General features: G+C 35.5%; 9 protein-coding genes across 10 annotated transcripts; 6 read left to right on the top strand and 3 right to left on the bottom strand.

Moving 5' to 3' along the window:
- Positions 1–237: 237 nt before the first annotated feature.
- On the top strand, positions 238–11,290 carry LOC130628603 (kelch-like protein 2). The gene is made up of 7 exons (XM_057441581.1): positions 238–5,322; positions 5,571–5,746; positions 6,018–6,290; positions 7,819–8,126; positions 8,749–9,037; positions 9,507–9,735; positions 10,116–11,290. Exons 1-7 carry the CDS (start codon positions 5,166–5,168, stop codon positions 10,418–10,420), a joined length of 1,737 nt encoding a protein of 578 aa, XP_057297564.1. The 5' UTR covers positions 238–5,165; the 3' UTR covers positions 10,421–11,290.
- Positions 11,291–11,404: 114 nt separating this feature from the next.
- Positions 11,405–16,297, top strand: LOC130628602 (golgin subfamily A member 6-like protein 25). Its single transcript, XM_057441580.1, has 3 exons — positions 11,405–12,165; positions 12,433–13,393; positions 13,552–16,297. The coding sequence occupies exons 2-3, from the start codon at positions 12,433–12,435 to the stop codon at positions 15,339–15,341; spliced, it is 2,751 nt and encodes a 916-aa protein (XP_057297563.1). The 5' UTR covers positions 11,405–12,165; the 3' UTR covers positions 15,342–16,297.
- A 3,230-nt stretch (positions 16,298–19,527) lies between these two features.
- LOC130629249 (uncharacterized) lies at positions 19,528–21,590 on the top strand. The gene is made up of 3 exons (XM_057442388.1): positions 19,528–19,821; positions 20,074–20,361; positions 21,305–21,590. Exons 1-3 carry the CDS (start codon positions 19,659–19,661, stop codon positions 21,496–21,498), a joined length of 645 nt encoding a protein of 214 aa, XP_057298371.1. The 5' UTR covers positions 19,528–19,658; the 3' UTR covers positions 21,499–21,590.
- LOC130628613 (uncharacterized) lies at positions 21,513–36,982 on the top strand. Its single transcript, XM_057441594.1, has 12 exons — positions 21,513–21,591; positions 21,896–21,955; positions 22,411–22,479; positions 24,359–24,391; positions 24,578–24,685; positions 25,362–25,412; positions 25,989–26,024; positions 27,872–28,846; positions 29,171–33,907; positions 33,993–34,172; positions 36,724–36,792; positions 36,867–36,982. Exons 1-12 carry the CDS (start codon positions 21,555–21,557, stop codon positions 36,980–36,982), a joined length of 6,471 nt encoding a protein of 2,156 aa, XP_057297577.1. The 5' UTR covers positions 21,513–21,554.
- LOC130629248 (uncharacterized) lies at positions 36,370–39,262 on the top strand. The gene is made up of 4 exons (XM_057442386.1): positions 36,370–37,340; positions 37,652–37,783; positions 37,902–38,339; positions 38,534–39,262. The coding sequence occupies exons 1-4, from the start codon at positions 37,040–37,042 to the stop codon at positions 38,590–38,592; spliced, it is 930 nt and encodes a 309-aa protein (XP_057298369.1). The 5' UTR covers positions 36,370–37,039; the 3' UTR covers positions 38,593–39,262.
- Positions 38,410–80,803, top strand: LOC130629247 (uncharacterized). Its single transcript, XM_057442385.1, has 32 exons — positions 38,410–39,180; positions 40,441–40,920; positions 41,268–41,589; positions 42,391–42,569; positions 43,137–43,259; positions 43,839–43,976; positions 44,476–44,589; positions 45,892–46,216; positions 47,738–47,913; positions 48,716–48,859; positions 49,208–49,270; positions 49,780–49,893; positions 50,516–50,846; positions 52,721–52,887; positions 53,630–54,382; positions 54,812–55,037; positions 55,547–55,654; positions 58,036–58,211; positions 59,147–59,281; positions 59,473–59,760; positions 62,825–62,959; positions 63,729–63,809; positions 65,396–65,548; positions 66,720–67,141; positions 68,658–68,766; positions 70,156–70,356; positions 70,901–71,143; positions 71,534–72,013; positions 72,477–77,525; positions 78,379–78,840; positions 79,271–79,948; positions 80,414–80,803. The coding sequence occupies exons 1-32, from the start codon at positions 38,958–38,960 to the stop codon at positions 80,716–80,718; spliced, it is 12,903 nt and encodes a 4,300-aa protein (XP_057298368.1). The 5' UTR covers positions 38,410–38,957; the 3' UTR covers positions 80,719–80,803.
- Positions 80,804–91,094: 10,291 nt separating this feature from the next.
- Positions 91,095–95,306, bottom strand: LOC130629037 (kazal-type serine protease inhibitor domain-containing protein 1-like). Its single transcript, XM_057442130.1, has 4 exons — positions 93,403–95,306; positions 92,931–93,083; positions 92,607–92,721; positions 91,095–92,256 (listed from the first exon to the last, which is right to left on the bottom strand). Exons 1-4 carry the CDS (start codon positions 93,602–93,604, stop codon positions 92,142–92,144), a joined length of 585 nt encoding a protein of 194 aa, XP_057298113.1. The 5' UTR covers positions 93,605–95,306; the 3' UTR covers positions 91,095–92,141.
- Positions 95,307–95,456: 150 nt separating this feature from the next.
- LOC130629038 (uncharacterized) lies at positions 95,457–97,851 on the bottom strand. Of its 2 annotated transcripts, none has more exons than XM_057442132.1 (4): positions 97,824–97,851; positions 96,315–96,416; positions 95,810–95,994; positions 95,457–95,673 (listed from the first exon to the last, which is right to left on the bottom strand). In XM_057442132.1, the coding sequence occupies exons 1-4, from the start codon at positions 97,834–97,836 to the stop codon at positions 95,470–95,472; spliced, it is 504 nt and encodes a 167-aa protein (XP_057298115.1). In that variant the 5' UTR covers positions 97,837–97,851; the 3' UTR covers positions 95,457–95,469. The 2 variants fall into 2 exon arrangements, with proteins under 2 accessions (XP_057298115.1, XP_057298114.1); XM_057442131.1 differs by lacking the exon at positions 97,824–97,851 and adding an exon at positions 96,494–96,747.
- Positions 97,852–105,015: 7,164 nt separating this feature from the next.
- On the bottom strand, positions 105,016–108,471 carry LOC130629036 (uncharacterized). The gene is made up of 6 exons (XM_057442129.1): positions 108,167–108,471; positions 107,934–107,967; positions 107,812–107,865; positions 107,056–107,217; positions 106,214–106,287; positions 105,016–105,276 (listed from the first exon to the last, which is right to left on the bottom strand). The coding sequence occupies exons 1-6, from the start codon at positions 108,218–108,220 to the stop codon at positions 105,148–105,150; spliced, it is 507 nt and encodes a 168-aa protein (XP_057298112.1). The 5' UTR covers positions 108,221–108,471; the 3' UTR covers positions 105,016–105,147.
- Between the last annotated feature and the right edge of the window lie 3,999 nt (positions 108,472–112,470).

Raw genomic sequence — 112,470 nt, 5'->3', positions numbered from 1 at the left:
TGGGTGAAGTCAACCGCAAATGTATTAAGGATAGAAGCAGGCAATTTTTCATGAAATAGTTTATGTAAAAATAGAATATTGTGACATTTGACAATATCAGAGAATTTGAGGAGCTCAAGATTACCATACAGGTGACTGGATGATGCTCTTCGAGATTCAAAAGACATGAGTCTAATAGCAAAATTTTGCAAAACAGTAATACGATTAACATCAAGACTGTTTGGCTGACCCCAAATTTGATTACAATATTGCAGGTGTGAATGAAAAATGGCATAGTAAACTAGAATAAGAACATTTAAAGGCACAAAGTGACGAAGTTTAGCTAAAGCTCCATTGGCCCTCTTGAGCTTGGCAACAGTATCATTGATCTGAGACTTCCAGCTTAAATCAGAATCTAATAGAACACCAAGATATTTAATACAATTATAATAAATTTAGACATTTTCTTTCATCCGTAATTTTAGACCTGTTAAAGGGTTTGCATTCAAACTTTATCAATGCATAGATATTATAAAAGTTAATTGATTAACATAATTTTTTTTTGCCAAAATGACACTTGTTTGCTTGTCCCAGGCCTCTGAATTTTTTGCTGACAAGCTCATAACTTGGGATCTGCATGTCGGTTTGCAATCAAATTTTGTTAGTAAACATATAGGGCTTATACAATCTTACCCACAAAATTTGATTGTAAACCAAGTTGCAGATCCCAAGCAGGCAAAAGAACATCATCATCATCATTCTCAGCTTAATCTCTGTTTTCCATGCTAGCATGGGTTGGACAGGGTATATTAATGACGCTCTTCCAATCTGATCTAGACTGTGTTAGATCTAAACTCAACTTCCTCTGTATCCAGTCTGTCCTTATAACCTCCTGTCAAGTCCTTCTCGGTCTGCCTCTGGGCTTTGCCCCAGGAACTATAAGTCTCTACACTTTCTTATACCCAATTATCCTCATTCTTTCCAAGTAACCCAGCCAATTCAATCTTCTTATCTGGATAACATCTTTAATTATACGGATACTTAGCCTGCTTGTTAGCTCATCTGAACTCTTTCAGTCTCTCAGACTGACGTTACACATCCACCTAACCATTTTCATATCATTTCTTTCTAAACGGTCAAGATCTTCCTGCTTCACTGCCCATGCCTCACTACCGTACAACATAACACTTCTTACACAGGCCTCATACAACCTACCTTTTACCTCAATTGACAAGACTCTGCTAGTCAACAAAGGATGTTTGTATGGTTGATGATGCATTTCCCTTATCCAAGTATATGATGAAACTTTACCCTTTCAAAAGTCTCAGTGTTGATAAAAAGATTTTCAACTATCGCTTGTCAAGAATGCGAAGAATTTCTGAAAACGCCTTTGGAATACTTGCAAATCGCTGGCATGTCTTTTCGTCCATTCTTAATAGAGCCAAATAAAGTTAGAACTATAACAGTTCCTACCATAGCCTTTCACAACTGGTTGGGGCGTTGAGACACAGATGCTGGAAAGCCGATTGAGAGAATATTAAAAATGGTACAATCATAGAAGGTGCTTGTAGATCGGATAAAATTAGAGATACGTGGATACCCTTGGCTACAAGTCGTGGTAATCATACAAGCAATCAGGCCAATGTGATAAGAATACTTTACGTGGGAAGGCTGTGTTCCCTGGCAATGGAAATGTGCAAACATTCGTTATATGTTTGTTTTCGAGAAATTTTCAACTTGTGTATGACTCATTTGAATGGTTACTTGACACGGTGAATATGGAACCTGGCTGGACTGCAACATACTTGAGTAGTTTTGATGTTGAGGTGGTTGAATAGGTGGGATTGGGGTGCTTTGAGAATACATAGGAAAAGTAAGTCTAGTATTGTTTCTCCTCTGATGTTCATAATCGAAGAAGATATCCATTATCCTCTTCTTCAACATTACCCACCATTCCTGTCACAATGCATTAGGCTATCAGCTACAGTTCTGCCAAGTAACTGCGCTCTATCACAAAGATCAGGCTTGCGTTGTGTTGATCGGTTTTCTGCTTGACGTGCTGATGCAGGTGGCGAGGATAATGAAGATGCAAGAGCTTTCCACACTTCCAGTTTTGCATTTTGTTCTGCACTGATTCTGTCTGATTTTGATTCCTTTTTTTACTTTTTTGAAGGAGGTACAAAAGATCACCAATTGTGTTGAACGACTTGTTGACGCTACATGTTGCTTCGATAAAGGTCATGTTGCTGAAATACTCCCTATTTGAAACATACACATCCCTTGTTCCAGATCCACTAGATTATGACGTTTCTTGCCTCATATTTTGTAGTTTGTTACAAAGTTGTTCCATTGTTGTTTGATTTCATCCTTGCTGTATCTTAATTCTTCTACACATTTATTAAGAAGCACATCTCGTAGAACACATTCCCTATCTTCAACAAGATTATGATTTCACAAAGGAGGATTTAACTGATAGTAATAATCACTGTCAGAATATCAGCTGCTTCAAAATTGAGCCTTTTTTCGTCGTAGAAATTTCCTCCTTCAAAAACATCATCTCTTCTTAAAATTTCCATTTTTTCTTTGCTCATGCACGTACGGAGAGAGTGGAAAGTTTTTTCAAGTCCCTTTATTGCATGTTCTCCATTCAACAAAGAATATAAACTGTCTTTTACTGCTGATCTTTTCTGTTGTGATCTGGATAGTCATTTTTCCACAGTTTTCTTTTCGATAAAAGTTTATGAGTTCTCATTTTTCTTGCTCGTTCATTTTAACTTTTTTTCCACACAAAAAAAACAATTCTTGTACTACATACTTTCCGTTATGATTATTCAGCATTATCCAGAAATTGATTGGAGAAAATACCGTATACTGATTGGTAGATTATCATCAGGCAGCAAAAAAATGTTGCTAACCATAGGGGATGAAGCAATAACCTGAAACTTTGGTGCATGTTGTCTCTCAAATTGTTTTGATTTCTTGCAACATTTTTTTGACGAATTTAGTCGCATTACATGAAAAAAATCCCATCATTTTACCCGGATCTACGCTGCAATTTTTTCATCAGCGTGCAATGCAACAAAATCGCATTGCATGCGGATGAAAATATCCCTCCAAAGCTTTACACAGCTTTCCATGTTTTTTCTTGAACTTTGAATAATATGTTGTTTAATATTGTGACATACAATTAACCACTCATACGGCTAATTAAACAGTAAAATTAATATACTTTTGGACAATGGTTTCTTGTTCTTGTTTTGGTTTTCACTGAAACAGAACATTTTGTGGAACAATATAGATGGCTATAGGGAAATCATTAATGAAGAAAAGTGTGGAGATTTAAGTTGATCTCTACAGTATAATTAGCTGTATGAGCAACTAAACGTCCCGCATAATTATCCTGCATCAGCTAAATATTATTTTACAGGCTAATTATCAGTTCTCACTGACTGCTCCACAGTTTCTGCATGAGAATTATAAATTTGATGTTTGTGATTGTCTAATCTAAATATTTGTTGTTTTTAGCATAAGACCACTTTAGTGGTTCACATGCCTAGAAACAAGATCTTGAGTAAACCAATGCAGAATTTGCTTCATGTGTTGTATTGGGTATTTTTAATAAAAATTACATTACAATAATCCAGTATATATATTTTTTTGTTTTGCCCCGGTTTTGTATTTTTTAGCAAGCTGGACGGTGGGTGATCAAAAAAAATAAATAAATAAAAAACCACCAATAAAGAGGTATAGAGGTGATACTACAGTAAATGTGTTTGTGTTATTGCAGCTTCCATACATTGATGTTTGTGATGTGAATGAGAGGGTGGTTTTGAGAAAAAACATCAAATCTTGTGCCAACTTAAGTATGGAAACTGCCCCTAAATAGTGGTTTTTGCTACTTTTGCCATACTTCCAGTTGGCCTATTGTAACATTTTGGGGGAAACAGAATATTCATCTAACTTAATCTATGATTTTTATTTAACACTTCTTGGATTGTTTGATCATATTACTATTACCACTATATTGTCTGATAAATCATCATTTTTTGTATAAATATTGTTTTTCTTAAGTGTCATACATGTGCATGTCCTTTCTGCATGTGCATGTGTATTCATAAAAGTATATATCCTTCTATTTGTTATTTTCCTTTTCAAGTAAGGAAAGAGGAGGTAGGGTAAGAGATTGCGCATCTGATAATGGCAGTGATAACAAAGATGACAAGGTTTTCGATCAACAATGAAACTTTACGACTTATTTGCTGAATTACAGAATAATTTTTATAATAACGAAATCAAAATTTTGACACATGTAAGTTAAAAAAATCCTAATCGCGAAAATATAATGTATCGAATTTCGTGATTATGCTTCAACCACGAAATTTAGAATGCCGTGAAATGCGATTTTGTCAAAAAATGCGAAATTAAAATGCATGCAAAAATTTCCTGTCTTAGAGTAATTAATTTTGCATGGAATCTGGTTACCAAGATAAAAAGGCAAAATTTAGTATGTTGTAAAACAGTGTGAAAAGAAATATGACATGTCATTTTTTTTAATCTCAAAGGTGCAGAGTCACTAAAAACTTGGCAATAATTAAAGTAAAGGCTTTCAGTGGAACTAAATTTAACCTGCTAAGTAAAATTTCAGAAATAATTCCGTATGGGGACCTTCTCAGTACCTTTTGGTGAAAATTAGATATCGCAAAATTTTGCGAGTGTGGGAAATACATATGATATTTGTGTGCATAATGTCTTTGCCAAAGGGTGCAGTTTATGAGACAGTTTTTGGCAATTTTGTATGGGTTCGAATTAGCAGTTCGAATTTTGCTATTTGTAGATCAAAATGCTGTCTTTGCAAATCTTACTACAAATTGAATGTCAAAATTGCCAATCCCATTTTTTCATCAATAATTTGTTTCACCTATTTCTACTTTTATCAGAGGATCAATGTCAAGTGGTTTTACAGTGCTCCTAGACAACAATTGTAAATAGGCTTTCTTCTCTACAGCCACCAAACTTTTGCGAATTGACTTTATATTTCTAATTCAAACACTGTGATTTCCTACTCCATGTGTAATGTTCTTTTTCAGGCTACCATGTTTAAGAACCTATAGAATAAATAAATTAACCCGTTTTTAACAATATTAAACTGTATTTGAGTATCTGAAGGAACCAAGGCAAAGATACAGATGGCAGGTACAGAGCCACACCCTGTCCCATGTCTTCAACTACCATTATTCAAAAATGCATCACATCATTCAAAGTCATTTGAAATTCTAAACACAATGAGACAGCAACAACTTTTGTGTGATGTGACAGTTTGTGTTGGTAACAAAAATATTCAAGGTATGTTTTGTCTCTTCTTTGCACATTCAATATAGAGCTAACAGATTTCACAAAAATAAATCAAAATATATCCATGTATCTGTTTGCATCCATAATCAAGTGAATTTTTCCACGAGCCATTAAAATAGTTTAAAAGATCAGATTCTTCTTGTTGTTGTTCTGAATTTCAATCCTAATTTATATCCTCTTATCACAAAGCGTTACTTTGTACGGATGAAAATTATATTTTCAATTCTCACTTTTTTCAGCTCATAGGGCTACCTTAGCATCAGCCAGTCCATATTTTTATGCCATGTTTACCGGAGAAATGTCAGAAAGCAAGCAAAACATTGTTAACATAAAAGAAGTGGATGCTGATGCATTGGAATTGTTAATTGAGTACTGTTACACTGCTGAAGTAAAAGTTACAGAAGAAAATGTTCAGGTAATCATCAAAACATGCTGTAAAAAAATGGTGATAATAAATTTACTAAATTTGTTTATTTGTTTATGCTCAGTGATCATGTCAGTGATCATATCCGTATTACTTGAATTTTTAAATAAATAAATAGATTCACGAACAAATAATATATCCAGTTTGATTTTAACAGAACATTAAAAAAAACTAAACTCTTCATTCCACAGAAATATGTCACCCAAAGTCTTAGTACTGACTGTGCTTTCTTTAAGAAAAGTTTAATTTTCTCTCTATATAGGCACTTTTACCTGCAGCCAGTCTGTTGCAGCTAACAGATGTGCGAAACGCTTGCTGTGAATTCCTGAAGACTCAACTACATCCAACTAACTGTCTGGGTATTATGCGATTTGCAGATATGCACATGTGCCAAGATTTGGTAGTCGCAGCTCATTCATATATAGAACAGTACTTCACTGATGTGGTTGCTAGCGAAGAGTTTCTGCAACTGGAAGCTAGACAAGTGATTGATTTTATTGCTAGTGATCAGCTCACTGTGCCTTCTGAAGAAAAGGTATCTTTTTTCATCTTTGTATATGGGTGTCAGTCACAAATGCAACTTGGAAAGGGGTGACTGGAAATAACACTTTTAATAATCCCATTCAAAGCCTCTGTCAATGTTTTTATTTTGTTTATAGATTTATCATAGCCTAATCCTAATAGTGTTACTTTTAAAAAAATGCATCGTTAGTCGTGTTTGTAACACAAATCTGGCCATGCAAGTCAGCGGAATTTATCATGAACTAAACATATCCTTAACTATGAGTAATATTTGAATAATATACAACTGATGATGTGCCTTTTTTAAGAGTAAAAGGTTATAATAAGAGATAGTGATAATATATATATATATATATATATATATATATATATATATATATATATATATATATATATATATATATATATATATATATATATATATATATATATATATATATATATATATATATATATATATATATATATATATATATATATATATATATATATATATATATATATATATATATATATATATATATATATATATATATATATATAATAATATATAAATATATATAATAATATATATAAACAAAATGGAAGCTTTGACTGAGAGGTTGTGCGTGGCTTCACAGTAAATAAATAAATATGTTAGGTAAAGCTAACCTATTTATTGGATCAGGTTTGTGACTGGATACATTTGTTGTTTATAATTCTTCAACACTGTAGAATTTTTATTATTTCAATAAGCAATGTTGTTGCACAACAGACTGCTTTATCTGAAAAAGCTAGAAAATTGATGTAATACATTTTTTTGTACTTTTAAAATTAATTCGTAAAACAACACCATTTAAGGACATTGAATTTATAATTATAATATTATTATAAATCTTTTACCCCATTTGGGGGGGGGGGGGCACATCCCCCCTTGCTAGCTTTTTTAGAACTTATTTTTATTATACTACATGGTTATGAAACTTACGAAATTTTTAGGTCCCATACCTCACGGATCTCTAGATATTGGCTATCACTCGAAACTACCCCTAAAAATCTCTGTGAAGTCCTTATAATGAAGAAAATATAATAAATTTCGTAGGATTATCCTTGAACTTAAAACTTCAACGAAACTTTATTTCATCAAGGGAAAATTTTAGACACATGATCAATTCAATGGTTATGTTCTCTTAAGACTGGAAATCTTTTAATTATGAATAACTTGAGAATTAAAAAAGGTCTTATGTTTTTAAAAAAACTTAGCTTTCACAAGGTGAAACTGTACCATCAGTTCTTCACATCTTTAAAATACCACTTCTGGTAACTGTTTTCAATTAGTAGATGATAAACATAACTGCGTCAACTAACGTGATTTCACAAAAGTCTGATGAAGCAATGAAACGGTTTGTGAACGCGAATTCTGAGCTATCTTATAGCATTGTATGACACGCACAAAAGAACAGGAAGCACGTGCAATAGAACAGCCCCAAATTTTATTCTTAACAAATTATTTTTTATGCATGGCAAGACTTTTAAGTGTTATTTTGTTGACGAATTTTTAGGTATACGAAGCAGTAAGAGCGTGGGTGTATTATAACAGACAAAACAGAGACCATTACTTTCCTGAGCTCATGCAGCATGTGCGGCTACCATTGTTATCACGTGACTATCTAGTAGATAGAGTAGAGACAGAGTCGCTCATGAAACAGTGCTCAGCCTGTAAGGATTATTTAATTGAAGCTATGAAGTATCATTTATTACCTCGCTCGCAAAGATTACTGCTACAAACTCCAAGAACAAAAAGTCGAACCCCGGGTAGACCAAAGATATTATATGTTGTTGGAGGACAAGCACCAAAGGCTATACGAAGGTGAGAAATGATTTGTTTGATCACGTGACTGTAACTGCACCCCTGTTTTGTTGAAAAAATTATTGAAGATTTCCCATTTTCCCTTCGGGACTAATTTTTGATTTGAGGACTAATTAGACACTCGTACATTTTTAAAACGTATTTTTTAATTTTCTGAAAAAACCTGTTCCTTACAGATAATTTATATTATAATGCCCGCATACGTCTGTCCGTCTGTCTGTCACGCAAAATGGTAGCTTAGCTGCGACGGACGAACCCGTGGATTGTTCCACGGGCTAACGACTATTTGTTATAATCATCTAGGGAAGCACGTGATTAATTCCCTATGAAGCTGTCCTTATTAAATTTATAAAATGGATTTACCAATGGATAGCCTTGTTGTAGAGCATTCGCGTCCAGCGCCAAAAGCCGTGGGTGAACCTACGAGACTATAAAGGTGATCTGTTGTTACTGTAATTTTTGACAGGCTAGGTGAACCCTGAATGATAAACAATATGCGGACGTCAACCAACTCATCATGTTTGTTGCATTGATATTTGATTAGATGGTTTTTCCTTGTGATTGACAATATGCACACATATTCTTTAGGCACATAGATAATTAAACCAATTTATATTTTCAGTGTGGAGTGTTATGATATTCAGTCAGAACGTTGGTACAATGCCGCTGATATGAATCTTCGCCGTTGTCGTGCTGGTGTGTCGGTATCCAAGGGAATTATATACGCCGTTGGCGGATTTAACGGCGCTTTAAGAGTGCGTTCCGTCGATTCTTATGATCCGAAGAAGGACGAATGGCGACCTGTCGCGTCAATGGAAGCACGTCGAAGCACGCTAGGTGCCGCTGTGTTGAATGGACTTTTATATTCTGTCGGAGGATTTGACGGCACGACGGGTTTAAACACTTGTGAGGTAGGTTCTTTTGTAATTTCTAGAATATTTAGAATGTTATTTTATTTTATGACTTTGAAAATTTACTATAATTCTAGAATAGAGTTTTGACTTTCGTCTTGTTACTTGTTCATCGAGCATTTTACGCATTATTGTCTTTTATTAAACCAGGTGAAAGCATGGGAAACTTTTTTTATTTGCTCAAATTTTAAAAATGTCCTGCTTCTGCGTCCTCCTGAAAATAACAAAAACAGTGTCACGCATGCGCATATGTCATATTAGCAACGTAAATGTTTTTGAGAATATCATAAGCACAAACCACAGCCAAAAATGATTGGTATCTGCTAAAATAGAATTTAGAAAAACAAAGCTGTCTTCATTACCCTAAACATTGTATAAGGGCTTACACCAATAATCTACTGATAATGTTCGTACTTCGAGATATATGTGACGTCATAACCCGTAATGTGTGTTACGTAATCTCACGCAGGTGTACGAGCCTCGACATAACGAATGGCAACCGATATGTAACATGAGTGTTCGTCGCAGTTCAGTTGGCGTTGGTGTTTTGAAGGGTCACTTGTACGCAGTGGGAGGTTACGACGGCGCGTCACGCCAGTGCTTGTCCTCTGTGGAGAGGTATGACCCTGTCAAAAATGAGTGGCAGATAGTGACAGATATGACAGTGAAAAGAAGCGGAGCGGGTGTGGGAGTACTAGGTGAGTAGCTGAACTTCTAAGTTAGTTTTAAAAAAATTTGGGAGAAAAAAAAATTGGATAGGATTGTTTGTTTTGTAAACTCGTTTGGATCAGGTTCTTAATCGCAAATTTTTTCGAAGCAAAATGTAAGGAGGAGAATAAAAATATATTTGATTTGGTCATTGTTAGAGTCCGACTGAGTACATGATCGATATTTTTTTAAAAAATCTGAAAAAAATGAAAAAATAGCACAAAAAAAACAAAGTTTGTTTCGCTCAAGGGAATTGTTAAATACCGAGTTTTTTCGAACAAGCTTTTTATTATTGAAATTGGCTTTCTGCTAACTATGTTTGAATGTAGATGACAAAAAAAATTGTTTTGTTTTTGTATCTTATCTTTAGGGGACTATTTATATGCAGTTGGTGGTCACGACGGCCCGCATGTTCGAAAAAGTGTAGAATATTATAACCCAGATTCAAATAAATGGACTTTAGTCGCTGATATGTCGTTAGCTCGCCGTAATGCTGGCGTAGCAGCTGTCGATGGCTTGTTATACGTCGTCGGCGGGGACGACGGTTCAATAAACTTATCAACTGTCGAAATATATTCACCTAGAACTGACCAGTGGACTTTGTTGCCGTCACAAATGAGTACTGGTCGTAGTTATGCCGGCGTCGTTGTAGTGGAAAAGCCTTTTAGCGTGTGACACCCGTCATTCTTTACGATAGTTAGAATAAGAGTTACGATGTCGTCGTTTGAATCCAGTGGTTGTCGTGTACGTTGCTTGGTGCGAACATTCTATCGAAAGAAAAATGAGAGTTCCGCAACCTGTCACCGGTAAAACGTGAAAAGGTTTTACCTTGTTCCCCCTTTTAGGGTTGCTCTTTCTGAAAGCATTGGGAGCAATATTTGAAAAGAACCATTTTGAAATATTTATTCATAAACTGCCTCGATTATCCGTGCTTCACTTATCCAAATGATAATTAATTTAATTTTCTTTACTAAGCTGCTTTGCTTCATGTTGCAAGCAGAAAAATTATTATTTTGTGAATTTGATTTTTTTTTGCATATCTTATCACCCCAACTTTTTCTGATTAATTTTATAAGCCATGTTTTACCACCGCAAAAACAAATTAAAATTTTCGAAGAATTTAATTAACCAGTATTCTGTTTTTAAATTTTTGGTGTGCTAGGCCTTTGAATAATCGAGATAAGTTTAACTTCAGATAATCGAGACACCACGCTACTACTGTTTAAATTGTTTTAATACCGTGCAGATGGAGAACCTCCGTGCACTATGGGAGAGCATCGCAAATAATTCGTAGCTTCCTCAACATATTTAGTTGGTTCGTACGTCAATTAACATTCCCCATCTTCAGACATTTTAAACGTCCCAGGGTACCCCAAATTTTCACAACGATTATTTTATATAACGTGATGCTCCCAGAATTTTTTGACTGAGCATGGTCTCATCCGGTTGTTTTTAAGAAGCTGATGACGTCATGTTTTCCACATCAAGTTTTGTAATATTTGGATAGTTTTGTAGATTCAGATTAAGAATATATTTGTAAGACTATTCTTCTTTTATGTTCATAATGTCAAGAGTGATTGTGAATTAAAAGTTTAACTTTAAACTAAGAAAATCGTACCCTTCTTTTTTCCACCGCAAGCAAGAAACCACTGATAAGGAAAACCAATGGTGACGACCAATGACGAAATCGTGGCGTGTGGCCTTGTGGTTATGAATTCGCTTTACAATCACAAGGTCGGTGGTTCGGTCAACAGCGCGGGCATGCCATGTGAGGGAAATTGGGTAGGTACTGACGGTGTATACTTAATGTATACATCCGAACACAGGACCCACATTAATAACAGTGTTTCAAACACTGAGGTGGCTATATCCTGTATAAATATTCGTAACAATAATAATAATACTAATAATCTCTGTGATCAAAAATAGATCCCCGTTGCGTGGTCACTATATTGTTCCATACACTTTTATAATCAATTTGTGGCATGTAGTTCAAACCTCCTGGCAAAAAAATTGCCTGGCAAAGCTTTTAAACTGAAACAGGTTAAACGAATTTTTAAATAAACGAACTCAAACCCAATTCGTTCATAGGTTGTTATGAAATTCATTCAAAAAAAGTCTAGGTATGATATTGTTGTTAGATAAGATGCCTATGTTTGTTTTTGCTTAGTAACCACGTGATCTTTTTACAGTATTTTAATTGGTTTCGTTAGTTCGACATTCGGCATGGTTAGTTTTATGGTTATTGAAGTGTGAAGGTGGCGATAAAAAATATACCGAATAAACATACTAAAAACAGGAAGATAAAACAACACTAAAAATTTCTCGATATTTATATAAAATTGAAATATTTAATTTAATTTTGAGCTCACCTAAAATGCAGCGTGAATGAGTTTGTTGTTTTTTGTATTCGTGCGAAGGTAAGTAACGCAGCATGTTTCTTTCAATGGCGTACTGTTTATTCACAGCACGTTCGCAGCTTGAGTTGAAACATAGCTTTGTTAACCTTTTTTGCTGACATATTACTTTTAATAAAATGTCTTTACTTCTACTTCAACTTTTTTAAATTTCAAATTTTATTTTTAAATCTGAAACATTTGATCACACTTCAACGGCTTTAACACTAAGGTTAAGTTTTCATTTAGAGATTCAACTGTATAGGTATGTACACACTTCCTCTTTTTTAGATGCAGCTGAAGTGGATATTTTTGTTTTACTTGGGAGTAACGGTAACTTATTATTGTGATGGCAAGTCATCCAAAACGAGCACGAGCAAACGTGTAAACAAAGCGAGGATAAACAATAAAAATGGCAAACGCTGGATGGCGGGTGGTGCGTTCACGCAACAGTTTATGAGCAGCGAGCCAGAACAAAACTACGGAGCTCAGTTCTCGCCTGAAAACGCATTCGCTCCCTCAGCTGAAGCTCAGCCTTTTTCCTATGGAGGTGGTGGAGGGAATTATAAAGAGCCTACTTTTCAAGGTATGGAAGAGCTGAAGATACCTAAGTCAGCGTATGGAACACCAGAAGCTAGCTACGCTCAAGATCTAGCTACTTACTTGAAGCCAGGAATAGGTGACTACCCGTCTGACATGCCGGCTGGGATGAAAGATTTTGAAGCTGGTAATGGTATTCAAAGTAATGGCGCTCAAGGTAATGGTATTGGACTACCTATTGGTTCTCGTTTCAAGGGAAAAAACTTAAGTCCCGTAGCCAAACTTGTACAGACGGCGTTAGAAGACGCCTCAATCAGTTCTGGTGCCATGACGAAACCAAGTAACGCTGAATCGCCGAACGTGGCGTCAGAATCCGCGTCAATTCTGTCAGATGCTATGAACACTGATGAAGTTTCCCCAGCCAAGGTATTAGATGCACCCACTCTTCCCAGCATATCTGCTGCTATGTCAACCAAGGACAATGATAAAACTGAAAAAGATGCAGCTAAAGTACATGGTAGTAAGGACAAGAAGAAGGAGAGTGACGATGGAGCTGTAGAAGTAACGTCTAGTAAAGTTGTCGGCGACAAAGACAGTTCTGATCATGGAAAAAACAGTGAAGATTCGAGCAGTGGTAAGACAGCTGGCAATGCTCACTCATCCAAACAAAATCACGAGACTTTGAAAACAAGTAAACACAAGACTGAGACAGGTAAAAATGTTGTCTTACCTATTTCTTGCTCCTTTTGTTTTCCCTTCTTTGTTTGTTTTTTTGTTTTTGTTTGTCTTTTTAACACTTCATTCGTGGACGTCCCGAAAAATTATACTTGTATTAGCGAAATAAAGTTGAGTTCCCACTTTACACAATAGGTGCCCGAAGACAAAATTGGGATGGTTTCATTGACACCGGGAATAACCACATTGAACCGGTTGGTTTACCCTCTATAAAGCCGCTAAATATCTTCACCGATACAGACGAAAAGAGCGGAGAAACAGTAAGCACCGGATCATCATCAAAAGAAAGCACCGGATCCGTGTCAACAGAAAGTACCGGATCCGCGTCAACGGAAAACTCCGAATCAGCGTCAACAGAAAGCATCGCTTCAGATTCTGATAATGCAGTAACGTCAAGCAATGTAAAAGCAAAGCTGGTGTCTTCCCTACGAGCAGCGTTACTAAAGAACGTTCAAGAATTAATGAATACAGAAAGTGAAGGTGATGAACAGGATGATTCGTCAACAAAAACTGCTGTGTCGTCAACCAATGAAGGCCAGCAAGAGAAAGAAGAAAGCTCCGGCGAGCAGAAAGAAAATCAAGCTGCCGATGATGCAAAAGCGACAGACCTTCTGGAAGAAAATCTCATGAAAATTGATAAGAAAAAACTCGCTCATCTATTAGCATCATTAATAAAGAAAAGTAGAGATGACGCTAATGATGATGACGACTCAAAAGGAAAGGGTAAACAAAAAGGAAAGATGTTCCAGCAAGGTTCGGAGAACCCATTGTTTGGTAAAATAAAACATCAGCAAAAGGGAACAAAGTACGGGTTTGATCCCTATGCTCAAATCGGTTTATCGGATCCATTGAATGGTGATTCGAAGGAAGAGACGCATAATGGCCGACACAACGTTCACGATAGCCATGAAAAGACTGAGGAGGGTAAAGAAGAGCAGACGGGGAAAGATTCTTCTAAAGAGGAAGATTCAAAAAAGGAAGAGAAAGAAGAACAAAAGGAAAAAGAAGAACAGAAAGAGAAAGAAGTGCAAAAGGAAAGAGAGGAAGCAAAGGAAAAAGTGAAAGAGAAGGAAGAAGAAAAAGAAAAAGAATCCGCTAAGTCTGAAGATGAAAAGAATGAGAAAGAAAATAGCAAAGCAAAGGAGGATGGAAAAGAGAAGGAGAGTGAAAAAGTAAAAGAAAAAGAAGACAAAACTGAAAACGAAAATAGTAAAGCTAAAGAAGACGAAAAAGAAAATTCCAAGCAAGAAAAAGCTGGTGAAAAAGAAAAACAAGACGCCAAGCAAGAAGAAGAAAACGTTGAAGCTGAAGTAGAAAAAGAGAGACAAGAATTAAAGAAGTTAAAAGAAGAAGAAAAAGCAGAGAAAGAAAAAGAGTCAGAGTTGAAAGCTTCAAATGCAGAATTGGAAGAAAAACAAAAACAACAACAAGACGACAAGGAGGAGAAAGAAGATGAAAAACCTGTCAAAGTCCAACATGGTCAGTATGTTCATTTAGTATCCCCTGATCTGTTGACAGCTATCTCTGAAAATCTAAAGAATGGAAAGGGGTTATCAACGGAAGCAGGCGATAAGGCTGAGGATCAAGCTACTGAAGGAGGTTCCAACATAGAGAAAGAAAATTCAAAAGAAAAAGAAAATTCGAACGAAAAGGAAAACACAAAAGAAAAGGAAAACTCTAAAGATGAGCAAAATGAAGATGGTCCAAGCATTCAGTCCATAATTGACAACATGAAAGCAAAGTTACTAAAAGCTGGCAAAAATGCAAGCAAATCCAAAAGTTCAAAACACAAAAAGGGGATGTTTAATGACGCCTACGCACAGATAGGTTCCATGGATCCAAATATCAAAAGAAGAGGTCGAGAAAAGAAACACCATGTTAGACATGCGCATAACAAACCTGCTTATAAAAAATCGATAGTGTAGACAGAACGTTACCAATGACAACAGAGACAATCAAAACAAACATGGTAGGCATGTCGCGAGAGAATGTCTTTCAATTTAAACGACTTGTGACAGCCATTAGAAGCGGAAGTTTTACTACTTTGCTTGAAAAAAACTTACTGTCAGGGTTGATTTAGCACGTAGCGCTTTAGGGGCGGAAATGTTATGATTCTTGTTATACACTGGTACGAAATCATGCAGAGCTGAAAGGGTTAAATTTCTTTTGTTACGTTACAGATAAATAGTTTTACCAACTCCTTTAGTACCCATAAAACTATAAGGGGATGTTTACTCTTTGAGTTTTACCTATTCAAGCGTGTCGACGTACGCAAAAAGTTTCAATAATATATCTTGTCAAATAATACTGATTCTGTGATATTCTGTTTGATAATTTCAGAGCACATTAACCACTTATAAAAATACTTTTTAGGTTTTTCTAATCAAAGCGGGCGTAACAAAGGGTGGGCGTGTTTATGGGGAAAAATTGGGCGTAGTTTCTTAAAGCCCTTTATTTAAACGTAGTCAAAGGACCAAGAGAGTATTTAAATTTCTCAAAATAATTTTATCTAATGTTCGATTTTTCTAACGACTTTTACTTTCAGGAATGAATGGAAAAGAAAAGCAGGTCGTCGTTCAAATATCAAAGTTTTACTAGAAAACAAATTATCCGCGAAAACTTCATCCCCATAAACCATAACATGTTTTTGTAAATATCAACCAGAAAGTAATATTTATAAAGATAGAATTATTTTTCTAACAATAAATAGTATGTTTACTTTTTATATCGATTGTTATTTTTATCCTCAGCTCTCTAATAATGCTATTTTTTTGTCTCTGTGAGCCAAAATGGTATATTCATCTCTTTATATGGCACACTTTCGAGTTTTTCTTTATCTCGAGTAAATGCTAAATGGCTAAATTAGATCCACCAAGCAAAAAACACAAAAACAAAACGAAATAACAACATGAGATGATAAGTATGGGCCCTTTTTGTTTGCAAATGAACCATTGTTAGATTCTCTGTAATAATTATTTTAGCAAACTAGCATTCTACATTTCTTCTGCAAGCATAAGAAGCGATGGTTGAAGAACTGTACTGTGTTAGCGCAAGGGGAAGATCAACCAATCAATCAAGGGTATCAACCAAATATCACCAAAGGATCTTCCATTGAAAAAATGAAGGCGAAAAGAGTAAAGCAATTACCTTATAGGTACAAAATAGTCGGTAAAAAAGTGACAAAATATTTTTTTCAACAATTTTCCAACCACCATTTATTTTCCCGTTTATTTACTCCTCTAAAGCAAATGCAGAGCCAACGTTATCCAAAATTTAATTATAACTCGCAGCAAGTGTTTATTGATTATGGTCTTTTAACGTGGTCTTTCAAGCTGACTTGTCATCGAATGAAAGGAGTCAAGAATGTCAACATTTTGTTTCAATATTATTAGCAAAAGTGTCAATAAAGAGAAATATTGCCGAAATGAAGTAGTTAAATGGATAAGAAGAAAACTGTTTTTCTTTGATTCACACACTTAAACTTTGTTTTAAGTGGTTCAAGAGAACGTTACACAACGTTTATTTCCATTGATGTTAGCGACGTATTTTATTTTCTCTTTATGCACGGTGAGCCCGTCGAATTGGCCTGAGCAGATTACTTACCCCTTTCATCACGTCTTGTGGTATATCGGCCATTTTTACCCACCAGACGGAAACAGGAAAAACGTTTCGTTTTTTTCGCAAATCAAAAATATCAGCGTGTTTTATTTGGTATCTATTTTAAATTTCAGATTATGGGAAAAAATAAAATTCAGTTCCTGAGACATAAAAGTTGCATTAAGATTTGAAAACATTGAGTTAACATGACAAGTTCACCTTTTTCATTAAAACAGAAATGGCATTTGTTAAGTTTAAAAACAGAAATAGCATTTGTTAAGTTTAAAATTTGAGCTACAAAAGTCGTACAAGCAAAGCAATCGCTTAACTAGACAACCCATGCTGAACGCTAAAAAGAAAGAATAGATTCCCACTTTTATAGTTTCTGACATGCGTTAGCTGGGGCTTAAACCCAAGACCTTCTGGCTGGAAGCAAACGCTCTACCACAAGGCTGCCAGTAGGTATCTTGTGTGAATACTTGTTTGTGACTTTTTTTGCTGGGACTCTTCTTTCCACTTTTTCCTCTCTTTCCATGCCATAAGAGGAAATTTGATATGAGTAGAATATTCATCCATAGTATTGCTACAGTACAAGACAAATCTTAGGTAGTTGTTTTTATCTCTTACACTGAAGAGGTTGCTTTTATAAAATATAGAATAATTACTAACGAATGGATGTAGACCTTTTTTTAACAACAACACCCACGTCATTTTTACTTAGTTTTCGTAAAATGGGTGCTTCTACATTGAAAAGTATGACTGGTTAGATGCACTGGCCCATATCAGGCGCTTTTACTTATTAGATAAATCGACTAATGAACAAATCAGTTAATAAATTAAATAAAGGAATGAATAAGTTAATTGACTGAACGAATGAATGATTTCCAAGAGAGTTGACTTTTTTTATTTTTTTAAAGTCTGTTTATAAATTGCAAACAGAATTGCGCATAGTTTGATCTAGTATTCGAATATTCGAATGCTCGAATGGATAGTAATTATCGAAGCAACGAAGGTGCGGTACACTTTGTTTCGACATTCGAATGTTTAAATGTTCGAATTGCAAAAAACAGTACAAATTTGTAGATTACACAGAAGCAAATAAAGTTTGCTGTATAAACAGAAGTTGCTAGTGTAAACAAACCCCGGTTTAAACAAATTTTAGAAAACACATAAACAGAAAATGAGCCAACTGGTTTCACGATTCATTGAACATTCACATGCTTCATAGCGCTTATTTTATACCGAACTGATTTCACGAGATTTTTATTCAATTTGACATAATCTTGTTATATTAAAAATACTAATTAATTATGTTTTATTGATTACATATGTTGGTGGAAAAAAGGTAGGGTAGATGAATCGTGCTGCATCGTGATTTATCGTGTTTTATCGTGTTTTTTATTCTAAAAATCAGTTAAACAGCTTGTTCACTGTAGGTGCCATGGTGTTCTCTGTTAGTTTTAGAAGCGAGCTCTCTGCGTAGATTAACAAACAGCACTTTTCTCAGCATGTAAAAACCATTTATTTTTAAAAAACTGTGATGTATGCTGTCTGCTGCTAATTTATAATATACTTTCCCGAGGCTAACAGTCCATGCAGTGACATTGGATTCGAGTAATTTTAAGTATATGTGCGGTGAGTTATTGCGTAAACAGCTCAAAACAATGTACCTTATCGGTAAAAAAAAGTCGGCCAAAAATTAAGTCGGCAAAAATGAAAAGTTGGCAAAAATATTAGTCACTTGGACAAAATTTAGTCACTTTTTGCCGACTGAATTTTTAAATTTAGTTACATTTTGCACCTAACTGTACACTTCTGTCCCCTTTACTAGAAATTTCGATATAATTCTATGAAAATAAAGAATAATTGCATAAAACTGATAAAAATTAGCAACAAGGAAGAAAAATCACCAAGAAAAGGTGGTCGGCAAAAAATGTTCGTCCGTAAAAAATCAACAAAAAGTAGTGGCCGGCAAAACAAAAAGACATAGGCTAAAAAATTTGAGGGGAAAAAAAGTTTGGGCGGTAATAAAAAAGTCGGCAAAAATTTTAGTTGGCAAAAAATATTATTCACCTACTAAAATTTAGTCACTTTTTGCTGACTATTTTTCATCGATAAGCACTACTCGATTCCATTTTTAGGAGTAAGCCTTATCTACCTAAAATGACACCTTTAGGGCTTCAACTCTACCCTGACCCTTTGGCTCGTTTATGTCATATTGGTGAAAAAAAAATAGCTGTTAAAAGCGACTATTTAACGGTTTTGTATATGGTAAAAACATCCCAGTGCTTTTCTGCTAACAGAACATGCATTGTCACACGTAATTTTCACAGTAACTTTGCCAGATTCGAAAACCTGTTGTTGTTCATGTAAAACTTTGTGATTACCCCCTCATGATTATCCAACCAGATCGAAAAGGGCCCCACTTGAAGTCTTAAAATTTAGATAAGAGCGTGATAGTTTTAAATGAGGATTTACAGTATTAAATGGCCGAGGGAATTTTTGGTGTCTATTCCTTATATTTGCTTATATAAAGGAATTAAAAATTTTTGTTTGACATTATCAAAACTACAGGTGTACTTATAACTGAATGTGGACGCTAAATTTGCGAAGAAAACCACGCAAATTGCGTTCAAAGAAAAGCTATGAAATCGTTGCTGAAATATTGTATTAACCTCATCGTCTCACTTTTAAAATGCTGCTATTTTGGATTTTCTTGCTTTGTTGTTTCCATAGTAATGTTCCGGATTCTGTTGATTCTTATACTGTTATGTTCACACAAACTTACATCATCGAAAGAACACAAAGGTACGTAAACAAACACAACTTGGTTCCCAAGTTGCTTGCTCTTGTCGGCCAGTTTTGACGGTTCCCCGTAAACACGGCTGTAGAAAGGAGACCTGGGAAAGAGGTAGATTGAAATATGTTCAGTTAAAAGCTTATAGCTGAATCCCGTGCAACAGTTATATGGAATCAGAATTAACATCTAAACCATATAGTACGAATTTTGATTGGTTTATGCGCGATATTGGTATAAATTTAACCTCTGATTGCTTTCAGGTTCCGGTCTTTCAAGCGTGTCAACAAAATTATTTGTCGGCGAAGATAAACCTTATAATGAAGACGAGGCTATTGCTTCCAAGCCAACTGGTTTAGCTTCGGTTCTACACGAACAAAATATAGAAAAATATGATAACGAGACTTTAAACTATATAAATAAAAATAAAAAAGACTTATATGATAAAACAAAAAAAGTCAAGACTAAGGAAAATGTAGAAAAACTTGAAAATAATTTTAACATCAAAAATGCTGGTCTGGCTTCGATAAACATTCCACGTCGCGAGAAAGGTAAGTCACGTGATTATTCGAATAAAAGATACTAATTTAATCATGCTGTCGCTCTCAAACCAATTGTTGACTGATCAACTTCCCTGTATATTAATATTGTTATTTCATTCTTCGGCTGCGCAATTAATACTAAATATGACGTTAACAACATAGAGGTTGAAAAGTTGAAGACGAGCACTAAATTAATTCTAACGGTCGAAGTTTGGACTCAAATACAACTTAACACGCCACCTTTCACCCAGGAGCCTGTTTCTTAGGTCATCTTGCCTTGTGACAACCCCCTCTATACGTTTTTTTTATATAAAAAACAAGCAACGGACAAAGTAATAAAATAACAATAAATTAATTTTACTAGAAACATCAGTCATTTTACTAGAAACATCAGTCATTTTACTAGAAACATCAGTCATTTTACTAAAAACATCAGTCATTTTACTAGAAACATCAGTCATTTTACTAGAAACATCAGTCATTTTACTAGAAAAAGTTTTTTAACAACTTTCTAATTATTGACGGCGTCTACAAGAGAGATATTTAATCAAAACTTGATTTTGACACAACAAAAATTTTTATCAACAGATGTACAAGAAAAATAAAATAATGCTTTTTCCCCTTTTATTTATTATTTAAAATGATGTCTGTTCCGTTGAGATCTTCAATTTTTAAATAGTCTCTTGATAAGATAACCTATTCGTTCAATTTCTTGTTTATCCAAGTAAAAATACCTGAAAGCCACTCGACTGCCAATAGTTGATATAGGATGTATGTCTGAAGCAGTTTCTTACCTAAATTTTTACATTTTTTTAACTACTTAAAGTTTCTTAAGGAAGGCTACTAATTAGTTTCTTATAAGGTGGATTCTTCTCTATAATAATGGCGTGAAGTCTAGAGGCCATGGGAACGAGATTAAACACCTAGGGTGTTTTTTTATTCTTCTTCGTAGTTGAGAATGTCAAAGAAAGCACATTGTCGGAACAAAAAGACGTTGAAGAAACTAGTGACGAGGGGGGAACGGCAGAAGATAAAAGGCCGTCGCAGAATGACGATGAAAAAGATGTGAAGAAATTGTTAGACATTACAGGCAGGTTTTCTTTAAAACAAACAACGTCTCCGAGGGGCAGGATACATATGAAATGAATAATTTTTGACCTCTTTATATAGATGGTGACATAAAACCTGAAAAGGAGTACGACATGACTGCATACCCAGAAGCCCTGAATTCTCCTGAAGGTAAAAAGGAAAATAGCTCAGGGTTGCAAAAGGTGCGGGGCTTCAGCACCATGAGGGTCCTTTTCGGGCGGGAAATTATATTGGTGCGTTGTTTACGCGGAGAAAACGAAAGTGAAATCTTTCTGTAACATCAAAACAAATCAGAAGAAACAAACAATTCTAGTTGATAAGATTTGTTTAATGTAGCTTCAAAATGTTTATGGAAAAACACATGACTTCTATTTACGATTTTTTTTTCAAAAAATTCAGAGAGTATAGTTAACTAGCTAAAGAGTTATTTTTTCTTCTTGTTTTCTTGATTTAGGTGTTGCCATATCAGGCTTATTAATCCCATTGGAGTTTATTGAACCTTCTCTTAATAGTAGTAAGTTATTTTATCCTTTATGATGTTTTAAATTTACCTTATTTGGGCCTAATATTGCAATAAAAAATATAGAATTTGGTTGAACTAGAGCTAGTCAACCAAACATGTATATAATTAATGATGCAGTTTACTTCCTTTTTCAGTCAATGAAATTGACAATGGGTAGTTTTAAGAACCAATTTTTAATTGCAAGTCTATTTCTTTCTGACATGCATTTGATGTGTAACTTTGGATCTTGAACTTTACTACATACACTGTAATCGTATTAAAGAAGAACTACTTTGCTCATTACTAACATACTGCCTGACAGTGAGCCGGATTCGATCTGCGGTCCCCAGAACAGGGAGCTGAAGACAAACTCACTTCACTACGTATAGTAATATTTTAGTGACAAACACAGATGGTTTACCTATGTATACATTATAATGTAGTAAGATGTTTATATCTTTATTTAGAGCGGTCAGGATTTTCTTCAGATGCTTCATACAAATTAACACGTTTTAGAAGAGACTGCTCCTGTGATGGTGTGTTTATATATAGCTTTTCTTTTTTTTTATTCTATTTTGTGCAATTTGATAAATTAATTCCCAAGAAAATTATTGAACTGTTTTCTTTAGGTAGGTTATCAAAGAATGTTAAATGTAATATAAAAGGAGTTGATTAACATTTTGCCAAACTAAAACGTTATCTAAGTAATTATGTTTATTCCATTAATCACTAATTTCTCGACAAGTGCATATGCCCCCCTAAGTAAGTTAGTGGTGCCCTCTGGTGGAGTTATAAGGTAAATTACATGTTTGCAACATTTGTAACATAATATGCGAATACAGGTTTTAAGGAGGTCATCTTAAATGCTATATTTATAAACAATTAATCAATTTAGTATAACAAGAAGCATGTGTAAATAATTTGTGTTTCGATATCCTTAAGAGCCTGAATTGTACTTTCTAGTTGAATTTCCGCGCCCGAAGGCGTAGGAAATTCTTTAAAACCGTCGTTTTTTTCTTTTGGAGCATTTTTTGAGAAAAAATCGACCCTGGGATTTCACGTTGGTCCGTCACAGATGTAAACTTCGTACCCAAGCTCCTTAACTACTGGGAAGTCTAGTATTGACGCTTCGGGCCAAAATTGGTATTTGTTTTCGACAAAATTTGGCACAGTTAACAAAAAAAGTATGCTGAACATAATGGTGGCATAATAATTTTGAGTTTTGTCACCTAAATGTCATTTTAGGCCAAAATTGGTCCAAAAATTAGAACTACTTTATTTTCAACAAAATTTGGAACAGTTAACAAATAAAGTATGCTGAACATGATGGTGACATCAAAATTTTGATTTCTTGTTACCTAAATGTCATTTTAGGCCAAAATTGGTCAAAAAATTAAAACTACTTTATTTTCGGCTAAATCTGGCACGGTTAACAAATAAAGTATGCTGAAAATGATGATGGTACAAAAGTTTGATTTTTTGTCACCTAAATGTCATTTCAGGCCAAAATTTATCCAAAAATTAAAACTGCTTTATTTTCGACAAAAATTGACACAGTTAATAAAAAAAGTATGCTGAAAATGATGGTTACATCAAAATTTTGATTTTTTGTCAACTAATGACGTTTAAGACCATAAACGTCTCAATCGCAAGACTTTCAACCATGAATGATAGGCTGTATTTTTTGTTAGCAATTTTTTTTAAATTGTGAGTTTATTATGACACGTTTCGTTTTGTTTGCGTTTGTTGTAAGATATAATGTCACTGATGGGCTTTATCTTCAGAGGTTCATGCACCAAGCCCCTTCGAATGTTTGGCACAATAACACAACGAATTAGCAGGTTTTCATCAAATATTTTGGTAGCGCGCGGAAATTCTTAGAGCCCCCAGGGCTTCTTGTTCTAATTTAAACTCCTTTGTAAGTGATTTTGTTTTATATAATATATGTATATATATATCAGGGGTAGTAATAAGAAAGATTGAACGAATACATGTCAGCATTAACAACTGCTTCCATATGGTAAAGTTTAAACACATGGCTCTAGATAAGAATAGAAAGTGTCAAAATTTGGTATTACATAACTATGACACCAAATTTCTGTTCAGTGTATATTATCAAATCTAAAAATAGAGCTAATTAAAATCTTCAAGAAGACTTAATAATCAACTTAAGCTTTCCAACATAAGTTTAACATCATTTTTCATGTCAAGATGCCTTTAAAACTATTACAAGAATGTTGGTGCCAAGCATGTTTAAGAAAAACCTTGTACCACATCTTGATTTTTTAAATGGTAAGCATCTACATCTAAACCAGTTTGAGGTGTTATGCCCTATGCTCTAACAAAATTTTTTTAGACATTTTGATATTTGCTTTGGGTTTTTTTAGTCCAAAAGTTTGATTTTTTTCTCTCTAGGAATTCGAATAAGTGATCCCTTGAAACTTCTTGGTATGTTGTGAAATCTTTCTGTGAATGAAGTTCATATCACTTGACTCAACTGAAAAAATATAAAATTAAGTCCTTTTATTAGACATTTTTTCTTCTTCTTGTGTTTCTTTGCCAATACCATTTTAAAATTCGACTTAATGTATGCTTATATGCATTTCCATGCATGGTTCTTTTAATCTGTCTTAGATGATAATCATGGAAGCTCAGAATTAAACGAAAAGAGTTATGGACCAGATGGAGAAAACAATCCCACAAAACGAAATTTTTTGCATTCATATAGGGACAAACATGGAAGTATGCTTTTTTTGTTTACATGTATAACTAATTTGAGAGAGTAAAAGAGAATTCCTTTAAAATCTGAAATCCTGTACCCTTTGCATTTTTTTCTAATTAATTAAATAAGCGTCTCTTGTATAAATACAAACTTGCGTAAGCAGATAGTCCAAAAGGTTTGAATTTAGGGATACCTTGTGAATTATGTTAACTTTTGTTTTGTTATTTACAAGTTATTCTGTGTAATAAGTACATATATTATGAGTTAAATAACAACAGCTGCATGTTTGACCAGCTGGCATGCTACAGTAGTAGTGTGCATTTATTGGGTAAGTTCAGCCTAAGTAGAAGGGAGCGTGTCGTATAATAAACAAAAAAGAACAAGGGCAAGAGGGATTTTTTTTGCGTATCTTCATATCCTAAAAAAATCCATTTCATTTTCCTTTACATGCTTTAAAGAGCTTGTTGAGGTATGTATATGTGTTTTGTTTTTCAGACAGAGAGGGTGATCAAAAATGGTCAATACTAAATCAAACATATTTTTAAAGCCCCTTAGTGCTAATTTTGCAACTGCAACATTTAACATGACAGGAATATTGCAATTCTTACAGGGTATACAATGACTGCTTGTGACACCTGTGTAGCTCACAGTTGATAGCATAGTATTAAAAAAATATTTCATGCAAATCATTTTTAGGGATACAGAAAAGAAAATTGTACCATTTTCACTTCAAAAATAAAAATGGAGGTAAGAAACTTATTTTGCATTAAGTATTTGAATTGTCATTTTGAAGAAGAACTGCCTTGCAGTAACATACTGCCTGACAGTGAGTAAGAATCGCCTATATGTCTGAGTTGTGTCTCCTAATAAATTTCGTTTCACCATCTATTTAAAAGTGCATTTTCCAGCTGTTTTATAACCCCAAAAGGACTCAAATAAATACCTAAAACATCCGTTCATTAAAGAAATTCACGATTTGACGAAAAATTCACAAAAAAAATCCTGAAGACCCAGGATTTCTTTTTTGTGTTTAACAAGCACTCTGTAGTTTCTGTTTATTTAAAATTTATTTAAAAACGGTGCCCCAAAAAACTTTATCATGGAAGAACTTCCTTCAGATCTGAAATAATGTAATCAAATTTAAATGTTTTTGACTTGTTTGGGATGTTAAAAAGTGCTTCTAAAGTTTTACAGCTGATGTTTTGTTTCTTAATTTTTTGGATCTCTGTATGTTTCTACCTGCTCATGAACACAAGACAGCCTTTATATAAAGTTCGACGTGAAAAGTTCTATCTACTAACCTTATATAATTTTCTTGTTTAGAGATTGAAAAGAAATCTTGTTTTTGTGGATATCATGGTATACATTTTATCTTAATTGAAAACTTAATGTTGTTATACTATTATACTATTATGTGCTGTGCTAACAACGCAAAGCATAATCTAATTCCCCCACCCTTCGTTAGCAAAGCAGATGTATATATCTCAAAGCTTATGTTATAGAAGATAAATTTTTCAGTGGGTGTATATTGGGCAGGACAGACTTTTGCTCAATCTTCTTTACAATGAATTAAGCTTTTTTTAGTGTGAATAATACAAAAAAGCACCATGACCCCCCAAAAATTAATATAAAGCTGAAACTTGGTACAAAGGTAGGTTATAGTGGTAGGATTCACAGCAAAAAAGTCCCATTGACTGACTCCCGGCAACTCCCAAAATTGGGTAAATTTTATAAAGGCAGTGTTCCGTTTTGGTCAAAATTCGATTTTTCAAAATATCATCATGTTGCACATCGTTAGAAAGGAAATTTCATGCTGAGTAATATTTTCTTTAAAAGTAAGGGTTAAAAATGATCATAAAATATTTCCTTTCCAACGATGTATAACATGATAATATGTTATAAAATCGAATTTTTGACCAAAAACAACCCCGGTATTATGCATTTTGGAAAATTTTGGAAGTTGCTGGGAGTCAGTCAATGAGGCTTTTTTTCTGTGAATCAACACTATAACCTACCTCTGTACCAAGTTTCAGCTTTATAATAATGTTTTGGGGGCATTTTCATTATTCTATCCTACTACTATTCATTGTTTATAAAAACTATGACTTATATTAATTCCTTAACACTCCCTTGTCCCTCCAACTGTTCACTAGACAATGTAGACCCCAAGCTGGTAGAGTTAAAAGACTGCAGCTATATTATGGCAAGAATAAGCATATTCCCTTCGTAAATTCTTTACTGTTGTTCCATATCTATTTTTTCCAAAATAAGATACCTACACATTCTGGAATTTTAGCACACACACTTTGAAGATGTAAAACCAGTGGAATTAGTAAAAATGCAAAAATGCTTTTTTGGGTTACTTTATGTCCTTGTTGTGTGATATTGTGAGGTTGGGTATTTAAAGGGCATTAAATGGGTGCGAATTAAACGGAATAACAAGTAAACATTAATTGCAGACATAGACAGAGTCATAGCTATTAGAATAAAGAAAAGGTAAAATATATTAATTTTAAGGGCATAATTTACTTTTTGTTGGTGATACAATTTTGTTAATCAACATCATATAAAGTTATTGCAGGTTATAAGTAAATTGTATGAGGTAGATGGAAATTACAGGCCCAACACTCTGTGCTAGGGCATTATTGCGCTTTCCCCTATATCAAATTGTATAGGGTGAAGGTGAAATCTCTGACATGCATGTGCATTTCTGAGAAATAGAGAGAAAATGATATATATTTTGCTGTTTTTGTTATTGAGTTACATTATAATAACATGATCAAACTAGTTCATTCCGCGGAAATTCGCTCATACATTTTCCCTGAATGATTATTTCGTGCATTTTTAGCGTATTTTGTGCATCCCATAGCATTACTCGCTTTTGAAGTATTAACAGACAAAATCAAGTTATTATAATAGACTAGGTGTTAACCTGCGGTAGATTTCAAAGATCGCCTATCTTGCATATTCTGTTCCTTAGATTATCATTATCTACATACATCTCTTGGACATTGTTATTTCGTGCATCGCTGTTTGCCTATTAGCATGAAGTAATAAAATTACTTTGCAGGGAATCTAAAATAAAGCTGCTGCACAATTATTTGGAACACACTGAATAAGGGAATTATGAAGGAGACATAATAAGGTATAAGATTAATACTCTTAAATACGAGTGGTCAATGAAAATTTCCTTTTACATTTTTCAGGTCATGGTGGTCATGAAGATGGTCATCATGAAGTTGGAATTGATCATGGTGACGGTGGTGTTGGACATGGTGAAGGTCGATGGTGGGGCCACGGAGATTCTGACCATGGTGATTATGGTCATGGTGGTGGTTTTCGTCACAACAGCTATGGAGGCCATGGTGGTCATGGTGATTTTGAAGGAGGTCATGGCGAAGGAAGCTGGGGTCATGGGGGTGGACATGGAGGAGGAGATTTTGGTGGAGGTCATGGAGGCTACGGATGGGGTGGTGAGAGTGTTCATGTTGGAGGTCACATTGATGCAGGAGATGGTGGTGGTTTTGGTGGAGGAGGAGGTTTTGGAGGTGGAAGTCATGGAGGTGGTTTTGGAGGAGGAGGATTTGGCGGTGGTGGTTTTGGTGGAGGAGAAGGACATGCAGGTGGTTTTGGTGGGGGAGAGGGACACGGAGGTGGTTTTGGTGGGGGAGGATTTGGTAGTGATGGTTTTGGTGGAGGAGACGGACACGGAGTTGGTTTTGGTGGGGGAGGATTTGGCGGTGGAGGTTTTGGTGGCGGAGGAGGAGGACATGGAGGTGGTTTTGGCGGAGAAGGAATTGGTGGTGGTGGTTTTGGTGGAGGAGAGGGACATGGAGGTGGTTTTGGTGGGGGAGGATTTGGCGGTGGTGGTTTTGGTGGAGGAGTGGGTTTTGGAGGGGGTGGCTTTGGTGAAGGAGGAGGAGGAGGATTTGGAGGAGGTCATCATTATGGTGGAGCAGGAGCCATACATATTAACGAAGGTCATGGCGGTCTTGGAGCTCTTGGCGCGTTAGGTGGTGGTGGATTAGGAGGTGGTGGTTTAGGAGGTGGAGGCTTAGGAGGTGGTGGCTTGGGAGGTGGTGGTATAGGTGGTTTGGGATTTGGTGGAAATGGTCATGAACTAAGTTTTAATGGTGAGCACCCTCATGCTACAGATTTTGTTGGTATGGGCATTGGTCACGGTAAGTCGAGCAGTTATGTATTTTTGTATATTTTTATTCTGTATCTAATTTTTGGACACATTGTTGTAATCATTATTACACCAACATATTTCTATTTTGACATTTGGAAGCGGCAGTTTCAAGATTTGAGATGTTGGAGGTATGTGCAAATTGGGAGAAGGGAGATGTTGTTCGTGTTAATAATGAATTTGAGGTGTATGGTAAAAAACAAAAAATTGAGACCACTAACTAATTAAAACAATTTTTTTGGATGGTCAACTAACTAACTGGTAGGAACAATCTTAACTGACTTCTGACATTTATTGTAAGTATTTTTGTCTTTAGACAACATTCCGACAGCACAAAAGACATTACCTTTTTTGAAACTGACCAATGACAAACAACGTGACATGACTACCTTTAAAAGTAGAAAATTACACAGACATAAACGAAATCTTAAAACGGACCTGAGCAAAGTCAAGCAGATTGGACAAAAAGAAGTTGCCCGGATAAAAAAACCTGTTTCGGATACGACAGGAAAGCGAGATTTTGATGTACATATTGAAAATCATGAAACTAACTCCCAGAACATGTTTGACATGCCTGGAAACCATTATGACAACGGTTTTTCATCAGGTTTATTTCCCTTAAGAAACATAGGTCTTGAAGCACATGTGAATGATCATGAAGGAGGATTTCTGCATAGAGCCAACAATCAGGACAACATAAATTATCATGCAGCGGATAGTGTAGCGCCTGTTGTTACAAATAATTTTGTTGAAGCCAACGGTGAAAATGGTGGTGATGGATATTACGGCATGCATATTCTGGATCATGGTTATGGTGCATTAATGAGTTTACCTGGTATGAGTTCAAAAAATTCATTTCATCAGCATCAGTATGACGAAGATCATAGTGGTGAACAGAAACATTGGAACAATCATTTAAATCATGATCATTCAAACAATTACAAAACATTTGATTCATCGGAACAAAACAAAGACATGCACACTTCTCAGGAAGATCATAATAGTTTTCCAGATCATGGTATCCGGAAGCCTTTTTATGATAAAACCCTGGCTCAGGATCATGAGCAAGCTGGCACTATTCCATACTTAGGACGTCAAAATGGAATGAGAGATTATGGAATTCAGCCATTCCTACATGATCATGACTATACTGATACATCTAGTTTTTCCACTTCGTCGACGGGTATTGCAGATCATGGAATAGAGACACTTTTCGATGACCATGACCAAGCTGGAACATTTCCATATCCTGAACATTCTTCTGAACATTTTGATCATGGAATAGGCATGCTCTCGGAGGATCACCACCAAGCTGGTATATCTGCATATCCTGGCCATACCCCCGAACATTTTGATCATGGCATAGGCATGCTATCGAAGGACCATCACCAAGCAGGGATATTTGCAAATCCTGGCCATTCCTCTGAACATTTTGATCATGGAATAGGCATGCTATCGAAAGACCACCACCAAGCTGGTGTATCTGAGTATCCTGGCCATTCTCCCGAACATTTTGATCATGGAATAGGCATGCTCTCGGAGGACCATCACCACGCTGGGGTATTTGCATATCCCGGACATTCTTCTGAAACATTTGATCATGGCATAGGCATGCTCTCAGAGGACCACCACCAAGCTGGGGTATTTGCGTATCCTGAACATTCTTCTGAAACATTTGATCATGGCATAGGCATGCTCTCAGAGGACCACCATCAAGCTGGAGTATCTGCTTATCCTGGGCATTCTTCTGAAACTTTTGATCATGGCATAGGTATGCTCTCAGAGGACCACCATCAAGCTGGAGTATCTGCATATCCTGGTCATTCCTCCGAAACTTTTGATCATGGCATAGGTATGCTCTCAAAGGACCACCATCAAGCTGGAGTATCTGCATATCCTGGTCATTCTTCCGAAACCTTTGATCATGGCATAGGCATGCTTTCAGAGGACCACCACCAATCTGGAGTATCGGCATATCCTGGGCAATCTTCTGAACATTTTGACCATGGAATAGGTATGCTCTCGGAGGACCACCAACAAGCTGGAGTATCTGCATATCCTGGGCATTCTTCGGAACGTATTGATCATGGTATAGGCATGCTCTCAAAAGACCACCACCAAGCTGGGGTATCTGCATATCCTGGACATTCTTCTGAAAGCTTTGACCATGGCATAGGTATGTTGTCAGAGGATCACTATTCATTTGGTGAACCGAGCGCTATGGAGGGCAGCTATGGTGTTGATCATCTGTTGTCACAAAATTACCATTATGGTAAAGTTGATTGCCGTGGCAGAGATTGTGTACCAAATAACTTCCATGCTTCTGCACAAAATTGTGGCAAGAACGGTTGTATAAACTATGGTTTATCGATGTCACCAAAGCCTAGTAATGCTCATATGGATGTTCGAGTTGGAAGTCATTCCTTTGATCAGTATCCTTTGAATCCTATTACAGTAGAGTCTCACGTATATAATCATTTTACACATTTTCCTAATCATCTTGGGGCTTACCCAATGCATGCAGCTGGTGTTGGTATTAGTGGAGGAATTGGAAGTCATGGTTTTCAAGGACTGGATGGTGTTGAATCTCGTTTGCCTTACCTTGACAACACAGATAACAGTCACAGAGAATCACCAGATCATTCAAACAAGGAAGAGTTTGATTCTAATCATGTTCAAGGTGTACATTTCTCAGAAAACTGTCATGGCGGTGCTTGTGCACAACCACTTGGTACTTCTCATAGTACTCATGAAGATTTTAATTTGAACAAATTACTTCATCACACCATGATGCATGATCACAATGTGAATGACATAGTGCAAGACATTATAAAGGACCAGGACAAAGGTTTAATGAAAAATGCAGATCATATGCATTTAAAGGTGATGCGAAAACCAGCTGATTTTGAAAAACAATCCAAAGAGTTTGAGGAATCTTTCAACGAGCTTGAGGAATATCAGCCAAAAAATGACAAAGAGAAATTTGATTCTGATCTAAAAAAAGTTGAAGAACATGAAGAACATTTAAATTATCCAATTGAGCATTACGGCGACCATGAAATAAAAAATAAAGAAGGTAATCATGGCAAAGGTGATGAAGGATCAGACAGAAAACCTGTCATTGAAGATAAGAATGATGGGGATGAAGACATGAAACCTGATATACATAAGGAGAAAGATGTACATGAAAACAAATTACCCAAACTTTTAGAACAGATTTCTAATTCTGATCACCATGTCAATCTTGATGAACAGCACAAAGAAGAATTTACTCCTGAACAGAACTATTTTGGATCTCATGTAAACTTAGAACAAGAGCGCCAAAAAAATTTACACAAAGAACATGACAAGCTCTTAAAAATGGAACATGATTTATATGGTAACGGCGTGCATTCAAATTTAGAATTCCAACGCCAAGAAAATTTACACAAGGATCATGATGAAACCTTAAAAGCCGAAGAAAAAATTTTAGATAAGTTATCAAATAAGTTAGGCCATGGAGACCCACATCGTGGAGCACAGATTTTAAGTCATCTTCTTGACGATTCGTATGAAGTTGTAAATGTCCACAGTGAAGGAAAAAATACTGCTGAAGACCCCACCGATAAGCTTGTTGGGAAAAACTTGCATGACATAACAAGTGATGAGAATAATAATTCTGAGCAAATGCAACAAAAAAGATCATGGTATACCTTGAAAGGACTTTCTAATGAATTAAAAAGTGGAACATCAGCTGGAAATTTAGTTGGATCTAGAGGGAAAATATATACACGCATGAAGAGCTCACATAATCATTGGGTTGGATTTCCAGGATTTCCCGTATCACTCTTAAACAATCAACATATGGAATCAGACATGTTACCTATACCCAAATCGTCGTACGGTTTAAATATGTTAGGGCATGTAAAACGCATGAAAACAGAAAGGCATAATAGGGGTTGGCACGAATATGCACGACCTCACTTGCATTCCATCTCTGATGTGACACATTGGGGCGGAATGACTGTACTAACAAGAAACCCATACAATGAAAAGCGTGGGCCATATTTAATTGATCATTGGGGTAGCATTATGGATCTTAGTAAACGAAATTTACCCGGATATATCTTCACTAGTAAGGTTAGTCACCATGGTTACCTTTATATCCCAGTGACGTCAATTACAAGACATCACACGGCTGATGATTTCAAACATGGGCGCTGGGAAAATAAAAAACACGTTGTATTGACTCCAGTGGGTTTAATGGAACTGTCTCCTGTAACATCTTCTGAGTTAGATTCTATTGTGAACTGGAAAATGCAAAAAGATGAACAAAAAGACGGCAAAACAAAGAGAGAAGATATAAGTGCATTTAAAAGACAAATGGAAATCCACGCAACACATGAGAATCATGACATAGGTATCGCTGACCATCCAGACTATCCACACTTTGCGAGTGATGACTTTCTTAAAGGAAGTTATGTTAGTGCAGAAGTGTTGCACGGTCCTGATGGTGTGTTAGATGGATACAGTGCGTTTCATGATGGTAGTATACATAGCTTGCATGATGGAATGTATGAAGGTGGTGGTCACAGAGATGGGTTTGGTATGAGTAGTGGACATTCGTTTGGTGAAGGTGGCGGTAGTGGATTTGTGGCGGGTGGTGGTGTATTAGGGGGCATAGGGGATACAATTCTAAACACTCCAACTGGTGAAATGTCTCTTCATCAGTTTGGTGAGCATACATATGATTCTCCTGTAGGTCCTATGCGTCTGCTACCTTCTCATGATGGAGCCATGCACCTGGAGACTCCCGATATTCATATATCTGGACCAGTCCACCATGAGTACTCCCATGTTGATGTTGAAGAAGAAAAGAAACCGCCTGATTTGAAGCCTGGACAGACACTAAAGACACCATATGGACCCATGAAATTGGTGCCTGCTGATGGTGGAGATGGTGGAGGAAAGGGTGGTGGCGGTGGCGGTGGTGGTGGAGGTGGAGGTGGTGGTGGTGGCGGGGCTCCTGCTCCACCACCTCCCCCTCCTCCCGCACCCGCACCAGCAAGTGATGGTATGTACTTTTTAGTATAAATTTAAATTACAAGTCTTAAGGAATTGATTATGGAACCATTTAATGCCAACAACACTGTGTTTAGAACCCATCAAAGTTCAACTAGCATTAGATGCAGATGCTTTAAAAGCACTCGGTGGCGATGGTGCTCCTGCTCCCGCTCCTGCTCCTGCTCCCGCACAAGACAAGGAATTAGGAACACTTGAAGCTCTTGCACTTGGTGCATTACTTGGTACTGGTGGGAAGGGTGGTGGTGGAGGTGGAGGTAAAATTTTGTTTTTTAAGGTCTAATAAGAGGTATGCCTATTGCCATGAATAAGTTTTATTGCTTGCGAAATCCTTCCGGCCTCTACAATTTTTAGAAAGATACAATGACAGGGTCAGTGACTCCCTAAAAACAAAGGCCAAACATGAGCATAACTCTTAAGGCTAAAATCACGGTAAGTTTAAACGGACTGTTTAAATCTAAGATGAAAAACTTACTGTGTAAACGGGAAAGATATACAATTTTTTTGGTTTTATAGGTGTTTTAAAAGTGGAACATGTTCAGCTTTCAAGTTTTTTCTATTAAAATTAACAGAATGATCAATGAGCTATTGTTTGAAATAAAGATTTGAGCATATTTTTTCGATTTCTAATCACAACCATGGCTTAACCCATGCAGCTTTTTTTTTCCGTTTTTGTCCGCTTTTTTTCTACCATTATCCCTGCTGCTGTTGCAGCAATAACAGCACTAGATGATATGCGTGTTCTTTTTCGAGCTTTATTAAAACGCAAATGTGTCCTAAAAGTATGGAAATTTTTGCCTCTCTGAGCGCCGACACGAGAAAGTCGTGTGTTCGAATCTCATCTTGGTAACTATTTTAACTTTTTTTTCTTTTTTCTTTCTTTTTACCATCTCGCCTGCGAGGATAGGTTTCCAACTCGTAACTAATTATGTCCCAAATGGTCAATTGCAATGTCACAGATTTAAACTTCGTACCTAAACTCCCTAAGTACTTGAAAGTTATCTAAATGACGTTTCAGGCCAAAATTGGTATTTGTTTTTGACAAAATTTGGCACAGTTAACAAAAAGAGTATGCTGAACATAATAGTGACATCATAATTTTGATTTTTTGTCACCTAAATGTCATTTTAGGCCAAAACTGATCCAAAAAATTATTTTTTGTGTGTTCAAAAGCTTTATTTAACTAACTGGTAAAGTAAAAATGTTTCCACCACAGAATTAAGGTTTCCCCAAATGCCTGAAAAGTAGTCTGCAAAAAATAAAATTTCCACAACAACACGTAAGAGAGAAACGAAGACGCTCCACCATATATAATTAATGTGACGAGAACGAAACTCTTTTCGCTACGCTAATGGCACGTCAAAATAGAGAAATACGATTTCGGAAACACTCCAAAAAAACGTAAATTCTCTGATTCCCTGCTTGTTATTTGTCTCCGCGCTATAACTGTACAGGATTCTTTTATTATCGAAGTTTGCTGTTTCTGACAGTTCTGGTAATATATTTTTTTAACTGCATCTATTTCTTTTTTCGAACAATTAAGATCGTATATTATTCATTTAATTTGCTTTTTCTCACTGAATGACTTTCTTATACCCCGTTTTTTTTTTTTTTTTTGGGGGGGGGGGGGGAGAGAGGGAGGGGGGTACTGAATTCCGTAAATTTTAGGTGCAGCTTGTGGTCTTTGTTCTTCCTGCCAGTCAGTTTACCCCACACTGACTCTTAACGTGTGGATAGGTTTATTACCTGCAACTAAACATAACGCAAGTTTTTACTTACAACTAAACGGTCAGTTTAAACTTACCGTCTATTTTAGCCTTGAAAGACTTGAAACTCTAAGAAGATTTTAAACATACTAGTTATTAGCCCGTGGAAAAATCCACGGGTTCGCCCGTCCTTTTTATACCTCACTGCGTGTGTCTCGCTACTTTCGCAGCTAAGCTACCATTTTGCGTGACAGACAGACAGACAGACGTATACGGGTATTATAATATAGACTAGTCGTTGCCCGAGGAAAAATCCACGGGGTCGCCCGTCCTTTATATTTACCCGCCGCAACAAAGTCGATAAAAATTTACCGCATTTGATATTCGTGTTTCCGTAACATCATTTTCTAACTCAGCGGGGAGTCCGCGCAGAGACAGACAGACGACGGCTTATACGGGTATTATAATATAGATATACTAACATTCGCAATTTCGAAATAGCATCTATTCCGAATTTACGAGTGTTACTTTCGATTTACTGCGACTTCGAAAATATCGTATATAATTATTTATTTCCAGTTTTTTTAGCATACAATAAAACATTTTAAATTAATTATTACTACTAGTCGTTAGCCCGTGGAAAAATCCACGGGTTCGCCCGCCCTTTTTTACCGCACTGCGTGCGTCTCGCTACCTGCGCAGCTAAGCTGCCATTTTGCTTGACAGACAGACGGGAGGACAGACGTATACGGGTATTATAGTATAGATAACCTTGAAATATTCTAAATTGTCAGCTGGTTAGCAAACATAAGATCAGTGATGGTTATTTTTAAAACATTTTAGTTTTCAACTTTGCTTTAGCATAACACATACCCAAAATGCCTTTAAATTTACTCAAAAGTTTCCATTTTATATTTACTTTGGTTTTAAGTTGTCAAAGAGTTTTACATGACTTCCAATCTTCGTTACTGTTGTGAGATGGCGTATTTTTATCTCACCAGAGGAAATTTGGTCGATTTTATGTATACCATTTTAAGATATTAAACTTGTTTAACATAGAGAATGACTAAATGATCTCATTTTTTATAAACTTTATTTTTAGAAGATAAAGGCGGTGGTGGTAAAAGTAGTGGCGGAGGTGGCGGCGGCGGTGGTGGTGGCGGTGGTGGAGGTAATTACTTGCATTTAATACCTTTTAGTTTGTTTTATTTTCAATCAAAATAAATTTTATTTATTCATTTTTAGGCGGTGGTGGAGGTGGTGGTGGCGGTGCTGATGCTGCTGCAGCCGCTGGTTCTGCTGCTAATTTAGGAGCTGCCATTGGTATAGATTTTTCTTTTGTAATATCTTTTTGTTTATGACTTGGACCAAGTGCTGTTCTTCGTATATTTAGGAAAGAAAAAATATCGTTTTGTACTATGTTAGTAAAGTTTAGCAATTTATTGTTATTAGCATCTTTGCAAGCCACAACTAACTTAGCGCATGCTCATTTTGTCAAGAACGCACAACCAACAAATCTTACTGCAATGGCACCAGTAGTGCCTCAACTCAATACAGGCAATATAGGTCCAGCTGTTGGGGCAGGTTTTGCTGCAGCTGTTGCAGGAGCACATGCTCAGCCTGCTGCAGGCAAAGGTGAACAAGAACAACAAGAACCACAGGAACTTGGCTTGCCCGGACATGGAGGACCAACCGGACCAATTGATAAGCTACACGGAGGTAGGTACTGTTATTGCAGTTTGAAACTGTAAGGAAACATTTTTTGATTTTCACCTTGCAAATATCAGTATTACGGCGCTATCCACTGACACCAGTACAAATATTAATAGCATTTAATATTTTGGATATAAGCAAGCAACATGCTAAGTCCTAAACCAATCTGCGAACATTGATGGCAGTGGCGTAAATGATTACTTATGGGTAAAATTTCTGAAATTTTATCCTCTAACCGAAAATATTTTATACAGGAGAGAAGCTATTTGTTTACACATGATGAAAAATTGTTATCTTATTTCGTATGTTTTGTTTAGCTTATGAAGTTCATCTTAGCGTGCACAGTGAATACGTACGTGGTTGCCGCCTCACAGCTAGTTCATGTCAACCAAATAATATCATGTTAGGGCCACTTGGTGCAACAGCACAAACCATCCTGTGTTCTGGAGGTATTATAATTTTTTATGTTTAACAATGTTATTGCTTGGTGCATGTTTTTAGGGGGATTTGGGATTGCTTTTTTAAAAAAATTAAACGCATTTTCTATGTTGATTCCATTTTTTAAAGGTTTGAAGGTGTTATCTTTTGTTGCTATGGATTCACAATATGGCGTATCACTGACAGTCAATGGTCTACCATCTTTCACTGTCGCTATTGGTCCAAATATTGCACTAGATCTTCAGATCTCACCTTCTCGTGGTGCCGTGCTCGTTAATAATTATCTCGTTGAGAGTCAAACCAAAGCGCGCATGCACACACTATCTGCAGTTCGAAACGGTGTCAATAAACTGGCTATTATCAACAAAATAGCTAGGATGCGAGGACGCAATGCACCTGGGTATAGTTTTCTAACGAATAGCATGCTGGGAGGAAACTCGCTTTTAGGAAATAATGGTTATCTTAGTGGTGTATACAGCAAGTTTGATAAACGCTCTAAGTTGCTGCGTAAGGTGAAAAAAGGAAAGAAGAAAAAAAAGAAGAAGAAAAAGAAAAAACACAGGAAGTGTAAGTATGTTGCTGCATATTGACATCCTATGACATCACATGACAGGTCAACATTCAACTGCAGAAGTACCATGGGTCAAACCTCTGATAGCGCAACTGCATGAGGAATTTTATTGTGTTTTTATAAAATTTTTAATTCAGTATGAAATCGATTTCGGCAAAGTTAAAATAAGTAATTATTTCTTTTTTTTCAGGTTTGATCCATGGTTTTTCAACTGATGACGATGACAAATCCCTACCATCATTTGGTTGACTCAAAATGAAAATTGAAAATTATTTTTAAAATGTATTGTGAACAACAGCACTTGGTCCAAAATAGGATGTAAAAATCAGTAGTTGGTATTTTCTTTTATTATTATTATTATTTTTATTATTATTATTATTATTTTTAGCACAACAGGCAATGGCGCAGACGGCCGCTGCTGCTCAATCTGCCCAAGCAAGTCAGGCTGCCATGGCTGCAGCACAACAAGTGGCTGCTCAACAAACATTAACCAAAGCTGCTACTGATGCAGCAAATGCTGCCACAACAGCTATGGGTTTAATGGGAGCTATGGGTAAGTACTACTCATTTTACTGCATTTGATAACAACATCCTTTCATTGGGTCTAAACGATTATGTTTACTTTAGGTACAATGGGAGCTGCAGGGGGTGGTGCTGCAGCTGGCGGCGGTGGTGGTGGTGGTGGCGGAGGAGGTGCTGGAGCAAGTGTTGGAGACTTGGCAGGAGCACTGGCGGCTCTTGGTGGAGGCGGGGGTGGAGGTGGAGGTGGTTTTGGAGCATTAGCTGCTCTGGGTGGTGCTGGAGGAGGAGGAGGACTGGCAGGTGGGGGGCTCGGGGGTAAGATAATTACAATAATGTTTTTTAATTTTCTTCGTGTGCATAGAGCTTAGCTGCCTCGATTTCAAGTCAGGTAAAAATTTTTATACGATCACTGAAATGTAAATGGTATCACAGCGAAAATCGATTCGTACGTAAAAGGCGTTCTGCCTAATTATTATTATTGCTTTTAGCCTCTTTACCAACCCTAGCGGGTCGTTCCAAAATTCCGTCCAAGAAAAAACGATCTAAAAAACGTCGAAGATCCAAGAAAAAATGTAAGAATCTTCATGTGAAAACATGACATATACGACGTGACATAAACTGCTGACTTGACCTGCCATCTTTATTTACACTAACTTCCAACTTTGGGCAGCTGAGTTCTATGTTTCTGACATTTATTTTACGATATCAATTACGCGATAATAAACCACGACGTTAGTTGACACGCACTTGTCAGGATAATTAAATTAATTTTATGTCGGACTATGTAAATAGAGCAAGCTAAAGATCTTAAGAAAAGGAACAAAAACTCTAAGCTCTCAGATGATTTCATTCTAAGGGAGTGTTGACTAATACACTAAAAGCTACTAAAAATATTATAAAGTATCTATGGTTGAACTAAAACGCCATACTGCAGTCCAATTTCGAAGTTGGAATGTATGCACAACGCAGCAATCTAACCTGCGGATGACAAACCATACAATTTTCAAAAAAAAACACGCAAGTGTAATTTCGTGGGAATGGCAAATTTGAAGCATTGACAATTTCATATGGTTAGGCTCATTTGAACAGCTCCTCGTGATTTAGATGGTCTATATTACCCTCTAATTAAAAAAAACAACAGAATTCCCAACACATTTAAAGTAAGGTTTTGTGTTTTTAAAAGGGCTACAGAACGGCTGTTGTTTTTCGACTTTAGTGACTTACACAAAAGTCGAGCAGATGGCGGCGAAAAACAAACTGGCTATTTTTCCGACATGTATGTAATTTACAGACTCCAACATATAGATATATCTAGAATTTTTATCTTCTCCATTCTTGGTCATGTTTTCATCCAGAATGAGTCTTGCTGAAATATTTCTTTGTAATATACTTTTCGAAAAAAAAATATTGAACCAGCGAGCAAAGTGCGCTGGTCTGCTCATTGCGCAAAATGCGTTTGCCGGATTCTTAATGCGTTTGCCGGAATGCAAGCATCTTAACCGGATCGTAGCCCCTTTAAAACAATAAATAAATAAAAAGTTATGCTAGTTAGATCTTACTATCTCTCATCATTAGATTACGTTGGTTCAGGACCTTATGGTTCTGTATCAACTATGAGCGGTTCGAATCAGAAGATCTCAGCAGGATTAAACGGACCAGGCTCTCCCGCTGCTCAGCTTATAAGATCCTTCTCTACAGCATCTATGGCTTTCCCAGCTGGCTCCGTTGGGGCTTCTGGTGGCGCTTTTGGTGGAATTAGTTTGACTGGTGTGAAACGTGGTAGCTTGCATCAAGAATTTAACAATGGGACTGTAGTTAGAAAATCTAAAAGGACTGATGTGAATACTTTGCATTTAGTCAAAGAAAAGTCTAAAAAGAAACCAAAGGGGAAAGGAAAGGGAAGGAAACGATCGTATATTGATTTTGCGGATGTGAGGCGTAAAAAACGACGTAAAAAACACAACATTACAACGAAACGGTACAACTCTTCCGGCAGTAATAGTATTACTGCTGTTGATGGAAGAGGACTTGATTCTCTGACAAACAAAACGATACGTAAGTTACATCTATTATAAATGTTTTTGATTTTTTGTTAATATGATTCGCCCCTTATAAAATTATTATTTTTAAATTTGATGCAACTAAATTTGATCATCTTTTGTTGGAAAGACATTGAGTAATCCTTAATCTTGATAATTGTTTTTTGATTATACTAAAAAATCTGTTAAAAGTTTACATTAATAAGCCAGGGTATCTATTAAAAAAAATCTTACATTTTTTATTTTTTTATTTTAACTCTTCTTAATTTTCTATCCAACTTTCTGTTTATTACATATTAATGTGATAAAATGAAACTAAACCCTAACGCATATTGGTAACAATAAAAAAATAATACTTTTTAGTGAGATCTGGTGTCATCCGCGAAATTTACAAAGGACTGGGTTGGAGGTCACAAGATTTATATGGCCTGGTGACGAGTCCGCACTATCCCGAAAAACCCGATGCTAGAAGCGTGCTACCACTCTTCGATGCTCCTGAAAGAGTTGGCCAAGATTACGGTCAACGAATGTTCGGATGGTTTCGTGCACCGGAATCTGGTTATTATGTGTTCTACACGTCATGTTCAGACTCGTGCGAACTTTACTTCAGTCCTGATGAGCAAGAGATTAATAAAAAGAAAATCATTTCACAAATGTCACCGTCTGCACATAACCAGTTTGACTTGTAAGTAGAGCTTGAAACCTAAACCAACCACTCAATTGATTTCTTACAAAGGTACCATTATGGCTGAAAGCTGAAAGCTATCTTCTACCAGAGAATAGTGTTTAGCAAAACTTGTGAGCCAATGAAATCAAACGCCTTAATTTACTCAATTTTTGCAAGAAAACGCTTCAGGAAGAATGGCTGTGCGCGAAAAATAGATAGCGAAACTAATGAAGACCTTTCCTTTTGAAACATACGTTTTTTTCAGTAATTAAAAATCCTATTTAATTTGTATCTTTTATGCTTATGTCTTTCGAAAACAGGCCGTAACATTAAAATACAGCCTGTTTTTGTAAGGACCCCCTTTCCAGTAAACACATATTTAGCTTATTGGACTCGCTATATTTGACCTGCACTGTTCATGTTTGAGCAGCCTAATCCATACTTTTTCTAAAACTTGCGAGCACTTTCAATGACAACTTAGTCTTCAGACGTTTTGGCTGTCCTAGGGTGGTACAACCGTAGGGCTGTTTTCGGTCGATATTGCCAGAATATTTGCGAGACTTGTCCTTTAAGTTGATAAAGTCAACGCAAATGTTAATGATTGTATGCCGAAATAAACATTTTTAATCCTTTTTTAAACTTCAAGTAAGAAAATAACTTTTTAAAATTAAAATTTAAAAAGTAGCACGAAAAGTTAGTAAGGGAGAATTGGATGCGCAAAATTAGCATAAGCGCAAAATTTAAGTTAATAAGATATTTAACACTGCCGTCTTTCGTAAGTTTGACTTCTAGTAAATAACCAACTATCACGATTTTTAGAAATCCTGATGAACAGTCAAGCGGCGAAGTGGAATTGCAGATGAATAGAACTTATTACATGGAAGGCATTGCGGTGAAGCACGGCGAAGGAGATGATCACTTCTCCGTAGGTGTTCAGTTACCAAGTGGAAGATTTGTGCGACCCATCACTGAAGATTTTATACAGCAAACAAGACCACGTGAGTTTGCGTTTTCGTTTTAGGTTATCATATAGCCGGATATAGTATTAGAAATGGTATAGTATGATATAGTATGAGATAGTATGATATAGTATGATATAGGATCTATATGATACTATATGATATAGTAGTATGATATAGTATCATATCTTGCATAGTATCAGATAGTGTCGTGTGATGTCATATAGTATCATATCGTATCATATGACATCATATGGTATATGGTATTAAATAGTGTTGTTTGCCACCGTTCTGTAATGTGCGTAATGTAGAAATTAAATCTTTGAATTTTTTTAGTTTTATATCGCCGTTTTATAACAAACAGTTGCGAACATAACATTATGTGACTCTTGTTTTGATAAAGGGAATTGTGAAGCTCCTCGAAATAGACTTTTAAATCTTGAATCGCGAACATAGCTCAGCGAAATTCCCTCTCCAACCTCAAAAAGTCTTCAAAATCCGCTATATGTGTAAAATAATTCAGGAGAATTTTTTTAGACACACCAATTTCTCTTAAGTTAGGAGCCGGTACATCCGCTCTTAAGTTCTTATTCTTTTCGTTTGTAGTACCTCAATATCTTGGAGCACAAGTTGTAATGCGCCCACTTATTGTCAACATGGAACCACCTCCAGCACCTACAATCAATTTTATCGAACCACCGCCCATACAACCTGTGTTTCAGAGGCCTGGTAAATAATATTTTTTATCCCTCTTTACCTTTTTTATTTACCAACTAATTCTCGAAGTTGTCACGTTTTAGCGAGTGTGCATGCGCATTGGAATTTTTTTTTCCCGCGGCTCCCGTAATATGTCAGCTTTAAGTAACCAATAAAAATTGGTAAACGCTGCCATCTTTAATGTAATGGAGATGGTGTATATTGAGTGTAGACTTCGAAACATTGAGAGTTGCGACCGACAACGATTTAACGTAAACAGCCTTCTTTCACCATCTAGATTGGTTTTGATTCATTGATATACACCTTAACTTTAATAATGTTGTTGGGGTTGATTTTCTTAGCAAAAAAATTTTGACAATTACAAAAAATACCAAAGAAGGAAGGATGTTACCTACCATTTCCTTTATACTTTTTCAAATTCCGATTTTTTGTAAGACTTAGAAATCAATACACGCAAGAAAGGGATGTTTATGATTTGCTGCAATTGAGAGCAATTATAGCAGCAAAATCGCAAAATCAGTAATACCCATTAAAAAAAAGGGTAAAAGTTGGGACCTTAATTGTTAATTTATTTTTATTCTTCTGTTCCAGTATTACAAGGCAATTTTGCAAAACCAGTGGGAACGAAGCCTCTCCCATCAAATACAAATATAACAATGCTACACCATGATGAAATGCATGGAGCTGGACACAAAAAACAAACTGTGTCAGGTTTGGATAGACTTCAAGGTGCGTATGATCAAAGTTAGGATTCCATTCAGGAGTTTATTTAAGATTCAGGAGTTTGTCAGAAATGGCACACAGTTGATTAGCTGATAAACTTTTTCCATAGATATAAAAAAGCTTAAATAGAATATCGTGCTGATTTTTGTGTGTACTAATTTTCGCGCATTAGCGCAAAAAAAATGTCGTTGAGCGAAATTTATTAAAGAAAACTCGCGCTAAAACATTTAGCGAAAATGATACCGCATTTTTTAAAAAAGAAACCGATTTATATTGCGTCTAAAGCCCAGAACTTTTTTATTATTTTTTTTTTGTTATTTACGGGGAATTTAATTTTAGCGAAAAGTTATACGCGCAAAACACATTTTTTTCGCTATATGCGCGAAAATTAGTACGTATAAGGTAATTAACAAAATATCCAACCAAATTGAAGAAATATGATTACTCTATTTTGTTTGTTTCGGTTTGCAGGTAAGCTGAACTTATACCTACTTTTTTTTGATAGTACTTCGTTCTAACATGCCGACACCGAAACATATTCGAAGATATCTAAGACATCACAAAATGAAACATAAACGAAAAAGAAAAAGAAGAAGAAGAAAAAGAAGTTCCACTGAAGGTAAGTTCGATTTCATTTACATAGTAATACAATGAAATGGTAAGATATTTTTCTGAAAATTAATGGAAAATTCAAATGAACGTTTTATTTATATTTGTAAAGAAGTGAAATAGTACACCCGAAACGTTGAAGAAGAAAAAATAATGGTCGTAATTTTTTCCTTAGTTTCAACAAATTGACGCAAACCGATATGCTGCCCCCTGTTTCTTTTTTTCCCTTTTTCTCAACGGTTTCCCTAATTCTCAACGGTTTATTTAAACTACATGCAAACAAAATATGTTTTTGTTTTCTCTGCAGGAAGTGTCCGACATATTGGTTGTAACATTTTTCTCTTCGAAATTGCAGGAATAAAAGAATGAAAGAGGGAATGTCAACATTAGGAGACTTCAGAAAGACTACAGAATCACGAATGAAATTTTCTCCTGCAATTTCGAAGACTGGGAACTTGTTACATCGATATGTGGAGATACAAAATATGAATATTTTGGTTATGTATGGACAATACACGACAGATTATTTGGACATTAATAGAAAATAATTTCTTATTTTTTTATTTATATATTTTTTTTAAGGTCATTGTTTAATTCACAAAAGGATTCTAGATAACTTATAATTTATACGAGCACTTTCCGCGTTTATTTGAAATTTGTCTCATTTTATATTTTACTCTCTGTTAACACTTTTCAAATTCGCAAAATTTTAGAACAAAATAAAGGTTTAATTTTTAGGAATCGCGAATTTAAAAGCAACACAGAACACGCGCATGTTAATTCGCTTAGAAACAAAAACAAAGATACGCTAAAATTGCAATATCGTCATGAAATTAATGTATTTGTTGAATACGTCGTGTTTTTATAGACCATGTAAATATGTAGAAGATTTATGATGTATTTTTCTGTTGTGACGTTGTTAGATATTTAACAAAATCTACTTACCATAAAAATGAGTGTTTTTACGACTTTAAGATACTCAATCCATGCTAGTATAACTTGCTCGTTCGAGATGAGACATATCGTATTCTCTAGTCTTGTCGGTGTAACTTCCTTATTAGGATTAATCAATGCTGAATTAAATCTTTCAGAATTTAAATTTGCGGGACTAATTTTGCAAATTTAGCCAACACTCGCAACAGTACTTTATTTCGTTATTCCTCACCTAAAATTCGCAAAATGGTTTGCTTGACGTCGAATCCTACAAGCCGCTATTCCCGAAAATAAGGTCCACGAAAAATAAGAATTTTTGTTAATAAATAAAGTAGTTGCCTATATTATACCTGTAACTCACCTTTAACTTTCCATACAGCTTCATCTCATGGTTTGATACGTGAAGTTTATACCGACCTGCCACAAGACTTAAATGGCATGGCAGCACTGAATGCCAGTCCAAAGTTTCCCGATGAACCTGATGCAAGAGATAGTATTGAAGATTTCGATGCTCCCTTTAATATTGGCGACTATTACGGTCAACGAATTCGTGGTTGGTTTCTACCTCCTCAAGATGGCGACTACATTTTCTACAGTTCTTGTGATGATGATTGTGAGTTGTTTGTTAGCAAAGATGATGATCCTGTTAACAAAAAGATGATTCTCTCGCAAGAAGACTGGAGTAAACACAATGAATGGCAAAGGTAGATTTACACGTTCTATTTTTCAGGAGTCCAACAGGTTTAAAAAGAGAAGGAGGTACATCTAAGCGATGTCCATTTAAATTTTATTCAAATTTCTATTGTTTACGCACTTCTTTGAAACCGATCCGTTTCGCGTTTTTCGCTGTGCTTTCACATACCGATAATTTGACGAATAGTCGGTTGCCCGTGGGAAAATCACGGGTTCGCCCGTCCTTGTTATACAACATTGCGTGACTCTCGCTACTTGCGCAGCTAACATACCATTTTGCGTGACAGACAGACAAACGGACAGACGTATACGGGTATTATAATATAGACTAGTCGTTAGCCGTGGAAAAATCCACGGGTTCGCCCGTTTTTTTTATACCGCATTGTGTGCGTCTCGCTACCTGCGCAGCTAAGCTACCATTTTGCGTGACAGACAGACGGACGGACGGACAAACGGACAGACGTATACGGGTATTGTAATATAGATTAGTCGTTAGCCCGTGGAAAAATCCACGGGTTCGCCCGTCCTTTTATACCGCATTGCGTGCGTCTCGCTACCTGCGCAGCTAAGCTACCATTTTTCGTGACAGACAGACGGACGGACCGACAGACGTGTACGGGTATTATAATATAGAAGCCGTTAACCCGTGGAAAAATTCACGGGTTCGCCCGTCCTTTATATTTACCCGTCGCAACAAAGTGGATAAAAATATATAGCACTTGATATTTGTGTTTCCGTAGCACGATTTTTTAACTCAGCGGGGGGTCTGCGCAGAGACATACAGACGGAATACGGCTATAATTAAAGAGATGTTTTAACGGCAAAGCAGAACTTTCAAAAACATATTTAAGACTATGCGAAGATGAAGAAAACGCTCTTCACACCTCTGGCACGTTAGTATATACCATCTTGGATTTTACAATCAGTGACAAAAAACTATTAGATAATCTATATTGTAATACCCGTATACCTCTGTCTGTCACACAAAATGGTAACCACAGTAATTAGCAAACTGGAGTTTTTCTGGGGAAGGAATTATCAGCATTATCTATATTTTCATTGCTCATGTTGCTGCAGAAATGACTCGAAACACTAATAAGGAATATAGGGGACAAAAATGACAAATAGGATATACTTTGTTTTATTACTGACTTCGAACTTGAATTTTTTTATAATGAGGTAAGGTTTGTTTTATGGGGAATTTTTTTTTATCTCGCCCTGAATGCATTTCAACCTCAAGCAAATCTTTCTAAGATATTCATGTTTCCTAGCCTAAGCACGGTCTCAAAATGCTCTTCTGCGATTGGTCTTTTAGCCATTAGATCTTTTTTCTCGACTTCTTGTTTAAATAGTTTTTGAGATGGTTGTTTAAAATCTGCATAGTTGTTTATTGTAAATACAATAAATGCAAAATAAACACCCCCCTTGGGTAAACACTTGAAAAGCGATTTTGCAAAGTTTAATGAACGTGCTGAAGTAGATCTTGAAAATGTTATAATATTTTTTAAAAATAGACGATAAAACTATTTTAGACATCCTGATCAACAGACATCAAATGCTGTAAGTTTAATAGCAGGTCATGGCTATTATATCGAATCGTTAATGTCTGAATCCACTGGACGAGATCATGTATCGATTGGTGTGAGATTTCCTGATGGTAAAGTATGGAAGCCTATACCGAAAAGATATTTAAGTCAGAAGAGAATCGGTATGTATTATGGAATGAGATATGGGAATTGGTGTGTGTGTGTGTGTGTGTATTATCGAGTGAGATATAGGAATTCGAGTGTGTTTTTTATCGAGTGAAATTTGGAATTCGTAAGTGTGCGTATGTATTATCGAGTTTTGAGAGTGGAATAATAACTGAGGTGAGATAAATGAAATCTATTATTGCGAACAATTTGAGAGCCGATATGTATTATCAAATGCGATGTGGAATATAGGTTTGTATGATCGAGTTGGGTGTGAGCCCTGATATGTGTTATCGAGTAGAGCGTGAGAAGATAATAAATTCAGAAAAGCATCAGTATGTATTATAGAGTGGGATGTGAGAAGTGGTGTGTTTTCAAGTGAGTTGCCCGAATCGAGTGAGGTGTGAGAATCGATATTTCCTATCGCGAAATATGTGAGAACCGATAATGTTATTGAACAGAATGTTCGAATTGGTATGTATAACGAGTAAGGCGTAAAAACCAATACGTTTAATCGAGTGGAACATGAGAATCGATATGTGTTATCGAGTTGTGTAAGGATCGAAATGTGTTATCCAGTGGCGTATGAGAATCGATATGTGTTATCCAGTGGCGTGTGAGAATCGATATATGTTATCCAGTTGCGTGTGAGAATCGATATGTGTTACCGAGTTGAGTGTGAGAATCAAAATGTGTTATCGAGTTTGATGTGAGAATCCATATGTGTTATTAAGTTTGATGTAAGAATGTTATGTGTTATTCAGTTGGGTGTGAGATTCGAAACGTATTATCCAGTAAGATATGAATTTTTTTTTTCAGTTACATTTCCATTATCTTTCACTGAGTTTAAAACTAAAGAAGAAGAGGAAAATGAACTGGAAGAAAAAAGAAAACAACGAATCGAGAAAAGCAAGCATTTGTTAAAATACATCGCTCAGCAGATTGCATCACGCGAAGCAGCAGGTAGGATATTTTTCTTTCCTCTTTAAAGATGATAGTCTTAGTTCGCCACATTGTGTCATATTTGGTAATTCACGCATGCGTACTAAACATCAGCCTGACCAAAATAATAACGCGGGGAACGGCCACTATACGGGATCAAACTGATGTTTCTCTTTCCGTTTCTTAGTCCCTTGAGTTATCTGTGCGCTAATTGCAATCGGCTAACTTTGCTACATGCTTAATTCCCATAAGTCTAAGTTTTTCATTACTTAACCAATACGTTTTTCGATACAAAACAAAGTTTGGTTCGGTTACTGCTACGTCGATGTTTGTTGTAATGTCTGTGCATTATATTCTATTTTGTTACAGAGAAACGCAGTCAAGATCATTTAATACCAGGAAGAAAGGTTGAATACGTTACCATCTTAAAAAGTAAGTATTTGCGAGATTACGTTTTCTTTGTTTTACATTTTGATGACCACTGTACTCTGCCGCGCAAAATCCTAAGCAATAATTTTCGCCAAGACTTAAAATTCATTTTGCGCAGTTAACTTTAACAGATTAACGAGATAGTCATGCAGAGATAATTTGTTAAGATAATTTTTCGCAAATTTTTCGCAAGTTTTAAATTATTTTTGCGGACTTTTTATTTATTTCAGGCCTATTTATTTAAAAGTCTGATAATTTTTTTTGTCAAATGAAAATTACCGAACAAAAAAAGAAAAACGTTTTTTTGGATTTCTCAAAAATTTCTGCGAATATTAAATTTAGCGAGTAAGTTATGTCTACTTATTTTGCCAAAATGTATTTTGCGAATGGAACTTTCCGGAATTTTCGTAAGTTGGTTAAAATTCGCAAATTTCGCGAAAATTAAACAACTTATGGCAGATAAAAGAACAATCACCTGATTTATATAAATCCCTTTTTTAACTGTTTTTTAGATATTCTTCATAAGATTGTTCATACGTCAGACAGTAGCGCTGAAGAGAGAGTACAGATACCCACTGGTGCCCACATGTACAAAGTGAAGAGTGAGGAAGAAGTAGAAGCCAGTGGTAAAACATAAAATTTCAATCTAGTAGAAAAAAAATACGATTTTGTTGTTGTTATCTGGTTACTGCAGATTTGCATCCTGGAAAACCTTTATAATATCTTATAAGTAAATGAAGGGCTAATAATGACTGGCATTCATGGCATTTTTAATACTCAATGCTACCCATTTTTGCGGGTAATTATTTTTGCGAAATTTAATACCTGTTAAAAAAACTCACAAAATAGTTAATAATCTGTAAAATCTTTACCCCGGGACTGAAAAGAAGAAAAATTTCATTCACATGAAAAAGAAGAATGGAATGCTGTCAACAAAATCAAACTAAAAGTGTATTTGTGTGAATAAACAGGTTTTTTCTTTAAAAACATTTAATAAAATTCGTTCGCCTTCCGCAAATATTAATTTCCGCAAGATCTTTTGCAAAGAATCATTTGGGAAAGTTGTTACCCGCGATATGTAACTTTTTGCGACCACGAAATTATCCGACCGCGAAATCAATACTATTATGTTAAGCTTTTATAAAAGTAGGTACTTTTAACGTTAGGGTGTCTCTTGGAAAGCTGGGTAATTTGTTCGACTTTCTGTCGTATCGTGAAGACTTTTTCACATTTTCTTCTTCTTTTTAGTTGATAATCCACCAGGATTAATTCGTGAAGTGTACACCGGCATTGAAAACATCATTAGCGGTGACATACGAAGTCTTTACCACAACAACAAATACCCAACAAAACCAGATAAAACTTCCATCATACAAGATTTTGATACACCGATGAACGTTGGAGACCATTATGGTCAGCGCGTGCGAGGTTACTTTCACCCACCTGCAGATGGTGATTACAAGTTTTTCAGTTCATGCGATGATATGTGTGAGGTGTATCTGAGTATGGACGATAAAGCAAGTCATATCAGCAAAATCATATCTCAAGTTCAACCGTCAAAACATGATGAATTTGATATGTAAGACTACTTCTTTCTGCATCTAAGCGCATTTTAAACTTGATTTATCATTAGGCATGACATACAATATATGTAGTGAGTGAATTATGGAACAGTCGTGAATTTTTCATGTGGTCTTAATTTGCGGACTCTATATTACGTCTGATTTCATCGGTATTTCTAATGTCGTTCATTCTCGTTTTTTTGACGTCGACTTTTTTCAGTGTTTATAACGTCAACTCTTGTTCTTTTTTTTTCTTTTTTTCTTTTTCTTTTCAATTTATTTAAAGTCGATTATTCACATATTTACAATAGTTTCCAAAAAAAAAGTAATTAAGAAAACTAATCTAAATCGACTAAATTTTTTTTATGTTTACAATTAAATAAAATCATTTTTTTATATATATAAACAATAATAACAACAAAGTTCTATAAAGGGACCTTACATTCATCACAGTTACATTTAGATCCGTCCCACATTTTAATCATGCTTTTAAAAACTTTAAGGTTGTCACATCGTTTCAAATGTGATGGTAGGTTATTCCAAATCTTTGGTCCCAGGGCTGATAAGCTATTAGTTCCAAAAGTCGCGGTCCTTTTCCTTGAGACTACCAAATTATTTGTATTTTGTTCTCTGACTGTCCTACCGTTATCATTTAAACAAAATATATCTTTCATAAAAAGAGGGCTGCTGTTATTTATAGTTTTAGAGATTTCTATACACAATGACCGTAAGCGATTTACATTCATGTGACTCTTGCTGGAATTTTTAAGTAAATTTTCGTATGTACTTACCGTATCATTATACAGAAATCTTAATGCTCGTTTTTGTATCATTTCGACTTTAGATAAAGATTTAGAAGAAGAAAAATGCCATATAAGGGAACAATAATTGAAATTTGCGTAGATAAAACTTTGAACTAAAATATATTTTGCTTGAAAGGATAAGAAACTTCTAAATCGAAATAAGGCATTTAGTTGGGCTGATGCTTTGCGACACAAATCACTAACGTGTCTGTCAAAATTTAATTTATTGTCTATAGTCACACCTAGTAATTTCACGTTATTTTCACTTTCAATAGTTTTATTTCCTATATTAAATTTTAGACCTAAATTATCTGCCTTATTCTTTGTCAGAATTATCGAGTGAAACTTTTCAGGGTTTGCAATCATTTTATTCTCTTTTAACCAGGAGAGGGCAGTTTTAGCTTCGTTTTCTAAAGTATTTATCAAATTAGGAATAGAATTTGAGAAGTTGGATATTGTGTTATCATCAGCGTAATTATGTAGCTTATATTTTTCTATAAAAAGAAACAAATCATTTATAAATATATTGAATATGATAGGTCCCAAAATAGAACCTTGTGGTACACCAGATAAGATAATTTGAAATAGACTATAGATCCCATTTATTCGAGTGGCTTGCTCTCTATCAGTAAGATAAGATAGAATGAATTGAAGAGACTTATTGTCAAATCCATAAGCAGCTAGTTTCGCAATTAGTAAGTCATGTGGTACACAGTCAAAAGCTTTTGAAAGAACCATCAAGATCGCACCCACCACATAATTCTTATCAAGTTTACTCATCCATTCCTCTATTAAGCGAATTAGTACTTGTTGGGTACTATAGCATTTCCTATAGGCGGAGAGAAAAATCGACAATTTTGATTCCATATAAGCGGTTATTTGTTCTTTCATAACCCTTTCGTAAAATTTAGAAAAAACATTATAAAAACATTATTGTCGCTGTTAATTACGTCGGCTTGTTTAAACCTTATTACGTCGGCCCTTGAAGTCGATCTATGAAGAAAATACAAAGCGAAGGTTGCAAAGAAAGAGCTTACTAACAAGCCGTTTTTACCAACATCAAAATTTACTTTTTCCTTTCATTGCAGGTATCCTTCAGAGCAAAGCTCGGATCAGGTAACACTGCGAAAAGATAAATTGTATTATATAGAAGCAAACATGGTAGATGAGCTTGGGGACGACCATCTTGAACTTGGTGTGCAACTACCAAGCGGTCAGAAGTTGATGCCCATACCAAAGATGATGTTACGGACAGGTACTATCATATATGTACCTAACAGTGTAATGTCTTCTTTATATCGGTAGTTTTTATTGGCTTATATCGACCACATGTCCGTGCGCTATTTTTCTGTAGCGACTGGTTAAAGTCTAAACAAAAAAGTAAACAAACTCCCGTTTTGGTTTATTGTACACGACGCAACAATTTTAATGTTTATCGCACAGAAAAAAGTGTGAGGGAATATTTCCTCCTTGAATCAGTAGCGGGTTCTTAAAAGCAGCAAAATTTCGTGTGGTAGGGATGAATTTTGTGTTTATGCTTACATCATTCTAAAAATCTAACAGCTAAAAGCTAACATTTTTAATCTAACAGATCGATATGACTTAGCCATGATTCTTACGGCTTGATGTCATGGCGACAATTTTATTTACGCTTAGTTTCGGCTATTGCTGCCGACTATTGCCGCTAAACTATTGCCGCCAAACTATTGGCGTCAAACTTTTGCCGCCAAACTATTGACGTCAATCTTTTGCCGCCAGAAGATCAAGTACTGCGTATTGACAATTATAAAACTGTTTTTATGTTGGGACGAAACCTAAAAAGCCCGTTGCTTTCCGGGAAAATTTCTTGATCCAATCAACTCGATTGCTCCCAGGAGAGGTTAAATTTTGGAACTTCATTGCTTGTGTTTTGATGTAGAAAAACTTTTCCATGTGTGAATTATGAAAAAACTTGTGCGTTTCTCGTTTACTTTTTTTTCTTACTGATTTGTTCATAGTAAGCGGTGTTGATACATCGAGATTAATGGTCGAGCCATTGAACGAAAGACCGAAAAAAGAAGAAGAGAAACATGATGATCAAACCGGCGCCTTAAGAAATTTCCATGACGTGCCAACATCAACAAAACAACACGACCTGTCGAATGATGACCTGAAAAAAATCTACACAAAGTATAAAGAAAACCATATTGATGATGCCTCATTTGAATACAACGATGGCACAAAACATGATCAAAATTACAAACAAGCGAGTCCAAACATTGATATTCAACCATTCGCTAAGATGTTACCGCGAGAGAGCGAACCTATCTTGCTTGATGTGGACGATAAATTTGATTCAGGAAATGCTGAAGAATTAAAATCGCTGATCAATGATGACCAAGCAATTAGTTTGAAACGCAAATTCGGCGACTCGCGAAAAGTTGTGTTGGATTTCTCAAAAGGGAATAACCAAGCAAAAATAATCGTTTACGACTATAACCCGCCGTCGAAACATGTCGATAAACGAAGCAAAATGCGAAAAAAAATAATAAAATCTCGAATACACCGCCTTGCGAATGGTACAAAAACGGATTTTGTGAACCATCTACACGAAAGATCGAATGTTAAACTTCAAACTCGCTTAAAACCAACCCCTGCCAACACCAGTAGCGTTTCCCAGAATTACTCAGTTGGTGATATCAAGGAAGACAACTCGACTAAAAGAGGACTGATGTTAACGCAGGGTAACAAACAACGCGGAAGCTTGCTTCGTAAGTTTTTGATATGTAAATTTGCTTCAAATACTTTAATCACGGAACTAGTTCAATAATGACATCTCTTCTTTGTTGTCATCTTGATGTTGCCATGGTGATCAAGACATCCTTAAACGTCTTAAAGATACTATTTGTCAGAGAGTTTCACAAGAAATATTATAAGCAGGTTTTTTGTGTTAATTTTTGCAGGTGATAAAAGTTGCAGACTTTAGCGGAAATTAATTTTTATAAATGACCAACAATGTTTCTTAGTATCTTTCATAAAGAAGCATTTAAAAGGAAAGAAAATTGAATGTAGGGAAAAAATTGTATAACTATTTCGCAGAATTAAATTTCGCTGTACACATTTTTAATTTCAACTTTATCAACTGACAGTCCTACCGAATAGTGTAATAAAAACGTATTCTTCTATGTTGCTTACTTTAGCTTCGCCTGGTGTTAATCGCTGGATGTACTATGATATTATCCGCGAAGAAGAGCACGGTGAAACGTCCATGGAAGCACTCTATCGTTGTCGTCGATACCCGGATGAACCCGACGAAAGCGATTCATTGTATATTATGGATGCACCCACAGATTCCGGCTACCATTTTGGACAAATGTTATGGGCGTGGCTTGTTGCACCCATGGATGGTGAATATACTTTCTTTAGGTAAGTCCAACCACAGCGTTAATTACGAGCGCTTTTATTGTTCTTTTATCGTTGTTCTGTTGTTAATTGGATTTTTTAGTAATGTTAACTCCACGATGTAAAAAATAAAACCTTGAACTTTGAACGACTGAATAATATTAATTAATGTTTTGAATAATAATTCTGAATTTAACATATTGGTTTTTTCGTATAAAATTGATCGTTACACGATAAACAGAATTTTGGAACTGATAGCCAACAAACACGTGCGCATACATAATGTGCGCATGCGCAAAAAAAACATGCGAAATGCAACATTAATAAAACATTCCATGCCGTGAAAAAAATTTAAATACATGTGTTAATTGTTGCTGACATCACCACCTTGACCTTTATGGACCCTGAAATTAGTATTGTGCGGGAGCCCCGTAGAACGGCACTAGCAAATATAAAACGCTTTCTACCTCGCCTTTTGTTTCAAATTATTTTATCCACGATTGTAATTCTGGATTCTCTTCTTGTTGTTATAGTGCTTGTGATGATTCGTGCGATGTGTACATGAGTCCAGATGAAAGCAAAGAACATCTACGTAAGGTTATATCTCAACGAAGATGGTCTGATCACAACCAGTGGGACAAGTACGCTCTAAAGTTTTTTTTTATAATTCGATAAGTCAGTTTTATTTATTCCTCTAAAATTCCTTTGCGTTTTTATTTCTAATCTATGCCTTTTTGCGAGAGGCTCTTTTTTTCTTCTTCGGAAATATCTTTTACAAACCCTACATATTTTGAAAAATTGAAATTCTTTGAATTTACATCCCTTTTCTAACATAAAAATTGACAACAGTAATCGCCACGTCAAAATCAAAACAACATCTGCGATGGAGATCTAGACGTATTTTACGCTCATTTCAATTTTTTGATCTCTTCGTCTTTTTTATTTCGCTTTTTCGCTATTGTTATTGTTTGAAAATGCTAAGTCCCGTTGTATATCAACAAATAATTTGAAACCAGTCTACTTTCCATTTGGATCAGGAAATTCTTTATTTTTCCCACAATAGAAGGAGTTTTTACACAAATTACAATGGCTTAATTAATTACATCGGAAAATTAATTGCGTTGTTACTAACAATATAATGAGCTACCAGCTATTTTTCTAACGTATATAAATGATTATTTGAATCCTTAAAATCATTTAATAGTGATACCTGATTTTTAAAAAAGCATTATTGAGCAAAAAGTGGGAAAGCCGCGGGAGTAAAAGGGCCCCTCCACCTACCCTCCTGTTGCGACGGCCCTGTAATTCTGTTAGTCTTTGCGCGAACAGAACAAACAGTTTTTAGTGCAAGTACGTCAAATACTTAAAAAATGTCATTATGGATCTAAATCTAAAAAGACCACGCTAGTACAATCTTCGTTCACGCTTTGAAAGTACATGTCTGTACGTGCTGTGGTTGTAAATACCAGTTCACTGTATCCACTTCCTGTTTCATCGTCTTTAATCATGACCACGCGAGTACCATCTTCATTCACGCTTTGCAAGTACATATCTGTACGTGCTGTGGTTGTAAATACCAGTTCACTGTATCCACTTCCTGTTTCATCGTCTTTAATCATGACCACGCGAGTACCATCTTCATTCACGCTTTGCAAGTACATATCTGTACGTGCTGTAGTTGTAAATACCAGTTCGCTGTTTGCACTTCCTGTTGTATCGTCTTTAATCATGACCACGCGAGTACCATTTTCATTCACGCTTTGCAAGTACATATCTGTACGTGCTGTAGTTGTAAATACCAGTTCACTGCCACTTCCTGTTTCATCGTCTTTAATCATGACCACGCGAGTACCATCTTCGTTCACGCTTTGCAAGTACATATCTGTACGTGCTGTGGTTGTAAATACCAGTTCACTGTATCCACTTCCTGTTTCATCGTCTTTAATCATGACCACGCGAGTACCATCTTCATTCACGCTTTGCAAGTACATATCTGTACGTGCTGTAGTTGTAAATACCAGTTCACTGCCACTTCCTGTTTCATCGTCTTTAATCATGACCACGCGAGTACCATCTTCGTTCACGCTTTGCAAGTACATATCTGTACGTGCTGTGGTTGTAAATACCAGTTCACTGTATCCACTTCCTGTTTCATCGTCTTTAATCATGACCACGCGAGTACCATTTTCATTCACGCTTTGCAAGTACATATCTGTACGTGCTGTAGTTGTAAATACCAGTTCACTGTTTGCACTTCCTGTTGTATCGTCTTTAATCATGACCACGCTAGTACCATCTTCCTTCACGCTTTGAAAGTACATACCTGTAAGTGCTGTGGTTGTAAATACCAGTTCACTGCCACTTCCTGTTTCATCGTCTTTAATCATGACCACGCGAGTACCATCTTCGTTCACGCTTTGCAAGTACATACCTGTACGTGCTGTGGTTGTAAATACCAGTTCACTGTATGCACTTCCTGTTTCATCGTCTTTAATCATGACCAGGCGAGTACCATCTTCATTTACGCTTACCAGTTCACTGTATGCACTTGTAAGCATTTTGTTGTACCTTTATTCTTCAAAGAAACTTCTTTTTATCATCTTATGAAAGTACAAATATTTCACAGAATTATAAAAATATATCTATAACATACGTCCACCTTGAAAGCCTCTGTGAAATAAGCAGCGTACATTTTCACCATGTTATATACACCCCGTAATTTATGTTAATGTTATGAATAACGTGATCTCAATGCAGTTGTTTGATTGGAGCATTGATTTAGTATAGTACATAAATTAATTACTGCGATTATAAATCAATTTCGAAAAACTAAATCACTATACCCCTGTAATTTATGTTAATGTTATTAATGACGTGATCTCAATGTAGTTGTTAAGTAGTTCATAAGTATAAATTCCAAAGTAGTTTCAGTTTTTCTCCAAGAATGTAATTAAGTTTTAATGAAAGACTTACTTCGTTATACCCCGGTCTAAAGATTTTATACATATTTATTTCTACTCAGATACCCTGAAGAGCAAACATCAATTACTGTCCGATTGGGAGGAGGGAAAGCTTATTACATCCAAGCCGTCTGCGCACAAGACATTGGTCATGATAGTTGCAGCGTTGGGATGCAACTTCCGAATGGAAAGATGTCTAGACCTATCAAAGGAGAATATCTTTCTAAGAGTGTCTTGAGTAAGTGAACATAAACATGTTATTAAATTGTTCCCAATTAAATTGTTTTTGTATTATTGGGGTATTCAGTGACTCAAAACATTGTATGCAAATAGAAAGAAGCGAAGAAGAACATTGTAATTAACCTAAAAAGATAAATATAATGTTTATGTTAGAAAGCGTAGGTGGGCACATATCTGTTGAGCACATCTAACCAATAAAGAGTAGTATTATCTAAATACTTGAAAGACCATTGTTAGACTCAATTGTTTAAATAAATAATGAGCCATTAGCTGTAAGTAAAATTCGGTTTAGACGAGAGTTTCCATTATCTACTTCTTGCAATAAACAACGTTTATACCAATGAAAACACCACACGTTATTTTATCGTTACATGCTGTACGATATTATCGCACGTTATTTTATCGTTACATGCTGTACGATATTATTGTAGCTATAAAAACCATACGATTGTTGCAAAACCAGTCTTTAGCACGTCCTTAAATTAACTTTGAAATAAGTGTTCCTGTCAAACAACACCATTTGCGAAAATTATTCTTATGAATTTTCCTTCTGTTCTGTAATTTATTTTGTTGGATGAAAAAAAAAATCCTCTGTATTGATTAATGTTTCGCGTAATAATCGTTAAAAATATTTAAATCAATTCAAAATCATCTTTTTATCGCTTTTGTCATTTTACGATAACTTCGCGTGCTGTATGGAGACCTCGTCAACGTTTTACGGTAACCTTTTTCGTTAAACAAATAATAAACAACACCTATGCCAAAAGTGAATTTTCGCGAAAAGTATTGAAATGATCATTTAGCGAAAGTTATTTTCTGTGATATAGCGATTTTTTTGGCTGGCGAGGTTTCTTCTTCAAAAGGTTTTTTTTACAGTGTTTTTTGTGTAGAGTTTAGCTAAGTATGAAGTTTTTTTTATCTGTATAACATCAGGTCCACAGGGCGATAATCACATCGTTCCAGATCTTGCAGCAGCACAAACTGGCGATCTAGGAGGTATTCTCGGTGGTGTTGGTGGCAGACCGGGTTTGGGTGGTCCTGGAGGACTGGCTGGTACATCGGCAGGCGGTATGTTAATTTTTTTTATTGTAGAAAAATAAAGTGCTTTGAAGCACATGATTTAATATCACGCAGGTATTTCTTCCTTTTTTATATTATAAATTCCTAGAAAGGAGGTTTTCAAGTGCAAGATTTTATTATTGTTCTTCTTTATTTACGCTTACATGCAAATACTAAAGATTTTGTAAATTTTCGTTTAGTTACCGGAGCATTAAGTGGAGATTTAGGTGACCTCGGCGCACATGGTACTGGTACTGCTAACGCCAATGGGCTGGGTGGAACCGCTCATGGTGGCGCAATGAACGGATTGGGGTCAGGTGTTTTTGGTGTCAAAGGTGCGGGTGGTGGAGCCGTGACTGGCGCTTTAGTCGGTACCGCTGGAAACACTGGATTGGGTGGGTATGCGGGTTCGACTGCACTCGGCGGACAGATAGGTTCAAGTGGAGGGATGAGTGAAATTCATCAATCTGGAGGAGCGTACGGTTTAGGTAGGTGCTCTCTTTCCCTGTGTTGTTTTGGTAATTACTACTTATATAACTCAACAAAGAAAGCAAAACAACTTTATTATCGTAACTTTTGTCTGTCTGTCTCTGATCCAAAGATTAAAAGTTTTCCGTTGCTATTACCACGGAAATGTTCCTGCGTACTTATTTATATCACGTTTTTTTTATATGGCGTTTTTTTGTTTATATCGCGTTTTTTTAATATGCAGTAGATTATTATCTTCGTATGCATGCGTAAATTATGCTGGAAGAACATAATTATTGCTAACAGCTATAAATAGTGCTTATATTAATTAATAAACAAGAAGCCCTGGGGGCTCTAAGAATTTCCGCGCGCTATCAAAATATTTGATGAAAACCTGGTAATTCGTTGTGTTATTGTGCCAAACATTCAAAGGGGTTTGGTGCATGAACCTCTGAAGATAAAGCACACCAGTGACATTACATCTTACAACAAACGCAAACAAAACGAAACGTGTCATTAAACTCACACTTTAAAAGAAATTGCTAACAAAAAATACAGCCTATCATTCATGGTTGAAAGTCTTGCAATTGAACGTTGATGGTCTTAAACGGCATTAGTTGACAAAAAATCAAAATTTTGATGTGACCATCATTTTCAGCATACTTTTTTTATTAACTGTGTCAATTTTTGTCGAAAATAAAGCAGTTTTAATTTTTGGATAAATTTTGGTCTGAAATGACATTTAGGTGACAAAAAATCAAACTTTTGTACCATAATCATTTTCAGCATACTTTATTTGTTAACTGTGCCAGATTTAGCCGAAAATGAAGTGGTTTTAATTTTTGGACCAATTTTGGCCTAAAATGGCATTTAGGTGACAAAAATCAAAATTTTGATGTCACCATTATGTTCAGCATACTTTTTTTGTTAACTTTGCCAATTTTTGTTGAAAATGAAGTAGTTTTAATTTTTGGACCAATTTTGGCCTAAAATGACATTTAAGATGACAAAAACCAAAATTTTGATGTCACCATCATGTTCAGCATACTTTATTTGTTAACTGTGCCAAATTTTGTTGAAAATAAAGTAGTTCTAATTTTTGGACCAATTTTGGCCTAAAATGACATTTAGGTGACTAAAATCAAAATTATTATGTGACCATTATGTTCAGCATACTTTTTTTGTTAGATGTGCCAAATTTTGTCGAAAACAAATACCAATTTTAGCCTGAAACGTCAATACGAATCTTCCCAGTAGTTAAGGAGCTTGGGTACGAAGTTTACATCTGTGACGGGCAACGTGAAAGCCCAGGGTCGATTTTTTCTCAAAAAATGCTCCGAAAGAAAAAAACGACGGTTTTAAAGAATTTCCTATGCCTTCGGGCGCGGAAATTCAATTAATGCATCATTCCCGCGGCCTCTTTGACTAGGCATAACTTTACTGCTAAAATGTTTTGACTATTCCTAACTTTTATTATTGCTTCTGATGTAAAAAAAAAATTGGGAAAGATTTTGTACTTTGCTGGGGGTATTGCATTTTTTGAACGGGGGTAAATTTTTTGGAATTTTGAGAACCGTTGACATTCATGTAAGAATGTTATAAGATGTTGTATTGGCTATATAAATATTTATTACATTTATGTTGGTTACTGAGAACAAAAAGCAGATTAGATTAGAAGGAGATATCGATCCAGCATATTGACGTCATTTCGGATTCCAATGACGTCATTATATTGTTTTCCTTTCCTCGATTATCTTTAAATGCCCTGTTCTACATATATGCCATGTTTAATGACATGAGCATCAATATTTCTGGTATAACGGGTCTTTTTATCTTTGTCGGTAAAATAAGAAATTTTCTTGCCGAAATGACGTAATTTTTAAAACCAATAACGCTATTAAAATTACTTTTTTCATATGAAAGAGATATTTTGGTATTCATTCCACAAATCTACGAAGAGTCAAGGCCGTATCATTAGTAACACGTGAGAAATTAAAACATACTGAAAAAATGGGCAATCTCTATGACGTCATCAAATTATTTTTTTACCTGGATCAAGTTTTTACAAAGACATTCTCCAACTGAGCCAAGTTTCATCTCTTAAGCACAAGTGGTTCAGGATTTATGACCCGCGGGGACTTTCTGCCCCCCCCCCCTCAGGGTTACAAGGGCCAAAAAAGCTCAGGTATACTAGGGTAAAGCTTTTAACAATTCCAAATCAAAGCAAGAGAAAGTTTTTTCTCGAAAAGATGCTATAAAACAAAAAATCTTGCAAAAGTTTACGCCCTAAATTTCTCTTTTTTTCTTGCGAAACTTTCTACAAGTAATTCAAAGCTGACCTATCTTAAAAAACAAGTTAATATCATATGAAAAAAATCTTTAAAACTTGTCTACAAATGTTAATATATTTGTAAAAAAATGAGAAATTGTTGAAAATTGATTGATTCTTAAGATTTTGCACTTTTTCACTAATGCGGTTAGGTTTTGTATTTACCAGTTTATCAACCTATCCTCATAGGTTGGCAAATGCATGTAGGGTTAAATAAGGTAGTTGGCGTTTTAAATATGTGTATACATATTTTACGCATCGCTATTTTGTGATTCGTATCGCTTGTTTCACAAAGTAACGACATTTGCTTAAACGGGGGTTATTACTAAAAATATATGTGCGATTATAATGACGCTTTTGATTACAACCCCCCCGGTTTTTATATTGGCTCACAGGCAGATAGCAAATGTTATAGTATAGATAAGCAATGTCATATTTTCGCTATATTTTATGAGAATTTTTCGTTCCTGTTGTGTTATGTAAAGCAAAAGCAAAATAGTCAGCAAAAAATAAAGTCAGTAAAAAAAATAATTTTTAACGACTTCTTACTGATGTTTTACCGACTATTTACCGACTTTTTAACTGACTTTTTACCGACTTTTTAACTGACTTTGTTACCGATCCCAAAAAAGCAACAACAAATTAATTTTATTTTCGCCATATCCGATATCAACTCTTTATATTCACAAAAACTGATCAAAAGGATCCTCTCTTACAATGTATTGACAAATAAAACAAACTTTTTCAATGTTTAGGCTCGGCTGCTACTGGCATAGGCTTCGGTGGAATCGCTGCAAACTCAGGAGGAGGACAGGGCAGTCTTGGATCTATCAACGCTGCCGATCAGTTAGGTGCCCACGGTGCTTACGACTATGGCATCGGACACAGCGGTGAGTTTGTATATAATTACCCATTAGGTGATTCACTTTTCTAAGCTAGCTTGACACAGAATCCAAGGCTTTCTGCTTTACTGAATCTTCAATAGAAATTTTTTTTAATTAAATTTGATAGCTTAAGTAACTTTTGGCAAGACTGGCTTAATCGTGCTGATAACAATTAAATACTGGTCTTATTGCGAAGCATGTACAAGAAATATTTTGTAATGACCTCAATAATTGTTTTGAGAGAAATGTTTAAGTATTTTAAAGAACCACAAACTAGTATGCAAAATAACGTCTTATGATTGGGAAGAAAGGTCGGTTGTTTACGCTTTGGAGTACGCCGGATCGACTTTGTAATCAGTTAAATTATAAAAGCTGCCGCCTCCCTTAGTCGCGCTAATTTAGCGCCCACTAATCTTCGCGCATTCGTCGCAAATAGTTTGTTTATAATGAAAATCATTACTTAAAAAATGTGCTTTTTTTAACATAAAAGCGTTTTGGGCGCCATCTAACTTTTTTTGTTGCTTTTAACTGAATTTCATTAACAGCTATAGGCAGAATAATTCAACAGATTACATGAAAGTTTACCTGAAAGGAATGCACCCAAAATTGCGTTTATATTAACAAAATATATATCAGTATAGCTACGTTTTGTGAAGACCGCAATAACAACTGAAAGCACAAGGCGCGGTTTCACTAACAATAAAGTGCGATTTTAGAAATAGTGTGTTACATCAAATGAAGAGTTTATTAGTTTATTCACCATGTCTCTTTGCAGGAGGAAATTTATTTTTGAACGGCGGATTGGCTGCAGAACCAGTGGGTGGTGGTGGAGCCATTGGTGGTGGTGGTGCTGGGGGTAAGTGAGGTTTATCATCTTTTTTTAGACAAAAATTAATTTATGTAAGTATAATATATTTTATTTGACTTTATGGAACTAATTTTCGCGAAAAAATATTTTTACAAATATGCGTTTTTCCGTCTCTTTTACGAAATTTAATATGCGCGAAATATTTTAGGGCGCTGAATTCGCAAAATAAATTTTCGCGTTTTTTTTTATCGACACAATTTGCGAAGTATGCGGTTATATAAACTAAGTATCAAAGTCATTTATTCAAAAAACTTATTGTTGTTAAGGATCAAAAAAACTTTTGTGACTTTAGTCACGAAATTATGTCGCAATCGCAAAAATTAATTTCCTAAAAAAATCGAAATTTGTTCCATTTGCGAAAATTAATTCCCGTTAGAGAGCTACATTTTTTTCAACTTTAATTAGTTCCTTTGCTTCAATGAGTGATTATTGCAAACGTATGTAGCTAGAAGGATACAAATAGAAAGAGGTTTAAAACTTAGAAATATCACTTTGTGTTGTCAGGAAAGTCCTTCCGGCAAGGATATAGTGTACCAGAAGTATTGTTTCGTTAGAAAAACGAGCTAGACCACTCTATTCTAAAGACAGTGAATTAGATATAAAAGTAAAAAGAAGAATCCCATGCAAACCTTTCATCTTCATTCGCACCACCACATGTGCGCTATTTTCATTCATTTCATCGATGCTTTAGGTTTGTTTGGTGGCAACAGTTTTGGTGGCACTATAGCTGGCGGTGGAGGCCCAGGTGGCACAAATGGTTAGTACCAAAAACACACAACTTTCTGTGAGCCACTGTGAACGTCGTGCGTTTGTTATGACAGTAAACGTTTTGTGGAGGTAGCTAAGTCTTTGTGCGTTACTTCCTTGCCTGATCAAAATTTGCGTATCAAGAAACTCATACTCGACCATCATTTTTAGGTCTGCTTGGTGCTCTGCATGATCTTGGTGTTACTACTGGGTTCAACGAGATGATGGGGTCCTCCTTACCGACGGGAACAATTGTGGGCAAGGCTAGTGTCGGAGGAATGGATGGCTTCTTGGAAAAGCTAGGTGGAGGAGGAGGTTCCCTACTAGGACCAAGTCTTAGTGGTGACTCTCTTGGAAATAGTGAGTTTGGAGCATTCTTAGGGACTCTACCTGCCGGTGGGGATCCTATGTTGAACACTTTTCTTGCCATGAGTGCTATTAACGATCTTGGTGGTGGCGGAGGAGGAGGTGGTGGCGGCGGTGGGAAAGGTGGTAACTCGAGTTTCACTGGAATGTTTGCAGGTTTGAAAGGATCAGGATCTGAGATCAGTGAAACACGTCCATTGCAACTGACGGATGGAAAATATCTGTCTTCTGGTTTCTTTGGTGGTGGGAAAATTCAAGGTGGTAAAGGGAAGAGTAAAATAAATCCAGAATCAAGAAAAGATTTGTCAAAAAAGCTTCATTCACTACTTAGTCAGATTAAGAAAATGAGACAGCAGAAACGAGACAACGTGGTCAAAACAAGTACGAGTTTTGTTGAGAAAGTTAAACAACATACTTGTCCCAAAATGATAAATTGTTACGAACAATTATTTTATTCATAGGAGGAAATAAACCTGGTGGAGGTCCGTTTCTAGGTCCTGGAGCAGCTCCGCCTGCGCCTCCTGGTGGTAAAGGGAATGGTGGTGGTGGTCAACTGCTGGGTGGATCTGAAGCAAAGACAGATGAAGCTAAAGCAACTGCAGCTGCAAGCGCTGGTATGTACTTAAAGCTTTCAGAGAAATGAACACGCTGGATAGTGGTCCGCTAAATAATAAGTACCTTTACCAACATTTAGTGCGGATTAGACGCACAGCTAAAAAAATAAATAAACAAACAAGCAAACATTTGTTTGAAATATTTAATTTGTTGGAATTGACGCCCTTTAATAAGAAAACTTATAAATTTTGCGTTCGCAAGTAAAACATTGGAATATACAACCTAAGGTTATTTATGTTTTTGTATCCATGCTCGCCATCTGTTTTCCACGCATGCTTATGATGTTCTTTCACCTTCATAGGTGGCGCTGGTGGCGGCGGTGGTGGTGGTGGAGGCGTTGGCGGCAGCGGTGGTGGTGGTGGTGGAGGTGGAGGAGGGGTTGCTGCTGCAAACGAGGCTTCTGCAAAAGCTTCACAGATGTTGACCAAATTGGGCATTACTGGTGCCTCTGGGACAGACGCTATATCTGCAATGTTGGGTCATGGTGGTGGCGCAACTGCTTTGTCAGCGTTGGGAATCACAGGTCCTCCAAGTTTTGAGAGCGGACTTTCAGCAGGATTAAGCGGTGGAAGTAAAGCGGTTATGAATAACGCTTTGAGCGGTTTGGCGGATTTTAGTGAAGCTGTTAGTGGGGGCGCATTAAACAACTGGCTAGCTGGTTTAAGTGGGCTCGAAAATCAACAACCCATGGATCCTGGAATAGCTGGTTTTGGAGCAGCTTTATCTGGCGGTCTCTACGGAGGAGGGTGTATAGGAAAAAAAAGGGCATGCATACCTGTGAATTTATATTTGTACAATTTTTTCAACATTTTAAATGAGTTGAAAAATCGAATGAAACTGAAGGTAAAGCAGAAGAAAAGTGACGTGTCTCATGGTACGTTGCACAGTCTTGTATGATATGTGTTGTAATATTACATGAATTGCATTTCACTTGCATTTTAATGAACATTGTTTGGCGCAAACTTTCTCAAATTTTCAAATCGTAAGAAATAAGCTTTAAAGTTATAAATATTCTAAACTTTAATCTTATCGATATATTGCATTAATATATTACTACCATGTTTTCGGGGTGTGTTATCGATATTCTATCAATATCTTATCGATATGTTATCGATATTTCATCGATGTGTATCGATATGTTTTCGATTCTTTACATTTCTTTATCTTTAGCTGGAATGAAAATGGGAGATAAACCCGACGACATAAAATTATTGTTGAAGAAGTTACCCAAGACTAAAAGTATGGATTCCTTGCTGCAAATTCAACCTGATCGAAGATTTGATAGAACCGCCTCCCTATCATCCAACACTTCACTGCCTCCTTTACTCGAGCCAAACGATACCCTTGATATCCAAAGAAGATCCGATCTCCTCCACGCTTTATATCATCCTGAAATACAAAGATACTTAGCTCATCCGGCCGTAAAGAGATATATATCAGATCTGCGGAGAAAGGCATCTCAAAGTGAAGAAGGTTTGCTGGTGAATATGACAGATGATGGAGATAAAATTGCTTTTTCATTTCCTGAGCATATAACACCGGAACATAAACACATGACTAAGATAAAAGAAACTATCCAAGTATTGAAACAGGTACATTGCAGAACATCCACTTGAGGTCTACAGATATTTGTTGCTATTAAGATTTGTGTCTGTGCTTAACAAAAAAAAAAAAAAAAATACTGATAATTAAATAATTTTCATAAAAATTACGACACGTTTTATTTTTAACATGTTTCGACTTTACCAAAGTCATCTTCAGAATATTATACAAAAGTTGATACATACACTCTTTATACAAAATTTTTTTCGAAAGTTATTTAAATATTTCCCAAAAGTACAATTTTATATGAATTATACACAAGCTAATCCATGTTGACAAAATAATATTAGATAAACTAACAAAAGTTAGTTAAATAAAATTTATATACACAATTTGTTTAAGACAATTAAATATTTTCCAAAAGTACAATTTTTTAATTTTATTAAATGAATTTACACATGCTAAATCAATATCTAAGTAACAAAAACGATATTGAACAAGCGGCTAATACAAAACATAAAATTAAACGGATAAATTGATGATGCAATGCTTAACTTGTTTATTGAGGTCTGGTTTTAATAAAATTAAAAAATTGTACTTTTGGAAAATATTTAATTGTCTTAAACAAATTGTGTATATAAATTTTATTTAACTAACTTTTGTTAGTTTATCTAATATTATTTTGTCAACATGGATTAGCTTGTGTATAATTCATATAAAATTGTACTTTTGGGAAATATTTAAATAACTTTCGAAAAAATTTTTGTATAAAGAGTGTATGTATCAACTTTTGTATAATATTCTGAAGATGACTTTGGTAAAGTCGAAACATGTTAAAAATAAAACGTGTCGTAATTTTTATGAAAATACTTTGCAATCTTGTGTTGCTACGAAGTTTTGGAAATTAAATAATTGATTTTCTAACAAAAAAATTACAGCAGTAAATAGTCCATAATTGTTGTGTAATAACTCCCTTAAGCTCATATGATCTAAAACTTGATTCACTAAATATGTATGGCAGACACAAATCAATTTAGATTTTTGCAGACTAACAACCAGATAGCTTGATTTTTGAGTTTTAATTACACTTATTATATATAATAAAAAAATAAAAATAAATAATAAAAATAATATATATATGATAAAAATTTATACGTGTATGTAACACATTAAATCGTTACTGTCAAAGTTTTCAAACAACTTTATACCTTTGATGCATAGGCACGTTGTCCAGTGGTTACAGGGCTCGCATTCTAATCACATGGTCCGTGGTTCAGTCTACAGCGCAGGCATGTGCCTATACCATTGTACATCAACCCATGCAATGTGAGGAAAATTGAGTAAGCATTGCCAGTGGTATGCCGGCAATGCCTACTATACATTCACAACACGGACTCATATTGATAACAGTGTTTTCAACACTAAAGTGGCTATCCTGTATATGCTCGGGAAAATAATTCTTATTCACTGTGTATGAGTAGTGCTAAAACGTGTAAAAGTTTGTTACTATATTCAATCAAGAATAATTAATCGGGTTTTTTATTTTTGTTTCGAAATTTTGTGTAGGCTGATGGTAAACATCTTACACCTATAACCAAATCCTCCTCCGCGGAGACTGCCAAGAAGCGATGGGATCATCCTGAGCATCACTATCACCATGAGAACGGCACACGAGGTAAACATCACGTGATACATATTAATGATGATATAACACCCGCGATAGAGGGTGGTGAAATTGTAGGCGACGCTCTCTGGGATGGAGATCTAATGGGTAATACAGGATTTAAGGAAAGAGTGCAACAGGAAATGATGGCAAAACATGGTGGAGGAGGTGAGAGTCACCTGACTCATTTCCTTGCCTAGTTAATACGAATTCACAGTTTTAGTTAACCATTGCTTAAATAAATATTTCTTTTGTTACAACGCTGTTAATGTGAATTGAAAAAAGGAAGTAAACTGTTATAAATAAAGAAGGCTCTGATCATGAAGAAAATTTAAATATACTATCATTTTATGTACGCAGTAAATTTGCAAATTTGACAAAAACTCACGAAATTCGGGAACATCCTAATATTTTTGGAAAGCTGAAAGTCAACTTTAAAAACTTTAAGTATTGAACCTCAAATATATTATGGCAACTGAAACAAATCTTTTTTGTGAAATTTTTAGTAAATATGAACATTCGCGAGTTAAAGGCAAAAAATTTGGCGTTCATAACGTTTTGCAAATCGACATTTGGAAAATTTCGTGATAAAAACTCCGGGAATTTGGCCAAAATTTGCGAAACTCGCGAAAGTTTCCAGACTTTTACAGTAGCGTAGAGCATTTCTGCGCCTTTTTGCAATTCCCGCTTTCCGGTAATTTGTATGTAACCTACTCTGCTCGCATCTCCTGGTGTAAAAATATTATTCAAAACCTCAAAACATGTTTAAGTAAACATAAAGTAGATTACAAAATATTTGCATTTCGTGGAAAAACTTTGGCGGTTCTACGAAATTAGGAGTTTTCGCGAGAAAAATCTATTGCAGTTCTTCAAAATGTTTAATTTATTTCTGACTAATCTCTTTAATAATAGCCGTATTTTTTCTGTGTGTCCGCGAAAGCCGCGTCCCGTAACTGAAACACGAAATTTTTAAAATGCGCACCAATACCAAATGCGATATATTTTTGTCCACTTTGTTGCGACGGATAAATTTAAAGGACGGGCTACCCCGTGGATTTTTCCACGGGCTAACGACTTCTATATTATAATATTCGTATACGTCTGTCGGTCTCTCACGCAAAATGGTAGCTTAGCTGCGCAATAACGAGAAGCACGCAATGCGGTATAAATTTTCTGTTGTAGCTACAACATTCTTGGGGACCATTTTTACTTGACACATCGTTGAAAAAACTTATGTAGTTTACAATTGAGTTTGGCTTTTTACCAGAATTTTCCAAAAACCGCAAAAGCACAAAATTTTATTTATGCCTGACAATTTTTTTTTCTGGTAAAGTTAAGTTACGTGAAAAATCAATAAAACATGATTAGCTGCATCTATATCCAATTGATATCACATTCCAGATGATGAAATGTTATTGGCTATCTCTCGTCTTGGTGATATGGTCGGTATGATGAATAGTAAATTGGAAACACAAAACTCCGGTGGTGGTGCGCAATCAGCCGCTCTTCAAGCCATGATGCAACAACAACTGCAGTCTTCGTCGGCTTCTGCCATGCAGATGAATAACTTGAGAAGTCAAGCAATGTTGGCTGCTACTTTAGGTAGGTTGGTTAAAAACGTTATATTCCGTGTTAATGTTACTTAGGGTAATACCATCTGCTTATTCTTCTTTTTGTTATGACAACGAGTCTCGAAATAGCATTTCCCTTTCCCATCAGTTTCGGATGGTTAAAACTAAAGAGTAGTTAAATGTCTACAGCATTAACTAACTCATCTGTGTGACTTCGAACATTGGAACCCTAAGATTACCCGAATAGATTAACTACCCTTATCTAAAATGTTAGTATGACTGCGATAGATTTGTTTTAAAAATCATACTCAAGTTTCACTGGATATCACCTATCTTGGAAATGAAACTATCACCTTATTGAACCAATCATGTAAAAAATTTACAAATACCTGTTATTTTACTAATCTTAAATTAAGTGATTAGCTATCGCGTAAATAATTTACTTCTTTTCAGTATAACTAATCGTCAGTGTGACTTGGGCTGCATGTTTGATTTTTTTCATCAACTATTAACAACTTACTAAAAATCGATTACCCTATTTATTTTTTATTATTTTTCATTTAAATTTGTTTTAGGTAAAATTGAAGGAGCTATTAGTGGTTTGGCCAACAAAGTGAATGGAGGTGGCGGTGGTTTCGGCGGTGGAGGCGGAGGTGGTGCTGATGGTGGTGGAATGTCAGCGGATGCTATTGCTTTTGAAGCTCAGCGAATGAAATCACAAGCAAGATTAGAAGAAACCATGAAAGGACTTAGTAGCCAGATAGGTGCCCTTGCTGGTAAAATAGATGGTGGTGGAGGAGGGCCAGCTGGTGGTGGTGGTGGTGGTGGTGGTGGTGGAGGTGGCGGTGGGGGTGGAGCGCCTGATCCTGCCGCTGCTGCTGCTAATGCTAAGGTCAATGCCCAGCTAGGCGCTATGACAGAAGCCATCGGTAAACTGGTTGGTGAGATTGAAGGAATGAAAGCTAAAGAAAAGGTAGAGGCATTGGGTGCAGGTGGTGGTGGTGGTGGTGCTGGAGCAGCTGGAGGGACTAATCTAGCGCTGAGTTTAATGGCTTTAGGTAATGCAGCAAATGCTTTAAATGGAGCCAATTCAGCTGCTGGGATGATAAACTCGTTTTCCGGTGCTGGTGGGGCGGGTGCAGGTGCAGGTGGATTTGGTGCGGGAATACCTGGATTAGGAGGTGCTCTCAGTGGAGCAGGAGGTGGAGGGGCTGGAGGTAGTTTAGGATTGGGTTTAGCTGCTGGTGGTGGCGGTGCGGGTTTGTTGAGCGCTGGTGGACGAAATCTTGCTATGGCAGGTCAAATGAATGCACTAAGTGGAGGGGCTGATCTGCCAGGTGTATTAGCATTAGGGAAAACGTTGTTTTCTCGTCAATTAGCAAGTCAAATTAACAAAGGTGATGTAACAAGAAAGAATTTGATTACAAGAAATATTTCAAAAAAAAGTGGCATCATTCTTCCAAAAACAAGGTACAGTGACACAATTACAAAGTTGAAACAAAACTCACATGTAGTATCTGGTAGCCGACGAAGTGAACCTGGCAATGATGAAGAAGAAGAACGGGAGAAAGAAGAAAGACAATCCGAAAGATTCAATAATGAAGGCGAAGAGAAAGATACAAACAAAGTGAATGGAGCTGATTCTGTTATGAAAGCAATTGGTGCCATGCAGTTGACTGGACAATTAAGTACGTTTTAGCCATTCCCCTTCTTCTTTGATGTAACGTAAAAACCTAATCGTCTATGCTGTAATAAAATTCTTGCTTGATTAAACGGCTAAGGCGAAACGATATCACGGTTATAAAAGTAGGAATCTACACTTAGGCAATGTAAATTAATACGTTTTTGTTACTACTTTACCACTTCGCAAATAAATACCTCGTAGATAAAAGGTAAAAAAGCCTATGGTGGTTATTCATTTTTTAATTTAAATAAAACACCCTTTATATAGGCACACCCCAGTGTGCCATAAGTGAGTAATAGGCTGGCTTAAATCAATCCATCTTCTTTAAGGTGAGCCTTGCTGGAAGGGTATAAAATTAAAGATAAGAGGGAGTGATTTGTTTAACTGTAATTTAATAGAGCACCTAAAATCATGATTTTAAGTACTATTTATGTTTTAATATATATTTTTTTATATTTGTTAAATAGGTCAAGATACTGCTGCCATTGGACCATCACAAAATGAAATTGCTTCGAGTGTTGCAGCCGGCATCGCTTCAGGAATACTGTCTGGTGGAAACGAATTGTTAAGCAAAGCCAAATCAAACGGCTTGTTTGATGCTGTTGCAAAAGGCTTTAGCAAAATGTCATCAGCCAACATAGCTGCCATTCAATCAGCTGCTCAAAGAGCTGCTTCATCTGTTAACGCAGCAGCTGAGAAAGGTAAAGCAGCCATTGGTAAAGCAGAAGCCGCTGCAGGAGCCGCTGGAGGTGGAGGTAAAGCGGAAGAGAATTTAGCACCGTCTTTTCTAATTGGAAAAGCTGCAGCAAATGCTGCTAAAAATGCAAAACAAGGTTTGACTCCTAAAGAGATTGCTACTTTAACTGCCGAAGCGGCGTTGCATACAGCTGGTATTCTTAGCGGTACAGGACCAGAAATAGTCCAACCTCAGCCAATGGTTCATGAGTACCATCAACATTACAGCCACCCTATACCTGAATTGGTGCACGATGCGCATCATCACTTTCATGATGACTTTAATCCAATGATGAAAGAAGCGGTACACCATAACTCACACAACCGTCATGGTCATGGTCATAATTTTCGCCATGAATCAAACCTAAATCACCATTTTGGCCAACTTCTTCACCACGGATTTATGATGCATCCTGGTCTTCTAATGCAACATGGTCCTTTAATGCACCATGGTGGTGGCCACAATTATTTTGGAGATGATGGTGAATTTGATCATCATACTCCAGTGATAACGCAGTTTCATCATGAAGATGATGACATTGGACCTGGTTGGCATGACACAAGTACGATGCATACCGGCAATGGCGGTAGGTTTGCTGAGGCACACCGTAAGATAGACACTGATGAAGAAAATGAAGGCGATCATGACGAAGGAGAGGGAGATAGTCATGATGCAGCTGAACATGGTGAGGAAAACGAAGACCACATGGAGACAGATAGTCACGAAAGTAGTCACGAAAGTAGTCACGTGAAAGAAAAAGACACACACGATAAAGACACACGTCATAAGTCAGCAATCAACATGCCGAATTTGAATAATTTGAACGGTTTTAATTTACCACATTTATCATATCTATCAAGTGCTGAAAACACACGCGCAGACATTGGGGTGCCAAATCAACCGCAGGTTACCGGTGGCACTCTTATGAAAAGTGTTACTGACTTACCTGAGATTTGGGGCACTGATGACAGTGGACGTTACAAACAAATTGATCCGGCTAACGTTGCGAAATCCGGATTAAACAGTGTAGTTGAAAATGCCATTGATCAAAATATTGGAGAATACACAGGACCAACTGTCAATGGAATGCCATTAACGCAAGGTCAAGCTGGTGCAAAGGCACCGGTATACGACCTTGGTGTACCCATGACACCAGGAATGGGCTCGTATAGGGCAGGAGGAGTATATGACGTTGCCATGAATCCAAGCGGTGGTAACAACGTTCAGTCGGGTGAAATAAGAACACCGGTACAACATTTAGATCAATCAGTAGAGAAGTATCCACAGAATACAGTGCAATCAAGCCAACGTCATGTTACACCGGGCATGGAATTAGATAAATCTTGGACTCCTGTTGACTCAAGTGTATCCCACTTAGTAAATCCATCCGGAAGAGGTAATGATGAGCTTCGTGTGGATGATTTATATAAAAATGAGAAAGAAAACCATGACACGAATGAAATTTCTCATTTGCCTATCAATAACGATGATACGATAAAAAATGAAAATGAAATATTAAAAAAAGAAATGTATGTTTTGGGCGGAGCTAAAGACAATCACCTTGATGCACCAGCTGAAACGCAATGGAATGGTCCAGAAATTACAGATCCAACTTTGAACTCTGGTTATGAAAAGGGCGAAGAAGAAGAAAAAGAAGATGACCACGGCGCAGCAACAGAAAATTCAGAGGCTAAAGAAGGAAAGGAAAAAAATGAAAATGAAAACGAATCTCGTGATGTACAGAACGAAGAAGACGCAACAGAACGAGATCGTTCTTTCGATACAATGAATTCAATCGAATCCGAATCGAATGCTCACTCGCAACAAGATGAAAAGCGCATTCTTGGCCTTATGAGTGATTTAAAAGATAACCTAAGCGGACCAGAAGATGACTTTATATCTAAATACACATCAGAAGACGGCGTGACTAAGGAGAATGTTAAAAAAGACACCTTATTTTACCCTATTTTGAGCATGCTGGAGAAAAGAAGGAAGCGAGGAAGACATTATAACATACATGGTGATGTCGATGCGATGCAGTCATCAGGTAAAAAAGCGCGAAAATATCGATATATAGGCGATAGTTCATCATACAAGCGGCGTTACTTGAAATCCTTTGCAAACTTTATTCAAGCTCTATCAGACATAGATAGAAAAGCAAGTAGGAAATTTGACGTGCCATCGTTGTTTCAAAGATTACCCAAAAATCATCTTGATCAACCAAATGGTAAACGAAAGGCGATGAAGCGACGTTTAAGGAAAAAGTTAGAACTTTTAGTAAATTCATTAGAAACCTTGCCATTAAGAACAGTAAAAAAAGACCTATCGCCGGCTGATTTTGAAGATATCAAAAGATTTGCTCAATCTGATCAAAGGATAGATCTTAAATGGAATGAACTATCTCGAAATCAAGACATTAAATATCTTAAAGAATTACACGATAGATTCTACTCTCTTCCGCATGAGTTCTTATCGCTCATACGGAAACAATTTGACCACGATAAACTAAGACAAAAGGAGATGAAGGAGAAGATGGCGAAAAACATGAGAGGGAGTCGTAGAAGTTGGTATGATGATTTTGTAAAATACGGTCCTGAGAAATATGAAGATACGATTAGTTATTCTCTAAATGATATCAAGACAGACGAGCATGATGTGTCTCCTGATCTGATTTCAGATTTTCAAAAGTTGCTCGATCAACAAGAACAGTACAGAAAATATAAAGAGCGAAAAGAAGCTAGAAAAAAGAAGAAAATAAGAGAAACGAAAAAGAAGGAAAAGGAATATGTGGGAAATAACAATTTCTTTAATTTCGAGAAGTTGGCCAAAGCGTTACAAAGCATGGCTGAGCAGGGTAATTTTAGTACAAATGGCACTTCAAGTGACAGTAAAAACTATCTTGATAAAATAACACCAAAGTTTGATGATATGACAAATGATACTTTCAGATATAAACCGAAGGAATACACAATGGAAGGAACAAGCAGAGGAGCAGAAACATGGCCCGTGCCTGTATTTAACCCAAAAGCTCCTCCCGAGGCTAGTAAGTCGGATGGAGACAATCCTCCTTCTGAACCTTATGCTCAAGATAAAGCCATGGAAGATGCTATTAAGGAACCGCCTGCGCCTCCAGCGCCACCTCCGCCACCCGCAGCCCCGCCTAATTTCGTTTCACCCTTAAATAGTTTGTCTAGTGGCGATTTAAAGAACGATCCGAATCAATTGAAGCAAATGATGGCGAAAATACTGAGCGGTGAAAAGTCCGGTGCTGGTAACTTACCGCCTCCTTCTGTAACAAACAGTGGTGCTGGTGCTAGTAGTGCACCGGTTGCTAATCCTATGCAAGGAGTGGATCCACAACAAGCTATTATTTCCACACTAATCACACAGTTAAAGACTATGATGTCACCAGATGATGCCGAAAAATCCCAAAACACTGGTTCGTCCGGAATACAGCTTTCGCCCCCCTCTATTGGCTCGACATACAAAAATCCCACCTCTGAACCAAAGAAAGCGCCTGCTCAACCAGACCCAAGTGCGTTAGATCAATATGTCACGCCAGAGGGGCCTGTACCAGCAGGCTCGTCAACATCTGTACTCTCAGGCAATGCCATCAACGACTCTCCTAATTCGTACAAACTTGTTGGAAATGGATTAGGTAAACCGGTACTCCAACCTCCAACTGCTTCCAATGCAGTTATGAACTTTCCCAGTGGTTCAACTCCCACTGGGACGGGACCAGCTGGGTCAGTAAGCTCTAATCCAGTATCTCCATATGGTGTTGGTGACTCTACGTCACCAGAAGCAACAGGAGTGTCACCGAGCGGCGGCAAAATTGTGAGCAGTGGCTTTCCGGTGTATTCTGTACCTCTGTCTCAATCAGCTGTACAGTCACCACCACAATATTTCAGACCAGCTCCCGCCAAGCAAGGACCAAATCCCTACGAAGTCCTTACATCCGATATGATATTCCCAGGAAATTATTTTAAGCGAGACCAATCCATGGCCACATCCAGTCCGGATCCCTACTTTATACTGAACCGTAACGAAGAAACAGTAAACGGACGTAAAGAATTGCCTACCCCGGAGAATGTTAATCCATTTGCAGCGAATGGTATGCACCATAGTTTCATCGATCAGGTTCAAGATGAGTACTACAAAGAAGGGAATAGAACACGACTTAAAGAACTGGAGGAGGAGAAGAAAAAAATGAGAGGAAGGCGAAAGAAGAGACTTCCGGTTGTTTTTAAATACAACAATAATGACGATCAGATTGATGTCAACATGCATGAATGGAATGATTATGATTTTTATACGGATCAGGATGAGCATAAAAAAATGAAGAAAGGACGAAGAAACGAAATCGAAACTGAAAGTAAATTGCATTATGTTTCCAAGAAAAGTGATGAAAGTAACACTACGGAAGAAAAAGAGTTACAGGGACGATTGGTTGTTGAAAGGAAATTCTACGAAAAATTTCAAAAAAATGCCGAAAATGATAGTTTGGATCTTGTTGGTATTAATAGCGATACTTCTGCATTGAACAACAAAAAACAGAAGCAGACACATCAAATCAAATCAAACTCAATCGAAAAGAATAATTCAAAAGAAGCCGAACCAGAAACTTCTGAAAATGAAGATTACATAGCGGACGCAGCGGAAGACAAAAGTACGGCAGCCGACACTAAAGCAGTTAATCCACCCAAATATGTGCCGCCCGAACCTCCATCAAACGGACCAAACCCATATGAAATCATGACGTCAGACCAATTGTTTCCAGGTACAAGCTTTTTTCTTTTAGTAAAAATTATTATGAGAATAACACAAATAAGTTTGATGATTAGGAAAACCTGGTTAAGAAATGTTGAATTTCTTCATGTCGCATTTTTATCAAGTTCTCAGGGGAGGTTCACACTAGAATATAAAAAGCATGCTATAAATTTAAAGCACGATTTAAAGCGTGCTTAATAATGTGAACTCATTTTTGCTTAATTAAAATGCCTTTCAAAGTATGTTTACATGCTTTAAACATGCTTTAAATAAAGCAAAAATGACGAGTGCTTCTAGGCACTCTTTTTTTCTGCTTTAGCTGCTATAAGTACATGAAACAATAGAATAAAAATTATGCACAAATATTTGAGTATTAAAAGTGAAGATTTTGAGCGGGTATTATGAAAGTGAGAGTTCATTCGTATGTGAGAAAGACAACATGAACGTTTTGTTTTAAATTTTGTTTACAATTTTCCCTTTGATGTTACCGACAACTCGTTTTAGTCAAAACATGCTTTATTTTTATACTAAGCATGCTTTATTCTAGTGTGACACCCCCTCTGACATCTTTATTGCGACTGTACCAAATATGCACAAGAAATGCGTATGTTTAAACGATGTGACATATTTGTCCGAGATCTATATACCGTGTTTACTTGATTATACTTTCTTGTATCACCCTGTTTGTTTTACATTTACTAAATAAATAAATAAGATGAAAAGTTAAAGAAAAGTAATTGAAAAAAAATAAAAAGTATGTTTCAGGGAAATACGGTTATATTTGTTAATGCATTTATTTAGTTGGTATTATATTTGATTTCTTGACTGTTATTGTTAAACTAATATTGAGCTCATTTATTCAGCCAACTGGAACTTGAAAAGTTGTATCAACGAGAACTGCAGACGTCATCATGTTCGACAACATGGCGTCTCCAAGAAAACAAATCAAATCATTTTGAAACGATGTTCAATCCCTAACTGCCAAAAAAGAGATGTAGCTGGAAAGTATACGTCTGATGCTGCTTCATCTCGTGAGTTTGACCCGGATGATAGCTGGCTTGAAGATGTACCAGAACATTACAAGATCGCGAATCATCTACCTCACCGTCCTCTTCATCCCTTCCGATACTCTACTCCTGTTTATACAGGGACACACGAAAACTATGGTGGTTATCAAGGGTCAGGACCTTATTCTGGAGGTTACGCTAACGACCACCACTCTCAGTCATATCCCGCAGAACATCATGAGTGGCTTGGTCCTGCTGAGGGACACCCAACACATTATGATGGTCCGAACGCCGATCCCCAGCATATCGGTCAGCAAGGTGAAAATAATTTTGAAATTTTTTACTTTGATCGTAATAGTATTGCTGGTAAAAAAAATTACATTTCACGGATATTATTTTTGCGAATTATGGTTGTTAAAAAATTGACAAGTAATAACGATGCGATTTTTGCGATAGCGTGCCGTTTTTTCTTCGTGTGATAAATTTGCAATAAGATAAAAATTAAAAAAATTATTGACATTATACTTTTTGCGAATGGTATCTTAAAGAATATTGCTAGGACATAATTTCGCAAATTTGACCAAAATCTGCGAAATTAATACCATCAATATACGTAATTCTTTCCTCTTTTTTTTTATAAAATTTAGGTTTCGCTATCTTTGAAGTTTTTTTCACCCCACCCCAGCGCTCTTTTTTATTTGCACAAACAATGTTTTGGAAACTAGCAATATTTTTAATAATATTTCAGGTCACTTTGGGGAACCTGGCCTTGGAGGTTCAGGACCGTACAGGGGTCCAACAGAACAACACCACGATGAAGAGCACCATGAGTTACCAGTCCCTGTCATAATAAAACCTCCTCCACCAATTCATGGGCAGAATCCATATGAAGTTCTCACTAGCGATCAAATGCATGATGGGTATATCCATGACGCAGCACAAATTCAGCTTCAACATCCAGAGTCTGAACACGAGCCTGGTCACCACAGCGGCCCCATTTTTAATGTGCCGACGACAAATCGACTTACTTATCCTGATCTGTTTCACTACAGAAGGTGCGGTAAAGGGCAAAAGTGTCGAGTAAAAACTAAAACGAAAATAAATAATCACAAGAGTATGTTCGATATAATTCGATATAAAAACGAAAACAATAAATTGCAGAATAAAGGTGGTAATTTGCCGAACAAAACAAAGATGCGTCACAAAGGTGTAAAAAAATTGACTAATGTTAACGAAACGAATATAAATCTAGGACAAATAAAACCACGGAGAAATTTTCGTACCACGGCGCAAAAGAAGTATGAATACAAAACAATGAAAAACAAACCAGTGCGTCGTAAAATAAGTATAAAAAAATTTGATGCAATTAAAGGGAAAACTTATTTAAAGAATCGTGCAGATGTAGCACGAAGACATTCTCTTGAAGGTATGCAGATATTCAAACATTTATTTGTTTAACTTGATGCAGACTTACTATCCATTATTGCCCTACAAACCTGGAGCCGCAGGTCGTGTTATGGCTTCGTTTGCGGCTTCCAAATCTGGAACCCGCTCGATGTAGAGATGCAACAAGCAGCTCTACTTCAATTTGATTACACCGATTATACTCGCCCATCATGATCGGATGTCCGGTCGGGAGAACTATTTTCAGCAGTGAATGAAGACCCGCATGTCCCAATGCCAACCTTCTACAAAGTTTTCTGTTTGTTGTTTTCATTGTCGGAATGTTGCCAACCTCGTTCCCGGGGCATTTTGCCTTGTTGAAGAAGTTGATGCGGCGAAGAGGTTGTTGGCCATTTCGTAATAACGGCTGAGGGGTCACAAGACCCTGGAGACGAGGTTGAGAATGTTGCGTCTTCTGTTGATATGTAATTCCTGCGTTACGTTTTAGGTGACGAAAAATTCCCACACCTTCACAATAAAACTATGTTACGACAGAGCAAAACTTTTCACGGTAACATCGCAGGCAGCAGTCCCGGTAACATTGCGACGAATACTTTATTCTCATTAAAACGCTCTTTCATTGGAAGATCAAATGCGAAGGTTAATCAGAAATTTCAATACTACAATGCACCAGTTAAAACTGGGATGCCAAGGACATACGTTAAACGTTATTACGTCCCTCCTGTTAGCTCATTTACCCAGGCGTACAGTTCTTATCCCTTTGTAACTCCATATGGTATAACAAGACATTAAGAACATATTTAGGATAAAATGTTTTTTATAATTTAATTCTATTGTAAATAGTTTTTCTTTCAAATTACAATCTTAGTTACGTGTGTGTGTGAACGTATTGAAACCCTCACAAATGTCTCAACCTCGTTTTTGCGTATTTGCGGAAAAAGTGATAACGTCAAGTTGTTATAGGTGTAACAAAAATTTATGGAAAGTGGATTATCAACCTTGTCCCTATGTCTTAATCTTACAACAATAAGATCGAAAATAACAAAAAATTCGTGGTAGGCATGTACAGTTGTTGTGGTAACGATCGATGTTGCAAAGCATTCTCTGACCTGTAAATTCTCATTCGCCGTGGAAGTTAACCTGATTTAACTACTGTGACGAATGCAGAAGAATAAGAGAAAATGAAATATTCACTAGTGAGACTACGGCGTATGAAATGTGAAATAAAAATGTGTTATTTCCATTTGCTTTTGCGTAGTTATATTTCTGACACTGGTGAGAAACTATAATTTACCATTCCCAGCGAATAAATTAGTTTGCACATATGACCAATGAGTGTAAACCGACCTAAAATGTTAATCCGCGGAAGAACGATCAATGTCGTACGGTTGTGCTACTCTCTGCTTTTTTATATATCTAGTAGCTAAAACGATTAATAAAGGAAACTGCTTTTTAACCAGGATTATAGCTAGTACTGTCGTGACTGCTCCTAGATGTGGCTCGCCAGCTAACTGAAGGTTCAACAAATTTCAAAAGCTTATTACACACAAGACAAGGTTCTAGCGAGCTGAAAAAAGAAACCCAATATCATTTAAACTTTGTAGCTACCTAGGAATAGTGATTAATTTTTATTGTACTTTTAGGTAACTAGCTAACTAATTAACTAGCAAGATTGGCCATGTTAACTGCATTGCAAAGGTTAACCTAGCAAGCGTTGTTTAGGCTCTGGCGACGAATGAATTTTGTCACGCCTACTAGAGTTTTTTTGCAAAGGTCATAAAACCTCTCATTTTTGTCACTGAAAAATTAAAAAAGTTTTTCATATTGTTTGTGTATGAGAGTGTAATTGTACAACAAATTATAGATGGCTAATCTGAAACAAGCCGGCCTGCGTGAATCTGGACAATGGCGTTTTACGTTTCAATTTTTACTAAAATTAGTTTAATTGAATTAGAGAGGCTGGATTTGGCTGTAAACTTTAAAAACTTGATGTACTGACGCATAACGTGTGTTTGTGTTTATTGATTACCTTGTCAGATAAAATGGGAAAAATACTCTATTAAATAAAAGTTATATTTGTACATAAAAACAAGATCTCATCTCCTCTAAATTTATGCTGAGTAAAATGGGTGACAAGGAATCGGCTTGTGTGAAAGCAGATTTTGGGTCATATATACTAGAAAGTACAAAATGTTATTTTCAACTTTCAAAAACGCTTCGCAATTTTTTTTTTTAATTTTTTGTTCACTCAGCCCGTCTTCATTGCCAGCATGGTAGTCGAAAGGCCTCATTTGAGGGACAACATGGCGGACGGACGCAGTGCATGTTTCGCAGGTTTCATATTTGACAACTTTATTACAGATAACGATATATATAGGAATTACAGAAACACTACTTAACGAGGTTATTCCTTTATCATTTGTAAACATCAGCGCATATAATTTTGAGAGCAGAGACCGAGGATCGTCTGCCAGCGGAGCTGGAGTTTATATTAAGCACGGAATTGAATATTTGAGGAGACCCGAATTTGAATATGTATATTTGCTGGTGGTTTATTTTACCGCACATAAAGCCTGTATGTATTCCCCACCGAGTACCAGAAAAAACACATCAATAAAAACATTTTTGAAAGCTTTCAAAAGGCATTAAAAAAGACTTTGTGCAGAGAACAAGAAAACAGTAATTATCGGCGACTTAAACTGTAATTATCTTGGCAATTTAAGAGATAAGTTATTAAAAGGACTGTTTTCATTACATGGTTTTAAACAATGTGCCAAGGGACCTACTCGTGTGACCAATACAATTGAATCATTAATTGACGTTATACTATCAACAAGGCCAGAAAATCTCTGCTTTATTAAAGTCGTTCCCACAGCGCTAAGTGATCATGGTGTTATTGGTTGTGTTAGAAAACCAAGTAACACTAAATTTCCATTTGAAACCATACAGTGTAGAAAATATACAAATTACAACCCAACTCACTTATGTAATACAGACTGGGACAAATTTATTCTGATCAAAACCTGAATACTTCCTGGTGTTCAATGAAACAATTACTGAAGACAAGTATCGACAAGTATCGACGCCTCTATAACAAACCGTGTAAAGTTTAAAAAATCACCATGGTTAAAGCAAAAACTTAAAGCGGAGATGAACCACTTGCGTTTTTATTTCTGTATTTTTACCTTAAATAATTATTTTTGATAATTATAACATCAGCCAAAATTCTTATGTATTTTCAAAAACAATACTTAATTTAAAATTAAAAATATACGTAGCTATTCGTAACAGTGTTACATTATCAAGTGAAAATATTTCTAAGATAATGTAACATTGTTACGAAAAGCTTCGTATATTTTTAATTTTAAATAAAGTGTTGTTTTTGAAAATATACAATTATTTTGGTAATACGAAGATTTATTAATAAAACAAATAATTATTTTTTGTAATGCAAATACAACGGAAATCAATGCATTTTTGTTGATGTATTTTTACCGTAAAAAATATTTTTAGTAATACAAAATTAATTAAGCATTTTTTCTTCAAATAATCGCATCTTGTAATACAGATTAAACAAAAATCAGTGCATGTTTATTTATGTATTTTTACCTTTAACAATTTTTTTTTTGTAATACAAAGATTAGTTAAGATTTTTTCCTCCAATAATCATTTTTTGCAATACAAACAAAACGAAAATTAATGCATTTTTATTTCTGTATTTTTAATCTAAAAAATTATTTTTAGTAGTGCAAAGATTAATTCAGCATTTTTTCATCCAATAATGAATTTTATAATACAAATAAAACGAAAATCAATGCATATTTATTCATGTATTTTTACTTTACACTATCTATTTTGTAATACAAAGATCAATTCAGCATTTTTTCCTCAAATAATCATTTTTTGTAATACAAATGAAGTCAAAATTAATGCATTTTTATTTACGTATTTTTAACTTAAATTATTTTTTTTAGTAATAAAATTATTAATTATGCATTTTTTCCTCAAATAATCATTTTTTGTAATACAAAGAAAACGACAATCAATGCTTGTTTAATTATGTATTTTTACCTTATACAATTATATTCATTTTTCGTATTTTTTCCTGAAATAACCAGTTTTTTTTTTAATGCAAATATAACAAAAAATAATGCATGTTGTTTTATGTATTTTTACCTTAAATAATTATTATTCTGTTATACAAAATTACTTATGTATATTTTCCTCAAATAATCATTTTTTGTAATACAAATAAAACGAAAATTAATGCATTTTTATTGATTCGATTTTTACCTCATAAAATTATTTTGTTTGGTAATACAAAAATTAATTACGCATTTTTTCCTCAAATAGTAATTTTATTGATGTACTTTATACCACAGATAAATTTTTGATAATACAAAGACTAATTATGCATTTTTCCAACGAGAATTAATGACAAACAAAAGGAAGATTAAGCAAAATAAAAATAATATCAATCACACACACCTATGTAAAATGACAGCAACTAACAATTCCCATCGTATTATCCAACATTGTCTCATCCATCTTGAGAAGGGTTCGTTTGTATTTTTAATGTTTACTAATTTTGTTTATGCCAATTTTTGTTTTTTTTATTACATTAGATGATATCTGCAAATATCTACTAATAATATATAAATAGAATGTTGATAATTTCTCTGACAATTCTAAAGTTCGAGCAAAAAGGTATGTATTTGTTTCTCTTACTGAACAACTGATAGCTCCATGGAAGAGCAAAGCAATGTGGGTTCAAATCCCACTCAGTTGAAATTAACATAGAATAGAAACAAGATATTTGAGACTGTTTACCAAGAGTGGAGTTATATCTGCAATAGAAAATTAATTTTTGAATCCGTAAGCACGCGGCAAATGCATAACTTAACATGGCAACTGACATTCCCTCGTTGAATGATGTAACTACATTGACAGGACTAGAACGTGGTTTACCTTTACAGTACATCAACGTGCTAACCACTGCACCACCGACGCTATGAGAATGTACGCTTTAACATTGCTTTTAAAAGTTTTACGGATAGACTTAATTTTTTAACAGTGAAAAGATTTCATGACCACGCCGACAGGACTCGAAACTAGTTTACCTGTATAGTAAGTCAATGTGATAACCACTACACCACCGACTCAATGAGAAGGGTTGTTTTAACACCGCTTTGATTCACGTACAGATATGGATTTTTTTTTAACAGTGAAAATATTTCATAGCCAGGACGACAAGACTCGAACCTGGTTTACCATCATAGTATCTTAATGTACTAACCACTACGCTATCGTGGCCACGAGAAGGGTTGTTTCAACATCAGCTTTGATTCACGGACAGATGTGTTTTTTTTTTTAATAATGAAAAGTTTTCACAATCACGCCGAAGCTGGTTTATCTTTACAGTACATCAACGTGCTAACCACTACACCACCGTCGCAATGCGAATGTCCGTTTTAACATCGATCTTAAGAGTTTAAGTTTTTTAAGAAAGATAATCATGCGGCTTATACATCTGCGTATGTGTGTGCGTTGGAAAATGCGTTCTTGGCTAATGCATTTATGTGGTTGGATTTAGACAGGTTAGATTTACACATTCAGTCAGTAGTTATGGCTTCGTTTAAAGTACGCGCTAGGGCAAATTATTTATTTGCGCATAGTTTTTTATTTTCTATGATCTTCTTTCTTTGCTCTTCTTTCGCTTGCCAATGCTTGGTTTTCTCCATCTATAACAAAGAAAGGATATATTTCCTATTGTGCCTTTGTTTTCTTATTGTTTTTATCTTATTTTATTTCTCTTTTCTTATGTTCCATTTTATTCACACTAAGAACCCAAAAATTGTTGACTTTTAATAATTTTATTCACGATAAGACATTTGTTGTTTCGTTTTTTCTCAGATTTTCTTTTATTCACCCTAAAAAACTCAAAAATTATCGATTTTCTCAAAATCTTTACTAATTTCATTGTTTTTGGCCCAAATTTTCTTGTTTTTACGGTTCCGCATGACGTAAACAAGTAAACAACCAACAAGCCAAAAATACACAAGCAAGCAAACAAACCCACATTTAATTTAGTACGATACAATTCAATGCAATCTAAAAATTTAATTCAAACTGCACCAAAAATGCGTAAAAAAATCTAATTTTTTTTTCAAATTTTTTTTATTATCACAAAAAAAAAAGATTTTTTTTATTAAAAAACTTACCATTTCACCTACCTTTCTCTGCGTCTCTACCTCGTTGCCCACCACTCGTCACACCGTCACTGTCAGTCCCGCTCCACGACGCCCTCGATCACGTTACAACGACACGGCTACGCACGGCTCGCATGGCTTGCGCAGGGAAAGTTCTAACTATACTTTCTACACTTCTACTTATACTACCCACCCACATGGAAAGTTCACCATTACTTGTGGTGTTTACGGGCTAGGGCACAGTATACCTGAAGCTTCACCCACTTATGTGTCGCGAGTTATAGCTTTGACGCCACGGAGTAATCGCGCTACCCACTGCGCTACTGCGACACATTAGTAGAAGTGTGGAAGATATACTTATAAGATTAAGAGAAGCGGCTGTGAAAATAAAGTGAAACTATGAAGGTGATGGAACCGGGAACCCACAGAACCGTAGTACATAGTCTTACCAATGTGCCATAGGAGATGAAGGAGTAATGAAATTACGTAATCCTCATGCAAACCTAAGCTAATTATCGGAAGAAATATTGTAATTTTATTTTTTTATTAGCGAAATAATTTTTTAGAAATGCTAACAAATTTGATGGTCAATAATAACATTATATTTATAAAAAGAAAAAAGAAAATAGAAAAATTAAAAATTGAAAATCAGCCAGTGGATTTCAAGCTACGCTGTTGTGAGGTCCTGTTCAAGTAAGCACTCGGCCTGCAACCTTGTTCCCATACTAAGCCTACGATATTTTGACGAAATTATTACTATTATTATTATTATTCAATATTTTACTTGGTTACAAACTCAGAAAATAGTATTCTGTTTTGTTGGACCAAAACGGTGGTGTCAGAATATCATAGGCGCAGAAGAGCCCTGGGGACAAAGTTGTTCGGCTTGTGAGGTTGCAACCATATGCCTTCTCCCTCTGGTACTTACTATACGGGTATCTGGTAAGGATTTTTTTTCCAATTTTAGCCCTTGTTTATGATGGTTCTTAAGAGATGCGCTCAAACGATTCTCCTATCGTGTGCCGATATTTTCTTTTTCCCCTACACAAAATTTTAATTTGCTACTAATATAATCAAAAGATGGACCTGCATCTTTGATTTGAATAAAAGCACAATCGTAACCTTATCGTAGCAAAAGCAGCTGGCAGTATTTTTTTTCTTCTAAAAGCAGACTTCGTGATTGGGTGTTAATAATCACTCCGCAGTAGAAGCAACAATGTTAGTAAAAATAGGTCGTTTTGTCATCTTACACTTTTTTTATTTCGTGCGTCTGTTAGCACGAAATAAACTCGCCTTATAGATAGAATATGGGTATTATAAATAACTAGTGGTCAACCCGTGGAAAAATCCACGGGGTTGCCGTCCTTTAAATAGCACATTTCGTGCTTTCGTAACAAACAGACAAACAGACAGGCGACCGTTATTATTAAAAAGACTAGTCGTTGCCCGTGGAAAAATCCACGGGTTCGCCCGTCCTTTATATTTACCCGTCGCAACAAAGTGGATAAAATTATATTGCATTTGATATTCCTGTTTCCGTAACATGATTTTCTAACTCAGCGGGGGGTCCGCGCAGAGACAGACAGACGACGGCTATTATTAAAAAGAAGACCTGCACTCTTTGCTCTTCATAACAGTTGTTGTATACTAATCTGGGAAAAACTATCCTTGCAAGTAAGAATCTCTAAGTGAACATTCCAACTATGCAACAAAGCGCATAATATCAGTTGGCAAAAATAGGTTTCTCTAATCAGGGTTTGTTGCCTGTTAATATACATGCTTGCGTCTGAACCCTGTCAGCTGATCTAAGACTCATCTATCTAATCTAAGAATCAGAATTGATTGAGCGTCAAAAACTTGATAGTCGGTAATCCGTGGAAAGTCTGCCGTCTATTTTATACCGCATTGCGTGCGTCTAGCTACTTGCGGTACCATTTTCCGCGACAGATGTATACGAGAATTATAATATAGATAACTACGTGAAGCTTTTGATTTTGTTACGCGATATCTATGACTCTGTATGAAAAATGCTCTCTTGATATGCTAGTGAAGAAATGTTAAAACTGCAAGAATTTGCTTGATTCAAATCAGGTTAGGCCTGAGTGGCGTAGTCCTGCTCAGGGACAACCAACACATTATGATGGTCCGTATACTGAAATATGGGTCAGAAAGGTGAAAATAATTTTGGAATAAAAAAGTATTTTTACTTTGATGGAAGTATTTTCGCCGGTAAAAAAATTACATTTTACAGGTATTGTTTTTGTGAATATAGTTTTAAAAAAATTCGCAAATAATAACGATCCTTTGTTGGTATTTTGGCGAAAGCGTATCATTTTTTCTTCGTGTTGATAAATTTGCGATCAGATAAAAATTATGCAGAGGCAGGTCAAGTCAACCCACTTAAAAGTATGTTAAACTAGCTTAGCATACTTTTTGCTAAGTGCTTATTTCAATTTTATTTTTAGCAAAAAGTATGATTCCGAACAAAAAGTATTTTTACAGCCAACTGTGCATTTTAACAGCTATTTTTTCACTTGAAGCAAATTTTCCATGAAACAGAATGGATCGGAACAGGAAAAAAAATTTCTACTTTTAATTTCCATTTCATAATAGAAAGTAAACACGATTGCGCAATTCTCACAAAATGAAATAACCTGATTAGCTAAACAATTCTCTACTTGTCTTTTCCGTACACAACGCAAAGAAAAAGTTAAACTCAATTCTGCTTTGCTCAAAACAGAATAGACAAAAAAAATTCTGTTCGTGTGATGTAATCATTTTAATTTTCTTTAAAGTGGAAAATAGGAAAAAATGGAAAAAATGCCTTTCAATGCATATGCTTCAAGAGTATAGCTAACTTTGCAAACAAACCGTTCTCGTAAAAATTCAAAAGTATTTTGAAAATTAGTTCTTGCAAAAAATAATTCTCCAAAATATCCCTTAATTAGAATGTCTAAGGCAAGCTTTTATAATAAACTGTTCACAGATATCCAAAAATTAGTGTGCTCTTCTCTTCACTTCCCTGTTTTTTTTATAAGATACCAAACGCCACAAAATAATTTTTTTTTCTTCATAAACTGGATTTGAAATCTAACAATGAACTATCTAAGTTCAGCAAAGAAAATATTTATTTAGGGAGTACCTAGCAAGCTAAACTATATTAAAGTATTATGTAACCTGCTAATAAAACAGCACACGGTTTTACAAACTTTAAAGACGCTTATTACAGTTACCAAGATAATTTTCTTGTATATTTTAGTCGTAAGACATTGATTTTCTGTTGCTGGAACATAAAATTCTGCTCGCTAAAGTTCCGCCGTTGTTGGTCGCATAAATTAACGTATGACACGTTCGCATAATCTCGCCATATATTGGCCCAGGGTATTATTCGTCTTCTCTCATATCAAAAAGACAAAAAAACCTGGGGACGAGGGTGATTCACCTTCAACAACATATGTTTAGCTTTAGTAATTTTGTTTTCCTTTTTTCAGAAATAAATTTTATGCTTTTGGCAATGTAAGATTTTTACTCCAAAATAACTGTGCGAGAGTTGGTCTGGTCTGTAATCTGAAACAGCTATGAGTTCTGGTCTTGGTTTTGTTTTAAGTAAAATCCTCAACGGACAAGTGAGGATAGTATAATTCAACAATATCGCAGAGTCATGTTGATTTTTTTCATTTAAATTTTAATGTGTAGTTAAACTATTTTTTAAACTATTTTTTTGACTTTATTTTATGCACAATTCGTATATTATTGTAGCTATGTAGTTATAGACTACGGAATACCAAATACCTATAAGTGGATATTTCTTTCCTATAATGAAGAGTCTGTAGTGCAGTTTTATAGCGTAATAGCAAATTCAAATTAGAAATTCGAATTGAGTGTATGTTCTAACAAGTTTTGGTTGATTCGTTCTACTTGTTATTGGTTTTTAATTTTTGTTCTGCAAAAGAGACCTGTCTGGTACTAAATAATATTAGTTTTCTTAGAAATTTAAAAAACGCCTAATATGGGGAGGGGAGGACATGGGAGAGGTCATTTCACATTTTGGTAAAATGCAGGTGGAGTCATTATAAAATAAGGTGGTGAAAATATTCAAAAAAATGCAACATTGCCACAAAAAGTCCTGCAACAGATCTGGAATTGTTGTAGCAAATGTCCTGGAAAGTTAGAAAAATAGTCCTGGATGTTTTTGGGTGGGAACCCTGGTTACGAACCAAAACACTAAGAGGGAGCCACAGTAAGAAACGTGATGTTTTTTATAAAAAGAGACATTTGCCTTAGAGATCTATGTACTGCTGGCTGGTGTAGTCATAACTGCTTCAGCCCAATTTTGTAGTATTTGCATGACAGATCTAAAAGTTATACCACACAGCCAAACTCTCAAAAACTCCTGTTCTTTTATTCACACGTCAAACACATGTGAGTGGTGGACAAGATACTGTTATGTAATCCCCCTTGGTCTAATATTCCTGAGAATATTCTAAAATTACAAGCAGTTTCCTCAAAAAGTTATTTTCATACATATTTAATAGTAGGTTCTCATTTTATTGCATTTGGTGGATGATAGTTTGTATTTCCTGTTAGAAGAATTTGTTTTCCTTAGAAAATTATTTTTTAAAAAAAAAAAATCGCTATAGACCTCAATTAGCTGCTAACTAATATTTTTCTCAAAAATTAATTTTGCTGACGCTGGACATATTTTGATGGAGCTGAATATGATTTTATAAATCTACAATCGTGGACGAAAATATTGAGACTAAGGCACTTTTTTACTCAATATCTAAATATGGACAAAACAGTCAACCAGTCAATGCTCTGCAGCCGGCAGGCTGCAAAGTCGCTACTTGTGCAGACAAGTTGACCAGGCAGAGAGCGTTGAAAAGTTGCTAGACACATTCTTTAACACGCCCACACACCGAAATAATTTACGTCGGGGACCACGAAGACCCCAAAATTCGTGATTAATGGCTTTGCTGACGTCAGCAACAATTAGCGCATTATAAGAAATTCGTATTTACCAAATAACCTAAGTCCACTCTGAACATTGACAAGTGAATTTTGACAAGTTCAAGATGTGTGAATCTAATATAGAACGAGCCTACGCAATACTTGTGGTGGCGAGGTGCAGAATTCGTTGTCTTGTCCCAACATATTGTGACCACGATTGTAGTCTTTGAATCTATCTGTGGCATTATGACTTTTCAATCAGCAGCCGTGCTGCGGCTGTTCGCCCCTCCATTAATATATATAATTCTTTCATCTTTTTACTCATAAAATTTATGTTTCTTCAGCGCTATGTTTAAAGTTTTTCTCGCGCTCCACCGCAGAGATATTTGCATTAGTCATACATCATAAGCAAAAAAGTAGCCCTGGAAATAAGCCTAACTTTGTAGGCATTTAAAGCATGTCTTTATAGGTAACTTGCAATATTTTTAAAAATATTTCAGGTCACTTTCGGGAACTTGGACCTGGAGGTTCAAGACCGTACAGGACTCCAACAAAACATGATGAAGAGCACCATCAGTGCCTATCATAACCATAACCTCCACCAATTCATGGGCATATCCATATGACGTTCTCACTATTTATCTTAAGATCAAATGCATTATGGGTATACCTATTTTTACTGCTCCTACGACAACTCGACTTACTTACTTACCCTGAATATAGAATGTGCGGTAAAGGCTAAAAGTATCGAGAGAAAACTACACCGAAAACGAAAACTAACAGAAGTAAGTTCGATATGATTCGATATAAAAACGAAAACAATAATTTGCAGAATAAAAGTAGTTATTCACCCATATAGAAGTCTTAGCCTCATTTCCAGTCTTTTCGGAAAAGCGCTGACGTCAAGTTGTCATAAGTGTAACAAAAATTAAGGGAAAGTGGTTTATCAACCTTGTCCCCAGGTCTCAATCTAACACCAATGAAACCATTATAACGAAAATGGCGACTGTAACATTTTCACAATTAAGGTATTAATAGTTTCAAAGTATTCAAAATTTACAATTTAATCTTTCTCGGAAGTCCAGGTATTGACTTTTGTTCCTTTTTACACAAGTCAGCATCTTTGTAAATTGAGGGGTCTGGGTTGCAGGTTGTACGGTGGCTACAGCAACTACAAAAGAAGAGAGGATTCATGAATGACTCCTGAACTGATAATAATGCGTGTTTTTTTTCTTTCAATACCAGTTATTGAATTAAGAAAAATAAATTTGTTAAAAAGTATTTCTGCTCAAAGCAAACTACAGTGGACTCATTTTATTTCGAACAAATACTTTGGTCTCCTGTCGGATTTTCTTCCCTTAGAGTTTCCTGTGTAGATTTTATATTGGTAAGACAAGAAATGAGTGTTACTTAGCGACCTCAGCACCAGGTCTCCTTGTCTCTTGTTAATCATTGAATCATCACCACCACAAAAAACGAACCAGAACGATGAACAAAGTTTAAACATTTGACAATTTTTACCTCTTACAATCCATCGAGCAAAATGTCGTTGTCACGTAGCGACAGTGGTAATCCACTTTAACGTTATATCCTGCATGACTGTAGCAAGGAGGTAAACCGAGTGATGATGTAATGTCTAAAAATAGCATTTACTTTACTCAATTGGAACTCTCGTTAAGCAGCAGTGACAGCGATTTTGTATTTTTTATTTTCTTGCAGAAAAAAAACACAAATAGACCTGCTATTGCAAAGTTCTTTAGCACGGTAGCTTTTCTTAACAAGAAATTTACATGCTTCCACTGATTACAGACAATAATGTTGCTATGCTTGGTCAAAAGGTCTTACCATATTTGGAACGGCAGATACCATTTTTGTCTGTTGGTTTATCTCTTCTACAAAACAGGTTTGTACCACAACTTGGTGTATCTATCCCGCATGTTTGTCCCTCCATCAAGCCACATTCGTAGCAACACAAACACGTGTCTTTTACATGTCCAGCTAAAGAAAAAAAGGCACCTTAAAAATATTTTATCATAAAAAAAAGCACGGAGATTGTAAGAAAAACTCGTCCACAAGTTTTTCTGTGTGCATAAAGCCTAACAAGTCCAGGAACAAAGTTCATGATGCCGTGCTTTAATCCACAAGCCACTGATAGTGGCGTTTCAAAAGCGCCGGATTATTCCAATGTGCATCCGTTACGAACACAGCACAGATAATACTGACGATTTTTTATCGTGGCTGAAAACGTTATTACCAGTGAAACTTATTTTGAGATCTATTTTCTTGGTGAGAAAAAACTTCAAAAAGTGAAAATTACCTGGACAAGAAAGAGAAGATATTTTAGGGCATTTCCACCATTTACATCTCTTGCAAGCAACAGTCGTGGCCACACGAACTTCGACAAAAATTACCAAACAAAACAGGAGAAAACATTTAGTGTGTATGTTGGGCATCATTTCTAATCTGACATCTAATATAGCGTGGCTACTAGATATGACACAGCTGCACGGAATTTTCATTTGTCATTTGTTATCACTGGTGTCTTCCTTTTGTCGTTGTAATCAAATAATGACTTTTTAATAACATGGTGCAGCTGACATTTTAAATACTGCATAATTCATTTATATAATTAGCATAATTAATTCACGAAATTGTCATAATTAATTCATATAACTAGCCTAATTATACTTAATTAACAACAGACGAGGAACTTGTGGTAGGCATGTTTGGTTGTTGTGACAACGATCGATGTTGCTAAGTATCCTCTAACCTGATAAATTCTCATTAGCTGTGGAAGTTAACCTGATTTAACTACTGTAACGAATGCAGAAGAATGAGAGAAAATGAAATATTCACTAGTGAGAGTACGGCGTATGAAGTCTGAAATAAAAATGTCTTATTTCAATTTGCTTTTGTGTAGTTATATTTCTGACATTAGTGATTCCCAGCGAATATATATTACCTTAGTTCGCACATACGACCAATGAGTGTAAATCGACCATAAATATATAGCTTTGAAAGAATTAAGCTTTTCTACGTGAAGGATACCAAGGAAATGAAAAATTTCCACATCCAACCACCATGCGGGTTCTTACCTATTTTTTGACGCAGAATCAACCTCGTTCCAGGGACATACAGGGTTGTCACATATCAGAAAATCCAAGGATTGCTGCTTTTCTACATAGCTAGTTGCTATGTAGAAAATACATATGTAGCTAGAAAATATTAGGTGCATACTAGCCCTAGGGTAGGGGTAGTAGCTATGTATCTACTACGAAAATAAATGGCTACATACTAGCCTTAGGGTGGGGGTACTAACTATGTAGTAGCTTTCTACATAGCTAGTAGTAGAAAGTTTGATGAAGGATACTGTCTTTTAACCATGATTATAGCTAATGTTGTGGTGACTGCAACTAGATGTGGCTTGCCAGCTAGCTAAAGTTTTACAAATAATAAAAGCTTATTTTGCATAAGACAGGGTTCTAGCTAGCTAAAAGAAGAAGCCAAAAATTAGTTAAAATTTGTAGAGAGTAGCTAACTAACTAATTAACAAACCAGATTGGCCATAATAACTTTTTTGTAAAGGTAAACCTAGCAAGCGTTGTTTTGGCTCGTCGACGAATGACAATTCGGTCCTTTCCCTCTTTCTTGACGAAAAAGTCAAAAAAAGTTTTTATGTTGTTTGTGTATGAGAGTGCAATCGCACAACAAAATATAAATTGCTAATCTAAATCGGTCCGGGCTTTTTCGAACATATTATCACCGGGTGAGGGGGGAGGGAGTGATTTCGATTTCAGGAGTTTCCAAAAGCTAAATAAAAGTTTCCGCTTTTATATAAATGGCATGAAAAGGTGCCAAACATTACCCGAAAATCCGTTTTTCCTGATTTTCCTGTAAAATCCGAAAAAATGGGGAAATCGGATTAATCACGTGTCCAAAATATTCTACTTGATGAAACAAAGTAGGGTTGTAAGTTTCAAGTCCGAAGGATAATCCTGACTAGAGTTATTATATTTTCACAATTATAAAGATTTCATAGAGATTTTTAGCGGTGGTTTCGAATAATAGCCAATATTATAGCTTCTAAAAGGTATGACCTAAAAATTTGGCATGTGGGTGTCTAAAAGATAAGTATTAAAATCCAGTAAGTATTATAGCCATGCAACATGAAAGCAGATTTTGATTCATATATGCTAAAAAGTACAAAATGTTACTTGCAACTTGCAATTCTTTTTTAACTTTTAGTTTGTTCCATCCTGTTTCGTGTTAAGTGTCAGCATGGTATTCTATTATTGATATGTTCAAATTTAACTTTCTCTTTCCTATGTGCCAAGGAAGAGAAGGTTAAAATATAACAAAAAAAACAAGTCACCAAGTTGGCACTTTAATCTGAAATAAGTGTCACAAAATACAAGCTACCATCCTTATACTGCGACACGATGGCTAAACCTTGTATAATATCATCATCCCCAGTAAAATACATGTTCACTTTAACGGCAGCCGAAGAAAAAAGGACAGACTTCATTGCTGTTTGTACATCATCGGCGTCGTCTCGATTAGTTATCATGGACTCAAATACTAGCTGAGCCTAAAATGAAATTAAAGATTGAAAGGACAGAACGAACAAACTTTCGTGAAATTTATCAAGCTCATTGAATTTCCTAAAAATGGAATTATAAAATAAATTTCTCTTATTTTAAATTATCCAAAGCAGATTCACATACGTGGAATTTTTCAGATCTCTCCAAAGCTTTAAACGCAGCATTTTTTTGTTCGATTGTATCAAAAGGTCGAGTCAAAGATGTGGCTAACGTCCATTCGCTGAAATAAGAATCCAATCGATTGACTTGAGCAAAACTTGATGTTGTTAAAAAAGTTCGATAAACTTTTTTTGCTTCGCTTTCTAATCCTGTGTACGGAAAATAAATACATAATTATAACAATTTACTGACAAAAGTTGTCCTGGCTAAATGAGTTTAAAAAAAATTGATTCACGGAAACAAACTTAATTAAACAAATATAACAGATAAATAAAAATAAAAATATAATAATACAATAGTAGAAATACAATTAAAAAATAAAAATCAATTTAATTTTTATTGGTCGAAAAGTCGATGTAAGAAACGAAGCCGTCTGATGAAGCCTTTGCTTCTTTGGAGAATCTTTTACTCACACAATATTCTTTCCCAACATACAATACTTCATACCCTCAACAGAGATGAAAATTACCTTGATCGTTTAGCAATGGCTGCCCTTTCACCATATATGCCTTGCTTTGATCATCATTAAAAAGTCTCTTAAGAGTTGAGAAATTGCACGCTTGAGCGAAAGCTAAAAAAAGTACGTATTTTAATAAATAAATTTAGGAAATGGACTTGTAACTTCCCCACTACAACAAATCGACATACCAACAACAACCACCACTACTAGAATACCTAACCTGATCATTTTGAATTAAAGTGAATTTATTATTTCACTGCACTTATTAGAATATTCTCTCCTTCGCTGAGTGTATTTTAGTATGCTACACATTATTTAGAACATGTAGCGGAGTCGATGTGAAGGAGCGTTAATAATATAGGCATCCTACAGCTGATCCAACAAACTGCACAAACACTAGCTTATGTATACTTTCACTACCCTTGGCGTCTCTTATTTTACAGTAAATAATTTGCATTTTTGTTAGCGGCTTAAATGCTGAAATATTTTGTAAGAGTGGAATAAAATCAGATTAAAGGTTAATTACACTCATTACGCTCTATCATTTTTAAACGAACATTAAAAAATGATAGAGCCTTTTCACAGACCATTTTGTTTTAACCAAACAGTATCCCGGAATAGAATAATTAACTTTTTGTTCACTGTCAATCCTGTCCCGTTTAAGCTACAGTCAAACCTGTACAAGACGAAACTCTCAGGGTGAAACACTCACGGGAAAGGCACGACCTTCTGTGTAGAAAACACCTGCTATAACAAGCACTCTTATGAAGAACACAGAGGTTTTGTTTGACTCTCTCTAAGGCTTAATCCTTGCTTAAAAGTCCTCCTTTTTAATACTTGCTTTATCGACAAGTATCTTAGGTTCATAAGGCAATTGCTTTTCTTGGTTCTAAATTAAATTTTTTGTGTGAGAAAATAACATTTCTGTTTTTACAAGTGAGGCTTTTTAAAACTACCGAATTTGATTGTGTAATCAACTTTTTTTGTGTTTGGTGCTTAAAAAGCATTAAATTTACTTCAGAATCAAGAATAGAATAAAAATGACATATTTCGTATCATTGTGTTGTTCCCTTTTCATTTTGTACTGTATTTACATGAGTATCGCTTTCGCAGTCAATCTCTTAAAAATACGCGGCTTCGAATTGATAAATCTACCTAAAAATTTCTGATTTGCTCTTTCAAACAATAATAATAAAACAACATTGGAATCGGACTCTTCAATGAAACTGAAGCTATCAATGTTAATAAATGTGTTGTAACTTTAATCCTGCACAAAAGTTGATTTTTTCCATTTCTTGAAATTGCTAAACAGAATCATTTTGCCAAAATTTTCCAGCCGGTAGCTGCAAAATGTTTACATTTGCGAAAGTGTAATGGCTGATAAACTTACACTTAGGTTTATTAAATTTAGTTTCTCGTAATAATTCTTTTTACCTACTTTGAGATTGCTATAAAACAAGTATGAACATTTTCAAAGACATATACATAGGAATTTATATTCAAAAAGAAATTACTTGCTTTCGTCGCCCATTACCAACGTTAAGTGTTATTCACATCATACAAAGTTGTTTTAGAAACGTGTACATTAAGCTTGTTAGCATGGAAATCAATTAAGTGTGTCAAATTACCATAAATTCCATAGTGACACGTTGTCATAACATTCGATTAAAGCATTGGTTGGTGTAATTATATAAACCTTATCGTTATATCAAAAGGTCGAAAAAGTGCAAAAAATATTGGCTCCGTGATAACAATGGCCTATAAACCGTTTAGCCAGGCGCTACGGAAATAAACTACGAGGTTATGACGTCATGAACAGAACGCAGTTGAGGTTCATGCAGATAACCGAGGTTGCTGTATTCCCACGTAGCGACTAAATAAACGGTTTATAAGCCATTTAGTACTTGGTAGCCTAATGAAAACAGGAATCGAAATGATCTATAGCCGCATATTGGCAATTAAATAACCAAAAAAATGATTATGTATATAGAAACCATATCTTCTGACAATATAAACGTTCGAACCAAACTGAAGGAAAATAACTTTTTTTCGAACACAATAAACACATTTATATAGTTCTATCCTTAAAGTTCTGAAATTTGCCGTTGATGGAGCGGTTGTGTTTGTTACAAAATTTAACGACCTATTGTTGAAATTACCACCAGAAAGAAACGAAAGTGTAGAGACATCACTTCAAACTTGTTTTCTGGAAGAGATAGTTGATGATGATTAAGTGGACTTACTTTATCCTTGTTTGAAGAACTCAAGATGTGAAACATTTGAAAATGTTTTATGATATGTTTCTTTGCATAGACCTCACTGCACGACGTCACAATCTCGGTTGCTGTTTTTCAGTAGCGTGCGGCTAAACTTTTTCTACTCCATTCTTACCGCATGTGTAAAACCATGCGCTAAGATGGTTTTGTTTATTAGACCACTATACCCGAAATAAATATTTAGGTAGTAAAAACTTCTAATAGTAAAATGTGACCCTGTGTCGTAAAACGTCAACGCCCTTCCCCCCGCCCTCTCCTTCAAAAGATAACAACATCGCCCTCCTAATTGTTTTATGGAGAGGCAGTAAAAAGGAAACGAACAAAAAATATTATAAAAACTTCTCCTCTCATCTAACATACTTTAATATTTTTTTTCTCATCACCTTTAAAAACGCGCTGCATGTATAACAGCGAATCAAGACACATAATGGGGATGTAAACGAGCTGCAAGCCTTGTATGATTAGATGGTAATTATACTGCCAGCGAGTTAAAAATTTTCCTACATAATCAAGTCATGCTTTATGACGATGGTGTGCCTTTTCAACAACCTTAATCAAATCGTTATATTTTTAGCCACATTTTCCAGGTACGTAATATTTTTAAAGATGATTTCACAGTTTGTATCGAGCGGAGATGAACTAATAATAGATAAAAATCCAGAGATCTCTCTAAATTAAAACATTAGAAATTAAAATTATTTACTTCGCTCGGCCGCAGTAGAACAGAAGTTGTGTCGGTACTGTCCGTAATAAAAATTTAAGGAATGAGCAAGTACCACATGAAACGGACAAAGAAAAGGGGCATACTTTTTCAAGGGTATAATTAGGATAACGTGAACCCTCACCATCTCTTTATATCTCACAAACTTATTGGAGAACGAGTTTTCCTGTCTACTCTTTTATTACTGATCTCAATTGCACAGGAAGGTGCGCTTGCAAGACACTCGACAATTACCACTCAATTGAATATTCTCGGGCTTATGTATTTAGCTTACATATTTTATACATATATAGGTCAGTTTTCTTACACATAGAATGTGTCAACATGTATACATATATACAGTGTGTGTGTGTGCGTGTGATTTTGACCACCATATTTAAGAATCAGTGATACGGACGTTGGATAGACAATGGACTGCTTAGACGTCAACAGAAGATGCGGGAATTTCACGGTGTTATTTCTTCTTCACACCGCTCACAAACCGTCGCAGGTCTATTCATGCGTATCAAATGTCCGTGTGATGTTTTTCTTGTCGACGTCATCGCAACTTCGTCGCAACGTTGACGTCTGTATCGCCGATACACTAACAAAAAGATGACAATGCACGCGACAAGTGCGACAGTTAAACTTATGATGGGAATAATAACGGGGCTTAATTTCCCGTTAGTTTCTGAGTTAACTTTTCTTATTGTAAGTTTACAGTTTTTGTCCATTATATCCTGCCTTATCTTTTTGTCTCGTGTCTTTTTATTATCAGGTACCATCGTGCAAAATTTTGATGCGACATCAAGTTTATCAAGCAAATCTAAAAAAAAACAACATTGGTAAAGTACCAGTGTTTAGTACAACACAAACCATTCAAGTCAAACTATCTCTATAAAAGTAGCTGTAGGTTTTCTGTTTGGTAAAACCGGGTCGACCTGACCACGCTCAATATCTTTAGCTACAAATAACAAATGCGATATGTTCTTATCGACTTTGCTGCGACGGGTGAGTCCGCGTTGAGTTTACCAGGGGAGTAACGGCTAGTGTTAATATATTTTATCAAAAAAGTAGCAGAGAAAACACACTCTGTTATTATTACTTATTTACAAAATTCACAAATATATAACACTACCTAGAAAATGTACAATCTCTCATCAAAGTTTTAAGACCGTATCCCTTTACCCTAAGCTAATGTTAATAATGTACACTAGTTTGATACTCCAAATTAGTGTGTTGAAAAATCAACATTAACGAAGGAAGAGAGGGGATTGCATAAATTGATTAGAGTCATAATCAGAAAGGTGGCCACGCCCTTAAACGTTAGTACTTGCCTCAGAATTGAAGTAAATCAAATCAGTAAAGTAAATCAAAATAATTATAAACTCGTGTACGGTATAATAATGCTACAGTGGTTAATTGGGTAACAGCCGTAACATCAATGAAGTTTACGTGTGATTAACACAGCTGGGAAGTTTTCTCTATTATGTTGGCTTACAGACAGCGAAGTACATAATTCTAAAAACAATTCTACTTTTTAGCCTTTATTTATTTCTGTTTTCAAAACAGCACTTCACGTGGGAAGGTTGCGATGTACAATAAGAAGAAAACACCTACCTGGATAACTATCACACTTCTGGAACAATTTATCGTGAACAATTTCTATAAAACAAGATTTTTTAGAACAAACAGTTTGATACCGGCGCATACAAACGACCGGCGTATATTAAAGACCGGAGTGTAATTAAAACCGGCGTATGATGACTACAGATGCTCAATGATGATAGGGGTGTAAAAACGACTGGCATTGCAGGAGCCCGGTGCACAATATATTTAATTTGGCTGACGTTTAAGAACAGAGTACATATCTGCTAATTCGAAAACGCAAAAGATTGGAAATTATGATCGAATAAAAGAATGTTCGAATTAGAAATCAGTAGACAAAAGGCTTCATAAGTTAAGAGACCAAGAAATTTGTTCGAAAGAGCAGAATTTCGAATTAACAGCATTCGGATCGGTGGATATATACTGTTAGAACTTATATATAAATCAAGACATTTCCTATTTTGAAGCTTATTTCCCTCTTAAGAAAAAGTAATCGAAAATCAACTCAAAGTATTGTACAAATCACAAAAAAAATATTATTTTACACTTCTTTTGATGTGCACAAGATATTCGACGTTACAGTTGCAAAATTTTAACTGGGGAAGACACTTCGTGCCAGTCGTAATCTTTTGTCGCAAATTTAAAATTATTCTTTCACAGGAGGGCTTGTGACATCAACTCCCGGATGATGTTTTTATGGACTTTTATATGTACCAAGCATTTGTTGTGCCTCCTGTTCTATATTTAAATATTTGTACCATGTACTGAAAATGAATAATAGCTTGTTTTGCTACTATCTTCACGAAAACGGTGAGACTTTCAGTTTCAGTCTGCAGAGGTTTAGAAAACGCACAGATATGTCCAAATAGACAGAGTTTTCGTTGTTTACAGTTTGACTCGGCAAGCGTTATTTATTCAGTAGGTCAGTAAAAATCTTTCTTCTTTAGCTACACAATCGGCAGCGTTGATCATTCCGACCACGTGAATAACTACACAAAGGACGGGCACAAGCTAAAACAACTGCTGATCAAAGTTGTAGAATAGACCGGGCGCCGCCTAGCATCTAGAATTAAAATTCACGTCTCAGTTGCCAATTGAATTTTGTGCTAAAGGTATATCACAAGAAGACATTTTATAATTATTCACAAAATTATATACTTAGATGTAATAATTTACACTACTTTTTTTACGCGGAGATCGTTTAATAATTTTTGCAGCAAAATGTTCAAGTTCTTTACTGCCATCCTGGAGATGACGTCGAACTGATTTAATTCAAAACAAGACGTATGATATACGCAAACAACCTCGCCAAAAAAGTGTATAAAAAGCTGAAGTTAGACACGACATATTTTGCTATTCGGATAGGCAATAATATTGATAGAAAATTTCTCGAAATTTCAATTTTCGTTAGGTCAGTCTGTAAACACGTCCTCGCGGGCGAGATAGTAAAAAGAAAAAAAAAGTAAAAATAGTTACCAAGATGAGATTCGAACACACGACTACTCCCGTGTCGGTGCTCAGAGAGGCAAAAATTTCCATTCTTGTAGGACACATTTGCGTTTTAATACAAGCTCAAGAGCTTGTAACAAAAACTACGACATAATAGCGGCGTTTAACAGTGTGGCGTGTTGTAAACATAAGAAAATGTGGCTTTATACTTGCTTTATTATTATGAATTTCACTTAATAAATGTTAAATTACTAAATCTTAACATAGTATAAAAAGGATAAGAAAAATTTTTTTAACATGGGAGAAAAGTTCAGATATCAGGTTGCAGTCCAATAATACCACATATCTTTTTCTTTGAAAACTATCACAGTCACTTCTTTGTATTGTCAACCACAAAAAAAAAAGTTACAGCTGAACTCCAAAAAAAGATTTTGCAATTCTCTTTATTATCTTTCCTGTCTTCTCAAGCACATACTTGCAAATGTCGACTATATCTTATGTGTTCATAGTGTGACTAAACTTAAATACATTATTTTATCACTGCAAGCGACTATTTAGCAAACCACAAGCAAAATGGATATCATTCTTTCCATAATTTCAGAATGTATTTTATAATGATAAGAAAGAAAATACGCTCATGTACTTACTTTTGTCGACTGTTTCCAACACTGAATTCTCGCATGCGTCTAAACATAACATAATTGATGTTATAGAAATTTGAAAAATATACTAATTCAATTGCATTTACACGAACCATATAAACCGACAAAATAAAAAATAAAAATGAAAAAAAAAAAATGGAAATGTATCAGAGTTCTAACAGCTGAATATTTGCTATAGCTTTCTGCACGCGCAATAGGATTTTCTTGTTTACATAAACATTTTTAATCCAATCTCCACCGGTATAACTCTTTAATTTATACCGGTGGAGATTGGATTAAAAATGTTTGACGAAACGGCTGTTGGTTTTCGACTATTGCGACTTACACGAAAGCCGAGCTAATAGCGGTGGAAAATTTTGTCATCACTGAGGACAAAAACTTAAATCATATTGGGCATACAAATATAATTAAAAATGACAAAAACATCCCCTACATATATTCGATATCCGTGACATTTTGGTATAAATACTTACCTCGCTTTTAAATCAAATTTTCTGTAAAATAAACTTCAAACTTTTAGAGCTAGCTAGCTATATCCTTCAAAATTTTGTTGTACATACATAACATTTTTTTTAACAAATACAGCTCCCCGTATTGTCTCTGTTTTCCGTCAAAATAAATTTTTCGATTTACTGATATTTAATATATTTTGCAGACCGTAGCTTATTCTAAAAGAATGCTGAAACAAGAAATTTTTTTAGAAAATAAAAATAAAAAAAGTAGCAAATTCATCATTAAAAAATAATTATTCATAAACAGGTTGTCTACAAGTCTATGTGGTTCTAAAGTTGTATAATTTCTTGCCCTTTTGCCATTTTGAATGGTCCGTTTATTACACGCCACTCTTTGGAAATTGCGAGAATTGAGCTTATTAAATCGTTTCGTAATCCCTTTAAGGTTGGATATTTCAACACCACCCTTTAAAAGCTCTCTTAACTTTTCTCAAGTAAATAAATCATTTTGGTCCCAGACAGGTCACATGTTTCTTTAGGCCTTTTCAAAATATTTCAATCATAAGAAATGATGTCGGAACAGGTATCTTTGTCGTCATTTATATCGGTATTTGTAAAAACAGTTAAATTCGGAAATTTTTTTGGCTCAATTCCATCAAACTAGTCTAAAACCATATCATGCCATGTTATATCAATTTTTACTTAACTTTGTGGTTCTTAATCCTAAATCCCACATTAAGCTAATAATTTAGTTGTTATGGCGCCGAGAATGTAATGGTTAGGGGCTAATCTGTGTAAAATTTTTTTTCAAACTTTTCATATGCTTACCATCTTGTGAAGACGTTAAAATAGATAATACAAGAATGCGTGACTTTCAGCGGAAATTTAATTTCACTGCGCGCTTCAAAAACGCGGTGCTGGCAAAAATACATTTAAGAGTAAAAGCTAATTTCATTTTTAGCGAAATAAATTTAATTGAGTCACCAAAACAACAAAAGTGACGTCATGCCAAAAACCTTTTGACTAAGCTAAGAAGAGAATTAAAAATGATAAATCACCAACTTTTAACAATCAATTTTTGTTAGAAACCTTTCACCCTCCCTTCGTCCCGAATAGGACTAAACTATTTATAAACCCGGGAGTACAAGGCGAATTTTGAACTTAAAATAGTTACTACTTATCTGTTCAGTCATTGTCATTGAATAATATAGATGTTATACTAGGCAACGTTTCGATAGCTACAGCTGTCATTGACGGAAGAACTTTCTAATTTTCCCTTAAAGTGACAATTATGTTGTTCTAACCACTACAGTGGACTCTCCATAATTCGAAACCCTTTAACTCCAACCGCCGTTTAACTCGAACGAATTCTGATTCCCCGTGAGAGTTCGAGTTATGGAGAGTCCACTGTACATAGTTACATTTTCAAATATATTTAAGTTTAATTTTGATTGGAGCTTTTCTTCTAATGGAACAAATGAACACGTGAATTTGGTCTTTCTACGTAAATAATCAGCGATGAACAAGCAACAGATAAGTCTGGTGAAAAAAAGGAATTATGGAACATTTAACCTCAGTCAAATGTTGTACTGCTTACAAAGCGAGTACTTAAAACTCAAAAGCCAACTTTTAATCATTTCAGTGTATGTATTTGACAATTTGTTACGCTGTATAAAAGATATTATAATATTTCTTCTAAAAATAACTTTTACCTGGAGCTTTCATGTTCAGTTGTAGCGTATGTCGATTACTTGGTATAGAGAACAGCATGAAAGTGTAATTGGAACCAGCAGTTACTGGAATAAATTCCTGATAGGCTTTTACCTAAAACGCAACAATAATTCATAGTGTTAAAACACTTCCACGTGATCAACCTTTTATAAGACCTTTGCTTTGCCCAGGTAACAATATTTATATCTAAATACGACAGAATGACGTAACGTACGAGTGCGCAAGAGTTGCAATTTTCGTTTATGGAGTTTCAATAAACCATGGCTTGTCAGAGAAGTTTTCACATATAGTTAATTTGTGCCACCACTGTTTCAGTAAAGAGCGGAAAGCTGTCATATCAGTTATCATATGACTTTTGAGACTGGAGACTATTAAGCCATCTTATAACGTTTAAAATTTGGTTTAGCAAAATTTTAAAAATCTTACATTTAACCGAACCCGACTTTAATTTTTTTGTTTAATTTAATTTTTTCTTAATTGGGTGCAAGAGCATTGTTTAATACAGTGAACTCTCTCATTAATAGATGTGTCTAATTAATTGATAATCACATTCTACTCGCAAGACCACGATCGCATACTTCAAAGAAAACCAGATAACGGACAGCATTTGGCTTATATTCTAATTAGCAGACAGTTTGACGTATGACAGAATGAATTTGCCAGCCGGAAATTCTCTGTGATTTCTGGACAGGGAAAGGAAATACAAATATTTTGCTTTAAACATATATTTTTCATGTGGCTTCTTGAACAAGCATCTAATTTAACTACATCAGTGCTAGTGCCTTATGATGTCTAGGTATATGGATTTTAGCATTCCGTCTTTCTTTCTCTCTCTCTCTCCCTAGACTAAGTTGAAGTAAACATAGGTTGTCTAATTCGTAAGATAACGCTTCTAGACCCGTTTCCTGTCAGATCGAAACAGCTAAGTGATACTCCAAATTTCGGACACAAGTTATTAGTGGACAATGAGAGATTACACCAAAGGTGTCTACTAATTGGATAGTTCGCTGTATAAAAAAATGTAACAAACCTTTTCTTGTCCAAAGTTATAATATTGTGTTATGGTTTCAAAGTCATTTGTAACAAAAAGCACACTTCCCCAGTCTAAATGAGAAAAAGTTGACGCTAAGAACGAAGTTTGTAAAAATAAAATAAAATTGTTAAGAAGTTGATAACTTATTATGCCAGGGTTACTTCACTGCAACTGCAATGACAGACAAAATTCATGAAACGCCTTTAAAATTTCTTATTCCAGTATTTTCTTGAGTTGCCCGAAAGAGGTTGTTTTAGTTAAAATAATTTTATACTGCATGAATATAGCATTAATAGGGTAGAAGAGGGAAAAGGAGGAACTGGTTTGATACTATCAATTTTTGATAGTATCAAACTATTTTCTTTACAGCGTTTCAATATATTTCGTTACTGAATGTAGTGTTTGTGGGTAAAACCCCTATAACGAATACAGTTGTGTAAAAAACCTCCGAAAACTGGTGTGTGCGGTATTACATTTCGCAACTGATGTTTGTAGGGTAACACCCTATAAGTATTAATTGTGTGCCAGGGTGGTGATTTGTCCCATGGGCGGATAGCTGAGCAGTTTTAGGCGTCAACCCTAGAAAAGCTGTCATTTAAAGCCGGGAAGTTTGAAGTGCGTGGGTTCGAGTCCCACTCTGTCCGAAAATTTAGTTAACATTTCTAAAGTACACACATCGATAATAATGATTGTGAAAACGTAACATGGATTTCGTAATTTTATACAAACACTGCTAAACCGGAAACTAACAGATGACCACGGAATGTTTATCTGTAAAGTGGATATATATCTTTTAATTTAATAAACGGTCTACTAAGTCAACAAAAACATACCATTACCTGCAGCATCTTGCACCAATTCACCACGCAGCCAGTAAAAGTATTTTTTAAGAGCTGTATTAAATACGTAGATGATACTAAGTGTATTTTGTAAATTCGTTTTGTTGGCGTTGTGTGCACAATGCTTTGTGTTAACAAGTTCTTCTTTTGTAATGGATGTGTCTGCAAAAAAAAAAAAGATTAAAAAAAACACGGAAACCATCTCGGTAAAGGTTCTCTGTACACCTTTTAAGTTATATATTTTGGAAGAAAGCCAGATCGAAAAATGTTCTCAAACCAAGCCTGTTTGTTTAGGCTGTGTGGGATAACGAGAATGAAGATGAACACATAACCATGGGTTAAGAAAGATGTCAAATGTAATCACTTAGCAATATTAACTGATATTTTAATGAGCTTTACGCTAATACATTCTAGCTCTGATGAGGAAAAGCAAATCTGATACATGTGTTTCAGATAAGAAAAACAAAAATATTTTCCTTCTCTTAATTTTAATTCATATTCTGTGTATAACTAACGCTCGCCTAAGAAATTAATTAATTGCAATTCTTTAGCTTTTGATTTGGCTATCACGGTGAATTTTAGTTAAAAATTGACGGAAGAAAACAGTTTTTAGGCATGGAAACCGACAAACTGTGAGATAACATTGTTTTTTGCATTGCGAAACTAAAATAGTTGCAATTTGGTGTCAAAATGCTATCGCATATAAAATAACCAAAAGAGCCTAAAGTTTTTGACGAATTAAAGGAAAAAACATACTTGAGTTCACAAACTTTGCAACAAAATATTCTTTCCTGCATACTTCCAATGTTTCTGAAGAAAAAAAAACGAATTTAGCGACAATCCTTGGAATGTGTTTTGATTGCTAAACTTAGGCTTACCATTCTGGGTTTGATTTTTTTGTATTGCATCAATCTAAATAAACAAGTTTTCATTTTACACAAAAGTTAATTCTCTGGAGACCTGCAGTTAATTGAAGTCATGTTCCACTTAATTTAGTTATAGGCAACGAATTATCATCCCGTTTAGAGGATATGCCACACACTGCAGAAACAGCTTACTGAATTTTGATGACTCATGTGGTGATTAATTTAGATGACATAACAACTCTTACCTTACAATTTGAAAAAATAAAAACCAAGCACAAGACCCACAGATCTCGAAACATGTCTCTCTCAATCACACTTGTCTTTCTCTTCGTGAGCTACTTTTTTACTTGCAGGAGCTTGTCATTGCCGTATATTTTTGTTTTTGAAATTCGATCCAGCGCCTCTTGAGATTTGAAAAGCGTAAGGCTTGATTAATGATATTTTAATCATATTTCTTTGTACTTCTTTGACATTACATAAACAAACAAAGTTTATGTCCAGAAACAGTAAAGGAAAAGCGGTAATCAATGATTCTGGGGTGGGGCCTGTCAGAGACCAGAAATTGCAGGGCTCGAAAAACAAACCAAAAAAAATGATTGTATAGTTATATAAACTCCTTGCAAACGTTTTCATAAGTGCGTGCATAATTGCATTATTTAACTTTACACCTTTGAAATGGTAAAATTCTGGTAAGAATCAGCTCTTCTTAATAAACAGGCAAGATAATTTCCTTAAAAAATCAGCTCTTTTGTTTAAAGACTGGGATGATCAAATCTAAACACATATTAAAATTAATTTTAGATAAAAAATCTCAATGTAAAAACACAAAGATCGCTACCCATCCAGGATCACGTTATGACGACACCAATTAATTACTCTGTTGGAAAATTATGTGAAATTAGTTAGTGACGTGAATTGAAAACAGTTCTCTCTCATAGATATCAATATCATCCTACCATACCTAGCCAAGTAGATATGGAATGTAACAAAGAAAACAGTTATTGTCACGGTATACGAAATAGCAATTAAAATGATCCAATTACAGCTTCTCGATGATGCTGGAAGGTCTAATAATACGGATGGCTTTTTGACGATGTAACAAGGGTTAGTAACCAAATGTGTTTTGAAACATGCAAATGCTATCAAAGATAATCTTTACAATAACAAACTTAAAAATCTTAGAATGCGAGCTAAATAAAAATTTAGGTAAGAAAATCTGCATTCGCCTATATTGGCATATTTTGAAACTGTGTGTTCCCTGATTAATATTTACATAATACACTCGAAATTTTAAAATAGAGAAATATTTTTTTGGTTTTCATTTTCTAATAAATTTTCCTTTACAGATACAAAATCTCAAAAGAATGGTTTAAGTGGGACAAAGGGAAGGAAACAAAGTGTTAAAGTCTTCTCAGGAATATTAACAATTTATTTTGACTTTAAAATACCTTTTTAAGTGTGTGGAACAAAAACACAAGATTATAACTCTTTCGTGACAGAAGAAAAACAAAACAGAAGTTATATGAGAACTTAAAGCAAGTGATGTAATTCCAACATCAAGTGGTAAAGAGAATTGAAAAAGTCGGCCAGAATCAATGAATCTGTCTGATCATTGACTCCGTGAGATACTTCCAATACATGTCTCATTTATACTAATCCTTTGATAAAGTACAGAAAAATAAATTAATCTGTTTTTAAGATGTCATAGAAAAACAGCTAGCTTCCACATATATCAAGTGATGTCAAACACAATGATTCATTGTTAAGATGGCACGAAACTACAATCTTGTACATAAATTAGTGGACAAGTTTTAAATTTTAACTCCCCGTCCCCCCAAGCTCAATGTTGGAGTCAAAACAGTGATTGACCTTCAAAATTCAACCTTGCAGTTGGGGGGAAGGGGGAAGTTAAAAAGTCCATACATATTTTGTCCAAGATTGTAATAAGTATTTTTCAAAGTTTTTGCAGCATATGGCACTTCTATTTTTGAAGAGTTCGAAACTAAAAAAAAATATTTGCAATGCTTGAGGACAAAGTTGTTTTGCTTTTGCAGAATGTATTAGTTCCTCTTTCGTTCCTCTGCACCGAAGTTGTCCGCTAATTAGAGATTTGACTGCAATAGAAAGACAGAGGATGAAAGTACAGACCGCACTTTGTGGAATTGCTCTCTTGACTAATAGTCAATTTGACTCGATGTGTCTTTTACTAGACAAACTCTTGTGCGTTTTTTTCACTTGGCGGAGTACTGCATCTGCGTCACTCCTATGTAGCGTTGTATCAGTTTTATTCCTTATTTACATATTTATTTAATTTAAGTAGGTCATCAGATGGTACCCAAGGTGTTGCTAAGGGCATATACGTGAATTGTGTACAATATAGAGAAATATTTAATGGAAATGTATATTCACCGAAATAACATAAATTTCCATTACGAACAACTTCATTGCATTTGCTTTTTTTTACTTTTGTTCTGTCAAATGTGATGACATGATCATCAATATCACTGGATTTCATTGAATTACCCATTCTTTATAGATTTATACGTAAAAAAAATGTTTTTAAGATATGGTGTAATTTTTGATCAAAATAACGCCGTGGAAGTTTTTCTTTATTCTGTGTGAAAAAACAATTTTTTACAATTCATCACAGTCTAACAAAAGTCAAGACTGTGTTTCAGGAAACATAGATCAGCCATGGTCGCAAACGATTAAGTCCACGACAAGTTAATTCGTTTAGTGTCAGCGGAGAAAAAAAAGAAATTATTTATAGAGTTAACGCCTGTCATACATGTTGTTTTGTCAAATAATGGATGACAGAAATCTCTAGAAGCTAAAAACACTGTCTTGAAATTTTGGTTGAAATTTTAGACAGGCAAATGAATGAAACTTTATGATCAGTCTATTATCACTACTTCTAATTTTTTTTAAATTACGTCTGCAGTCTACAGTATTTATGTGCTGAACTTCTGTGCATTATCATCAATTGGTGACCGGAAAAAATATTTTGACATGATGTCACAGCTGTTTTCATGGTGACTTGTTTAAAAGAAGTGGTTGGAAAAATTTTTTTTTTGGTTTTGAAATTATTGGAATCTTATCAAGTTATGTAGCAATTCCGTGCGTCAGCATCTTTAAAAGGGAGGAGAGTTAGCATTTTTTATTCTGTTTACCCGCCCAACAACACACTCCTCCACTAGTAGAAATTGATAATATCGTGCTTGTCTGCAGGTTTACTTTTGGTCGCAGTGACGTGTGTGTAAAGAAGATAATCTCGACACGTCCATACTGCAAAGAGTTTGCAACAAGGCCAATAGGTGTAAAAAAATTAAATTCACCGAATTGGTTTTTGGCTTGCAACAAAAATGAATCTTAAATATATTGGAAACCATATGTAGATGTCGTAAAACTTTACCTCTGGGAATGATGGATCCAGTTACTACAGCACGTTCACGAACGTCTCACTCAACAAAATCTCCCTGCAACTGGGACTATCGAGATTTTTTGAATCTCTTTTAATATTTTTCGGTAATAGATTTCTGGCATCTATTTCTGTGGCTTTCAGTTAGCAACAAAAGCTTATTTTCAACTCAGTCAGCGCAGTGTGTTTTTGTTTTTTCTTCATTTCATTTTTATCATTCAAACTTCATTCATTTAGTTTCATTCATTTCGTGATTTCTTCTAGGAAGCCATTGCATTAATGTCCCACTTAACCCTATTCGGTCCGGGGGTTTTCGAACATACTATGACAAGGTGGGGAAAGGGGGCGGATTTCGCCCCCTCCCCCTCAATAACTATCCATAGGGTTGTTCAAATTGAATCAAACTTGGCATACTTATAGTACGTCATAAAAGGAACAAAATGGCGCAATAAATTTTTGCTAGCGTCAGCAGATTTTTTGTGACGTCATTAGAAGCTTGAAATTTGTTAAAAACACCACAATCTGCTTAAAATACAATTACTTTTGTTCTAGAGCGAATTTTTACATTTTGTTCGAAGTTTCTGAAAGCTAAGTAAAAGTTATTTAATATATCTTCCATTTTTTACATGCATCGCATAAAAAATTGCCAAAAATTGCCCGAAAATCCGTTTTTCCGATTTTAGGGTGAAACCTGACAAAATCGGGAAATTGGATTAGTCACGTGCCCAAGTTATGCAAAATGATTCTCCTTGATGAAATAAAGTTGTGTTGCAAGTTTCAAGTTCTAAGGATAATCCTAACAGGAGTTATTATATTTTCTCCATTATAAGAATTTTATAGAGATATTTAGGGGTAGTTTCGAGTAATGGCCAATATCAAAGCCTCTGAAAGGTTTGGGACCTAAAAATGTGTCTAATAGATAAATATTAAAACTTAGTAATTATCATAGCCGTATAACAAAGCAATCACGAGTTGTTAAAAAAAACAACCCCGGACCGAATAAGTTAACCTAGGTTTTTTGCAAGGGACCGTAAAAAAGAATCTCACTTAACGAAAATCTCACTTATCTAAGACCTCTCCCATGCGAAGTATTTTTAGTAGAAATTAGTAAGAAAGTTCAAGGGACTAAGA

Source organism: Hydractinia symbiolongicarpus, chromosome 15 (assembly GCF_029227915.1).
Source record: "Hydractinia symbiolongicarpus strain clone_291-10 chromosome 15, HSymV2.1, whole genome shotgun sequence".
NCBI classification, from domain to species: domain Eukaryota; kingdom Metazoa; phylum Cnidaria; class Hydrozoa; order Anthoathecata; family Hydractiniidae; genus Hydractinia; species Hydractinia symbiolongicarpus.
The sequence above is the reverse complement of the archived record's forward strand: the minus strand, read 5'-3'. Positions and strand labels throughout refer to the sequence as shown.

What these genes read in the sequence shown, in the direction of transcription:
- LOC130628603 (XM_057441581.1), top strand. Translation starts at nt 5,166, where the DNA reads ATGGCAGGTACAGAGCCACACCCTGTCCCATGTCTTCAACTACCATTA. An exon ending in TGGTAACAAAAATATTCAAG is followed by an intron (nt 5,323 to 5,570) that starts GTATGTTTTGTC and finishes CACTTTTTTCAG; the next exon opens with CTCATAGGGCTACCTTAGCA. An exon ending in CGGGTTTAAACACTTGTGAG is followed by an intron (nt 9,038 to 9,506) that starts GTAGGTTCTTTT and finishes AATCTCACGCAG; the next exon opens with GTGTACGAGCCTCGACATAA.
- LOC130628602 (XM_057441580.1), top strand. Translation starts at nt 12,433, where the DNA reads ATGCAGCTGAAGTGGATATTTTTGTTTTACTTGGGAGTAACGGTAACT. An exon ending in TAAACACAAGACTGAGACAG is followed by an intron (nt 13,394 to 13,551) that starts GTAAAAATGTTG and finishes TTTACACAATAG; the next exon opens with GTGCCCGAAGACAAAATTGG.
- LOC130629249 (XM_057442388.1), top strand. Translation starts at nt 19,659, where the DNA reads ATGAAATCGTTGCTGAAATATTGTATTAACCTCATCGTCTCACTTTTA. An exon ending in ATCATCGAAAGAACACAAAG is followed by an intron (nt 19,822 to 20,073) that starts GTACGTAAACAA and finishes GATTGCTTTCAG; the next exon opens with GTTCCGGTCTTTCAAGCGTG. An exon ending in CATTCCACGTCGCGAGAAAG is followed by an intron (nt 20,362 to 21,304) that starts GTAAGTCACGTG and finishes TCTTCTTCGTAG; the next exon opens with TTGAGAATGTCAAAGAAAGC.
- LOC130628613 (XM_057441594.1), top strand. Translation starts at nt 21,555, where the DNA reads ATGACTGCATACCCAGAAGCCCTGAATTCTCCTGAAG. An exon ending in TGATCCCTTGAAACTTCTTG is followed by an intron (nt 24,392 to 24,577) that starts GTATGTTGTGAA and finishes AATCTGTCTTAG; the next exon opens with ATGATAATCATGGAAGCTCA. An exon ending in TGGTGGTGGCGGTGGTGGAG is followed by an intron (nt 36,793 to 36,866) that starts GTAATTACTTGC and finishes ATTCATTTTTAG; the next exon opens with GCGGTGGTGGAGGTGGTGGT.
- LOC130629248 (XM_057442386.1), top strand. Translation starts at nt 37,040, where the DNA reads ATGTTAGTAAAGTTTAGCAATTTATTGTTATTAGCATCTTTGCAAGCC. An exon ending in AACCATCCTGTGTTCTGGAG is followed by an intron (nt 37,784 to 37,901) that starts GTATTATAATTT and finishes CATTTTTTAAAG; the next exon opens with GTTTGAAGGTGTTATCTTTT. An exon ending in AAAGAAAAAACACAGGAAGT is followed by an intron (nt 38,340 to 38,533) that starts GTAAGTATGTTG and finishes CTTTTTTTTCAG; the next exon opens with GTTTGATCCATGGTTTTTCA.
- LOC130629247 (XM_057442385.1), top strand. Translation starts at nt 38,958, where the DNA reads ATGTTTACTTTAGGTACAATGGGAGCTGCAGGGGGTGGTGCTGCAGCT. An exon ending in TATACAGCAAACAAGACCAC is followed by an intron (nt 42,570 to 43,136) that starts GTGAGTTTGCGT and finishes TTTCGTTTGTAG; the next exon opens with TACCTCAATATCTTGGAGCA. An exon ending in AAAGATGATGTTACGGACAG is followed by an intron (nt 52,888 to 53,629) that starts GTACTATCATAT and finishes ATTTGTTCATAG; the next exon opens with TAAGCGGTGTTGATACATCG.
- LOC130629037 (XM_057442130.1), bottom strand. Translation starts at nt 93,604, where the DNA reads ATGAAAATTCCGTGCAGCTGTGTCATATCTAGTAGCCACGCTATATTA. An exon ending in ATCTTCTCTTTCTTGTCCAG is followed by an intron (nt 93,084 to 93,402) that starts GTAATTTTCACT and finishes TTTTTTCTTTAG; the next exon opens with CTGGACATGTAAAAGACACG. An exon ending in TGCTCGATGGATTGTAAGAG is followed by an intron (nt 92,257 to 92,606) that starts GTAAAAATTGTC and finishes CTTCTTTTGTAG; the next exon opens with TTGCTGTAGCCACCGTACAA.
- LOC130629038 (XM_057442131.1), bottom strand. Translation starts at nt 96,533, where the DNA reads ATGATCAGGTTAGGTATTCTAGTAGTGGTGGTTGTTGTTG. An exon ending in AGTAGTGGTGGTTGTTGTTG is followed by an intron (nt 96,417 to 96,493) that starts GTATGTCGATTT and finishes TACTTTTTTTAG; the next exon opens with CTTTCGCTCAAGCGTGCAAT. An exon ending in AGAGATCTGAAAAATTCCAC is followed by an intron (nt 95,674 to 95,809) that starts GTATGTGAATCT and finishes ATTTCATTTTAG; the next exon opens with GCTCAGCTAGTATTTGAGTC.
- LOC130629036 (XM_057442129.1), bottom strand. Translation starts at nt 108,220, where the DNA reads ATGTTTCGAGATCTGTGGGTCTTGTGCTTGGTTTTTATTTTTTCAAAT. An exon ending in TGCAAAGTTTGTGAACTCAA is followed by an intron (nt 107,218 to 107,811) that starts GTATGTTTTTTC and finishes TTTTTTTTGCAG; the next exon opens with ACACATCCATTACAAAAGAA. An exon ending in ATAACTTTGGACAAGAAAAG is followed by an intron (nt 105,277 to 106,213) that starts GTTTGTTACATT and finishes GTTGCGTTTTAG; the next exon opens with GTAAAAGCCTATCAGGAATT.